Here is a 128,418-nt window from a genome sequence, read left to right on the forward strand (position 1 = left end):
GGACACGGCCCGGTCTAACGTGAGTCGTCCTAGCTTTATCCTCATTACGTATGGAGTTAGGCTTAGGCACGTGTTGTGTATTCACTCTGTGTACTGAGTATGCTGCGTGTGTACCATATAAGGACAACAAGCGGCCGGAATGGTTACTGTATTTGTATTGCAATGTTTAGGAATTCCAATGGTGTTACGTTCAATGTTCAAGTCTCGGAACATAATTATCATAAGGTGATCAATACCTACTAACATTACATTTCATGAAATTATCAAATTCTATAATTATAATCTGGCCGAGTAAGTAGTTTTCCCTATGTGTTGTAACATGCCGGTGGCAGTCGCTTTTGTAATAAACTTGTTATAATTAAGTTGCCGTTGATTGAATGTAGGGTTCATAACCCTACATTCAATCAGCCGAGGTCAATGGGAGTAATGGTACAATGCTAGGAAGAAGACGTTTTATGCACGGAGAACAATAGAACACGTCACCCTGAAACGTAGTAGAAACTCGCACCATGTGCAGCGGCCTTTAGCCGGGTCAGGGCGAGACGTCGACACGCCGAAGTGAGCCAAGGCTGACCTCTGAATATTATTCTTCCGGATCAATATGTAGGTATTTACGAACTATTGTAATGGTTTTAACCATAAACAGTAATTAGGTTTTGCGACAAAGATTTCCTATGCGCGAAATGTATAAAACTGCGATACATTTTTTGAAAATTTTCAGGTGGGTCTTCGCGTACAGCGTTCTCACACTTTTACATATTGATGCGAGCGAGAAGAGTTTTTAACATACTACGACATGACTACGACTGATTTTTAGGGTTCCGTACCCAAAGGGTAAAAACGAGACCCTATTACTAAGACTCCGCTGTCCGTCCGTCCGTCCGTCTGTCACCAGGCTGTATCTCACGAACCGTGATACTTGAAATACTAGACAGTTGAAATTTTCACAGATGATGTATTTCTGTTGCCGCTATAACAACAAATACTAAAAACAGAATATAATAAAGATTTAAGTGGGGCTCCCATACAACAAACGTGATTTTTGACTGAAGTTAAGCAACGTCGGACGGGGTCAGTACTTGAATAGGTGACCGTTTTTTTGCTTGTTTTGCTCTATTTTTTGTTGATGGAGCGGAACCCTCCGTGCGTGAGTCCGACTCGCACTTGACCGGTTTTAAAATATTAATGCAAGCGATCGGAACGGAAAGTGTTGCAAATGCCGGGCATAGTTACGGCATAAATCCATTTAACACGTACATGCAGTGCCAGTGTGAGCTACGCGCTACGAGCGTAGCCTATCTAAGATAGCTCGGAACACCCGTATGAAGCGAAAAGCGCCTACGAACCGAGAACCCACCTAGCGACTCAGTGGCAGTCTGCCGTATTCGAACTTCAAGATATTCACAAGAGACGACACGTACTAGATCCATTCTAGATACGTTATAGCTTAGATTATTTAGATTAAACAATGTCACTTACGTTAGAAAGTGTTAGATATCTATTAGATGTGAATTGGATCTCTAAGTCATATGTGGAAATCGTTCAAAAGTATCTCCAGAATCGCGCAAATGTCAAATTTGGCAGGTTAGATCTTAAACATATCATTATCGTATCTTGGTTATGTCTAAAAGATATCTATTAGAATAGAATAGAATAGATGTCTATTTCAAAATCCGAATCGGGCCCAGTGAATGTGTTAACAGTGGCGGTACTTCCATACAAGCCCAAAAGCCGGGCTTGCCTTAGTTGCCTTACCGAAATTATGTAGTGATAAGATCAATTATATAGATTATTTAAAAACCGCGCGCCAAAAGAACCCGCATTATCATCGTATTATTAAATTCAAGCCACAGCTCTCCGACCGCGGCTTGTGTTGCAAATTTTTGCCGTGGCGCCACTTCCGCGCGAAAGAAATAAGTTGCAGGTTATGCTCGCTATCCTGCTCGCACTCGTCGGCTTGCAACCGGGCTTGCTTTTTCGTCCCGCTCTTAGGCGCTCCAGCCTACAAACCGCCATATAATGAATGTAACTATTTGTTAGTATATATAGCACTTTTGTACGGCGATTTAAGCCTTTTGGTGTGAAGTTAGCTGCATAAGTTTGCACGAGCGCGAGTTGATGCGCGTTGACTTCAAGTGTATTATTATTTAGTCAAAACAAAAGTTGAATTAGTGAATGTGAATTTGTTCGTATGTTGTGGCGTTTAAAAGTGTCTAATTCGTTAACAATGGATGAAGTTGTTGCTTGTGACGGTATGAAATGCGTCCACGACGTCCACGTATTACTCAACGAAGGCAAGGTAAAGTCGTTAAATTAATTTCGTGGATAAATTCTATCTAGTAATAGTATGCCGTATGCCCTTAGTGCGTTATGATTAGCTCGCCTCGATACGCTAGCAGAATGCATTTGAGTCCGAAGAGTGAAGATTGGACAGTTATTACGAAAACATATCTTTCGGCTTGCCTTACTCCAAAACCCTAGGCACGCCACTGTGTGTTAAAGGTGATGATTTTTAAATCAAATCATTTAAATTATTATAATACCCCCATCTAAGTTTGTATGGCATAATGGCATACTGAGTTGGGGGGCGCTTTTTGGCAGATGGTGACACAGACAAGCTAATTCGAACGTCCACTGACATCAGAATGATATTTGAACCACGTTATTTAGTCATCGTGCGTCTCGCCGGCGCCAATTAGATGTAATTCTGATATCAGTGTACGTTCGAAGTGGCCTAAGATTTCGTAAAATACGAGTGGCGTGCTACGAGCGTCGCAGCGGAGCTACGGCGTAGCTGCTACGACGCTTGACTTGACGCAGTTTTTTGTCTTATGTGTGATTTATTTACAAAAATGTAATTTAGTCCCACTGTCCGAATTTCATTAATAAGATCGGACGTGATTTTCCAATGTTGATTTTATGCATGAATAAGTAAAAACTAGTAAATTATTTATTGTGAAAACAGCAATATATACATTAAGATAAGATTTTTAGAGTCCGAATAGGCCTCCGGGGTAATTACTCAACAATTTCGCGCAAAATGAATAGCAGATCCTTTGTCGGGGATCACATATTCGTTATTTGTGGATTACCAATGGGTATTGGCTCTGATGAGGATTAGCGCCGTGTAAGGCATTAGGGAAAGATGACAGATGATCACCCGATGCTTTCCATAGAAAAGTAAGCGCCAGAAGCTCCGGCCCGGACACGGCCCGGTCTAACGTGAGTCGTCCTAGCTTTATCCTCATTACGTATGGAGTTAGGCTTAGGCACGTGTTGTGTATTCACTCTGTGTACTGAGTATGCTGCGTGTGTACCATATAAGGACAACAAGCGGCCGGAATGGTTACTGTATTTGTATTGCAATGTTTAGGAATTCCAATGGTGTTACGTTCAATGTTCAAGTCTCGGACGTAGCAACTGGTCCTCCTTCCAGTAATAGCGGTGCTCTAGCGCCATGTGGTACTAGGTACCATCACGCTCCGCGATGGTTGCGCTATTTAGGTTCCTAGCTAAATTGGTTGTTCAATACTTATGCTATAGAATTTCTAATTTAGTTATTAGAAAATCCTGGAAATGGACATTCGAGGCCACAATCCCCTAAAATCCCTAAATGGCATAACAATTTAATCCCGTCCGTGTGGTGACTGTACATGAGACATAATATCGTCACTTGTTTTTACTAAGTATAAGTGTAGTCGTAGTCCTTGGGAAAACCTCTGCAGCTCAGCTCATTCCATGTTAAGTTTTTAACTAAAATGACAATCTTATAAAAGGTATGCAAGGTATGTAATCGTAAAAAATAAACATTTTGCCAGGACTTTTGACTTAACCTACTCGTAACCCAGCACCCGAATGCCTGAGAGGGACGAATTAATTACTCCGGTCCGGCCGCGCGACGTGCGACCGCAGAACTCATTAAATTCCTTTCGTGCTCGGAACCCTTCCAACCTTTTAGTTATACCTTCATAACGGCGCATTCCTGAGAGGGTATTGGAAGGCGACGCAAGCATTCCATTTGAGCTGGCACACATGACTACTTCAACGCCCGCGGGTTCGGTTACAATGGAGGTTCTAGAGGGATATTAGTCAATGTATAAAGATATTTCTGAGGCATTCACCTAAGAGATTAACTATCCAGAGACAAGAATAGGTTCTCCACTATCTGAGTGTTTCTCATTGCAGATAAACCATCTTTCCAATGATAAATCTGAACGTTTTTCGTCTTTGGGATTAATTAGGGCGTTTTGAAGTGTTACTTTGGTAGTTTTGGGAACCTGTTGGCAAATAGGACTCTTCTTGATCGCTGGCCTGGAGTTTTTGTTTTTCTAGTACGTTTTTAGAATGTCACTTACAAGAAAATTGCTTCAGCCTCCCTCTTTTTAACTGATAAATTGGTACATAGTTTATAGACGGATATTCCGTTTCAGTGAATGCTCCTCTCGGTTCGTCCGATCACTGTCTCGTCCGGACTCAGGCACCATGCGCGCGGCCCGATCCACCACGGCCAACTAGCTCGCGACGCGTGTGGCAATATAAGTCAGCAGATTGGGACGGACTGCGTGAATTCTACGCTTCGTACCCGTGGAGGCAGCTCTGCTTCACATCAGAAGATCCTGATCCCTGCGCAGCGAATGTTGCCGAGACAATACTGCTGGGAATGGATTGTTTCATTCCCAACTCGGTAATAGCTGCGGGAGCAAAGCGACGTCCTTGGTTTAATCGGCCCTGTAAAGAAGCTACGATTCGTAAGCAAGCCGCTTACAGGGCTTGGACCAAGGCCGTAGCTAATAACGATCCGAAAGTTTCTGATGTGAAACGCAAATTAAACGCTGCCTCGAGGTTCAGTAAAAAAGCCATTGCCAGGGCCAAATACGATTTCGTCGGCAGAATTGGTGAGAAACTAGCGGGTTACCCCACTGGGAGTCGCGCGTTCTGGTCGCTCGCCAAAGCTGCCGAGGGAAATTTTTGTCAGTCGTCTCTACCACCACTGCGGAAAGCTGATGGTGATCTGGCCCACAGTGCAAAAGAGAAAGCCGATCTGCTTGGTACTCTTTTTGCCTCGAACTCGACCCTGAACGACGACGGTAGCGCCGTGCCGCCCACCACCCCGCGGTGCGCATACTCCATGCCAGAAATTTCATTCACGCAGAGGGATATTCGGCCGGAGTTGCTATCTCTGAACGTCCATAAGTCGAGCGGGCCAGACGGCATACCAGCTCTTGTGCTTAAGCGGTGTGCTCCTGAGTTGTGTCCCGTGTTGGCGCGTCTTTTCACACTCTCTAGCGACAAACGGCATGTTCCATCTTCGTGGAAGACGGCCCTTGTGCACCCTGTGCCTAAAAAGGGCGATAGATCGGACCCATCGAATTACAGGCCTATCGCTATTACCTCCCTTCTCTCCAAGGTCATGGAGCGTATAATTAACGCAAAGCTCCTGAGATACCTAGAAGAACACGATCTGATCAGCGACCACCAGTATGGTTATCGCCACGGTCGCTCGACTGGTGATCTTCTAGTGTATCTCACACACCGCTGGGCTTCGGCCATTGAGAGTCAAGGCGAGGCATTGGCAGTCAGCCTAGATATAGCGAAGGCATTCGATCGGGTCTGGCATCGGGGTCTCCTGTCGAAGTTACCATGTTATGGATTGCCGGAGGGACTGTGCAAGTGGATCGCTAGCTTTTTGTCCGGCAGACGCATACGAGCTGTAGTAGACGGAAGCTGCTCCGATAGCATGGGCATTAACGCTGGCGTCCCGCAAGGTTCTGTGCTATCCCCAACGCTGTTCTTGCTGCACATCAATGACATGTTGTCTATCGACGACATTCATTGCTATGCGGACGACAGTACTGGGGATGCCTTTTACACAGGCCGTGCCAACATCCCTCGTTCTGTGGTGCTTGAGAGTCGTGAAAAGCTTGTGTCGGACATTGAGAACACTCTATCCAGAGTTTCGGTGTGGGGTCGGGACAATTTAGTCCGATTCAACCCCACCAAGACACAAGTTTGCGCCTTCACCGCTAAGAAAACCCCATTTACTGTGGTCCCACAGTTCCAAGGCACAGCCCTTACCATGTCAGGGAGTATTGGGATCCTTGGTGTCGACATCTCCAGTGACGTCCAATTCCGTAGCCACCTGGAAGGTAAGGCTAAGCTGGCATCGAAAAAACTCGGTGTGCTCAATAAAGCGAGGCGATACTTTACTCCGGGGCAAAGACTGCTGCTTTATAAATCGCAAGTCAGACCCCATATGGAGTACTGCTGTCACCTTTGGGCAGGAGCACCTGGATGCCAGCTTGGACCCTTCGACTCAATCCAAAGGCGCGCTGTACGAATCGTCGATGATCCCAAACTCACAAGCGGTATTGAACCTTTAAGTCTGAGGAGAGACCTTGCCTCCTTATGTGTGTTCTACCGCTTGTACAATGGGCTGTGCTCTGAAGAATTGTTTGACATGATGCCAACGGCAGCTTTCTATCACCGCACCGCTCGCCATCGGCAGGATGTTCATCCACACACCCTAGAACCTAAATGGTCGCGTACTGTGCGGTTTAAGAGGAATTTCCTCCCGCGGACGCTCCGGCTGTGGAATGAGCTCCCTTCCGAGGTTTTCCCGAGGGTCTACGATATGGGGTTCTTCAAAAAAGGAGTGTACAGGTTTTTAAAAAAAGGTCGGCAACGCGCATGTAACACCTCTGGAGTTGCAGGCGTCCATAGGCTACGGTGACTGCTTACCATCAGGCGGCCCGTATGCTTGTTTGCCACCTATGTGGTATAAAAAAAAAAAAAAAAGACATACATTTTGCCACAGTATCACCATTGGCTGTTAATAAAAAAAATCGTAAAACGCCTTCTTTCAATGACAAAAGGTTTTAAGAGTCACGCTATTACATCGGAACACTGTGAAATCCTGTCCAACTTAAATGGTAGGTAAATGTGTGCGTGTTACAGCGCGGGTCCGGCACGTGACGACCGACACTTCACTCCGCTCGAACCCTCCATATCTCCGGCTCTATGCTAACAGCACCCTTAACTGACCAATATATGGTATACCTTATATATATCTTTGCAATGAAGTTTAAAAATTGTCCGTTAACAGTTTGGACGATGGTACATCCCTTAGATCTCAACCTAGATTCGTCTTGCAAATGAATTTAGACATACGCCTTATTAAATAATCTAGCCGTTGCTCGCTATAGTCGCTATCCATGACTTTATGCGGGTTTGGCCCTTCTCTCACGAGACTATTCAAAAGCTACGAGACTGAGATGCAAACCATGATCGCCTACTGGTATGCTACTCGTTTCCACACACGGTGCTACGCAAATGAGACTATTCTGTATCATTTGCGGAACAACATTCGTACGACAATGTCTAGTGACTCCAGCGATGAAGACAATCTTCTTCTCTATTCTCAATTCTTTATTCGTCCAATTATTGTGTATACATCAATGACGTGTAAAAGAGTGGACTCGGCATATTGTTCTATACATGCAATCAGTTATACAAATACCAAGCATTTCGATGCAGAATAAGTAAACATTATGTTGTCACTTTCTAACCAATATATTTTCTCTTATGTGGAAAAGGATAACAATACTTCAGTGCGTTCTGCTATGGCAACATTTTTCATTTGATGGTCACGTGACATGCCTACTGTGGCCGGTCCGCCATATTCAGTTCACGTTTTCCATGGTACATGAAGCGTCAAAGTGTTCTGTTATTAAAATAAAATATTGGATATTTGGAAATTCTGCGAATATTTCTGTTTAATAATGTGGTGTAGTGGTTAAGGACAAGAAAGGACATAATGCCTAAGTGCAGTTTTGTTGGATGTGGCTCAAGAAAAAAGGAAAACCGGAAAAGTTTGTCGTTGCATCGGTATGTTTACATTTTAACTGAAATATTTGTTATTTCATAGATGACTGCCTTCTTATGGTGTGTATTTAGTTAATAACTAGCCAATAAATACTATTTGCGATATACTGGAATAAATTAAGGATTTATTTTCGATATTTTCGTACTATAGAAATTAGTACATTTGACAGCTAGTGATGTGCTTTTATATCGAATTTAAGAAAAGTTTGGGGAAGAATCTTAACATGTATTTGAAAGATTTTGTATGTACATTTATATTTTCAATTAATTAGCAAAAATTGGACCAATCTCATTTTACGACGGACGATATCCCTTCGCGCCTACATTTTTCAAATTTGCCGCCTTTTTCTACTGAAAAGATCTGGTTTACCAAGTATATATGTATGTATATACTTAAAACCTGTATCCTGAAAGCGGTTGTACTGAGGGAAAGTAAGTAATCATATATTATATAATATTTTTGTTTTTTCAGGTTACCGAAATCTGAACTGAATGTACGAGAAAAAAATGGTTAGAAACCATTGGAACAGAAAATATAAGGCAAAACACAAACTCTTGCTGATGAAAAGTGTAAGTAATTCAAACTTACCTTGATGTACGTTTCTAATATTATAGAAAAAACAAACGGAAAAAGAATCTTTCTGGAACTACCTGAACAAAGTTGTATTATTCCGAATCAGAAATGAATAAAGAATATTTTTGTGTATGAATGTTGTTTTATTCTACATAGGAAGAATAATCTTCTTATGTTATATTTAACTAATAACGGTACCCTAGTTCACAATACCGCTAATTATAAATGGTCAAGCAGATCTTGTCAGTAAAAAAAGGCGGCAAATTTCAAAAATGTAGGCGCGAAGGGATATCGTCCCATAGAAAATTTGAATTTTGCGCCTTTTTCTACCGACAAGACTTGCCTGACCATCTATGCATTTATATTAATAATTAAATTGCAACTTTGTGATATCTGCACTATCGTCTTAATTAATCGTAATTAGTACGATTATGAACTAGAGTAGGTATCGATAATGCAAACGGCCGTCATAAAGACTCATAAGCCAACAAATAGCGTTCTCTCAATTATATGTTATCTTAAGTTACAGGCCAACATCAACATTTTTTCTGCTTTGCGTTAAGGTGGACTGGTAGAGAATATCATAAGACGTATAAACTCCGCCTTTTGTACACTATGTTTTTCTTGTCTTTAAGTGGATCTAATAGGTTTATGTGTTTAAAATGATGACAACTTAGTTTATCGATATCCTTGTCAAATATCAACTTGTCTTCCCAGCACTACAGACCGCCATGTTCAGTTCTCGGCAATATGGCGTCGGCCACACTTTTTTTGTAGGTATGTCGCTTCCATATGATCCTTTTTTCATTGGTATACATTTAATTGAAATAAAAATATAATTCCTGACCTGTCAAATCGATTTTTTTTTCCAATCTCAAGGCACGCCTTTTCTGTCACATCTTTTCTTACATAATCAGGCAGCTTATAATTACATAAACATGGTTATTTTCCACCTCTTGAACGAAATTTATATTAAAAACTTGTTCCGCCGCCATCTTGAGTATACAACGCGTATACGACTCGAGTCGCGTGCGACCAGCAAGACAGTAGCGTGCGACTGATATCAAACGCGTCGTCGACGCGTCTCGTCGTGTGCGAAACGTAGGAAATAAATATGGCGGGTACTCACAAGCGACGCGTAGGATACGCGTACGAAACACAAATCGCTTGAGAGTAGCCTCGTGAGAGAAGGGCCTTTCACTCACGGGTAGCTTTTCACAAAGATATTGGATTTCTGTTACATTCACGGCTGACCCGCCCGACATATTCAAATAAAAGGCCGCGGGCGACTCAGAACAGATAGAGGGACAATCTTTAAATAATGGAATGTTATAAAAAGGTCGCTTGATCGTGTCGGTAGCAGGTGCAAATTAATTCCGCGCCATCTTGCGTAACAAAGAATCGCTCTTAATTTATGAGTATCCATTTCCGTCGTCGGTATTTGCGAGACAAAGGCCACGGTCTTTTGTGCTAAATAACATTTGGAATGAAAGCGTGTACAAACACCGACAGTAAACTCGCTGTTGGGAGTGTTTGTGAACAAGTTCATTAGGAGCTCATCGCGCCGCAGCTCATATTTGCTGGAATTCCCGCAGCTGCCGACACGCGAGTCAATAACACAAGAACGCCTGATAAGGTTTTACGCCCTTTTCCCCCGCTCCTTTATCGGCGTTCGGTTAATAAGTACCTACGTTTTTGCGGATTCATAAATCGCCGGTAGGTACAGACAGATGCGGGCTTATCGCCGCGCGGCAGATGTCATTCCGTCGCCATTTTTCGCCGCATTATCATATTTTTTGTCGATATTATTGGATAAACGTGACGAAAAATTTTCGGGTATTTTTTACGATAAGTTTTCCCGGATCGAAAAGTTTTTAACAAATTGTATTAACTTTTGCCGTCATCAAAGCGTCTATTCAGATGATGTAAAGCTCTAAAACGTAAACGGTTGTGGGATATGAGCGTTCATCTTAACTTATGTGTTTTATGTTTATGCGTAGCCTAATATACCCCCAGGGCCCCTATTCGACATGTACAACTGTCAGATTTGGCGTCATTTGAAATTCAACTGCTGAAGTTCATTTGAAGTTCATCAAGTGCTGAAGTTCATTTGGTACAAACAATAATTTAACAAAAAACAACTTTGTTTTATTATTACTTTAAGGTTTATAATGGTTTGGTTTGGTTGTCACCTAACTGTGGATTGCTAATGTCAAATTTTGACAAGTAATGATTCCAAATGTAGACTTTTTTCTCTATGACCTTCGGCTCCATCTTGGAGTTTTTGACGTGCGAAAGGGTAATTTATAGCAAAGAGTAAACATTTTTTTTTTCAGTACGTAAGTTTACATGAATTAATGACATCTTGTGAGCGATAGACCAACGAATGCGCTGTAGGCGATGCGGCGGCGAGTAGTGGAACTTACGTGACAATTTCCATCAATCAAAAAGGGACTACATTGCTGATGGTCGATAAAGGCTATTAATAATTGAATTTTAACAGCAAGAATGCCTTATTGACAAGCGATCTTTTTGTTGAACCCACACCTACACGTCAAATAATGCTTGCTCCACACATTCTCCTATAAACGCTCAAAATTGTAAAAAAATGAAACAATTTACTCATCACCTCTCTCAACTCAAGCTGCCTATTTCTAAACCACGTTAATAAACCACAAGTTGTACCTTAAGAGCCAACAGGAGCTGAGATTTAAATATTTTAGGTAAATATACCCGTCTCGCTAACGGAAGCGGCACCTAAAACTAATGCGATAAGGACAAGGTGTTTTCACCTTCATCCTGCGTAAAAATCTCAAATATCGAGGTCGAGTACGAAACCTCCTGTTTCCTGTTTACTTTTAACTGTTTCCTCCTCCAAAACTTAACCAATCGTAACCAAATTTGGAAATCTAAATGATTATGAAATTATCTGTGTCGGACCGTTTTGCTTTTTTGGCTAATTGATATCAGTTTTGAATACCACGCCTCTCATTGCGGCATAGTCAATTAGGCCATTTTGGCATTTTTGAAGGGCTCTAGCGCCTTAAAAAACAAAAATATCAAAAAAAGCAAAACGGTCCGACACAGATATTGACAATATTAATCTGTGTTAAAAAAATCATTGCTCTAGCTTCAAAACCCACGGAGGAAACAGTCGAGTACGTTTGTATGGAGAAATGACCACTCCTGTTGGCTCTTAACACATTTCGTAAACCACATATTCAGAAAAGTCCGTATTTTATTACTAAGTGGAACATGAATAGCTTGTATTACTTTTTTGGCATAAAAGTAATCTAAATTAGTCAAAATATTTTGACTAAATATTGCGCTACTGCTACCTACTATATAGGTACCTACTACCTTAGTAACTTGGTAACTTTGTCAGTCACCAACTATTTTGATGCTACCTACAAAGAGCATCAAAATAGTTGGTGACTGACAGGTCAGGCTTCGGTCTTGGTAAGTAATATAGTCAAATACAGTAGGTCATAAGACCTAACATTACTACCAAGACCTAAAAGTACCTATTGTTTAATATGTATCTACTCAGAGATGATTTTTAATTAAAGGAGATTAAATACATATATGTTATTCAACTGCAAATAAAAAAATTAGATCTATTTCAGTTTACACATTTTTTTTCGTTTAATTTTAATAAAACATTAAAGTTTTTAAGCATTCAACTTTATTTAATTTTCTTCACTTTATTATTTTCTGATATTTAAGTAGGTATGGTGTTTCAGGTTGGTAACAGGAAATAAGAAAACCACACCTCTCCAAAAACTCTGCTGGTGATTCACATCTGTAAGTTTAAATATGAAACATGATAAAAACACTTAAATTAAAAACTTAATGTCTGGGAGACCGAGTTTTGCTCGGTAAACATATAATAACCCAAAAATGCGCGTTTTCCCAGAGATAAAACCTAGCTAGATCGATTTTGCGCCCCCGTAAACCTCCATATAGCAAATTTCATCTAAATCCGTTTAGAGCCGTTCCCGAGATCCCCGAAATATAAATAAATAAATATACAAGAATTGCTCGTTTAAAGGTATTAAAAACTTTAAATAAATTATTAGCCCTAAATCCTGGTAGTGAGTGTAGTGACCTACCAAGTGCGGTAGGGTGCCCTTCTGCAGGCTGCCCGCTTGCCCCGCTGGATAAGAATGCTGATCCGCATCATCAAAAGCATACAGATATAAAGCGCTTTGACAGCTCCTCATAGAGGCAACGCGCGCTAGGCCGCACGCCATAAATCTAAGCTAAAGTCTTAAATTCGAGATCATGAACATGAAATATTGTTCGCTATAATATTAAAATCATAGGTATTAGACCTATGATTTTACTATTATAGCGAAAAGTTAGCAGGAGACGGCCGTGCCGTGGTCGTGATAGGTACAGCATGCGTGGACCAGACAAGCAAACCCTGAATTATGTCCCTACCTATTTTACTATACCTTTGTTCACCATTATGTTCACCTATGTATATTTACTCTTCTTTCCAAGATAATCATCTTTTTCAAGATGTAACCCGTATAATCGGGCTGTATAATTGCCTCAATTTTTTTTACACAAAGTTGTATGTAATCTTAATTCGATAATTAATGATGTTTTACATATTATACTATTTTGCAAATTTTTCTTGGATATTTGTACGTTGTTTATTTCGATTGACGATTACTATGACAGCGTTTTTTTTTTCTTTTTTGGCATTTACTACAGTAGCCAGTGTCATGTCGATATAAAAACACTTTAAAAATGGAAAGGTTGAGTCCTCAATACAGTGACATTATAACTCAAACAAGAACCATCCAAAGGGGGGTGGGGGGAAATTTCGTTATCTGCCTCTCTATCACTCTTGCATATACGAGCGAAATTTAATGGTGGCAGATAACGAAATTGGTATCGCGGCAGGCCCTCTTTAAACAAACCGCCTTGATTCATCAATGTTATATTTATTAGGAACAAACGTTGACTGCCGACTGTTCTATATATTATACTATTACTGAATCGCGATTAGAAAGGGATTGAGATAGCTGTCAATCCATATTGATTTTGACGTAAGTGTATGGAAATCTGTTATTTCTAATCCCTTTCTGATCGCGGCATGATTATACTCTTTGCTGCCCACTTCTAGCGCTGGCGGTACACCGCGAAAATCAGTAAAATGCTGCAAATGGTGTTAAAGGTCTGAAAATCGGTACGATTGATCTTTAGGACATTTGAAACAATTTGACCCGAAGCGCCAACAAATAAAAAAAACGAGACGTCATGTTTTTTTGTATGAAATAAAAAAAAATGTTTAGAAACCTATCGTGTATGGTATTAAACGAAAGGGCTTTCTGAGCCAATGCTAAAAATATATCACATAGTTACATACCAGTCATTTTGTTTAAATTATAATAACAATAGTTTTCAAAACATACCAAGTTTGGGCTTCTCCAGATACAATACCATAATTTTTTTTTGTAAAATATACCTCAAATTATCCCTAATATCCTCATATCTAACCCTAATAAAGCAATTTTGAAATTATTTACATTTAGGTTTTTTTTTTAATTTTTCAATTTTACAAAGTGTAATAATAGCCCTGCCGAATTACTCAATACGAGTAATAATGTCATTCGGGTAAAATAAGAGTATTGAAACTTGCTTTTTCTACTCCCGTACTTTTATTTGTCATTTAAAGGGTCGTGCACACACCTTTAAACCCCTAACTTATAGTTATCAACAAAAGTCTTTAGTCTATTCCCCAAAAAAATATTTGTGCAACCACGCAGTATCTTTTTGGCACTTTTACGATACTTCGTGTAATCACCACTTAAAAAATATTGTATGGAATACATTGTTTCCAATCTAATTTTAATTGTCATTTCTGACAGATGAGTAAACCATATACATGTTTTGGTTAATGGTACGATTATTTTCATCTTTATAGGGCTGTATCTCCTAAACCTTGCGTCGTAGCACAAAAATAATCAAATTTTCGTTCCCCTTTGAAACTCCTAAGTAATATTTAGAAAACACAAAAAACAAAAAAAATAAAGATTTTTTTTATAGGGTTGTATCTTCTAAACCGTGCGTCGTAGCGCAAAAATATTAAAATGTTCATTCCTCTGTAAGAAACCCTAATTAATATTTAAAAAAAAACACAAAAAAGAGATTAAAAAACACAAAAAAAAAACTTTATAATGCTGTATCTCCTAAACCGTGCGTCGTAGCGCAAAAATAATCAAATTTTCGTTCCCCTTTAAGAAACCCCTAAGTAAGATTTAAAAAACACAAAAAAAGAAAAAAAAAGAAAAAGAGGAAGAAAAATATTTATAGGGCTGTATCTCCTAAACCGTGCGTCGTAGCGCAAAAATAATAAAATTTTCGTTCCTCTTAAGAATCCCACGCACTGAACAACCTATCACATTAGGACATGAAACAATCATCATCATCCATTTTTATTATTTCATTGCATTTCAAAGTAAGTGCTTGGTCGTAGAAAAAGTATTGTATGCAACGTTGTTTAACTGAGTCAAAAAATACTAGTGGCGTCTTTATTAACAATTTTCGGTTGTTGTTTGTTGTTATTGTTACTCACGCCACTCGCCTTTTTTGACCTCTCTTAAACAACAGTTGCATAAAATACTATTACATGTTCCTTTGATAATATCTAAGCTTTAAGTAAGAAACAGTTCTGATGAGTGGGGGGTGGAGAACTCGGGAAAGGGGGGACGTTAAAGGTGAGTTTTTTCGGTTAATTCTTTCTTAATTATTACATAGACAATTTTTACTACGACTTATAGATTCCGAGATATAAGCGACTTTCTGAAAAAAACCGTTATATATTAATTTTATGCTTTCTTTTTAAATATTTAATTGAGAGATTCATAGATCACACTATGTAAAATTGAAAAATAAAAAAAACCTAAATGTATATAATTTCAAAATTGCTTTATTAGGGTTAGATATGAGGATATTAGGTATAAGATTAGAGGTATATTTTACAAAAAAAAATTACCGTATTGTATCTGGAGAAACCCAAACTTAATTGGTATGTTTTGAAAATTATTTATATTATAATTAAAAAAAAAATACTGAAATGTAATGATGTAACATATGTTTGGAATCGGCTCAGAAAGCCCTTTCGTTTAATACCAAACACGATAGGTTTTTAAACAATATTTTTTTATTCCTTACAAAAAAAGATGACGTCATAACTCCTCTCGTTTTTTTTTATTGTTGGTGCTTCGGGTCAAATTGTTTCAAATGTTCTACAGATCAATCGTACCGATTTTCATACCTTTAACATCATTTGCAGCATTTTACTGAATTTCTCGGTGTACCGCCAGCGCTATATAGGTATACTTGGTCAACCAGATCTTGACAGTAGAAAAAGGCGGCAATTTTGAAAAATGTAGGCGCGAAGGGATATCGTCCCATGGAAGATTTGAATTTCGTGCCTTTTTTTACTGACAAGATTTGGTTGACCAGCTATATACATATTATACTACTCTTTGCCTACGCCTTTGTTTTAAACTTTTTTTTAACAAGTTTTCACAGACAATTAATAATTTGACATAGACACATCAAGGCGGTTTGTTTACAAAGGGGCCTATCGGGAAGTGCGAAAATCGAAACTCAGCTATTTGCCTCTTTATCGCTCGAATATGCAAGAGTGATAGAGAGGTTAGATAACAAAATTTCTAATTTCTGACTGTATTTTTCTTTAAATATTTTCAAATATAATTAAGTTGCGTTGTTTTATCACAAAGTTAAAAAGACTTAAAAGACCACTGTCTGTATCATCACCATCAGATCAGCTCGATGGTAACCATAAAAATATTGTATTGTCACCCATATTACATATTATGTACTTATGTAAATTTTCAGCTTCATTGAACACCCGAGAAGTGGGTCAAATCTAGACACGCGGTAGCGTGTCCAGCCAAGTTCAAAGAAAAAGGAACTGGCGACGCAGCAACCGTGTGTAATATTACACGAACCATTTCGAGCTACTTTTGACCCCTTCACAACTTGAAACCTACTTAACCTACACACATGAAATTTGGCACATGTATTCAAGTCCCTTAGCTTGTTCAAAATACACTATTTCATAAACATAGCTCAAACAGTTATTGATAAATTAACCTTTAAAAACCGGCATTTTTGTGACTGACATATAGATCAAAAACCTAACCCACTTCCAGGTGACCTAGAAACTTGAAATTTGGCATCAAGGTAGACTATTAGGTGTATATAGAAGGAAAAATGTGAAAATTGGAAATGATTGATATTTTGATGGAAAAAAAAATAATTAATACTTATAGACCAAAAACCTAACCCACTTCTAGATCACTTAGAAACTTGATATTTGGCATCAAAGTAGACTATTAGGTGCATCTAGAAGGAAAAATGTGAAAACTGGAAATTATTGATATTTCGATGGAAAAAAAATAATTAATACTTATAGACCAAAAACCTAACCCACTTCTAGATGACTTAGAAACTTGATATTTGGCATCAAGGTAGACTATTAGGTGCATATAGAGGGAAAAATCTGAAAACTGGAAATTATTGATATATCGATGGAAAAAAAAATACTTATAGACCAAAAACCTAACCCACTTCTAGATTACTTAGAAACTTGATATTTGGAATGAAAGTAGACTATAAGGCGTATACAAAAGAAAAAATGTGAAACTGAAACTTTTTGACAATTAACCGCGCGTTAGCGAGGGTCTCCTTTTCAGCTTAGGCAAACTGCTTTCATGATGAATACTATAGTAATTTCTGTACAAAAAGTAATGATATCCCAACAAAAACATAAATGTGAAATGAGAGCCAAGTTCAATATTGAGAATATGTGTCGTTGTTAACTCGCCGACAAAAGAATTGAGATCTATATGGGTGCCAAGTTCTGTGCTGTGTAGAAAATCCTGAAATCATAAAGGATTTGCCTTGGCTAGTTTTTACGTATAGGCATATAGGTAATATATATTTTTCTGTTAGTTTTTCAAAAACTTGGTTTGTTGTTAAAAACTAGCCAAGACAAATTCTTTATAATTTCAGGATTTTCTACACAGCATAGAACTTGGCACCCATATAGATCTCAATTCTTTTGTCGGCGAGTCAACAACGACACGTATTCTCAATATTGAACTTGGCTCTCATTTCACATTTATGTTTTTGTTGGGATTTAATTTGCATGATTTGATTGGAACCACATTGGAACAGACAGACAACCAACGGGACAGATGAAACTAAGTAAAAGCTTGAAAAAATGTGGCTTTTTCAATTTCTATTGCAACTTCAGATGAAAACGGGGTTTCTATTGTTTCCCAGATAGTTTTAAGCCATAATGTATTGTTTGCTCGAATTTTCGTTAGTCATAATTAATTTGGTTCAGAAACGCGTCACTTTTCAGGATTGCCATAAAACAAATCTAACCTATCTATAGGATAACCTAACTAAAATCTTGAAATGTTAACGGTTTCAGTTTTATGAGTAATGATAATATGACAAACAATACATGATGACTTAAAACTTTATGGGAAACAACGGGACCCCATGAAAACGTCCTTATTGAAGCATAAGGACCCTTAATTTATGGAAAGCCACATATAACAACCAATTCGAGGCTACTAGGTGGCAAAATACGACTCAATACGAGTAGGTAGGTCAAATACACGAGACTCGAGAGTAAGGATTTATATTTGGCCAAATATTCTTGTGACAAAGTTATTCTTCCTCGCGTTATCTCGATTTTGCCACGGATCATGAGAACCTATTGTTCGCTTGACAATTAATCTCAAGGATTGGCGTAGGCACTAGTTTTTCCGAAAGCAACTGCCATCTGACCTTCCAACCCAGAGGGTAAACTAGGCCTTATTGGGATCTGTTAGGCTGTTAAAGTTTAAAGTTACCTACTCGTAAGTCTCGTAACACAACATATAAGTTTCACATAACAAAATTACTTACATATATATATATATATATATATATGTATATATATTATGTACCTAAACATATTACTTTTCTAAAAAAAGGACTGAAATCTAGTGCTGCGAAGAAACGGTATTTTTGTTCGGCTTTTTTGTTGCTATTTTGGCATATGGATACATGGTAGAAGAAGTAAGTATGGAATCCTCCTCCGTTTTGCGTGGTCCGACGCACCTGGCCGGGTTTTCGCGATTTTCCGTCAATGTCTGTCAATACCTTATTTCTTACGAACACCTAAAATAATAAGTTTAAAATTAATCTCAATGTCTCTAGTTTGCTGTTCATTCAAACTGACAAAATCCAAATTTCTGAGGCAATATACGACCGCTGTCTTATATAAGCCATTAAAATTCATCATGAATAACCCCACGTTGCGTTGTTATAAATTTAATTAAATAAATAATTATTGTATTTAATTTGTAACAACTAATTAGGCATAACGTCCAATTTAGAATATGACACAGGCACTAGTTCTTACGAATTTTACCTTAATTTATTAATCAAAGGACCTGAGGTAAAAGTGAGAAGAGGTTAATAAGCAGATGCACCAGCTAGTCGCCGACGCTCCGCTTCCCCCGGGATTAGCCCTTAAGCCTGCACCTAACAGACTGGCTCATAGGGGGCTATGAGCTTGCTGTTGCGTCAATTTTCATTTTTAGAAAAAAACTAGTCTACTAACTACTAACAACACAATAAATGCTTATTTTGCCGCATTCTTCACTATCTCTCCCTATTTCACTGCCATCTAACCCAGAGGACAAAAATATAGCTTATTGTGGCTACTGGCTACTCCGTCTTCCTCATGACTCATGATATTTTACTTCACCATAAAGTAATTGGTGTAATATCAAATGATATTTTTCACACAAGTTACAAGAAGTTCATTGCTAAGAGCCGGGGTTAGGACCCACGACGATTGGTTTAAAATTTAAACTTTATATATAATTTGTTACCTAGTAATTATACTAAATCTGTTTTCTTTTTGACATTTAGTGGTATATGTATTGCTGTATGTTTATTGTCAAGTTTTTTTTTAATTCTGGACAATTGTCATATTATTATATTCGTTTTCATGATAGATCTACACCAACGCAACTGCATGTCATGTTCTTGCGGTTTATTTTTATAACGCCAAGATCGAAATTTGACTGTTAACTCCATCTTGCGTCGAGTAGGGGAATCAAAAAACCTATGCCATAGAATACCCTTTTAAATGTCATAAATCCAAACATGGCGGCCATACCAATAGACAACCAAGTCTAGCGATGAAATGATTTGTTTACATGAGATTCACTGACAGGTGACACACTTTACCTATTCGACAACCCATGATTGTTCAGATTCAAATGAACTTCAACATGCGACGTCAAAAGTGGCATGTCGAATAAGGCCCCAGGTAAGTTGCAACACACATGACGTTGACATTATGTATAACCTAAAACAAATGGCAGGCAGTTTTTATGTTTGAAGTTTAGTGTGGATGCGGACAATAAATTATGTTGCGCTATGATGGGAAATAAACGGAGTAATAGATGATAACTTTAGCAGTGTCGAATCAAAGCTATCTCTGCGTCACATTTGCAGTGATTCAATGCGGCAAGCAATGAAATTACTAATGTCAAAATTCTATGAAAATATGAGGTTAATAATGACATTCCTTCACTTTGTTCTATTTAACTCAGTGCAAAATTAGCTTAAAAACGAGCTCTTGTATACTCTGATGATTCGTAATAAGTTCTTGATCTTAGCGAAGCAGATTATTTAGAATTTAGATTATACGCCAGCCCGGCTGTGCGTAATGAATTATTAAACAAGCCTTTGAAACGGCCCTTCAACTTTTTAAAAACCTGCTTAAAAATGGAGCTTTCAGCACAATGAGGTCCTTTACATATTTATTAAGAGGAAGAAAGGAAAACTCTGTCCTATATGCATTAAAACAAAAAGAGGGATTGTGTGTAGCCCCGCGGGGCCCAGGTCTAATGCATGCCAAATTATACCGACCTTCGGATCGTGAAAAACATTATGATTTTCGCGAAGAAAACGTAGGGAGGGAAACATAAAAGGTTCGTTACGGCGGCGAGCATCTTTTGCGCGTCTATCGAACGGGTCTGATAAGGCGCGACGCTGTAAAAATGTGCCTTATCGGAATCAGGATCGTGTTAAATATTTATGGACGACAGCGCGCCTGTCATTCGAAGCGGCTTTCGAATTTTTGAAATCTGTTATTGGTATCTCGCACGCATTAGATTTTTGCCGATTTTTAAAGCCTAAAAGCGAGGCGTAGACAGCATGCAATTTACGTTAAATTACCGACTACTGAGGCAAACTGCATTCAAATGTTTGATCAGATACCGCAATGTAATGAAAATTGCATGCAAGACTTAGTCTACGCTTTTAGATTCTGTGAAGTGACAATGGCAACGCTGGGAGGATATATGATTATGAGCTTCTATCCTATCAAGTGAATTCTAGGTTGTACTGAACTACTTTGAGTAATATAATAGCACAAACCGACACCTCAAATATGAGGAATGCCCAAAAATTCAGGAATTTGCGGCTGGGTAAATAGAAAAAGTTGGCAAACACACTTCGTCAAATATAGATTTGGATTGAAAAATACCCTGAACAACATGAGCGGAAGAGTGGTATCAAATTGGGATCAAATTTACATCAATTCTGTGTGTTTGAATCTGCCTCCGGCGCTCCAGATACGTCGCGGCGAACCTCCACTCCACCTATCAAAACACGAGGGAAATGCTCGCGTCTTTTAATAAAACTACTCCAGTACTCGGCAAATTGAATCGGCTTCGTTTCAATTTGATCGTAAGTGAGCGAGAGCAAAGTTGGCTCTCGTCCGTAACTTAATGTTTTGTTTCCACCCACTATAGCCGCGCTTAAGGGACTGAAAACTACCAATGGCCTTTATAGGGATGATAACTGAAAAAAAAAATGACACCAAATTAAAAGAACTGCAGTTTGTGTCGCTGAAATTGGCTCCCCGTCTGTTCTTCACTGTTTAAGTTTCAAATTTAGAATTTTCTAGAAATTAAGACTATATTTCAATTGAATTTCAATTTCAATTATATTCATATTTATAGAGATAAGAACTCGCGAAAGCCAATAAAAATCCAATCGTTATCACTGCAACTTTGTCATCTTTTCTCGAATTGATTCTATAGTGACAATATATTTGTATTTATTTATTGTATACATGTACAGTACATTAAATTATAACAAGTTAAAAGTGATTGGAAATATACCGTAGATTAACAGTTTAGAATGATTCACGATTAGTTTCACTTAGACTTGGGTACGGTTCATATCCCGGTCGATATAAGTCTAGTAATACCGTAGATTATTATAGATCTTTGTTTAATTACGACATAAAGTAGGTTTTAACCCCTTTTAGCTATAATCTGGCGGAACTTAGACCACCTTGGACTTGCCCGCGGCCTAACAGTTCTAACTTACATGACCCTCGCGGAATTATTTAGAAACACTTTACCTGAGACTTAGCCTTAGCTTAGAGGCTCCTAATTGAGCACGTAGCTCTGCAAATGTATGCTTATTGCTGTTCGGGATGTTGCAAGTAGCAGGAGTTGAAGGTTTCCGGGCAGTTTGCACTCGCTCCTAACCAAGTTACAAGTTCTTATATATTGTTGAGATTGTTTCACGATTGTTTATAGTAGATGGAGCATATACAAGGCACCTTGCAGAGTACCATCTCAAGGCCTACCAAGAACATTCAAAATCTATTGATATAAATGGGTATACACGGTATATAAACGGGTCGGGTATTAATATTTAATATAGGTATTATCACTAAAAATTAGTACCTACAAAACGCGTGAGTTAAAAGTGTTATATTAAAAATCTAAATTTTCTTGCATTTAATATACCGCTAAGGAAGCAGACAACAAAATTTCGGGCCCTATGTGGATAAGCCGCTATCGCTAATTGCAGTTGCATATAAAAAAAGTGTATTTTTAATACTGGTATGAGTATAGGTACCTAGTGCCGAGGCGTAGTACATATTTCACAAGGAAAGGAGCGCTTGTATGTCGTGACCTGGTGACCTCAAGGTTTAAAACGCTTCATATTGTCGAATTTGTTGGAAGCAATCCATGATAGTAGGTTTAGGATTAATATAAGCAAAAGTAAAATAAATATCAAATGACCTGTGATCCTAGCGGTGTAACGAGGTATCTATCGTGAAGCGTTAACACCAATCAAAAAGGAAATAGCCAGAATGACAGATAGGTAGACCTACAATCAAAACACATCACTATTTACATACTTTATTTGCTTTCCATATCCGATGTTAACGGTAGTTTAACTTATTTTATCCCCACAATGATTAAACACTTATCGCACAAAACACACACGTTGGGATTGTGGTTAAAGGAAACAGGCATGTAGCATGTCGCTAGTAGCATAATAGGTGCTTAATTCCGTTCTATAAAGAAACCCCAACAATTTGCAACTGAATACCGATAACGTACGAGAATCGAGTCGATAATAGACGCGAATCGAGACGATACGTACGAGAATAGAGTCGATAATAGACGCAAATGGAGACTTAAAATATATCTAAGAACCTTGCTGGTGCTTTGCTGTTGTTTGCTTATTAACAACTTAGGGTTTAGTCTCATAGAGATTTCAGGTTCCACTGTAGTGTAATAATATTAATAATTATGGACCGGTCGAAACGATCGACTCGCTTCGCTCGGTGTTCAATGGAAACATCGGCCGACACGGGCGGGGCGTTCGTTTAATCGACCTGTCAGCCTCGCGGGCTTGAAGTAACTTGCAGACAACTCTGTCCAACTGCCCGTCCGTTTCACTACTTCGTAGTAACTAGTTTTATTGAACTGATGCACAAAACATACTAGCTTAAAAGGATTTTCTTATAGGTATTTTGTTAAGAATTAAAGCATTGTACTACACTTTTCTCAATAAATTATTTGTATTTGTATTTGTATTTGTATTGTAAGAATTTAATTCCTACAACCATGTCACGGACATTTGGATAAGTAGGTATTTAACACAGAACATTTATAACAGAAGTGTCACGCAGGTTTGTCTACTAAGATATAAATTGTGATTTGTGACTAAGCCCACATGGAACCCACAATGAGACTCGTATAAAATTATTACACGAAATATTTCATCAAAAGATTGATTGAGATTTTTATTCGTAAACACACAGACAATAGACATACCTACATAAAAAGAACATAGTGAAAATAAAGGGTCACGAAATGGCCCTATCTCAGCATATTGCTGGCGACATCCAGCGCTAATCTTCCGATGAGACCATTAAATACGATCTCTTAACTCTTTGTTAGCGGCCCTCTCTAAGAATTTCTAGAGCTACCTGACATAATTCTACTGCTACAACTGTAGGTATATGCCGAACTCTGAAAGATATTAAACTGAAAAAGTAGACAGAAACTGCAGTAAAAGTATAACGAAGCTGCAAATACTACCTACTCTTTAGTACCTACCTACAAACAAAAACCAACCAAAGACAAATGCAATTTTGATTTGTCAGACAAGAGATTCAAATAACAATGGCTTTTTTGGCCTCTGGGCTAACTTTGGCCTCTGCTAAAGTTATGATTAATAGTGAGGGGTAAAAGTGGGCCGACCTTGATCACCGGCCTTGACGCACGAGAAAATGGAGCGAGCGCGGCTTGAAACGTGCCAAATATTTTGGCGGGGATTCTACACGCCAGATATAAATCATTTTAAAGTAAGTATTTGGTGGAAATTCGAAACTATAGTAGGGGATAGCCACAGCTTGAAACTAGTTAAGTGTTACTTTGGCAGCCCGATTCAAACAATGCTTATAAGAAGTCACAGCGGTACGCTACCGAGCAGGGGCGTATTTACAAATTTGGCGCCCCGGGCCATTTTGATTTGCCGCCCCCCTTCATCAATGACGATAAAGTATTTTATTTAAGAAAAAAAAAAGCCTGCAACAAGTACCTTTGGGGTGTGAAATAAAAAAAAACTAAACATTTACCATTTATTCACATAGGCATTTACAAAATGTACATTGTTTTCCTATGTACAAATTGGTTGACAAAATCATCAATGACGCTGTCGTAATTTAAAACGTTTGTCAGCTCAGCTTCTATATTAAGAAGAGCTACATATTCAGGCGCTCTTCGCTGATAGGGTCCGGCCACATGTCAGCGGTGCGACGCCGCCGCCGCACCGCAAAATTAAAGCCCTTGCTACACGGTCGCCGACAAGCCTTCTAACTAGGGTTGCCAGATGGTCGGGATTCGGCGGGATTCTCCCGATTTTTAGCATGTGTTCCCGATTCCCGACAAAGTGAAAATTGTCCCGAAAAACAGCATCAAGTTATAAAACAATAATTTCAAGTTCCGAACTGTCGTCGAGCGAGCGAGCGACCTGCGTCGAGCCCGTCAGCGCGCGCGCCGTGGCGAGATTGGGCAGAGCAGCTGACGTAGTGCCAATAATGTAAAATATCGTTGTTTTTAATACAATTAATTTAATTTGAATGGTTTTTTCCCGACTTAAGGCCCAAAATCCCGAAATTTTGATATTTTTTCACGATAATAGCGCCTTTCGATCTGGCAACCCTACTTCTAACCGTCTGTCCTTGGTCTGACCTTGATCAGTTTTGGTCAAATTTTGTTGGAAACAAGTGTCTACACGGTCCGTCCAGACCATGGTCTAATAAAACATGGTCTTCTCTTCCCAGAGTGTCACTTGCCTACGTCACAATAACATTGCCACTTTATTTCAACATAACATGTTACATGGGTACATTATATCTATGGTTCATAAGTTAAAATATTTCTTTATAATTGGATAATTTTCATTTATATGTATTTTATCTTAAATTTTACAATAACACGTCATTTTTAATTATTCGTTAAAAATATCTTCCGATTCACGAAAGAAATTTCAGACGTGCGGGTAATTCTGTTTACACTACTGGCGACACAGGATAGCGCTGTCACATTTGACAATCCGCCATGTTGTCCCTGACCGTCATCCTTGTCGAACGCGTGTTAATTGTTATTTCCTTCTCGCTCAGTGTCAGCAGTCGCAGTGTTTTCCAAACTTTTCACGTCGTAAGCCTGGTAATTAATGTTTTGTTACGAAAATGGTTGGCTGTTCTATTCGGAACTGTAAGAGTAGGAGTGAAAAGGGCAGTATAGATTTGTTTTATTATACTATGTTTCTACATGAATAACTTAAAATTAATGCCGTTAAAATAATTTTCACCGTTGGTTAAAATTCTCCCGCATTTTAAAGTTTGAGAACCTGTAAACAGCATGATGACGTAGGCAAGTGACAGTTAGGTCATTCGCGAATCTCGGAAGAGAGTACCAGGCGGAGTATATTATTATACCATGGTCCAGACCAAGGCCACGCGGTCTGAGGGGCTTGTCGGCGACCGTGTAGCAAGGGCTTTAGCGGTGCCGCCCGGCGGCGCCTCAAAGCGGTGCGCGGCGCCGCGCGCGGTGCCGCCGAGCGGCATGCGTCGCCGCGTGCGATGCCGCGCTGCATAGTAAAGAATAAAAATTCGACTACCAGTGTTTGATCAGACATGAATCCCTTCATAGCGATAGCGGTTCGCCAAAACACGCTGCAAATGGTGTTAAAGGTTTGAAAATCGGTACGCTTGATCTTTAGGACATTTGAAACAATTTGACCCGAAGCACCAACAAATAAAAAAAAAACGAGAGGGGTTATGACGTCATCTTTTTTTGTATAGAATAAAATAAATATATTTAGTAACCTATCGTGTGTGGTATTAAACAAAAGGTCTTTCTGAGCTGATTCCAAAAACATATCATACGTTTTGCGCTTCCTCAACTCGGCTAACAACTGATCACGCCGTACTAATACTTCTTGAACGAAAATGTTGCTTAATTTAGGTACTTGTTGGTAGATATTTTAAGCAATTGGTTTGAATCGTTCGTTTGTTTATTAATTTAAATGTCAATTAAAATATAATAAAAAATATAGCTAAGTTTGATTATAAAAGGCGCCCAGAAAAAGCCGCGAGGGGGCGGCTTCGCCGCCCCCCTGCGGCCTGCCGCCCCGGGCCATGGCCCCCTTGGCCCTAGGGTAAATACGCCCCTGCTACCGAGCCGTCAGTGTCAAAAGTGACGTTTTTTGGTTGAAGAAATGTCGAATCGGGCCGACAGTCTTGAGTCCTACCGAGCCATTATTTTTCTTGGTGCTTATTATTATACTAAACATTATTGTCATTCGCTTGTGCATCTACCACATAATATCGCATCAAGCAAGCAAATAGTGATGCGATACGGGTAATTAAAAAAAACAGCACCGATTTTTTGACTTTGGATGTCACTCCGGATTATTTACGAAGGGCTTCAAGTGTTCCTTCGACCTCAAGGCAGTGCCTTATTTGCTTTCAATTCTATTAAGTAGGTATAGTTACTATACATACTTACTTAGTACTAGGTATGTCGGTGGCATATCGTAGCTTCGCAATAAGCGGATCGGTTTGATGGCCGTCGTATTTTATAATTTGTTCGAATGGCTTGCAACGTGACCCGTCATAACCCCTGCTCGTTCGTGTCATTCCAATTGCCTTCCTGTACTCTGTAGGTCTATCTATTACATACCTAGGGCAGTAAAGTAAGAAATGTCTCTCGACTTCACCTCGGCCGACAGTTATTTAGGTAACACTGATTTAAACTTTCACGATTTTTACACATTATTAAATTATACGACGCGCGTAATTCCGCGATTAAGTCCCGTTTTATAATTTAGTTATTAAGGTACCTACATGAGATCTGAGGCTTTCTTATTTATTGCCAGAGGTTTGTATAAGTACCTACTATTTTTCTGCTCGACGGATATGCGGAAAGCGGCAACTTCGTTTAGCGCAACCATGAAGTTATATTAGTAAGTTTATTCTCTAGGTTCGTGAGCGCAACTTGCTAAAAGTTAACGCTTTCCGGCCAGAGGATAGAAATAATACTTACTGGTTTGCCTGCGAGTCAAATACACGGGAATACCTAAGTAGGTACCACACGGGCGGAACGGACGCGGTTTACCGCTTTTTTATGTCCCGGTGTCCCGGTAAAGTCCGCCGTATATCATTACCATACCGCGGGAAACACGGCGGCTTGTGGCTTCTGTGGAAAGCTTGTTTCCATTTTAAATACCTGCTTATAAAATAACTTACGCCTTGCGGTGCTAAGGGAAAATCCCATGGTTATAGAGACGTCTCAATAAATAGCAATTTACCTACGCACGCTGCTCTACTGGCCAGCGATTCATTGTCACTCAATCCGCAACACTCACGAAATTAAAACACCCCCGCAGCGTCCTTGCGCACTTCGCGTTCGAAACATATTTGAATTTGAAATCGAAAACCTGTCGCTGGGCGGACCCCCGCAATCATCCAACAAGCTGCGTTTTTACACGAGTGTAAGAAGAAGGGTGGGTAATGTTTTCCAGACTGCGTTCGAGTCTGGCACGATCGATGGTAAACAACCAAAACGACCTCATTGCAGACTTTATGGAGCTTAACATACGTCTTGGCAGCTGCCCCGCTTTACTTCGCGCAAATTAGACAACATGCGCTTTCCGACTGTTACAAAAGGAAGCGTAATGTTTCAGTTGGATGACAGAGGCTAATAACAACTGAAACATACCTATTTGTTTCGGAACACAGATTATTTTAGTCAACATGCGCTTTTTTTATGAACAGGGTTATCAATTTATCTAAATTAGGCAATATAAGTACGTAAATGTAAAACCCAGGTACGTTGGCCCGCTCTTATAAATCAATATGCACTTACCTGAAATTTATTTTTCACCTCAGCAGCTCGAACAAGGGTACTTTGCTACTTAAAAACAGTGAGCAAAATCGCATTTTGCTCACTGAGTGGGATAAAATGAGCAAAATGCGGCCGCCGCGCCGCTTCACGTCTAAATCGCTCACGTACGAGTAGGAGATACCTATACGTATCAACGGTTTGTTTCATCCTCGCCGCGCCGCGCCGCGCGTTCGCGCGTTGTCCGCCTACGTAAGCCGTAGCGTCACTGCTGAGGTGAAAAGTTTTGTGAACTACACGAGATCAAAGTTATTTACATCTCGTGCGCTTTTGACTCGCTACGCTCGTGAATCTAGTACTTATAGAATCTTTCGCTTGCACGGGACTCAAAATAAGCACTCGAAGAAATATCAAACTTTGATCTCTTGTTGTACAAATAACTATTACCCCAGGAGACGCCTGTAGTATTATATATTCGATACAGCATTCCATAAAAAATTCAACAAAAATAAACGTTCGAAATGAGAGTCATAAATAAAACCAAGGAAAAATAGATCTCACCCCTCTTCCACTTGCCCCGCCCAGATGTCCAGTGAAGGTTGACCCACGACGTCACTGAGTCTATGAGGATCAAAGGGTTAATTTACCTTGGACATGCGGTGTTAGGGACATTGTTAGCGACTTTAACGGATTTATCTAGAAACCGCGCGCCGATAACGCTGAGTGGAAACAAAGCCTCATTTTGGAACTTATCAACCCTTCTTTTAATGAAGGCTTTCGAAGGAAAAGTAACGGGACCACGTTGTGTAATGAAGTTACCATTGATAAAAGTGAGTGTACTGGGTAGAGGTGGTGATAGGCAGGGCTCGGCTGTGGCATAGGCAAGTGTTTTATGTAAGTACTAACATATATAACAAGTCGCATTTTTATCATTTGTCACCATGCCTGTCACGTTCTAACAAGTATGTAAGTGCGAAAGTGACGGGCATAGTGATAGTCGATAAAAATGGAACCATGCTGAGACCGCGCTGGTGTGACGTCACATTTTTTCAACGAAATCTGCAAATCGAAGTAGGTTTTTATACCTATTATTAATATTTTATCAAAATATTGTTGATAGTCATTTTATAACCCAAAACTGAGTAGGAAAGAAAATTAAACGAACAAAAATTATTATCTTTCCAAAAACTTGTTATTTAACTGTACAGCGAATTAAATAAGTTAAAGTAACGTCACAAAGTTTGTGACTCCCCCCTCCCCCCTGTCACAACATGTCACATTTTCTTGACCCCCCCTTACCTCCCCTCCCCCCTAAACGTGTGATGTAATTAACGGATGACCCCTTAACTAACAAAAATATGGATCCCATGGTCTGAAATAAACATTTTTTTTTAAAGTAGGTAAGTACTAGGTATTCCTTAAGCATGATTTTTCCCCATATTCTGGACACACGATTTAGCTCTTTGGAGCAGTTAAATATCCTGAACAGACGACGATAACGATGAGACTCAGGATAAAGAACGGACACGAACAATTTCGTGCATTGATCCGCCTGTTCCTATTCTTATCGCACGCGCGTATTACCCTTAAGCCCTTGCTACACGGTCGCTGACAAGCCCCTCAGACCGCGTGCCCTTGGTCTGGACGGACCGTGTAGACAGTTGTTTCCAACAAAATTTGACCAAAACTGACCAAGGTCAGACCAAGGTCAGACGGTTAGAAGGCTTGTCGGCGACCGTGTAGCAAGGGCTTTATTGCTGTTCCGCAACCGCATATGATGTCGGCGGCATGTGCAAGCGGGATAGAAATATAATTATATACGAAATGGCAGGTCAATCAAATGTGCGAAATTCTTCCTGCTTAGCGTCCTTACTTTATAATTTGTCTGGAAATTTTACAAGGTCTGGCACTGGCACTGCCATCTAGTTTGCATTTAAGAAACTAAAATGTATCCAGCTTGAATAAAAGGTCCTTGGTCAGAGTAAGAAGTCTGTGCTGCCATCTATTTCATTTTAAATCGAAATTAATTTGATTGCACAGATCTTTAAAATACTTATTACAATAATTAATTTATTAGTAGTTAAATAATATAATTAAATCAGGCTTTGTTTGCCCAAACATGGTCCAAACAATAAAGCTGCCAATAACCATTTAGCCAACATAACGTCAAAATTATTTTTCTCCGATCAATAAATGTTTAACCTGAACGCATTGATAATAACTTGGTGTCTATGAAAGTCTATGGCTGACATAGTGACCAACTTACACCAAATTTCAGCCTAATTTATTGAACCTTTTTTATTAATTTGCTATAAAGCGATTTATTTTAATTGTAAATAATTTGCAAAATAGTGCTCTAAGTACTTCATATCTCTCGCAGTTAGGTTTCTTGAGTGAAATTTAGAAAAGGAATGTTTGAAACTTTTTTATTTTGACGTTTGAATTCGCGGTTTTTAATTTGTGTCCCCCATTGCAAAAATGGTTGCAAAATGTTGACGTCCACACGTTCATCGTATTTGATAAATATAGGAAATTAAGATACGTCTTGATTCGGTGCGACAAGATTATCATTTGTAAGTTTTCTGTGTGTATTATTTATGTTGTACTATGAGAAAGTGTTGATAGCCTAGAATCACTTCCGTTCTGACAGGAAAAGGAAGTGCATGGTTATGGCGATCGTATCGAGTAGCGAGTTTTGTTCTGACATCCTTATCCTGTTAATTTTCACGATGAGCTGCGGCGCGAAATACTGCTCTTCACTTTCTGTTGATAAGTGTTTAAATTTGTCAATGCAGATTATTCAACCAAATGTCATTAGTGTAAAAACGCATCGATATAAAGATAGTAATTTATTGTCAAGGTTATGCCATGGAACCGGAGACGCTTATATCTCATGTTATACAAATAAACAAACATTCTTTAGGCAATAAACATACAAGTATTGCCCGAAAATTAATATTAGTGCATTCGTTTAGTCATGCAGGTAAACCATACAATTTTCAAGTGTTTATAGTTATTATTTGCATCTACCTACTACTTATAAGTATTGTACATTTCAGCGTTTAACACAATTTGTTTTGATTTATGTAGCATCACATTTATTTTATGCATCATTGTCTAGGTTATACTTCATACTTATAGTAATTTTTCCAGGTTTAGACTAGTATTATCAGTATACAATACAAGCCATTTCAAGTAAAAACTATAAATTAGTTTAAGTCAATAAGTGTCGGTGACATAATGATGTTTGTTGTTTGGAGTAGTATTATTTGAGGTGGTTACTTACAGAAGCTGAGCTATGGCGGAGCCAGAGGAGGGCCCAGAAGAAGAGGTGGTGGTGCGGCTCGCCTCCACTCCCCAGATCATCTTGGTAAGTAGTCGGCTACACATTTTCTTAATACTGTGCTGGCCAGCTCACAGTAGGCAATGTTTTATGCATGTAAATAAACTTGTTCTTATAAAATTAATCCTGCGGATCCAATAGTGAGAATAATGGCCAATGTCACTTATTATAGTATTTTTAAGCTAAATTTATATGATTTGTATTAAACAGACTCATTTCTAAAATAAAATTTGGAATATTAAAACGCAACAAGTCATTTTAACATGTTTATTGAATGATTGTATGAAAGAATAGTAACTTATAGTAAGTATTGAAATTCAGTAACCTCCTCAAACACTTAAAGTCGGTTTTCATGGTTTAAATACTTTAAATGTGCTGCCTATAACAAGAACAGGCAGAAAACTGTTGCAAAACCACTCGTTTTATGTCCTCGGAACTGCCTAGATGTTTTAATAGGATGGTGTATTTATATTCTTTACAAAGTATTTCAAAGTCTGGTCCTTCTAAGTCTTTGAATTATTTTAAAACTTTTGGCAGACATATGTAGCACAGAAAATCCTTAAGCTTGTTGTGTCACCTTTACCATTCCTAAACTAAGACGAGACAATCAGTTGGCAATTTTTATTTGTAGCCCGAGAACATGGTCCCCGGCACATTAACAAATGCGCGTGCAGCGAGTTCAGCCGGCGTGGAGCTGGGACGGAAGCTGCTGCTGGCGGCCCGGGCCGGGGACACCAACCAGGTGCTGGAGCTCATGGCGCAGGGAGCACCCTTCACCACTGATTGGGTACGTGGTATGTCGCGGGGTAGGAAGTAAGCGGGGAAGCGGGGTAAGTTTGGTTGGATGCACAAGATTCCGTACAAGGCGGTATGACTCAGCCGATAAATGAGTTAGTAACACTGCACTCTTATTGTCTTGCGGAATCTTGTTCAGTTTTATAAACTGGGATAGCCTTCCGTAAAAAACGTCCCATTCTTGCACTTTATGATCAAAAACTCCTATATTTCCGACGAAATTAGCCATTGTTAACTAATTTAATCTAATTTTATTTATGCACTATGTAGGTAGAACGTTCTCGTCGCCAGTTGGTATGTCGCGGGGTAGGAAAGCAAACAACCGTACTGCTCTGTAGCTAGTTTATTACTGGTTTGACGGGGTTCATGCGCTTACATATATTCCAGTACGTCACCATCCCTGGCGGTCTAGCATGAGTCGCGTTCTCGGCTTGTACGCGAGTCCATACTTGAAGTCGCGCCAGATGTATGGAGTCGCAACTCATACTAAACCGGCCGGTGCATTCATATACAAAATATTCCTCATTTATATTTCATTTGAGGCAGGGTTCGAAATTATCCAGATAATTATAGTCTGATAATTATCCCAGCTATGGATGGTGCTATATTTATTTATTTGATAGTAAATAATAATTATTGGGGCGTTTTTTTATATTTTAGGTTATTATCTAATCGATAATTATCAGGTAGGTATAAAAATCATTATAATTATCAAGATAACTATTGTCGATAACTATCCTTCCGAACCCTGATTTACGGATATTAATATTTTTATGTAGGTATGCAGATGCGAAATATAATTTCAATGCATTCATTGAAATTATATTTCGCATCTGCATACCTTCTCTTCTCGGCTTTCTTTTGAATTTTTTGTATGTGGTTATTTTTGACGGTCAGACTAATACTTATCGTCTGTGACAAAAATGTCTCAAGACAAATGGGGCTCGTATGGAGAAGCGGTCGACATCGTGATAACTACATGAATTCTATAGTAATTTAAATTGTATTTTTTCTCTTATTTTCTCGTAATGCATGTTAATTATAAGATGTGTCCTGCCGAGTTTGTTGCCGGTCCCATATTGGGATACCCTCCTCCAATTGAGGGGGGATTTAAATCTTCTCGGGGCAGAGGTGTAGGGTTGGAGCCGGCCTACCTAGCTTTATTTGACGTTCATAAGCGCATCGTAATAATGCCTACTTGAGTAAACTATCTTTAACGGCCTCCGTAGCCTAGTCGGTAGTGACCCTGGCTACGAAGCTGGAGGTCCCGGGTTCGAATCCCAGTAAGGGCATTTATTTGTGTGTTCATCACAAATATTTGTTCCTTAGTTATGGATGTTTTCTATGTATTTAAGTACTTATATGTATCTATATATTATATATATCGTCGTCTAGTACCCACAACACAAGCCTTATGGGCTTACCGTGGGACTAGGTCGATTTGTGTAAGATTGTCCCATAATAAGCAACTCAAAGCTAGGAGAGTGAGGGGAGACCTCATCGAGTGTTTTAAGATTATCACCCACTGTTACAACCTCCCTGACATCCACAAAATAATCAATAAGAGAACTGTCAGCCGCGAGAGCCGAGGTCACAGCCTACGAATTGTTCGCACTCCCACTACTACTAAAGCTGCATATCATTCCTTGTCCAACCGTGTCGTGGCGGCTTGGAACCGTTTACCGGATAGTGTTGTGACTGCCCCCTCGGTCAATGTGTTTAAAAACAGATTGGACAATTGGCTTTTAAGCAATAAGTTAGACTGATGATTACTAGTGAAGTGATATGACTATACAAACTTTGAACTATATAACACTGGACACTGTGTGACATAGGCTCATCAGCTCAATAGCTGCTCGCCTATAATTATATAATAATAATATTTAATATTTATTTATCTTTTATCTTTATCTTATGTTATCTACGTGCGTGTGGGCAGTTGGGCACGTCGGCGCTGCACCTGGCGGCGCTGGGCGGGCACTCGGGCACGGCGGGCGTGCTGCTGCGCGCGGGCGTGAGCCGCGACGCGCGCAGCAAGGTGGAGCGCACGCCGCTGCACCTCGCGGCGCACGCGGGGCACGCGGCCGTGGCCGAGGTGCTGCTGGACCACGGCGCCGCGGTCGACTGCAGGTACTAGGGGCCGGGTCTAGGGTTGCCAGGTCGAAAGGCGCTATTATCGGGAATTCATATTGGCAAGGTGCGAAGTCGGTGGAGGGGGAAGTGGCGCTGATCGTCACAAACACAGGTAATCTTATGGAATGGCCGCCATTAGTACTAGCGGCAGTCGCTTGAACTAATTTTACTCCATAAGATTTGACGTAGAAAGTCTGCCAAAATGAGGGCAGCACCAGTCGTGCACCTAGCGAATACATTTTTCGGGATTTTGGGATTTAAATCGGAAAAAAAAACATTCAATTTAAAGTAATTGTATCAAAAACAACGATATTTTACATTATTGGCACTGCGTCAGCTGCTCTGCCCATAGACGTTTTTATATAAAAATAGTATAAATGATTTGAGATCTTGAACAAACAAAAAAAATGTCTTCATTATCTGCCTATATTATCATTTATCATAGTTCTACTTATTGCTATCAATAATCTAAAAAAATATGTATAACTAGTTTATTTCTCAGTTCGCCCTTGCCACATGTATTTTATGTTACTTTTTGCCGATTTTACAATTTTTTCGCCTTTTTCATTATTTAACGTGAAGCTGTTTTTCGGGACAATTTTCACTTTGTCGGGAATCGGGAACACATGCTAAAAATCGGGAGAATCTCGCCAAATCCCGACCATCTGGCAACCCTAGCTGTGTCACGTGGGAGCTGATGGTAGCGCCCGAAGGTAGAGCCTGTGCGGCTCATCTTGCGTGCGGCTTAACTTGTGCGTAAAGAGTCATCAAATGTATACATTCTACGACTCTTTACGCACAAGTTAAGTTAAGTATGTTGCAGTGGCAGCGCGTCCATAAAAGCCGATTCCCACCGGCTTGCCTGTTTTTGGACGTTTGAGCAGAGCTATAAAGCAAATATGTAAGCCAAATTAGTCTTGCCTATGGATATGTTTGACGCGCCGCCACTGGTATGTTGTACACTTTTTAATTTTTGTTTTGTTAAAATCGTCACTGTAATAATAATATACATTAAGATGCATAAGACGCGAGTTGGCACAGTGGCTGTTAACAGCCACCGGGTAGAAAGCGGCGCACACCTCTCGACACCCCTGAGCCGCTCACGCCGATGTTGCCCCTGGTCGTCTTTACGGCGACAGTTTCAGGGGCCCATCTAGTCAGCGGCGAGTCACCACCTGCCTCAATAACTTGTGTAAACATTGTTATGGCAGGTGTCCGTAAGTCTTTGCAATAACCCAATCTCATAGTCCACCCAAACTTTAATCCATAGACCGGTATTCTGTTCACTTTTTTCTACAATAATCCCAATGCCTGTTGAGACCGGTTCATGGGTGTCTATTGTCGCACCTGTGAACGGGTCCCAACAGGCGTTCTACATGACATCAAAGCTCTCTAAAGGGCCTCTACGTGTTGGATCTATATCCCCACGCAAGCCTATCAAAAGACCGGGATTTATAGGCCCGTGATCCCAAAAAAGGAGATACAAATAATATACATTAATAAATCTTTCGTGTGATAGAATTATTGTTCACGTGCACCCTAATATCAAAGTGATTGACCGGCAGCTAGTGTGCGATATCCCAGATACTAAAATTACAGCTCGATCCACCAAATTACTATCCTATCTGTCTGGATTTGTACTAAAACGACAGTCGGAACGAGCAGGGGAGGAGATTAGCCAATCAAACACTATAATATATTAGATCCAAAATAATAATAATAATTTGAGTCTATATACGTCCCACTGCTGGGCACAGGCCTCCTCTCATGCGCGAGAGGGCTTGGGCTATAGTCCCCACGCTAACCCAATGCGGATTGGGGACTTCACATACACACCTTTGAATTTCTTCGCAAATGTATGTCATCTACAATATTTTGATAAAATATTAATAATAGGTATAAAAACCTACTTCGATTTGCAGATTTCGTTGAAAAAATGTGACGTCACACCAGCGCGGGCCTTCACTCCCCCCTACCCTCCCCCCCCAACTTTGTACTAATGATGTGTGTTGTTTTATGTTTCTTTTTGTACTTTGCCGAACACATGTGCCAGACCGACCTGATCGACATATTTATACGTATACACCAAAAACTCATCGGTACGAGCCAGGATTTGAATCCGCGACCTCCGGATTGAAAGTCGGACGTCACATCCACTCGGCCACCACTGGTGCTATTAGATTAGAGATGGGTAACTCAGGAGTGATAGATAAAAAAGATATATATCTTTCTCTTTTCATGAATCACTCTTCTTGTCTTTACGAACCCGAATGTATCAGTATATCCGTACAGCTCTCACTCCCTCGGCAACAATTTGCTAAAGCGATAAGCGATGTTTCGGTCGCGCGTCAACCGAAGTAACACGAAGCGACAGTGGTCGTTCGGGCGAGTTCGGACGCGTCTTGCGCTAAATATTCCGCGAGAAGTATATACATTAAGTAGTCTTTCTCGCTCGCTACTACTACTACTACTCTCTCTCTCTCACTCACTCATAAGATGACGCAAAGTCAGCAAGTGCCGTGCCGATACAGTTGCGAGCGGGACAACTGATACATACGGATATAAAGATATAAAAGAGTGATACATATCCCAGTGACAGAAAGATATATATCAGTCTTTTCTTTCTACTGACACATTTCGCCATATTAGATCCAAAAGCACAGTTGAATATGTGTATATTCCCCGGCAGGGACATGCTGCGCATGACGCCGCTGCACTGGGCGTGCGCGCGCGGGCACGCGGCGCTGGCGGCGCTGCTGGTGCGGCGCGGCGCCGACCCGCGCGCGCGCTGCAAGTTCCGGCGCACGGCGCTCGCGCTGGCCGAGCGCCTGCCCGCCGTGCGCGCCGCCGTGCTCGGCGCGCTGGCGGAGCGGGACCAGGCGGCCTCCGTGCGCGCTATACAAGGTGACGTCACCACAAAAAAAAAAAAAAAAAAAAAAAAAATAAAAAAAAAAAAAAAATAAAAAAAAAAAAAACGTTTATTCAGAGATCTTTCTTATAACTAATTAATATATTCTTCTGCCAAACCACAGAGTGGCTTGTTGGCATAGATACAGTACAGGCCCCAATTTCACCACGGTGTAGGGATGGGCGTTGAGACAAACAACTAGGTTCGAGTATAAACGTATAATGAATTAAATAACACTTACAAGGCCTTAAATACTATAGTACCTATGCGCATGTATGTGTGTGGGTATGGTGTAGTATACACACTACAACGGTGACAGGCGCGACAATTGTTAAACATCACTGTTGCTGACGTCACGGGCGTCCATGGGCTACGGTTACCGCTTACCGTCGGGCGGGCCGTATTCCTGTTTGCCACCATCATTGTATTATTTTAAAAAACATTATTATATCGGGAGAAAAACAGATATTTCTCTTGCGAAGTTTCTGACAATTGTCACAAGAAACACGACAATTGTCACGAAATTCCGACACAGAACTCATTTCCTGTCAAGAATTACCGACAATTCTTTTGAAATTGGGGCCAGAAGTCAATCACATGTATGTACTTCACTTTTCATACCTACGCTCGGCGGTCGCTCTAGGGTTGTCGACTATGATTTATGCACAAAAAACTATCGTGATAGTGGCACTCGTATCTAGTAGGGGCCGGGACGGGGTGCTTACCTACCTACCTAACTGTTCTGTTTAACGTTAAAACGAACCATCGAAATACAAGCGGACACCTACTTACCTCTCTGAAACCACTGGTAGTTTAAAAAACGACAATTCACCGTTTATTGTTGAATTTAAACAACCGTCCATTGAACAGTTATAATAACATCTTTTTTGTTTCTCCATTATTGCACAAAAAAGTTCACAGGCGCGTGTCTCAAGCGGTTGACACTCGCGCTCGCACTGGTCCCAACCGGTCCGAGATATCGTGTCCGTGAGCAGGGTCTATGTGTGCGTTGCTCGAGCGCACTTTGTATGTAGATTGATTTCTGTACTGTATCTGTTTTGTGACGTAACCCCGGGGACAGCTAGCTCGACGGACAAGATCCCGTCGGCAGGGCAGGAGGCCATGGCGGATAGAGATCAGGCGCTATACAAGGTCACATGACCCCAGGGCTAGGTCGAGCGCTCTATCTAGTGGGCGAGATCACCGCCGGCGTAACGTTAAGGCGCTAGACGCCGTTTTTGGCCGAAAACTCTAACATTCTAGAGTCTATATCTTCTTAACGGTTCAACAAAAAAATATGAAAAAAATATATATGATTTTACGTTTTATGTACAACATTTCCAACGTATGACTTATAGTTTTTCCAAAAATGGAACATTACGACAGGCCGTTTTGCGACTAACTTTGCCTATTTCTAGTGAACGGTTTATTCGATTAAAGTTATTTTTAAACTAGAATAATTGTTTTAACAGATACTACAAATGCAACGTAGAATAATGTTAATAAATATTTTTTTTTTTAAGAAATCGAATATTTTTCAACATTTTGTGCGTATGTAGCTCGAAAAAGGCGTGGCCGGCAGTCGTGTGCTAGCTTTGAGACGAGGAGGCTGTGTCGCTCGTCGCTCCGTGCCTTCCTTGTATTCTGCATGCTTGTTCTGAGCCGAGGCGCAATAAAATTGGAGTTATTGTGGCCAAAGATTAAATAACTGCAGAATGTTGATTTGGTTGTGACGCGCTTTAGCGCGCACAACACGGTGTTTCGCAGCCTATTATTACGAACGTAATAACAATATTTCCACTTATGTTTGAGAAAGCTTCATTTGAAATATATAAAAAATGTTTTCGAACATGCGCCGACATATTGCCATTAAAATTTAACGTTTTTAATAAAGTTCAATTTCTAAAAAAAATTGATCAACATTGGCAATTTATGTCGTAGGTATATACTATATAGTTTGATTCAGAAACCATTTCAGAAACATTTTTAGGATTGTTACCCATTAAAATGATGTTAGTTTATTAAGTAAATCTGAGGGCACGGCAGTGCCCCCGCCAAGTCGAGCAAAAAAAGAGGCACGGCCGTACCATCCTTTTCTCGAAGCGATTCAGGCCATTTTCGACGTCCTGTAATTTTGTGCTGGCTGAAGCTAAAACCCTGAATTTTCAGTAATATATAGGGCTAAACATGCTTAAGATATATTCTCAAAAACATTCAATTTGAACTAGTAGTTTAAGAATGATTGTACGTCAAAGTTCCTTATTTTCGACACTGACACACTCACTCACTCACTCACTCACTCACCTACGATCATCATAATTCTAAGGTACTTCTAGTATATCCACAAGCTTCAAATTTTAAACATAAGTAGTTTTCAGCTTATCAAGCCATAGAAAACCTAAAAATATTGCAATATCAGTCACGTTTTAAAGATCTAAGAACTGCATAAGTAAGTTTGTAATCCCATATAAATATTTGCTATTACAAAGTTACTGTTGCAGTTCCTACAAATAGTAGGTAGTAAAGTAAAGGTACACTACGATGTACGATGTGAGTATGAATGAAGATGTGTTTCTTTATGATATGTGTATATATTAGACAAAACAAAAAACCTAAGGTAGGTAAGGGCCCGGCCACATGTCCGCGGTGCGGCGCCGCCGCCGCCGCGCGGCGCGGCACCGCAGAAATCTGCGGCACCGCAAACCGCGCTGCGGCGACGCCCGCCGCAACGCAAAATTTTGCGGTGCCGCGCTGCGGCGCCGCAAAGCGGTGCGCGGCGCCGCGCGCGGTGCCGCAAAGCGGTGAGTTTCGCCGCGCGCGGTGCCGCCAAGCGGCGTGCGGCGCCGCGTGCGATGCCACGCTGCATAGTAAAGAATAAAATTCGACTACCAGTTGTTTAATCAGACATGGATCCCTTCACACGTGTTCTGCTCTTGCTGTTGTTATAGCGATAGCGGTTCGCCAAAAAACGCTGCAAATGGTGTTAAAGGTATGAAAATCGGTACGATTGGTCTTTAGGACATTTGAAACAATTTGACCCAAAGCACCAACAAATAAAAAAAACCAGAGGAGTTATGACGTCATCTATTTTTTGTATGAAATTTAAAAAAAATTGTTTAGAAACCTATCGTGTGTAGTATTAAACGAAAGGGCTTTCTGAGCTGATTCCAAAAATATATCACGTCATTACATTTGAGTCATTTTTTTTAATTATAATAAAAATATTTTTGAAAACATACCAAGTTTGTGTTTCTCCAGATACAATACCGTTAAATTTTTTTTGTTAAATATACCTCAAATTATACCTAATATCCTCATATCCATATCTATTTATTATTTATATTCATTGTATTTGTTTATAGCCTGACCAGTAATATATGATAATTGTCAAAAGGGCGCTGTTATTCTCATGTATAGGGTGACAATTCAGTGTAGTATGAAAAAATTAGTTCCAGTGAAATTCCGCAACATGGCGCACCCTCAATAGATCCTGGTTCACCTATAGTTGTGTAAAAGTAGGTACCTACTTTGTTTTGTAATTATAACATGATATTGCACCGCCTACAAGTCATCTGATTTGCCCGAAGGTTGACTGGTAGAGAATGCATTTTAGCATTAAGTCCGCCTTTTGTACGTTTGTATTTTCATTTGTGCAATAAAGATTAAATAAATAAATAAATATCTAATTCTAATAAAGCAATTATGAAAATATTTACATTTAGTATATTTGTTTTAATTTTTTCTACTCCCGTACCTTTATTTGTCATTTAAAAGGTCGTACACATACCTTTAAACCCCTATGTTATAGTTGTCAAGACAAGTCTTTAGTCTATTCCCCAAAAAAGTATTTGTGCATACACGCAGTATCTTTTTGGTACTTTTACGATACTTCGTGTAATCACCACTTAAAAAATATTGTATGAAATACATTGTTGCCAACCTAATTTTAATTGTCATCTCTGACAGATGAGTACTCAGATCTAGTACTAAGTGCATTGCTGCCAATTTACAAAATATTCATTAGGTTCTATAGTAGAAACAATAAAATTCCTTCAGAAGTCAGAACGCGCATGTGACACCCGTAATATAGCAAGATCCATAGACTACGAACACCGCATAGCGTTGCTTGTTAGTCTCCATAGGCTACTGTGGCCAAAATCGAGAAAAAAAACTATCCAAAATTGTAATTTAACTAAGAGCAAGTACCAGGGCCTCATGAGTTACTAGACTTACTAGCTAGAAGGTGTCGCTGACCATACGGCCGTGGGGCGCGGGGCGCGGTGGCCGGGTCGCGTATCTTAGCTGTATACTTTTGGTGTTGTTTAAAGGTGGGTTTAAAGGTGAGTTTCTTCAGTTAATTCTTACATAGATAATTTTTACTACGACTTATAGATTCCGAGATATAAGCGACTTTCTGGAAAAACTATGCTTTCTATTTAAATATTTAATTGAGAGATTCATAGATCACACTTTGTAAAATTGAAAAATTAAAAAAAAATACTTCATGTAATTATTTTCAAAATTGCTTTCTTAGGGTTAGATATGAGGATATTAGGTATAATTTGAGGTATATTTTACATAAAAATATTGAACGGTATTGTATCTGGAGAAGCCCAAACTTGGTATGTTTTGAAAATTATTTTTATTATAATTAAAAAAAAGCGGCCAAGTGCGAGTCGGACTCGCCCATGAAGGGTTCCGTATTTAGGCGATTTATGACGTATTAAAAAAAAACTACTTGCTAGATCTCGTTCAAACCAATTTTCGGTGGAAGTTTACATGGTAATGTACATCATATATTTTTTTTAGTTTTATCATTCTCTTATTTTAGAAGTTAGGGGGGGGGGGGGGGGACACACACATTTTACCACTTTGGAAGTGTCTCTCGCGCAAACTATTCAGTTTAGAAAAAAATGATATTAGAAACCTCAATATCATTTTTGAAGACCTATCCATAGACACGTATGGGTTTGATGAAAAAAAAATTTTGAGTTTCAGTTCGAAGTATGGGGAACCCCAAAAATTTATTGTTTTTTTTCTATTTTTGTGTGAAAATCTTAATGCGGTTCACAGAATACATCTACTTACCAAGTTTCAACAGTATAGTTCTTATAGTTTCGGAGAAAAGTGGCTGTGACATACGGACGGACAGACAGACGGACAGACAGACAGACAGACAGACAGACATGACGAATCTATAAGGGTTCCGTTTTTTGCCATTTGGCTACGGAACCCTAAAAATGACTGAAATGTAATGATATGATATTTTTGGAATCGGCTCAGAAAGCCCTTTCGTTTAATACCACACACGATAGGTTTCAAAACAGTTTTTTTTTAATTCCATACAAAAAAAAGATAACTCATCTCGTTTTTTAGGGTTCCGTAGCCAAATGGCAAAAAACGGAACCCTTATAGATTCGTCATGTCTGTCTGTCTGTCCGTCTGTCCGTCTGTCCGTCCGTATGTCACAGCCACTTTTCTCCGAAACTATAAGAACTATACTGTTGAAACTTGGTAAGTAGATGTATTCTGTGAACCGCATAAAGATTTTCACACAAAAATAGAAAAAAAACAATAAATTTTTGGGGTTCCCCATACTTCGAACTGAATCTCAAAAAATTTTTTTTCATCAAACCCATACGTGTGGGGTATCTATGGATAGGTCTTCAAAAATGATATTGAGGTTTCTAATATCATTTTTTTCTAAACTGAATAGTTTGCGCGAGAGACACTTCCAAAGTGGTAAAATGTGTGTCCCCCCCCCTGTAACTTCTAAAATAAGAGAATGATAAAACTAAAAAAAAATATATGATGTACATTACTATGTAAACTTCCACCGAAAATTGGTTTGAACGAGATCTAGTAAGTAGTTTTTTTGTATACGTCATAAATCGCCTAAATACGGAACCCTTCATGGGCGAGTCCGACTCGCACTTGGCCGCTTTTTTTTATTTAACGGTGCTTCGGGTCAAATTGTTTCAAATGTCCTAAATATGAATCGTACCGATTTTCATACCTTTAACATCATTTGCAGCATTTTACTGAATTTCTCGGTGTACTGCCAGCGCTATTAAGAAGGCGCAGAAATAAAAAAACAATTGGAAAGAAAATTTTGGGTGAACCCATATCTTCGTATAATGAATGAAGATGCAAATCATTTCAAAAGAAAATACCGGCGCGGCACCGCAGAAACCTGCGGCGCCGCACGCCGCTCGGCGGCACCGCGCGCGGCGAAACTCACCGCAGCGCGGCACCGCAAAATTTTGCGTTGCGGCGGGCGTCGCCGCAGAGCGGTTTGCGGCGCCGCAGATTTCTGCGGTGCCGCGCCGCGCGGCGGCGGCGGCGCCGCACCGCTGACATGTGACCGGGCCCTTATAAACACATTAAAAAATGTTGGCTGACGGCGTATTGCATAAAGTATCATTCTATGGAACTAACTAGGTATGTCAACAAAAGTCATTAGTAAATTCATTCATCAAGTTTGATTACTTACATAGTTAGCAAGTTCCATCGAATGACACTCTACCAATTCAATACGACGGTTATGTCAATTATACAAACGTGCAGCATGGTGCGTAACGGGATGGGTAAGTAATATATAATAATAATATAATTTTATACGGCGTTTTAAACAGGACGCGAGTCGTATTAACCGTGAAATGTAATTTACGACCTCCACTAAATGCATTATCTACTCATACTCAAACAACAAAATATCTGCAAACAAAAGGTATACGAGTATAGCGCCAACTGCACGCCTCTGGGCTGTATCTTATTCTTTGAACCTCGTGGCGGTGCAGCGATACAAAATTCACGTACGATCGCAGCGAGCGGGGTAAGCGGGTGGTGCGGGTACAGAGCGCTTAGCTCCGCCCTGACGCTCAAGGGCATTGGGCCTTCCAATCGTCTTAAAACCCGATCACTAAATTCGCTATATTAATAATATGTATGCTATGATAGTTGTTTTTCTATTAGGTGTTATTTCTCATTGCTGCAATGTCTTTAGAAAATGCCTGCTATGTTTTTGAGTATATGTCTGTTCTTATACAGTTTCGTTCCGCTGTACTTATGTAAAACCATATATAGGCAGAACTGTATTCGATTTTCTCTATGCATCTAATAGGGATGATGACACATGTTGAATTTCATAACAAAATCTAGTAAAATAGATAGCAAACAAGCAATTTATCACAATAATGTGGATATTAAAATAAAATAAAGAAAAATTACAGAATTACAGGACCTAAAAGTTTCAAAATTTAAGTTTTTTTTTAACTTCCAAAAACGATAAAAGTAAGGGTACCATTCGATTCCTTACATTTCATCCAAAAAAATATTGTATAGCAACTATATACATAAACGCAATATTTCACCGACAAAAACGCAATTTTCTTATTTTGTCCATACTAAAAGATGGGCGATGACGTCACGGCCTCTGGCCGTTTTGTATAGGGCGTTTCGCGAGTGAAGTGCGACGTCGGACTTTGACTACAATTTCTGACTTTTGTGTTACTTTAATGCAATGGGTCCCATATAGACATTTGATCCTAAAAACAAACCCGATCGATTAATACCATAAAAAAAAATTAGTCATGTAGCCTATTAACGTTTTGAAACTTTCCAGAAGAGATGGCCGTGGACGACGTGGCGGACTCGAAGCCGTACGCGACCCTTCAGACGCAGCTCCCCGTCGAGGAGAAACACTCGCAACCCACCATCAGAATACCGCACAAGTTTAACAAACTCAATTTAGACACTGAGGTATTTACTTCTAACAAGTTTTGAGCTTTTTATCTTGTTACTTACGTTACATACTAAAGCGGCCGCATATTGCAATATTATATTATTTGTCATCGTTTAAAAGTATAAAAGACTTCTGGAGATGTATAACAGTATTGAACAGTTTCAGTAAGTTTTCATATGTTTTTTACATCGTATGACGCGTGTTTTTCACCCACTTATCAAAAATTGTCTTAATCGGATCATTCCTTTGTTTCTAAACGGCCTCACTTTACTCGTCCATCTAAGTCACACTCACTGGAATTGTTAAGTTATGTATCTACTCGTGCAGCACCAGCGGCAGCCGGTCGACACCGGCTCGGAGTCTCGCGCGCCCGGCGCGGCGCTGCTGCGGCACCACGGCATCACGCTGCTGCCCGCCGACGACGGCAGCACCGTGCTGTCGGCGCTGCAGAGCGGCCGGACCGTCGTGCTGTCAGGTATCTATAATATTAGTTACTATGTTTATCATTATGTTGTGAGGATTTTTATGGTTTAGTATTTAGTGAAATCATCAATCGAGACTTTTATTGGCGGGGCGCCAGGGTGATCGAGTACCGTCTCGGGAGCGCACAGTTCTAGGTATAGTCGTCGACGTATGTATCTATCGCTGAAAATGTGAAAGGATTGCTAGGACAGTTTTGGTGACGTCAGTGAGTTGTGTTTGTATCTAGTATCTAGGTACCAAAAATAATCCAAGATAAATCAAAAAACTAATAAAAAGTAAGGAAAACGAGTGTAAAAACTGTACTTTAATTGAAAATGTTTCGCACCAAATTACAACCAATTATGAAAGCGTCATTACTAGCAAGAAATCGCTAAAGTGTTTTTATATGAATGTCCGGAGTATTGTCAAGCCTGGCAGATTGGATGAACTAAAGTGTGTACTAGAATCATTTAATTGCATTATTCATCTAGTGGTACTGACTGAGACTTGGATAAAGTCGGAAGATGAAGTGAAGATTGTCCAATTGCCAGGTTACACTCACTATAATAATTATAGGACTGATGGAAGAGGCGGCGGTGTCTCCATTTTTGTTCACAACAATTTACATCACAGTCACGTAGAAGATCGAAACGTGGACGGAAATCATTATCTCTGTATACATTTAGAAAAATATTCATTGGACTTTCTAGCAGTTTACAGAAAACCAGAATCTGCGAATATCAACACTTTTCTTAACACCCTAGCGGTATACCTCGAAAATTCAAAACGAGCTGTTATTCTGGGAGATTTTAATATAAACTTACTGGTGTCGGAGCGTCAAACTAATATTTATAAAGAGCTGTTGGAAGAGAATGGTTACAAAATCTTAAATCTAATTACAACTGAAGCCAGCACGCGTGAAACAGAATCTACCAAAACCATAATAGACCACGTATGTACGAACTTAAGTGAAAACGACTTTCATATGGCGATAATAGACTCTAGCCTCTCAGATCATAAACAAATATACTTTGAGATGAAAAGATATGAACCGAAACCGGTCAAAAAGATCAAATACGAAGCTATCAACTATGAAAAATTATATGAGATGATCACTATATCCATGACTAATACAGATGAATATGATTACCATGCTTTAGAAGAGAAAATATTGAACTGTATTCAGAAGAGTAGAACCATGAAAGTCAAAATACTTAATCCTCCCAGAAAGGAATGGATTAATAAAAATATATTAAACATGATTAATAATCGCAATTTATTGTGGCAAGAACATAAAAAAAATCCAAATGACCAACAAAAAAGAGAAGACTTTATAAAGGAAAGAAACCGTGTTACTAATACTATCTCAACAGAAAAAGCCAAGTACTATACCAAAGCGTTTGCAGTATGCAGAAGTGATCCTACAAAGATGTGGTGCTTAATAAATAGTCTATCAAAAAACAAAATAAAGGAGAGCCAAATCCCGAAGAAACTACAAACCGAAACTGGAATTGTGACCGATCCTAAAGAAATTTGTGAAAGTTTCAACACATTTTTTTCAAATATCGGAGGAGAATTAGCAAAATATATCACAAACTCACAAGTTCCAAATGCAAGCTATTCACATACATCGGCAACTCAAACACAACATAAACTCGTGAAGTTCACACCTGCGACTGAAGACGAAGTAATCAAAATTATCAACACTCTTAAAGTTAACACTGGCTCAGGTTTAGACGGAATTACAATAAAATCATTAAAATGTATCCAAAGTGCAATAGTGACGGAGTTGACAAAGAGCTTTAATAAATGTTTAGAATTTGGCATATTCCCGGATAGTCTGAAAGTCGCCAAGGTAACACCAATCTTTAAATCTGGTAGTAAGTCAGACCCAAGTAACTACCGACCAATTTCGGTCCTTCCTACTTTATCTAAAGTCCTGGAAAAACTCATACGAAACCGACTGGACGACTACCTAAACTCAATTAACTTTTTATATGACAAGCAGTATGGTTTCAGACCACAATCCAGTACTCTTACAGCTAACGTGGACTTAGTAACGAAAATAAAAATTAGTATCGACCAAAGGCAGGTGGGACTTGGCGTCTTCATAGACCTAAAGAAGGCATTTGACACTGTGAGTCACAAAATTCTTCTACGAAAGTTAAGAGAGGCTGGTGTCACTGGTATAGCTCTTAAAATTTTTGATTCATACCTGTCAGGACGAAAACAAATAGTTAAAATTGGTGAACATGAAAGCAAACCTTTACCGGTTACGTGTGGCGTCCCTCAAGGGTCAATATTAGGGCCACTGCTTTTTCTTATTTATATAAACAACATTAGCGAAATTGGCCTAAAAGGGGAGGCAACTTTATACGCAGATGATACCAGTCTCTTTTACTTTGGGAATTCTATCCATGACATAATTACTGACGTTCAGACCGATTTAAACATTCTTAACAAGTGGTTTCAAAATAATTTACTTACAATAAATATAGCAAAAACAAATTACATCATATTTACATCTAAAAATAAAAAAATTGACCACCACCCACCTCTGACAATAAACAACCAAAAAATAAACAAAATTGATAATGAGAAGTACCTAGGTCTTATATTAGACAAACAAGTTACCTGGAAATCACACATTGAAAAAATAAAAAGAAAGATTACCTCCCTCACTGGAGCACTGCGGGGTATAGCGAAGTGTCTTCCAAACCAAGCACGTTATATGATTTATAATTCTATTGTAAAGCCACATATCGATTATCTAGTCGAGATCTGGGGTACAGCTGTAGCAACTCAAATAAATACAATACAAAGAGCACAAAACAAATTAATTAAAGTATTATTTCATTTCGATCGTTTAACGCCGACAGATTATATTTACAAAAAAACTAAAATTATGAATATACACCAAACATACACTTACTATACTTGTATGCTAGTACGCAAAATTATACAGAGAGACCTACATATAAAAATATCTTTTACCAAAAAACATGAAGTGCAAAAAATAAAACTAAGAAATGCTAATGATTTGATCCTTCGTGCACCACGTACAAATTATGGCAGGAAAACTATACTTTATGAAGGCGCTGATTTATATAATAAATTGCCAAAAGATATAAAAGACGCCAAGTCCCTTATCACATTTAAAAGGTTGCTGAAACATTATATTACTAATAAATAGCCCCCCTCATTATTTTTAATATTAATATGCAAATACTATAGCTACCTATATAATATAACACAGATATACTATTACATTTACTTATTCTAAATAATTACTTATAACTAAATAAAACCAAAAATATAATATAAATAAATTATTACATCTATCAAAACACCAACACTGCATTAAACTAGAAGAAGCGCTTTGTCACCTCCACGCTCTTTATATCCGTGTAAGTTCCATATCTTATCTCTGTTACTATGAGCCAGCCGGTCCCGGCCGTAGCAACTACGCTCGCATTCCATTGCATGTTTTGTTTACTTATTAAGTATTGATTTACCCGACAAAAAAAAAAAAAAAAAGGTGTATTTAGTTTAATTTGTAGATTTTTGTTTAAGTCATAATATGCAAGTACCTACAGTTTTAAGTGGTTATAAGTTAAGTGTGCGCTCACCGAATAAATATGTATTTTGCATGAAAAAATAAGAAATTCTCGTGTAAGTGAATATTATGTATTCTTATGAGAAATAAAGATCTTTAAACCTAGATGCTGGCAAGTTGATGCTGAAAGAGAACAGCTCCGCTGCCCCCGCCCCCGCCGCCCCCGCCTCCGCCGCCCCCGCGCCCGCCCCCGCGCCCCCCCGGGCCGGGGTGCTGGTGCGCGCGTGCCCGGCGCGCTCGCCCCCGCACCCCGCCCCCGCCCCCGCGCCCCCCCGGGCCGGGGTGCTGGTGCGCGCGTGCCCGGCGCGCTCGCCCCCGAGGCCCGGGGTCAAGGTGTTCACCGTCAACAAGCCGCCCGACAAGGACGTGCAGGTCAGACTTTCCGTCACGAAATAATCCTCTAGCTTCGATTCGTGGTCCTCTCTATCTGAAATTCCCCTAGAAAATCTGATAGAGAAGTCCCGTTTCCACATGAACCGTAAGGACTAGTGATGTACCGACTATGGTTTTGGCCGACTGATCGGCGCTCGGATGGCCGATTAGTCGGCTAATCGGCCAAGTTCATGATCGTTACTTCACGATAAAGATTACATTCGTATGACTGTAGTAGCTTTATTCAAGTTCGGATGCATTATTAAAACAATTTTTTTGCTCCTTGCGTTGTCGCGCTTTCAATATCAACAAAGATGTTCCCTGCTAAAGTAGCCGTCATTAGAACTTGCGAACTATGTAAACAAACCGCCATATTGAAATTGTCTCTGAATGATGAATTTACTAGTGATGCGCAAGACTCTTACATACTACTTTACTAATATCAAACCATATCGAATAATAAAATACCAAAATTAAAAAACAAGTAGTTACTTATTTTTAATTTGTTTAATCACGATCAGAAGACAATTTGGTACAACCGCGGTGATAGGTACAGAGCGTGAGTTGGGTAGTGTGTAGCGGGTTTATATCACAAACTTTAGTCACAACACTACCCATCATAGACAATTGTAAAATTTAAAAGAAACAAAAACGTCATTCCATCAGGTCCTAATAACCTAACTTATGAAACCATTTTAAACTTTTAATTAAATATCCAAGATACAGTTATATATTTATGTATTTTACGGAACGGTCCGTTTCAATAGTGTATATGTGTATAGTGTGAATTGTGTTTGATGGGGTAGTGTGAAAATTCATGGAGAAACAGTCTCAAAACAAAGTTACATTGTTTACATAGTTCGCAAGTTCTATTGACGGCAACTTTACTGCGACGATACACCTACATAATTACCTATACATGAATTTAATATGAACACAAGCACATTTTGTATCCTAAATACGTACTTGAATAGAATGGGCATGTAACATTTTATTAATATTGCCTTTTTATTTCATTTATGTCCTGGTTTCTGTAATTAATAATAGGCCGACTAATCGGCCTTTTTTACCGACTAGTCGCCGACTACAAATGTGGCCGGATAGTCAGCTTTCCCGACTAGTCGGTACATCCCTAATAAGGACCCTTCGCTGATAAAAAACGACGCCTGCATCTTCAAAAATTCTACTAATTTAATACCGATTTTTAATAAAAAACGTGATAGACCTCCACGAGCTATAACTACCGTATGAAACTGACTACTGTTATAATTTTATCGCTGTTTTTTTTTTAATTAATTACGATTTTCTTATCTCCATTTCCCCAGATAAAATACGTCCAGCTCCCACCAGACGCGACCATCCTCTCCCCGCACAAGGCGGCCATGAAGGCCAAGAGCAAGGTCGTCCGCGCCGCCGCCGCCGGTACCGGTACCGGTACCGGTACCGGTACCGGAACTGGTGCCGGGACCGGGACCACCGCGAACCGGCCCGGCGTCAAGATCATCATGAATAAAGCTAGCTTCAGCAAGTTGTTGGCCACTGCGACGAGGGCACACGGCTCGGGAGATAATGAGGTAATATAACTAGTGGCTCTGTAAGCTGTAGACCTCGCGAGAATAGCTTATTGGGACCGTACACGATGACAGCGCCACACAGCGGTTTGATCAATCAACAATACAAAGATTTTAATTTATTAAAAAAAATACGAAGTTTAAGTGAAAAAAAAAAAATACAAAAAGTTATGTCTTACTGGGGATCGAACCCAGACTTTCTGTGTGCAAACAAAAAAAAGCGATTGTTTACAAAATGCGCCATGATAGTTCTTAGCTAAGCTGACGAAATTCGGCTACTCATTCTCGAGTAAAAACTAAATATCTAAATACCGCCTAAACCAGCAATAACAATTTTGCCATTTACTATGTAAATATGTCCCAAAAAGAAAATACGCTTATGATATCGATACTATTTGTTTAAGCGCGAGGTATCACAACTCCTCCATTTTTGAAATTTTCCAAAAACGGGATCGACAAAAAAATTTTATTTACTCATAGAATCTGGTCACAAAATTTCACAAGAATCGGTCGAGAATTGTGTCCTGTAGAGGAGAACATCCGGACATACAAAAGCAAAATGCCCGAGTCAAAACGTAGACCTTCGTTACGCTTCGGTCAATTACACAAACGGCTCTACCGCAATATATTTAGTTTCATTGTTTTTTTACCTTAAATTCCGACGGTTCAGCCGAGTTGCACCACTTGCACCAGCTTACTTGTTGCAGTTTGTGTAATTAAATATGTGTACAAAACGTGAGAGTTTAAAGTGTTATGAGGTAATACAAGGTGTAACAAAAATAACGGAGGTCCGTGTACAGTCAGCCGACTGTCAGCGACCCCCGTGCATAGGAATTTGTTTGCAAGAGGTCTCATTCTGCAGCCGACTGTAAATACTCCGTCAGCGCTGTATATGTGAATTCTGGATGCATTTTTTATGTACAAATGGGGTTGGAATGTATACATGCTCGCTGTTGTATTAGTTTTTTCTTTTTTTCTTAGTTTTTTCTTCTTTAAAATAAAATTAAAAAAAAAAAAAAACACCTGTATGACCACCTAGAATAAGATTTCCTCACATATCTCGTCACACATACTAGTACATATGCATGTCATTTATACGTAGTAATAAGTTTTTATTATAATATTCCGGTCCATCCTAAGACTGTTTGTTTCTTAATAAATTAATTTAAAAAAAATATATGTTTGTCCCAGCCACTTTCCCTGGGCAACGGCCGCGGCGAAGCTGTGGTGTGCGTGCCCGAGCAGTTCGTGCGCTCCATGTCGGCGCGCTACCTGCGCGCGCAGCTGCTCGCCGCGCACGCCGCGCTCGCCGAGCTGCAGCGCCAGCTCAAGCGTGCGCGCGCGCGGCGAGCCGCCACGCAGCCCGGCTAGCGTGCGCGCGCGCAGCGAGCCGCCACGCAGCCCGGCTAGCGTGCGCGCGCGCAGCGAGCCGCCACGCAGCCCGGCTAGCGTGCGCGCGCGCAGCGAGCCGCCACGCAGCCCGGCTAGCGTGCGCGCGCGCAGCACGCAGCCCGGCTAGCATGCGGCTAGACTAGCACCCGGCCGGCGTGGCTCTGGCCAAGAAGAGCGCCGACTCGGTGATGTGAACAAAGTTTATGTGCGGACAACTCACACGCTCAGTATCCTACAATCCAATCTGTACAATCCGACATATATTTTTAAATGATACCTACATAACCGCCCAAAGTAAGCAGTGAATTAAACCATCTTAACTTTCATTTTAACATCAGGAATATAAAGGCACACTTTGGGAGCGCTCACACATTATGTAGTATGTACAGTCGACGCGACGTCAAAAATATGTTTACACTTTTGCACCTTAGTCCTTTGTAATAAGGTGAAAATTGTAAACATATCTTTGACGTCGACTGTACTCTACCTAACGTACCTAATCAATATTTGTCAGGAAATAGTGAAATGTAAATAAGATGTAACCATTGCAATAGTTATTTTATATAGAAGAAACTACAATATTTTTGTAAATACAACTTCTAGCGCTTCTTTCTGGTTTTAAATAATTCTAAAAATAAGACTTCTTTCTTTAGATAAATAAAATCCAAAAATAGGAACAATCATCTTTCCGAAAATATATTTAAATACACGACCTTATTGTCAGTGGCTTAGAGGCGTGTAAATATATTTTTGGAACGTTGGCTTGTAAACATGTTTGTGAACTCGATTGACTGTACAACGACCGAAAGAGAATCCAAACTACAGAATTGCATCTAGTTCTGATTATGGGAGTAATGACACCATTTGACAATATATCTTTGTCGCTTTAGTCATTTGTGTGAGTGAGACAGTTCTTGGGTTAATGCTCTCTTTCGGATCGCGTTTTTAGATTGATTTAAATGTTCAGGGTATATTGATTCCACTTTATGTGTACCAGTGCCCACACTGGTAAATTACCAGTGGTAATGAGGTCTGATGGACAGTTGCTGTTTGTACATTTGTGGTACATACAAGTACAAACACGTTATAACTTGGAAGCAATTAGTGTTTGATAAAATGCTTGTATACCGATTATTAGAAAACGAGCATTTGGGTCTGCATTATTAAAAAAATATCTGTTAAACAGGTAGTAAACCCAGGCTAGATAAGTAGATAGACCACAACTTATTAATAAGAAGAAAAAAACCTAATGTTATGTTTTTTATGTTGTTCGTAAGAAAATAAAAGTTATTCTTAAAATGTTGTATTTCATTTTTACAAATGATTAGATTACATATATTATTCACATACTAACTGATTTTTAACAGATCAGTCTCACATTCACAATTCCTTCACAATTTAACAAAGTAATTAATTTCTAATTAAAATAGTTAACGATCTAGCAATCATCGAGTCTATACATAGTTACAGTTCACGTATCAACCAAACCACTTAGGCAGTTATCATACCGTCGCTACAACCAGAAATCGCCTTTATGCCTTACTGCCTTATAAGGAAAGAGCAAAAAGTGGGGGAGCATCAGATATGCCATCTCTTCTCGGTTTTCTCGCAGTCAGCCCTGAGCACAGTTCTGAATTGAGCAAGATGGCGCCCTCTCTTCTTCGCTGAAGGCTGCGAGCGTCTCGTCCGCGGAGATCTGGTTCTCTCTGCGGGTACCTATCTTACACGACGTCTGTATAAGAGAGAGACAGACTATGCGTCGTCTCGTCGCGCAGTTCTAGCCCTGAGCACAGTTCTGAATTGAGCAAGATGGCGCCCTCTCTTCTTCGCTGAAGGCTGCGAGCGTCTCGTTCGAGGAGATCTGGTTCTCTCTGCAGATACCTATCGTACACGACGTCTGTATAAGAGAGAGACAGACTATGCGTCGTCTCGTCGCGCAGTTCTAGCCCTGAGCACAGTTCTGAATTGAGCAAGATGGCGCCCTCTCTTCTTCGCTGAAGGCTGCGAGCGTCTCGTTCGCAGAGTAGATCTGGTTCTCTGCGGGTACCTATCGTACACGATGTCCGTATAAGAGAGAGACAGACTATGCGTCGTCTCGTCTCGCAGTTCTAGCCCTGAGCACGGTTCTGAATTGCGCTAAGATGGCGCCCTCTCTCTTGGCCCGCTCCTCTTTGCTGAAGGCGGCGAGCGCTCGCTTCTCGTCCGCGGAGTAGATCTGGTTCTCCTTGCGGATACGTACGGCCTCCATGCGACGATGTCTGTGGACAAAATGGTGTTATTAAAATGTTTTGTTGGGTAAATTCTGGACTTCGACTGAATAACGTGACGTAATGTGAACATCTGTAACCGTATATACCCTTTTCAAGCGAATAAATGATTTATGATTTAAGTTATGATGTTATAGCCTACGCCCTACTGAATGAGGGTCTACATCAGGGATGTTGCGGATGCAGATTTTTCGACATCCGCGGATGCGGATATTTAAAGCTTCACATCCGCGGATGCGGATGCGGATGTCAAGATTTGGTACTTAAAAAACGTCCGATATTTTATTTTTAGTCATTTTTATTAAAAAAAACGAAACGTTTAGTATTTGAGCAAGAATATAGGTGCGTTTTATTTAATAAACAGTAACTTCGGTAAGGTCGACATTTCGGGATCTAGACGATTTCGTTATTATATAATGACTTGGTCGACATCCGCATCCGCATGACCTCCGCATCGATTTTATGCGGATGCAGATGCAGATGCGGATGTTGAAAATAATGCGGATGCGGATGCGAATATTTGCAACATCCCTGGTTTACATGGTCAAGATAGGAAACCATATGATGATTGCACGATGAAACCGGTGAGTAACCTGCTGCCACTCATGACGTATCCCACGCTCTCGTAGGCCGCGATCTCTAGGCTGGTGAGGCCGATCTCCCCGCGGCGGGGTATGCGCTTGCCGTCGTGCACGAAGGCGGCCATGGCGGCGCCCTCGCCCGGCAGCAGCGCGCGCCCGAACTCGCGCAGCGGCGCGCCGCCCGCCGCCGCGCCCGGCGCCGGGCCCGGGGCCGCCTCGGCCTCCACCGATGGTCGGCCGATCACTTCGTGCTCTTCTGAAATTATATAGACAAATATTACAGACATTTTTTGTTAAATCAAAATCCGAATATTATATTTATATATATTTTTTGACGACCGGTCTGGCCTAGTGGGTAGTGACCCTGCCTGTGAAGCCGCGGTCCTGGATTCGAATCCCAGTAAGGGCATTTATTTGTGTGATGAGCACAGATATTTGTTCCTGAGTCATGGTTGTTTTCTATGTATTTAAGTATTTGTATATTAAATCTATCGTTGTCTGAGTACCCACAACACAAGCCTTCTTGAGCTTACCGTGGGGCTTAGTCAATTTGTGCAAAAATGTCCATTAATATTTATTTATTTATTCCGATGTTCGGGCGATGACTTCATATTCTTCTGAAATCATACAAAAATATTTCAGAAATATTTTTTGTTAAATAAAAATTCGATAATTGGATGCCTTTTCAAGTATTGCACAATGACTCGGCGGACTTTTTTAGGATTCCGTACGCAAAGGGTAAAAACGGGACCCTATTACTAAGACTCCGCTGTCCGTCCGTCCGTCTGTCACCAGGCTGTATCTCACGAACCGTGATAGCTAGACAGTTGAAATTTTCACAGATGATATATTTCTGTTGCCGCTATAACAACAAATACTAAAAACAGAATAAAATAAAGATTTAAGTGGGGCTCCCATACAACAAACGTGATTTTTGACCGAAGTTAAGCAACGTCGGGCGGGGTCAGTACTTGGATGGGTGACCGTTTTTTGATTGTTTCGCTCTATTTTTTGTTGATGGTGCGGAACCCGGAACGCGAGTCCGACTCGCACTTGGCCGGTTTTTTTAAGTTTAAGATTATTTTAAAGAGCACCCAAACATGAAAATGAAAATGAAAAAAGTTTATTGTATAAATTTAGACATACAGTAAATCACGTCCCTGTGTCCTGATCTAGGAAACCCTGTGTTACAGGACCCAGTTTCGTTACTTATACTAGTTTCTTAATCTATATATTGGTAGGTACAAATTGTACAGAGAGTTACACTGTGTGTGTGTGTGTGTGTGTGTGTGTGTGTGTGTGTGTGTGTGTGTGTGTGTGTGTGTGTGTGTGTGTGTTAGTGTGTAAAAATGCATACTATAATATTTATGATAAGGAAGTATTATTTCAATGTTATTATTATAAATACATTAGATTAAGGTAGTCACAAAAAGTTGCAACTTACTTCCTTTCTCGAGCCAGAGTTCTTCGCCCGAGCTGGAGTGGCCGGGGGAGCTCCTGGACTTCTTGGCTTTCTTGCGCGCCTTCTTCACCTTCTTCAGCTTCTTTTTTAGCTTCTTCAGCTCCTGCTTGGTGTCCTCTTTGTCTTTGGACTTTTTCTTTTTCTTGTCTTTGCTTTTCTTGTTGTTTTCTGGTTCAGATTCTTCATCAGAACTGAAAAAAGTTCTTGTTTTAATTTTATACATATATTTGAATGCAATAGTGTTTTCATTAGCCTAACATCATTTTATAACATTCTATAATTTTAAGTAATAAATTCAACTATTTTTATTTAAAATACAGTTTATGGGCAAACTCTAATTGCCCAATCCCATGCTCAACATGCTAATACCAAAGAGTTCATGCACTGCTCTACTGCCTAATGAAGTAAGTTTCTAGTTGTCTGTACTGGGACTGTGAGGAGCACTTGGATGTCTACCTTAAGCCAAATCTAATTGCCGCGCGATATGGAGACGGGGCTTTAGAATGTTTTTAGAATGCAATTATTATTATTATTATATAATTATAGGCGAGCAGCTATTGAGCTGATGAGCCTATGTCACACAGTGTCCAGTGTTATATAGTTCAAAGTTTGTATAGTCATATCACTTCACTAGTAATCATCAGTCTAACTTATTGCTTAAAAGCCAATTGTCCAATCTGTTTTTAAACACATTGACCGAGGGGGCAGTCACAACAATTGTTGGCTTATGCATGCTATCAAGTTGCTATAATATATATTATGGTACTCACTCTGGCCTCTGTGGTGACTTGCCCCACACAGCAGGAACTCCCAGCTCGCCGATGCGCTCTCGTTGCTCGCGGCGCGCGTCCAAGAAGTCATCTTCTTGTGGTTTGTAGCGTCCACGCCCGCCTACACCTGTGCCGCCGCCTGTGCCGGTCGCACTACTACCTAGGCCTGGAACAACATCCACAATATAAGCACTATTTTAAACAAGCAAAATGCTTGAAAAACAATGTTTTATGCAAAAAAATCTAACCCATTTCTTAAAAATGAATTGATTGCCACTATATTCACTAAAATACCATTAATAAAATTATATACAAATGGTTAAAGTCCCAAACACTAGCTTAACACATTCACTGCCAGGAACCCACCTGGTGGGCGCTCGTGAACTTTGCTCAGATGCTGGACAACCCGCTGGGCAGGTTATTTTATACACAGCTATAGACGACCGGTTTCTGGGGTAGTGCGCCGTTTATTGTCTGGCAGTGAATGTGTTAACATAAAATTCTATTACCTCCTCCAAATCCTCCACTAGAGCCAAAACCCCCGCCTGAGCCCAGCCCGCCTCCACCACCACCGAAATCTTTGTACGAGCCACGAGTCCTATCATCCCCACGGCGCTCATTTTCCCTGTCCTTGTGAGGCATGTGCGATCTCTCCCTGCTGTGACTACGCTCTCTGGGCTTCCGATCTCTCTGGCGGTCCTTGCTGTGTTTGTCTCTGCTACGATCTCTTGTGCGCTCTCTCCGGTCTACACTTTTGTCTCTGTGTCGATCTTTGCTTCGCTCTCGAGATCGGTGCCGCTCCTTACTCCGGTCCCGCCCTCTGTCGCGGCTTCTGCGGTGCTCGCGGCTGCGGCTGCGGTGCCGCGAGCTACTACGATCTCGATCTCGGCCCATGTGTGTTTGATTCACAAATCCCAAATAAACAAATTGAAGCTTGTATTACAAACTGTTATTATATGGTCGAAATGTTTGGTGTAAGAAATTTCAGACGCTAGAATTATTTCTTGAATAAGAAAATACTTTAAAAGGCTATTTCATTTCAGTAGATTTTGGCGATATCCTTTTTAACCACAAAATATTACGACAAGTTGTGAATAAAATATGACAAGAATACAAAATTGACAAAATTCATTTCACACGATTGACAAGACAAATGGCACAATACGTTCTATTTTACGGTGAATATCAAGGTGCGTCAGATTTTAGATAAAATTATTACTGGCTTAGGTAAGACTAAATTATATTATGTAAAAATATGTTTATAACTATATAAAACAAGTAATAAAGTAAATTACATTTATATAATTATACAGTACATATGATTATAAAGTCATTCTCCATTCTAATCGCAGCATGCGTGAAAGGATATGTATGTAATATGCAAGTTCGATTTTGCGTTTTGTTTCACTATTTAAAACATTTCAATTTCAATCATCTTTTTTCTACAATATTTAATAAATAAAATAAGAGTCATTCAGCATATCAAAGTTTCAATGTATATTTTAAGGACTTATTTAATATAAATTTGTAATAATTAAGTTATAAATATATATTCGACGTTTGGTTTCATACTAAAAGTTTCAATCAATAGACATTTACGTCACAAATGACGTCACGTTTGTTGATATGTGCGGTTGATTTGATCGCCTATCGCCTCTCAGTGTTAATATTTTAAATACTGAATAAAGAATGCAAATATGAAGATATCTACGCCCCGATATACAGTTTGCCTTTTCTTTCAACTGACTTTTTTGCTCTGTGATTTAATATTTAACTGCGCTAGCCTTTTTCCCAGAAGTCGCGATGGGCTCCTCGTATTATTTATGTAAGAAGTCGAGCAAATACCTACTGTGAATATTTTACAAGAGAAGTGACGGTAACAATAATTTGTATTTATTCAGCTTCCAGGACCTGTTCCTTGTGCTGTCCATCACGTTGCTGCTGATGACTTTCTTTTCCACCTATTTATTTCAGGTAGGTATGATTTTAATAATATGAACGTTGTTTCAATTTATATTTTTTTACGTATTCTAACCGATATGATACTACCCTTACGTTGGTGCCAGTGAAAAAATCCGGATTCCAATTTTTTTTCTTCCCAAATTTGAATTTAATTCAAGACTCGTAAAATGTATTTCATTAAACTATTGTATTTTGCCTATCCAGGCAGGTCTGGTGGAAGTGCTAGCGCGTCGTTTCCGCGCAGCTGGGTGCGCCTGTGCTATATACGCCGGTGTGTGTGCAGCGCTGCATGCTGCGTGTCTGCTGCATGCTTCTTCCACGCCCGGCCCGAGCTCCTCGCCAACATTAATGCTGCTGTTCACACTGCAGCGGTGTTGTGAGTATAGATTTTACTGATACTTTGCCAAGGCATGCAGCTTTAGGAATTATTTTGGAAAGGTTTCTTGAACTTGAACACAAACAGTGGTGTACTTTAGCACTCTGGCCTATAATCAAATATTTAAAAAAAATGTGAATCTATATTTATTTATAATGATTTCACAGCCTAGCCTGGCACCACAAGCCATATCCGTTTTTAGCCCTTGGTTTATATATGCCCCTATTTACCAGGTGTTGTATTCAAATATATCTCATATTTGTTTGTTTGGCAGTATCCCCATGGTACTACTTCCTATACAAGCGCGCGGCACTGCGAGTTAGCGATCCGCGGCTCTATGAAGACGTGGACTGGCTGCCGCGCCCGCAGGCCAGGGACCCGCCCTAAACTAGCACTAATTATACCATCGTAAATAAAACTGATCATTTGATATCTTATTATGGAAGGTTTGATTATGATCAGTTGAATATGTTGTTCTAAGCACTCTATTGTTTTGTGCAGCAAATACATACGTTAATTAAGAGCTATATATGTAATGTAGGCCTAGACAAAATGAACTAAATAATTGTGAATAATTGTGTTTGTTCTTTGACTTGTTTGTCTTAGCTTAGCACAATGAAAGTAAAATCTATACCTATATAACCTGTGTTTGTATATCACAGATGCTAAAAAATGACAGCTTGATGGGCTCATTTTTACTACTCACAACTACTTATCAATCCTGTTTTTGTATTAAAATGACTTGATAGTTTGTTCGTTCATATTTGTTCTTAAATGAGCGGACAGGCTATTCAGACCAATTGATAATATTGCTGCAGGCATGCAACTTATTTGTATTAAAGTAACTAAATAAGAAGGTAAAAATATTTAGTCCTAAAACTACGCTACATATATTCTACCAGAAAACTAGCACACAACGCGCAACTACTTTATTACATACAAATACATGAAATAGTAAGGGAAATGATTAGTCACTATGTCTACTAGAAGTAAAAAAAAATGTTTAGTTCCTTCTTCTATCATATCATATGAAGTATTGTATAACTTCTTCACATAATAATGTCACTGCCTCGGCAAGGGCGCCTTTCCTAACATATTTTTTGTGGAGGAATTGATCTCATATCTTGATAATTTATTAATAACATTATAGATAGGATGTTAACTGTTTTCTAATAAGATTCTATTTCATGTGAAAGATTTCATGTGGTGTTGAATAAAGCAAGGCATTCGTGTATTTATTTTACTTTTCCTAATGACATACACACTACTCCTTCTTAGGCTGCGTTTCCACCAGAAATCTGCAAATTCTGCGAGGATGCGTATCGAGGGATGCGTTTGTTAAGAACCAATAGAATCACTTCATTTACCTATCCTCACGACACGGAGCTCTAGTCGGCAATTTTCTATTGCCACGCATCCTCGCACATCTCTGATGGAAACGCAACCTCAAACCGTAAAGATCCCACTTAAATTCTCTTAAAAATGGTATAAAGCCCCGTCTTCATATCGCGCGGCAAGCTATCGAACATTGGCTCGCGCGGCAGCCGCGCGCAATGGATACCGGGTTGGCTCGCGAGCCAAGTCTCTGGCTCGTGAGCAAACCCGGTATCCGGTATCGGTATAACATTGGCGCGCGCGGCTGCCGCGCGAGCCAATGTTCGATAGCTTGCCGCGCGATATGGAGACGGGGCTTAACACAACATACAGTTAAATTAAGGGTCTAAAGTTTTTAATAAATCTAATAGGTATATGTTTTGTTTGAATCCATACTTTATTGAAACAGACTTATTTACAACATTACTTAATTTTAATTTAGCAGAATCTGTTAAATGATTACGATCAAAATTTCTTGATAGACGAAAGATTCTAAGCAAGGTTTGAACATTGAATTATTGCTCGTTTTTCCCATCTTAATTCTTACTCTAATTTATGTCTATTCCATATGAATCTTAAAGTGTAACCTACCTAATGAAAATCTACTACATTTTGTATGTATGGAATTATATCACTGCCCTGACATAGTCAGGTGGTTTTTTGTTTTATATTATTTTAGGATCACTATGGAATAGTCAAAGGTGCAAAACTCCTGAAAACAAATCCTAGACCGTAGGTATAAAGATTCTTGAGAAACCAATAATTCCTATGCAGGCAAAGTATGATTTATAGACCGATATTTACGATGTAAATAAATACACTCTGTGAACTTTGCTTTAAGGGTCAAATTTGATTGCACTTTCGCAAAAAGTTACATTTATATATAGCAAACTTAAATATGATTTTTGTATAACAATCTACAATATTTCGGCCCTAAAAAGGGTTAACAAGAACGCGATTTATGAAACATGATGATTTTATTAAAAGTGTCTTGATAGTTTTAGCACAGACGACACTAAGTTTCAAAATCCGGTATGGAGTAAGCATGTCGTAGAGTGATATATGAGTGGGCGTCACGTACACCGAAGGCTCAGGTTGGAGTAAGTATGTAATTGAAGTGATGAGCGGGCCTCCCAAAGACCTTGTGCAATCGTACAGGCCTCATGTAGGCCTCGTGGGGCCTAGAAGTTGGCGCGACACAGCGGGCAGTTGGATTTGCTCGACGTTTGGAACCATTTGCGCTGTGGACACAAACAGAATATGTCAGAACACAATAATCGCTACAATAAATTCAACTATTCTGGTGGTGCACCACGCACGCAAAAGTATGTTTAAAAATGAACTTTAATAGTTGCTATATAGGGCTGCGCATGCGGTAAAGAGTTAAGTAGATACTTAAGTTTAAGTTACCTATCAACTACCTAGCTTGCATATACATAAAGCTCGGAATAATAAACCAACAGGAACCGCCATTAACAGGCGTTCCCCTCTGCCAAAAGTCGGCGGCCGCCGGTCAAGGAGGTTATATAAAACTAGTTGCCATACGTCATACGCCATTCAGCAAACGTCAGTCTAAGCGGAATGTTAGGAGCAGAAAATGCCGAATTGTAGCGTTTTCTCCTGTAAAAACCGATCGGAAACATCTAGCGTACTTAAAAACACGTTTCTTTTCATATGTAAGTACTATTACATGTAAATATTATGAAATAGTGCACTAATTTAGCAAAAAACTAAAAAACATTGTCAATCTGAAAGTGATACCACTTCATGGTACTAGATCTAATTTAGGGTAAAATTTAAAGAAGACTTTCTAAATATTCATTAGGTATACCTAACTTCTAATTTGTGTTGCTTATTGTTATATAATTTATATAACACATTATTTTTCTATAACACCTTATTTTTATATCAACATAATCCATTCAATGAAATAAATAGTATAAATCATAAATAACGTGATAAGTATTACCGATATAGGGTCATTGTGCAGTTTCCGTCCATGCTCTAGGTAGTCTCTAGTTTTCGTCCACATGACAGATTAGCAAATAACATATTTGATATTTAATTTGCTACTTGCCAAATACATTTTTTATGTAGATAGATATATTGTCTCGACATTAAGGATTGCATTAAGTCCAAATTTGTGCAGCAATGTAGATTTATATTCAATTTCGTCAAGTGGACGAAAACTAAAGCTGGTCGAAAACTAACGCACCTACCCTACTACTGTTTGAAAATTCATTTTTTCTTTTTCTTTCTCATTCATTCTTTATTCATCATTTCTTCTATTCATTTCATCTCATTCTATCGTATATTTTTTATTTGACATGTCCAATGTTTGTATTGTAATTTATTTATTTTAAGGTATTTACTGCCGTCATTTTCCATAAATAGGCACTTTTAATTTATTACTCTGGTATCACTCTACCATAGTTAGTGATGAGACACCATAAAAACCAATATCGATAAAATCTATATGAACATTATAAATATATTGTTATTTTGATTTATTTTTTTAGATTTCCAAAAGATGCAATAAATTTTAAACATAAGCAGTTTCAGCTTATCAAGCCATCGAAAACCTAAAAATATTGCAATATCAGTCACGTTTTAAATATCTAAGAACTGCATAAGTAAGTTTGTAATTCCATATAAATATATGCTATTACAAAGTTACTGTTGCAGTTCCTACAAATAGTAGGTAAAGTAAAGGTACACTACGATGTATGTACGATGTGAGTATGAATAAAGATGTGTTTAGTTATGATATGTGTATACATAGTATGGGTATGAGTACCCGAAAGAAGGACTGTCTACAAAAAGAGATGAGATCCCATCAAAAACATTACATGTAAAAAGGTGCAAGTCTCGCAACGCTTCTACTACAAAAAAGTTTTCACATGTAATGCTAATGTGAAACCAAGTCGGTTATTTTAATCAGTGCCAGGGGGTGTTAAAACCGTATCAATAAGATATCTTTAATTTGTAATACATATCATGACTTGGCAATCGCACATAATGCTTTACTCGTACCGTACTCGTAAATATATGTAATGCTCAAACTGCAACTAGCGTTATGTTCAAATTAGAATTATTTTTAATAGGTGACGATAATCCTTATGTCATTATGCAGCCGTGCGATGGCCAAGTCATTATACGTATTACAAATTAAAGATATATTATTGATACGGTTTTAACACCCCCTGGCACTGATTAAAATAACCGACTTGGTTTCACATTAGCATTACATCTCAAAACTTTTTTGTAGTAGAAGCGTTGCGAGACTTGCACCTTTTTACATGTAATGTTTTTAATGGTTATAATTGACTAAAGAAGACAGTTAAAATTCAGTCAATAAAATATCGACAATATTATCGACAAGTCCCTCGCACTTCTACGTTTACTTAGAACTGACATCATCTCGTTCACGGACAGGGTTGTCTGTGTTTGTTCTTGTATTTGTGTGAATATAGTTTATGCTAGTGTTTGATAATTTTGTCGTGTGCGTGTGTAGCGACGCATGCAAAAAATGCATTAGTGTTTACATTATTTGTGTGCGTTCCTCGCCCCCCGCGCCGAAAACGGCAGAATTTTTCACATAGAAATTAGTGCGTGTCACCACTCCATATTGGATTATTACTCCGAGACATAAAGGAGCCTCGTCTGCCAACAAACCACTCTGTGGTTTGGCAGAAGAATATATGTAATTAGTTGTAAGCAAGATCTCTGAATAAACGTTTTATTTATTTTTTAATTATTTTTATTTTTTATTTACTACAACAAATATATAGGTACTGTGAGATAAATGCGACCCGTAAAGGAGAACAGCGGGATATGATATAATTATGCAAACATTTTTGCTCAAGCTGAACCCGGGACGCTTCGCGATGACAATCAATGATCAGCGGTCGGCAACCCGCGGCCCGCGGGCCGCATGTGGCCCGTGAACCTGTCACTTGCGTCCCTGGCTATTTTGTATGTAATACTGACAAACGACAATGTCTGATAAAGTCATAAATATTAACAACGTGCGGCCCGCGTCAACTTCGTTAACTACTATGTGTTGAAACTGTATCTTGAAATCTTATGAATTTCTTTAGTACTTCACAGTTTGACTTAATTCACCAATAGATGGCGTTAGTAGTAGCGATTTTGGAAATTTATTATGGTTATTTTTGATGGCAATTAACACTAAAATATTTGTAAAATTATTTGGAATAACGTGTATGTCATATTTTGCATTTAAAGTCACAATTTAGCTATTTGTTGTTAAAGAAAATTAATTACCAAATAAGTCAAAAGATGGCACTTTGTTCCCAACGCGTACTTTCTACAACGCGGTGTTAAGATTTTTCTGGGTTTAATATAGGGTCCGAGGAACAATAGGTCGTCAGTTCAAAATTCAAATCAAGCAGTGAGTGTTATATACAGTGTGTAGTAGTAGTAAATAAAATGGTGGTTTTATACAGTGTGGTGTTATTTTTGGACCTCGTACACTACATGGTCTAATAAAACATGGTCTTCTCTTCCCAGAGTGTCACTTGCCTACGTCACAATAACATTGCCACTTTATTTCAACATAACATGTTACATGGGTACATTATATCTATGGTTAATAAGTTAATTTATTTCTTTATAATTTAATAATTTTCATTTATATGTATTTTTTCCTAAATTTTACAATAACACGTCATTTTTAATTATTCATTAGCAATATCTTCCGATTCACGAAAGAAATTTCAGACGTTCGGGTAATTCTGTTTACACTACTGGCAACACAGGATAGCGCTTTCACATTTGACAATCCGCCATTTTGTCCCTGACCGACCGTCCTTGTCGAACACGTGTTAATTGTTATTCCCTTCTCGCTCAGTGTCAGCAGTCGCAGTGTTTTCCAAACTTTTCACGTCGCAAGCTTCGTAATTAATGTTTTGTTACGAAAATGGTTGGCTGCTCTATTCGGAACTGTAAGAGTAGGAGTGAAAAGTGCAGTATAGATTTGTTTTATTTTACTATGTTTCTACATGAATAACTTAAAATTAATGCCGTTAAAATAATTTTCACTGTTGGTTAAAATTCTCCCACATTTTAAAGTTTGAGAACCTGTAAACAGCATGATGACGTAGGCAAGTGCCAGTTAGGTCATTCGCGAATCTCGGAATAGAGTACCAGGCGGAGTATATTATTATACCATGGTACACTATGTGGCCCTTGGCAGCTAAAAGGTTGCCGACCGCTGATCTAGACTCACCAGGCACTCGGCGTGGAACTTGTTGCGGCACTGGTGGCAGGCCACTCTGGGCAGGCGGCCCGTCGAGGGCTGCAGGCGGCAGTAGCAGATGTAGCACTGCGGGGAGGCCTCCACGCGTTTGGCGACCGTGTCCATCCACATGCGGATCGCGTTTAGGACTGTGCCGTTCTGTAATTAAACGGTCGGACACTTTAATTCGACGTCTATTTCGTAAAACATCTTTGAAAGAGGACTTAACAGTCGGCTGAAACTGCAGCCTATGTCACCCGCGCCGTAAATCTATTAATTAAATAGACTCATCCTTCATCCTAATCGCCTAGCTTCTTGGAGGATATAATCAAACGGAGACGCCATGTCTGTAATTTTCTGTACAAAACAGTCTGCCGATTTTTGCGGGGGAGGGGAACGTCAAATGTATGCGTAACGTAAAAATAGCCATGTCAGATAAACGTCAGTCCGTACATTGTGTATGACCGTTGACCGCCTATTTTCGACAGAGGGGAAAGCTTGTTAATGGCTACTCCGTTTAGTTGTATCCTCCAAGGGTCGGACACTTTAATTCGACGTCTATTTCGTAAAACATCTTTGAAAGAGGACTTGACAGTCAGCTGAAACTGCAGCCTATGTCACCTGCGCCGTAAATCTATTAATTAAATAGACTCATCCTTCATCCTAATCGCCTAGCTTCTTGGAGGATATAATCAAACGGATACGCCATGTCTGTAATTTTCTGTACAAAACAGTCTGCCGATTTTTGCGGGGGAGGGGAACGTCAAATGTATGCGTAACGTAAAAATAGCCATGTCAGATAAACGTCAGTCCATACATTGTGTATGACCGTTGACCGCCTATTTTCGACAGAGGGGAAAGCTTGTTAATGGCTACTCCGTTTAGTTGTATCCTCCAAGGGTCGGACACTTTAATTCGACGTCTATTTCGTAAAACATCTTTGAAAGAGGACTTGACAGTCAGCTGAAACTGCAGCCTATGTCACCTGCGCCGTAAATCTATTAATTAAATAGACTCATCCTTCATCCTAATCGCCTAGCTTCTTGGAGGATATAATCAAACGGATACGCCATGTCTGTAATTTTCTGTACAAAACAGTCTGCCGATTTTTGCGGGGGAGGGGAACGTCAAATGTATGCGTAACGTAAAAATAGCCATGTCAGATAAACGTCAGTCCATACATTGTGTATGACCGTTGACCGCCTATTTTCGACAGAGGGGAAAGCTTGTTAATGGCTACTCCGTTTAGTTGTATCCTCCAAGGGTCGGACACTTTAATTCGACGTCTATTTCGTAAAACATCTTTGAAAGACGACTTAACAGTCGGCTGAAACCGCAGCCTACGTCACACGCGCCATAAATCGATTAATTAAATAGATTAATTAAATAGACGTCGTTTAATCGTGTCAATAAATACTCGCGGCGTCTTTATTAACAATTTTCGGCTTCGCTTCAAATCGTCACTCGGGCCACTCGCCTTTTTTGATCTCTCTTAAACAACGGTTGCATAATAGTATTTTATGCAACCGTTGTTTAAGAGGGGTCAAAAAAGGCGAGTGGCGTGGGTAACAATTTGAGGCGAAGCCGAAAATTGTTAATAAAGACGCCACGAGTATTTTTTGACAGTTAAACAACGTTGCATACAATACTTTTTCTACGACCAAGCACCTACTTTGAAATAAAATTGTAAATTTAACAAATATTTTTCATGTCATCTAGTGGACTTCTACCTACGGTATCTACCTGTTTTTAGTGATTCTTGTGCTATTACTGATATTTCTTCAGGCGTAGACACTTAAGTTTTTGTCTTCATCCATTTTAACTTGAAAGACACACTATTTTTTTAACACAAAAGTTAAGTTTTCTTCGACAGGCACAATAGTATTCATATTCAAGATTCACAATATTCAAGAAGTAGCAAAGAATGGAGGGTACGAGTGGGAAAAGAATGAATGAAATTAAAAAAAAACATGTCTATGGTTCACTTATTTGTCAGATATGACATTCACACCCATAAGCGAGAGCGAGAAAGATATATTTCTTTCTCGCTCTCACTTATGGGTGCGACGAACCAAGGTCGCGTTGCGGTGCGACAGTGTGTTATGACTATAAGGTTGACAACAATGTATTTTTTAAGTGGCCATTACACGAAGTATTGTAAAAGAGCCAAAAAGATACTGCGCGTATGCACAAATGCTTTTTTAGGGAATAGACTAAAGACTTGTCTTGACAACTTTAAGATAGGGTTTTAAAGATGTGTGCACGACCCTTTAAATGACAAATAAAAGTACGGGAGTAGAAAAAAATTATAAACAGCAGAAAAAACATAGAAAGGAGAAAATGCCTCAAAAGGTGTCGTCTCAGCGACCACATCTCGTTTATCTTTGTAATCATAATCATAAATCTTTATTTGCGATAGATATAGTATATACAAGATCTTAGGCTAATTTACACAGGTCCATATATCTAGGACTTAAATAAGTCATGCAAATTTTACATTTTTAGCTTAGTCGCTAAAATAACCTATGTTAACGACATACTCACATTATTAAAATATTCCGTGGTACTATAGAAACATTTGTTAACCAGCCAAGTAAATAGTTTGCGCCTAAATGTTTGGCATATAGTTAAGGAATGGCAAGTTACCTGGTAAGCGAGGTAAACAGCGAGCCAGTGCGTGCTGTGGTGCGGCGCGCGGGGGGCCGCGACGCGCGGCGGATGCAGCGGGTGCGCCGCGCCCAGCGACACGGACAATTCCAGAGGACGGTCTTCTACCAGGTACGTCACCACCACCTCGTTGGTCGACGGGTGGACCGTCACCTGTGGCAAGCGTATCATTTGTGTTACCTGTGCTTCGACAACTTATGAATATGACCAATAGTGTTGTAGTGGGTGCGCTACGCGTACACTCACACTCCCTTGGTTTAGCCCTATATAAGCTTTTACATGACGTTATTCAAGATATTATAGATCGATACTCCAAGCAAATTGTTTCATTCAACGTCCCACATCACATGGCGATCCTGCCAGTGCGGCCTTGCGCTGCACTGGCGGCGCGCCGCGCCAGGCAGAGAACCAAAAGCAAAATTCATCTTTAAATTAAATATGAAAAATAATTTATGGACAATTGTGATAACTATAAACAATAGTGAAATTGACAGTGGACAAATTTAAATACTGCGAAGTGGACTTTATTTTTATTTCAAAGGCAATTAACTATTAACTACTATTAAAATCCGTGGAACTGTTTGAACACTTATAGTGAATTGGTTGCTGGAGCTTTACTTCATCAATTTGTGCTTTGATAAACTAGTGACAATGGACAGTTGGACACATTTCATTAAATTATTTAATTAAGTTAAGTTATATATACTAGATTTACAGTCATAAAAAGACGAAGTGCGTGAACAGTGACTCTCCTTCGATCGTGAAATAAATTCGTTATTTTCAGAAAGTGTAAAATCTTAACTACTGGTGACTTATGGACAAAAATTTGGATGGACAGAAAATAATGGTTAAAGATGGTCTATTTCAAAGTTATGTAATAAAAAGGCGGGATTTGTAGTGATGGTGTTGGTATGCTGCTGGGCGTTGTTCGTGTCGTGAGGCCGAAGGATGGGTGCTAAATAGAAATAAAAAGGATCGGCACAGACGACGAGAAATCCATCATGTTAAAATGAAAGAGTGCTTTATTGATACAGTTATAATTTCGTAGATTTTTTTTTCTGTTCTGAAGTTGTATTCCTAAAATGTGTAATACCCAAAGTTATGTAGTTAGTTGTTATGTAGTAAAAAAAAATATAGGTATTCTAGCAATTTATTTGGCTTAAGGGTATAGGTAGGTACATGACATACTTTCATCCTTGACAAATATGGCACATGACGGCGGCGCGTGCACTCCATACAAGGATTCGCAGGCGTCGTCTGTTATTTCATCTCAAGTTTCATAGTCTTCGTACACAGATTTAGATCATTTAAAATTTATTGTAATAAAATTAAATTTAAAGATTAATAAGTAACACTGAAATTATGTTTCAAGTTTCAGATTTAAAAATATGACAGTAGGTATGTCACGTAATATGTTACGACTTTATCCATATACATTTAATGTTTAACTTTCATAGATTAAGTTTATTTTTACTTCGAATTTTTAATGTTTTTTCTTAATGATGTTGTTTAATATTGTATCAGTCTAGACATTTTTTTTATACACGGATTTGACATAAGAAACATACAAAATAATGACTTTTATATTAATGGATATGACTTTTAAAATAAAATGAGGTATTATAAAGAATAATATTGAATTGAATTAGGATTAGGAACAGAGTTTGCGGGTATTCGGTATGTTTAAAGTAAAGTTTAATGTTGGATTTCAAGGGTTGAATTAAAAGGTCTGTAAATATGTTTGTAACTGTGTGTATGGAAAGTCCTAAAGAAAGTTTGGTTTTTGATTGTTTTATGAGTAAAATGGAATTTGTTTGTTATTAGAAAAGTGCGTTAGCAAAATGATTGGGAAAACTAAAACAGATAAGTTTTTCAAAGGACGATTAGCCTGATCAACTAAGAGTTGTTGAAATTCTTATTTGTTGAAGTTTTCATGGTGTGTTATGTGGTTGATTTTTGAATGTGTTTCTTTTTGTGACAGTGAAATATGAAAGAAAATGAATAGAAAGAAGTATATATACCTATCGCATCTTCGGTGGCCCGAGAGGCGGCCTTGAGCGATTAGGTTAGCAAGGGTACGCCAGGATACAAGGCAGGCACGGAATCCTTGGATGTCTGACCATGATTCGGTCGAGTATCAATTGTGGAGACACCTTGGACACATGGAAGGATATGATGTAAGGAAGTGTTAAAAGAACTGCCTGAATGTGAATATAAATATATGTATGTGTGCGCGCGCAAAAATAAAATATCCTTGTATCCTGAGCCAAATAAATAATTATAGTAAGGTCGGCCGACCACAAAGGTAAATGCGTTGTGTACCCTTGCCGTAAAAGAGATGCACGCTTTAGATGCACACTTTATGAAATAATTTAGTAAATATATGTAAATGATGGAAGTACTGACGTGTTTAACTAGTGAGTAGGTATACCTAAATGAAATGAACTTAAAAATAAATGCTTGCAAGAACCATGATATGATAAATTAATGAAAAAGAAACTACGTACGAAAAATAACAAACATGGACAATTTTTTTTATTGTATTTTTTAGTGTTTTTTTTAATATTGATTTTTGAACTTTTACTTGATATAAAAATGTTTTCTTATTACTATTATGAACTTTCTTTGTGTGAATTTAAAATTATTTTATCGAATATAATTATGCTAAAAATAAGCGATACATATTATGTGAAAGTTTCGTTTCGTCATCAAGGCACGAATTTGTAATTAAGTGATTATAATGAGAATTTCAAAATTAGAAACTTTTTGTTTGTGTTACTTATCTTAATGCCTTATTTTAATTTTATTATCATATAAAATTACAACCATGAATTATTGAACCATAAATGTTACAGGTTAAATAAAAAAAAAATAGATTATTGAGTGTAACATATTATATTACGGTAATCTATTTTTTTTTTCTCAAGGAATGGAGATGTAGTGGGTGCGCTACGCGTACACTCACACTCCCTTGGTTTAGCCCTATATAAGCTTTTACATGACGTTATTCAAGATATTATAGATCGATACTCCAAGCAAGTTGTTTCATTCAACGTCCCACATCACAGTGTTGATGTGGAAATAAATTATATCACGTAGCGCCAATGATCTTTTCATGTGTCGTAATTTAAATCGCCCGTTTTGGCACGACGTTTTTCTTTATGTCATAATTTAAATTTTGTGCTTCTGCACCAACAGTCGACATCCGCTCTTTAATAATTGAAGGCAAGATACGACCATAGAGAGTGCCGCAAAACTTGTGCGGCCTCAATAAAGTCATATTTTAAAAACTGATGCCATATATTCAGTTTCACTCGTGGATATAGAAAACGACACATTCACCGCCGGCGCCAAGAACACACTACATGTGTTTATTTCGTAGTGAAAATGGGGCGATCGGCACTAAAAGTGTTAATCAACTGCGGGGACAAAGTAATCGTCTAATTATGTCTGTCAAACTCATAATTTGGAAAGTATCGCCATATATTTAGCTACCTAAGTAAATATAGCATCGCATCTTATCTTTGCACCTTTTAAACCTTTCGCGTCCTTAATCACTCGTGTTTCCGGAAGCTTAAATAGTCTCTCGAACATCCGGGCGACCCCGGCAACCGGTTTCTCTAAAAAGTTACCGAGCACATATTCAGCTTCCGTAGTAGATAGCGCAACAAACACTTTGACATACCTCGGCGTCCTCTAAACCTTCCGCGCCCGCACTGACGGCCGTCAGCTGCTCTTTGATGAGGTGCGGCGACACGTAGGCCTTCAGCAGCCGCTCGAGCGCGCGCGCCGCCCGCGCCGGCGCCGCGCCCCACCAGCCGCGCAGCGCGCCGCCCGCCCAGCGCGCGCCGTGGCACACCGAGCGGCACGACAGCCGCCCCACGTCCAGGGCTGAGGGGGGATCTAGGGGGAATTCTATATTTACAAACACTTGAAAAAGAATGCTTCCCATCCTTGACAAATTCCCGATTTAAAACGCCCTTGAAATTGTATTGTGTAGGATAATTCGGTGCTCTTCAATGAAGTAGACGGTTTGACGTATATAAAGTATAATCAGCTTCCACAAAAATGTATATATATAACAGAATTTAGTATGTTTAATATTGAGGTACAAGGCAGCGCTTGATCGTGCCGTGGATGGATAGGTAATGTCATTCAAAAGGTCATATGTACTCCTCCCGCGCGTCTGACCCCTCTCTCGTCCAGCAGCTAGGTAAGGGTGAGTGTAGACATATTGTATTAGTATTTTATGCAGCCGTTGTTTAAGGGAGGTCAAAAAAGGCGAGCGGCGGGAGTAACGGTTTGAAGCGAAGCCGAAAATTCTTAATAAAGACGCCGCGAGTATTTTTTGACACGGTTAATCGACGTTGCATACGATAGTTTTTCTACGACCGAGCACTTCCTATGAAATAAAATTGTAAATGTAACAAATATTTTTAATTCAAGAAGTAGCAAAAATGAAGGGTACGGGCGAGAAAAGAATGAATGAATGAATGAAATTAAAAAAGAACCCATGTCTACGGTTCACTTACTTGTCAGAGATGACATTTAAAATATGGTTGGCAACACTGTATTTCATTCAATATTTTTTAAGTGGTCATTACAAGTATCGTCAGATCGCCAAAAAGATACTGCGCGTATGCACAAATTCTTTTTTTAGGCAATAGACTAAAGACTTCTCTTGACAACTATAAGGTAGGGTTTTAAAGGCGTGTGCATGACCCTTTAAATGACAAATGAAAGTACGGGAGTAGAAAAAAAAATTAAACATCCATTTGTAAGGTTCCCCGTAAAACTTATTTTTATTTTTATTTTTATTTTTATTAATTATTACATATACTTAAATGAATTCTTTAATAATTATATACTTATACATAAATTGAACTAATTTATTTTATTGTCGACGTTAAATTTAACCTATTACTTTGTAAACTAGTTAAAATGAAAAATATTTTTATTAATTGTTAAATTTTTAATTATTTTTCACTAATTTACTTTAGTATTAAGTTTTAGTTAAGTACATTGCTATGTACCCTAACGGGGTTCATGTGAACGCTAGCTGTAAAATGCCCTTTGTAAGACCTTATGTAACACATGATTATAAACGCAATAAATGAATTATGAATTATGAACTGACCCCGGACGGAGAATTCAGGCGGGGTCAGGAACATGGCGGCGTACTGTGCGGGGGCGGGGGCCGTGCCGCTGTCCTGCGCGTGCGCCGCCACGGCCGCGGGCAGCAGCCGCAACGCGCACGCCACCAGCACCTCGGCGTGCCGAGGCTCCCTGTAACGAAACATAATTTGGATTTTGGAGTGACCGGCGATTCGTGATTAGTTAATTACGTCGCTAAAAACATAAAATCTAAATTTTTAGCATATTTTAAAGCACATAAAACTGATCGAAGGATTTGGCTTGCATCGCTCCGACGAATTTTAAGTAGTCACATTATACCTAAATTCTTTAGGCTAATCTATACGACTTTATATTACGATCATCAACTACTTATTAAATACAGACAAAAATCATCATCAAATATCAATACCAAAATAAATTCATCACAAACTCAAATAAATATTGGGAAGTAAAGATACAATGTCAAAGCCCAACCACAGCTAGGCTATGTCTTTAGGCTTGTCTTTAACCTTTTCAACGCTTTTCCCATGCTAAAATGTGGCTTATACGCCAAATGGTTGCAATATGAAGAGCGAAAATAAACTTTATCTGTCAGCAGGAAAATTGCTTTGACAGCGTCCGTCATAGCCTTTTTAGTGGCTGTTGGCGTCATGGGCACGACAGCACTGGACGACTTTAGTGGCTCTTGGCGTTGAAAAGGTTAAAACTACGCAACGGATTTTGATGCGGTTTTTTTTAATAGATAGAGTGATTCAAGAGAAAGGTTTATGTATAATTTGTTAACCCGTGCGAAACAGACGGGTCGCTAGTTAAGAATAAAATTACCTGAAGATCTCGATGTAGTGATGCACTAGGTCACCTCGCGAGAGCTGGCAGATGGTGCAGGCCGCGTCTCCTAGCAACAGGTAGCCTAGAGCCACGCTGTGGCTGTCAGTTCCCGGCACCATCTCGCACGTCTCCTCTCCCACCCTGCGGGCAATGTAAGGGTTAAAACTACAGTATAAAATACCATCAAAAGTATTAACACATTCAATGCCGAAAACCCGACTATTGGGTATTTTATGATTTCGTTGCCAGGCCGGACGACCCGATAGTCGGAATCATGGTTATATTATAAAGGTGTAGTACCACGATTCCGATTTTATCATATTATGACGAAATTATTGCGGCCTGGCGCGGATGTCTTGTTTGGCTGAGTGGCAATGAATGTGTTACAGTTAAAAGCGCAGAGGCAGATTTTTTCATGACAATGCTAATTCAAAGTAATTTCTAATTCAATGAAAATGATATCGATGGTGATTCTTTTGTTTTGGCGTTTCCCCCATTTAATTTTTGATACACAGAACGAACGGGAGTAGAGGCACATTTCATTAACTTCCGAAGCACTTTTTCTAACATCAAACCCACTTGAGCGTGTGTAAGGCTGCGTCGACTAGTTCTTGTAACTTGGTGAGTGCTGGTTGTAAGCCGCATATCGCGAGTTGAGAACGCGGTGATTCGGAGTAATCACATGGCGACCGTGCCGGTGACCATACTGTGTGTACTCACTTGAGCGTGTGTAAGGCTGCGTCGACTAGTTCTTGTAACTTGGTGAGTGCGGGTTGTAAGCCGCATATCGCGAGTTGAGAACGCGGTGATTCGGAATCGTCGTTGGAGTCGTCGTTGGTCCATGCTGCTAGTTTCTCCGCTAGTGAAAGAAATAATACATTTGTTTGATTGATAACTAATTTATAATATATATAACCGAGGAATTTTTTGCAAGAACTTGCAAATATCCTCCATTAAATTGAAGGAGCATGTTTGAAACTTTTTTTGAATTAAAAGGAAAATTTCACCGCTACGGGGTTCAAGCTCACGACTTTAGGACAACGGCCTCTCGGTCTACCAACTGAAGTATACCGATTATAGCATTTTTTTTCACCTGGGGCCCGTTTCTCAAAAGCTTGTAACTTTTAATACAGGCGGATGTCACTTTTTGACAGCTTTTGTTACAAATGGACTTCTACTTGTATTACAAGTTACAAGCTTGTGAGAAACGGGCCCCTGATCTATCGTTGTTTTTTACACGCACACATTTTAGAGTCGCGTTTGGCGACCTATATCGTTTTTAGGGTTCCGTAGCCAAATGGCAAAAAACGGAACCCTTATAGATTCGTCATGTCTGTCTGTCCGTCCGTATGTCACAGCCACTTTTCTCCGAAACTATAAGAACTATACTGTTGAAACTTGGTAAGTAGATGTATTCTGTGAACCGCGTTAAGATTTTCACACAAAAATAGAAAAAAAAAACAATAAATTTTTGGGGTTCCCCATACTTCGAACTGAAACTCAAAAATTTTTTTTTCTCATCAAACCCATACGTGTGGGGTATCTATGGATAGGTCTTCAAAAATGATATTGAGGTGTCTAATATCATTTTTTTCTAAACTGAATAGTTTGCGCGAGAGACACTTCCAAAGTGGTAAAATGTGTGTGTCCCCCCCCCTGTAACTTCTAAAATAAGAGAATGATAAAACTAAAAAAAATATATGATGTACATTACCATGTAAACTTCCACCGAAAATTGGTTTGAACGAGATCTAGTAAGTAGTTTTTTTTTTACGTCATAAATCGCCTAAATACGGAACCCTTCATGGGCGAGTCCGACTCGCACTTGGCCGCTTTTTTATTCAAAGTTTTCGTTTCGTTAGAAGAGATTTTTGGTAAATAAGTGAACACAAAGTTGCCGTACCGTCATGCAGCACCAGGGGCTTGGCCAGCGCGGCCAGCAGGCCGTGCGCGAGGTACTTGTAGGCGGGGTGCGCCGGCGCACACAGCGCGGTCACCGCCGCTTGCAACAGGCGCGCCACCGAGAGCTCACCGTTCTGGAACATACTTCTGGTAAGTACGAGCATTTATACCTAACATAATATGTCAATGTTAAAATTATAACACATTTTCCGTTATTTTTTTTTGTGACAACAGAAATGACAACTATAAAACAAGAGGTAAACAAATACTGCAAAAAGTACAAGACTTCAAAACCACTGTAACGAACTAGCCAGAAACCTGTTAGAGACAAACCAAAGAAAGTCTGCAGCGCAATAATTTGACATCGAATTAAAAAACTACATATGGCAATGTTTTTTAAGCAGTCAGTAAACGTCATGCACTATGGTATGTGTTTGTCAAAATCGTTTAAATATTCATTGTGTTTTGTGATGAACGGAATAAACATGGTGAAACCTTACAAAACCGGCGTGCGGGAGTTACTTTTCCGCATGACGAATAATTTTACACTTGTAAAAAGTCAGCACGAGGCGATTCAAGCTGAAAAACGACAATGTTTACAAAATTTGGAGTTGATGACGGGTAAGTGGAATGAAACATCTTAATACTTCACCATATGTACCTACTTAGATAATATAATATTGGTTTAGACTAATGTTTCACAGCAAATTGAACACACCTAATAGGTATAGGCATACTTATGAACTTCCTCTAACATTTCGAGAAACTCATTGGTACTAGCCGGGTTTTGAGCTCGAAGTCGAACCCACAACCTCCATGCTTATGCTCACGGCATGGGTACCTACTAGTTAAAGCTAAAATTAATTTTTAATATATGTTTATTGTTTTAATGGTTTATTTCGTTTTTCCGAAAACTTTAGTTCGCAAATTGCGGGCAATTTCTCTGTCAATCTAATTACGCCTTAATGGGAGTAAAAGAGAAAGATGCTCGCATATTGAGAACTTCGGTGTTCGCGGTAGGCCCTCTGTACCTATTTACCGCCGTCGCGGATATTACAAAAGCTTATTAATTTTGATGAAGCCAAATGTCACATTCTCCCAATATTATTTATCAATATTAGTATATGTCTACATATTAATAGTGACATTTATTGTTGGAATGAAATTTATTTTACCATAAAAATTAAGCTGTGCATACAGATTAATTTTTTCATAGACGGTAAATATGGTAGAAATTTCACAAGTATCAAGACTATTTAATCCATTTTCTGTGGTGTTGTCGCATACTGATTTTTAAAAACTACTTTTAATCTAGCGCTGCAGACTTTCTTTGGTTTGTCTCTACACGAACAAGACTACATACCGAGGCTAAAAAGATGGCACATTCTAGGGCTAGATCAGAGACAATAAGCCCCCACGCAAACTGGTGATGGTGCTCAGTGGAACACCACCCTAAATAATAATTAAAAAAAAAACATAAACCATCTGATTATGGCTAGAACAGCCGATTGCAGATTAGACTTAAAAAAAAAAATATGTTTGGATTAAAAAAAAAACACATTTTTTTAATGTTAGCATGTTAGGTAAGGTCAATGTGGCTTCCGTCAACCGTATATTTCTTTAATTTTCAATCGTATAGGAAAAAAAACCGATATGCTTTTGATTACTGAAACTAAAAGCAATCGCGCGCTGCTTTGTCGATGAATTGCTCAATTTTGTTAGTTGTCCGAGAAAAACGTGCATGGACGGAATAGTCCCTATGACGGAATTAGCCACATTTACCTAATTTTTTTTTAAAGACAAAGATGCTTGTTAAAATTCAGCAGAATGATTCCCTGTTAAAAATTAAAATTGACAAAGACGGTCCTATAATATAGCAACAGACTGTATTGTTGATGAATGTTTCTAGCCGTGAATGTACCTTGTATTGTTGCGGTAGCGCGTGCCAATCCAGCGTCCGCGCGACGGGCAGCAAGGCGTCGATGAAAGCAGCGCGCGGCGCCGTGAGGGACCTTTCCGCTTCACCTAAAACGTACAATTTCAACTTCAACTTCAACTTCAACATTTATTCAGCAAATAGGCCACAAGGGCACTTTTACACGTCAACATTGAATTTACATACAAGCAAAATAATAATAATTATACATCAACAATTATTAAATACAACTACAACTACCAAATCAAACTAACGTAATACAATTACTTAGAGATGTATAAGGTCTCTTAATGTCGAATTACATAAAAAAACTATAATAATAATATTAAAATAAAAACAAAACAGATACATGGAAAAAAATCTAAACTTATTTAGAGGTGTAAATGTCTCTAAGTGTCAGAACTAAAAAATAACATAGTTTATCAAATTATCCTTAGAGATGTATAGGGTCTCCAAGAGTCACAATCCTGTATGATTAGAATTAGAATTAGAATCAATCATTTAGAAGTACATATAGCAGCATACTTGTTGAACGTACAAACCAGGGATGTTGCGAACATCCGCATCCGCATCCGCAACCGCGGAACTTCCGCATTATTTTCAACATCCGCATCCGCATCCGCATAAAATCGATGCGGAGCTTATGCGGATGCGGATGTCGAACAAGTCGGTACAGGAACGTCTTAGGGGCGGCGTAAGTGCTAGGTAATTTCATAATTACCTATAACGAAATCGTCTAGATCCAGAAAAGTCAGCCAAGTTACTGTTTATTAAATATAACGCACCTATATTCTTGTTCAAATACTAAACGTTTCGTTTTTTTTTAAATAAAAAAATACTAAAAATGTAATATTTGACGTTTTCTAAGTACCTAATCTTGACATCCGCATCCGCATCCGCGGATGTCAAAAAATCGGCATCCGCAACATCCCTGGTACAAACTACATAATTGTCTCCTTCCTGTTGCCTGCTTGCTTACCTACCCAGTAACTCCAGTATGCAAGCCAACAACGGTCCGCAACGTTAAGCATGCTAAAATGCTGAACTACTGTTTAATTTAAGTTTATTCTTGGTTGTAGTTTCCCTCTTTTATGGTATGTATTTTGTAATCTGTGTCTGAATTGTGTGTTGCCACTCGTTTAGTCTTAGTTTAGATGTAGATTAGTTTTAAGTCAGGTACCCACTGAAAATCAGCGTCATGGCTTGCCGTGGCATTATGCTGAGTGGGGATCCTGTTTAGCATCTAAGTTGTTGTGTTACTTGTATTGTGTGTTACTTGTACCTGATGCTAAATAAATGTATTTCTTCTTCTTTCTTCTTCTATTTCATATTAGAACAAATTAAATTATTTTCAGAAAATATATTTAATATGTTTTTATTTCAAGTAGAAATACTACTGTATAAATTATGCAAGCTGGAAAATGGGATGGAAGTTAGGCCAGCCTGGAGGCCTTGGTAACTTTTTCTTGGTATATGACATTTATTTCTGTGTACAATTAATTCATTATAGTAATAATATTACCATGCACTTTAACGACGATAAGAGTCTGAGGGCCTACCGCGAACACCGAAGTTCGCAAGTCGTGGACATCTTTCTCTACCACTCTAATTACGCCTTGGAGTAAAAGAGTAAGATTCCGGAATTTGTTTCGTGATCTGTGGGCCGGTCGCGAACCACGAATGAATTTTTGCTTCTCTGTCGCACTTACAAACTTACAAGTGAAACGCAGAGGCAACACTTCGCTTTGTTATGTTTCACATCGTCGATAGTACCACGTGAGGTAAAGGCTCCCGTTAGTGACACTTACCCAGCACTTTAACAACTATATAGAACAAGTTGCACTGCAGGTCGGGTGAGAAGATGTCCTTCCACTCAGTAGGCAGTTCAGCGACGTGAGGTAAAGGCCCCCGTTAGTGACACTTACCCAGCACTTTAACGACGATATAGAACAAGTTGCACTGCAGGTCGGGTGAGAAGATGTCCTTCCACTCAGTAGGCAGTTCAACGACGTGAGGTAAAGGCTCCCGTTAGTGACACTTACCCAGCACTTTAACAACTATATAGAACAAGTTGCACTGCAGGTCGGGTGAGAAGATGTCCTTCCACTCAGTAGGCAGTTCAACGACGTGAGGTAAAGGCTCCCGTTAGTGACACTTACCCAGCACTTTAACAACTATATAGAACAAGTTGCACTGCAGGTCGGGTGAGAAGATGTCCTTCCACTCAGTAGGCAGTTCAACGACGTGAGGTAATGGCTCCCGTTAGTGACACTTACCCAGCACTTTAACGACGATATAGAACAAGTTGCACTGCAGGTCGGGTGAGAAGATGTCCTTCCACTCAGTAGGCAGTTCAACGACGTGAGGTAAAGGCTCCCGTTAGTGACACTTACCCAGCACTTTAACGACGATAGAGAACAAGTTGCACTGCAGGTCGGGTGAGAATATGTCCTTCCACTCCGTGGGCAGTTCAGCGACGTGAGGTAAAGGCTCCCGTTTGAGGCACTCGCCGCGGATGGAGTTGACGAACCGTTGGACCGCCAGGAATAGGCGCAGGACTGAACGCGCCAACATCGTTGCCTGAGAACAACCAGTTTTATAATTACATCTAGGTATAATGTAATAATTAACCGTGGAGAATATACGTCTCCGTAATATTGACTTTGGATACATACTATGCATATGTATAGTTATGTATTCTGTAGCGTTCGTTGAAGATTGTTAGCTTTAACAGTATAATGCCTGACGCGCAACACTTATTTCATATAGGGTAATTCGCCAGTAACTGGCCACCTGTTAGTAACAGGCCACCCTAAACTAAAAATGACCTTCACCTATAAACAGAATTCATTTTAGTATAAGGTGTAGTGTAAGGTGATTGGCCAGTTATTGAACTTTATACCAAAATGAATTCTGTTTATAGGTGAGTAGAATTCATTTTTAGTTTAGAGTGGCCAGTTATTGGCCAGTGGTCAGTTACTGGCGCATTATCCTAATGTCATTTTGACGTTAGAAGAGCCTTAATTTACACCTCCAAATATATTATTACCTACATTTTTAAATTTTATCAGTTCAGGTCAAGAGTCGACATTCGACAAATACCAAATTAGAGTCTGTTCGGAAAGAGAAGAACTCTACCTTCAAATTGACGTTATCGTACGAATTGCACTATATAATACCTGCCATGGATTTTTTCAATTGCGTTACATATCTAAAATTGTCCTTTATGTGTTGTTAAATTGTGTTCGTGTTCAAGTGATACGGTAATATTCCCATTTGTCCCCACCCCACGTGACCGCCGCTGGGACAAAATTAAATGGGGATACAAGCGGCGAACGTGCCCCGTTAAAAAAATCCATCGACAAAACACTCCATTGTGTTGATTTTCAGAAGTATTAAAAACAAAATGTGTTTATTGTTCGCGTCGACGGTCGTATCAATGATTGCCGTTATGCCTTTATCTAAAATATCCATCTACTGTGATTGCTCAGGCGTGATTAAAAACATAAAAATTTTGCTCAATATGCAAACATTTATCATGTTAATATTTATGGTTTTTTTCAGTGCTATACTAACTTAAATAGCAAGCGTACGTGAACGTTAAAGTAATGTTAACGAATGTCGTGTATTGAATCAAAATGCGACTGAATCTACGAAAATACTACGATAAATGGTTTATTCCGGTGCCAATACTTCTATATTTGCTATTTATTATGAAGATCAGAAAAACGGACAATATACCAGGCACAAACAACCCTTTCCTACCAAGAAATAAAGAACTGGTGATACCTATTTTAGTAATGACATGCAACGAACAGTTTTTAAAACATTCTATGAATAGTCTAAGACTACTCCGACCGAATATAGAAACCTTCCCTATTATTGTGGCCCACTTCTGTTCCAACACAACGACGTATGTCCAGAATTTAGTTAAATGGGATTTTAGTATCACCTATTTGAAAGTGCCAATACTTGCTATCGGTCGCCACTATAAGTATGCACTGAACCATGTCTTCAGGATACTAAAGTATAAAGCTGTTATAGTTTTAGAAGACGATTTGAGAATTTCTCCTGACTTTTTCGAGTATTTTCTCGGGACTTATCCGCTTTTGAAGAAAGATTCAAGCGTCTGGTGTGTATCCGCGTGGAATGACAACTGTATAAAAGGTCTGGTAGAGGAAAATAAACCCTCTCTTTTACACAGAACGGATTATTTTCCAAAGAATGGTTGGATGATCTTATCCGAAACATGGGAACAGATAGAACCGAGACTAGATGACCTTTATAACTCGCGAATTCCGATTAGTAATATACTCAACGGTCGCGTTTGCATCAGGCCCGAGATATCCAGGACTTACAAATTCGGTTTGTCCGGTAAACCATTTGAAGACGACGAGTATAGAATATTAAACACAAACTTTGTACAATTTACCAAAGAAGATCTTTCATATGTGTCTAAAAATTACGAGCATTTATTCATAAATTTTGTATACTCATGTCCAGAAACCACAGTGTATGATTTGTTAACGGGAAATGTGAATAGTAGTTCGGAATTTCTGCGTATAACATATTCTGATAATGAGTCGTTTACGCACGCTGCCAGAACGTTAGGCCTGATGTATGACTTGAATCACGGTGTTCCCCGAACGGCTTTCCATGGAATAGTACAGTGCTATATTAATAACCGTCGCATATATTTAGTCAGTAATCTATTTAAGCCTGTAACTAAAGCGAATATTTCGACTTATGAGATGTTTGATATACCAACTGAATAGGTACATTTGAATAAGATGTAGTTATTGGGGTGATTCCATTTAAGGAAAATCGTAATTTAAGCGCTGATACAATGATAAATTTAGACGGTATTGTTCTGTGACTTTCCGCTATCGTTCGCTCCGGTCGCTAGTATTAGTAAGAATATAATTACCTAATATAAGAATCATTTTATGATTATACATTGTTTATTTACCCTGATTACCCTGAACCAATGTTTTGTCACGTGATGAAATACCATGTTGCTTCCCTGCTTTCTTGTTTAATTTCTAATAGCTTGTTGCAACTTGTGCACGCGCGCGCGTGCGTGTGTGTGTGTGTGTGTATGTGTGTGTGTGTGTGTGTATGCGCTTGTGTGTGATTGCGTGTGTGTCTGTAATTGCGCGTTCGTGTGTGAATGCGCATGAATGCGCGCGCGCGCGCGTGTGTAAATGTGCATGCGTAACTGTGTGCCTGGGTGCGTGAGTGTGTGCGTCTAACTATCTATCGATGATGTGTTGTTGTATGTGTGTTGTGTTGTTACCTTAGGACACCCTGGGTGTATTCTCCCGGCGAGGGAACATAGCGAGATGGTGGTGAAGTCCCAGCTGGCGGCCGCAGCCTCCCAACCCACCGCCTCCACCATCTCTGTGAGATACTCCACGATGGCCGTGTTGTTGTGTGTTGTTACCTTAGGACACCCTGGGTGTGTTCTCCCGGCGAGGGAACATAGCGAGATGGTGGTGAAGTCCCAGCTGGCGGCCGCAGCCTGCCACCCCACCGCCTCCACCATCTCTGTGAGATACTCCACGATGGCCGTGTTGTTGTGTGTTGTGTTGTTACCTTAGGACACCCTGGGTGTGTTCTCCCGGCGAGGGAACATAGCGAGATGGTGGTGAAGTCCCAGCTGGCGGCCGCAGCCTCCCAACCCACCGCCTCCACCATCTCTGTGAGATACTCCACGATGGCCGTGTTGTTGTGTGTTGTTACCTTAGGACACCCTGGGTGTGTTCTCCCGGCGAGGGAACATAGCGAGATGGTGGTGAAGTCCCAGCTGGCGGCCGCAGCCTGCCACCCCACCGCCTCCACCATCTCTGTGAGATACTCCACGATGGCCGTGTTGTTGTGTGTTGTGTTGTTACCTTAGGACACCCTGGGTGTGTTCTCCCGGCGAGGGAACATAGCGAGATGGTGGTGAAGTCCCAGCTGGCGGCCGCAGCCTGCCACCCCACCGCGTCCACCATCTCTGTGAGATACTCCACGATGGCCGTGTTGTTGTGTGTTGTGTTGTTACCTTAGGACACCCTGGGTGTGTTCTCCCGGCGAGGGAACATTGCGAGATGGTGGTGAAGTCCCAGCTGGCGGCCGCAGCCTGCCACCCCACCGCCTCCACCATCTCTGTGAGATACTCCACGATGGCCGTGTTGTTGTGTGTCGTGTTGTGTTGTTACCTTAGGACACCCTGGGTGTGTTCTCCCGGCGAGGGAACATAGTGAGATGGTGGTGAAGTCCCAGCTGGCGGCCGCAGCCTGCCACCCCACCGCGTCCACCATCTCTGTGAGATACTCCACGATGGCCGTGTTGTTGTGTGTTGTGTTGTTACCTTAGGACACCCTGGGTGTGTTCTCCCGGCGAGGGAACATAGCGAGATGGTGGTGAAGTCCCAGCTGGCGGCCGCAGCCTGCCACCCCACCGCGTCCACCATCTCTGTGAGATACTCCACGATGGCCGTGTTGTTGTGTGTTGTGTTGTTACCTTAGGACACCCTGGGTGTATTCTCCCGGCGAGGGAACATAGCGAGATGGTGGTGAAGTCCCAGCTGGCGGCCGCAGCCTCCCAACCCACCGCGTCCACCATCTCTGTGAGATACTCCACGATGGCCGTGTTGCTGACTACTTGACGCCATTCTGCTTTCGATATGTCGCTGAAATAGTAGAGTTTTATTAAGTTTTTATAGCTGGTCAACCGAATCTTGTCAGTAAAAAAAGGCGCGAAATTCAAATTTTCTATGGGACGATATCCCGTCGCGCCTACATTTTTCAAATTTGCCGCCTTTTTCTACTGTCAAGATCTGGTTGACCAAGTATATTTATAAACTGAGGTAGGTGTTTTCTTTGGTGTATAACAATGTAACTCGCGACGCAAGGTCTCTCTTTGGGCATGCCAGGAAGCAGAGAATATACAACTCAGTGTCACATATTAACGGACGAGGGAAGCGAGGCCGTTTAGAAACTCGAGGCGAGGGTTTGATTTAAATAAGTTAATAATATATTTTCTCAGCCCAGATACTGCTGGGGAGACAGTGTGGAAGTGGATAATATGCGTCAGCTTGAAGATAGTTGGCAGGAAACGGCGCAGGATCGGGAAAAGTTGTGTGCTCTCGTTTCTGATGCCAAGATCCTCTTTTGGTCGCTAAGCCGTAATAATTAGTTAATAATATATTTTGTCACCTTTCATAAAGCATAGTATGCTGATGCCTATAATAAGCGTTGACTATAACAGAAGCGTCGGTGGCGACGCCCGCAGCCGCCTCACTGATGAATGTGGCGTCGATGACACCCGGCTCGTGTGCGTGAGCGAGATAGAAGCTGCGGAGCATCACCAGGTATTTCGCGCGGAGAGGCGCTAGCGAGTCCGGTGATGATCTAGATTCCGCCTACAGACAAATAAAATGTTAATACATAGTTGGTTAAACCTGGTGATACATTTTGTGGTTGGGTGTGCGTAATTTAGTAGTATCTCTTTCGTTTACTACACATTATATTACCACCACATAGTATAAAATAAAGTCGCTTCTCGCTGCCCGTCTGTCCCTGCTTTATTTAAGAAACTTTATTCCAATTGTGGTGGTTGTTTTAAATAGGTTTAGGCAATTTAAGAAACTAATTACAAATAAAATTAAATAAACACAGTTATATCTACTGCGAGTTATTTGCTGTGGTTACTATTCATAAAAACTTAAGAGTAATACCTGAAGCGTATGGAAAAATCCATTTCCAGTGACAATTTCTTCTAACTTCACGCCATGACTCGCCATCCCGCTCCCCCGGTTTTCCCTCCCTCTCTCTCTAAGCTTCTCCTCCAAAATGACTTTAGCAAAGCTCCAGTAGTACCCCTCCGTGGCAGCCCGCTGAGTTAAGTGGTTCAGTAGAGGGAAGTGTGACGTCATGTCTGAGGTGATGGCGTCGATGATGCTAGTTAGGTGCTGTTTGGCGACGCTGATGATCTCGAAACTGGGCCACTGGAAAATATTATTTGACTTAGATTTTTTGTTTTTAACACAAATATAATAATACCTTCACTCTACAGTATCCAGTGGATACTATCCACAATACTGCCCTTGTGCCCTTGATGGCATTGCATTTCAGCGAAAGTGTGCCATTTTCTTTTTTTCGCAAAATCTATATTATTTCTAAAAAATCTCTTCTGAATCTTTTTTTGTTCTATGACGCATACTCGTTTAGATTTTGTATAGACCGTCACAATAATGATACTTACCTAAATTTTGTATAAATAACTTGGAATACTTTTTTCTTGTTTTTGATCAATCCTCCTCATGATTCTGAGTCGAAATAACCCTAAAATAGTAAGTTTTTGACAAAAGTAGTAAACGATACACTTTTTTTCTAAAAACCCCATGAATATAATGCAAAAATCATATTTTAATAGTGTAAAGATTACGCGAAACACTCTGTCTATAGCTAACCACAGACATAACATGCAAAATCTTCAAGTTACACCTGTGGTTTGCAAAACATTTTTAATACTTCATAAAAAATGTGTCCAAACAAATGAGAGGTACAGAAACGATCTAATATCTGAGCGTTTTCCAAAAAAAAATGTACATTCCATTCATGTCTTCAAAATATTGTCTTCTTGGGCTCATTTTACTCAGAATCATTTGTACATTCACGCCTCATACATGAAAAAATGTGTCCTAAGATTTCCTTTCCAGATCGTCACATTTTTGTATGAATAATCTTTTTATTTGTATGAACGTGACGCACTGGAAAAATGATTTTTCATACAAAATTTTGCGACACATTTTTTCATGTATGAGGCGTGATACAAATGATTCTGAGTAAAGCGAGCCCAAAAAGTCAATATTTTGAAGACATGAATGAAATGTACATTTTTTTGGAAAACGCTCATCTACAGAAATACTTACAAAAGCGTATCCGTCAAACAGCGCGCTCACGACCGCGTAGTCGTGCAGGACGCGCGCTAACTCTTCCAATATGTATTCGTTTTTAAACAATTCCTCGCCCCACGCCTGCTCATCCTCATTCCTGATCAAAATATATAATCACAATTAGATTTTCACTGATTTTGAAGGGAACACGCAAAAATGCGTATCCTGATCTGATCGAAAAGCGTATTATGCAGCAAAGAAAAAACTACATTAATTTTCTTTATAGTACGACCGGGTATATTTTATTACGCTTCTTCTTAGTATTCTTTGCTTAAGCTTTGGATTCCTCCGAAAACGGTGCCGTCATATTACGGCCGCTATATAGCGTTGACTGACGTCACTAGAACGTTGTCTATGTAAACAAGATGGCGCGGTTTCCTAGACGGCGTTACGTTACGTTGATTGTCAACGTAACGTAAGATGACGGCCGTCATGACCTTGTCGATAGTTTCGTGAACGTTTTATTAGATAGCGGTGACGCCATTTTGAATAAATGACACTAGATTTGAATAAATAATTCCGTACTACGATTATTTTCCTCTTCTAATGATATTTCATCCTCCAAGTAAATTATAGATGATCAAGCAACTCTTGTCAGTAGGAAAAGGCGCGAAATTAAAATTTTCTATGGGACGTTATCCCATCTCGCCTACATTTTTCAAATTTGCCGCTTTGACCTGGGTGGCTGACGGTGTGTTATGACGCCGTGGTACTTTCCACATGTCGCCACCGTAAAGACGGCCGTCTTTTGCGGCCGCTATATGACGGCCGTCATATGACGGCACCGTTTTCGGAGGAATCCAAAGCTTTAATAGGGTATTCTCCTACTAGTCAAATCAGCTTCTTTTTTAAAACTGTCAAAACGATTTGCTAATATGGAATTTATATTAAACATTACACAGTGACGTCACGGTCAACTCACCTACTTTTTATATTACAATCCGATTTATTAAATAGAACTTGTGATGTGAAAAATAACTGCTATCTATGTTTTTCTAATAATTATCTGACGCTTTATTTCATGCATGAAGTAAAATATTTTATTTTAAATACAGTCAAATACCCTCTATTATTTAATAGTAGTTAACTTGATCAATGTAGTTGAATTACCTGTGTAAGATGAGTGTCCGTAGCAGCGCCGCGCGAAAAACAACCTTGTTCATATAAGCAATAGCCTCCTTTTTGTCCAATTCTGGTGATGAGTCCCCTGACTGCTGGATCACGGTCCTAATGGCGTCCGTGTCGTCCAGGGGACAGTTCAGGTTGGAGTGGATACAGTCGTGTCTGAGGGCGAACACCTGAAAGACAAATGGAGGTTCAAAAGTTTACCTTAACAGAGTGACTTTATTTTTGAAACAAAAGCGATAATCTCATTTTCTTGGATATGAAAAAAATCAATGAATCCAGATATCGAAATCTTCCCAAGAAACGGATGGTGTCAATTTGTCCACAGGGTAGCTGTCGTTTTAAATAAATAGTGAAATTACACCAAACACGCTTTTTTGTGATACTTAGAAACCCTTTCCGTAGAGTCTCGTCTACCAAGCGTGTCAGAAGAAGGTGGTGTACAAACTATCCTACTATTGTCTCTTGGCTGACCGGACAGAATAACAACAAGATATAGTTGATCCTCCCAAAATAATAATAATATAATAATAATAATAAATATCTCTGAATCAGAAACCTATAAATACCTTGGTATGTCACAGTCGTTGGGTATTGAGGACGAAGGTATTAGACGGTCGGTGAAGGAGCGCTTTTTCAGTCGGCTCACAAAAGTCCTTAACAGTCTTTTGTCAGGAGGCAACAAAGTGCGCGCCTTCAACGCCTGGGTAATGCCCCTACTCACATACTCCTTTGGCATACTAAGGTGGACTCAGACCGAGCTGGACGCCCTGGATCGGAGGGTCCGATCACTGCTTACCGCACATCGCATGCTACACCCACGCTCGTCAGTTATGAGATTGTACATCCCACGGAAATGTGGAGGCCGAGGCTTCCTAAACGCCAAGGATCTCCACAACCGCGAGGTGTACAATCTCAGGAATTATTTCCTTAACAACGAGTGTGGGATGCATCGTGATGTGGTGGCAGTAGACAGGAACCTCACGCCGCTCTCCTTGGCAAACGAGAACTGGCGCAAACCTGTGGTACTAAGTACTGCGGATCGCAAGGCGGCATGGGAGAGTAAGGTGCTACACGGGCGGTTCTACAAGGCCCTCACGGGACCCGATGTGGACCTGCTCGCGTCGGTGAACTGGCTACGATTCGGGGACCTCTTCGGAGAAACCGAGGGTTTTGCCTGTGCAATTGCGGACGAAGTAATGATGACGAACAACTATCGGAAATATATCCTGAAGGACGGTACGGCCGACATTTGTCGGGCATGCCGCCGTCCCGGAGAGTCACTCAGGCATATTATTTCCGGTTGTTCTCATCTTGCTAACGGCGAGTACTTGCACAGACATAATCTCGTAGCCAGGATTATTCACCAACAGCTTGCTCTTCTATACGGTCTTGTGGACCGCGAAGTACCGTACTACAAGTATTCACCTGTGCCAGTTCTTGAGAATGGTCGTGCCACGCTCTATTGGGATCGATCTATTATCACTGACAGGACTATTGTAGCCAATAAGCCTGATATTGTGATAATAGATCGAGCGCAACGCCGGGCCGTGCTCGTTGACATCACCATCCCCCATGATGAGAATCTCGTGAAAGCCGAGAAGGACAAGTCCAGTAAGTACCTAGACTTGGCTCACGAGATAACCGCCATGTGGGATGTTGACTCGACGATCATTGTCCCGATAGTTGTTTCAGCGAACGGTCTAATAGCGAAGAGTCTCGACCAACATCTTGAGAGACTCTCGCTAGGTGGTTGGATCAAGGGCCAGATGCAGAAGGCGGTGATCTTGGACACGGCGCGGATAGTCCGCCGGTTCCTCTCTCTGCGGCCCTGACCACCGGTAGCTTGGGCCCTGCCCCGCTGCCGGCGGCATTCTAGGTTAGGTTTTTTATAATGTGTTTATATGTATTTTTTATTGTTTTGTAAGTGTTTTTATATTTTACTTTTATATTCATATTATAAATAACCTAACGTAAGAGGAAAGATAAATAAATGAGTAATAAATATTAGAGGACATTTTACACAAATTGACTAAGCCCCACGGTAAGCTCTAGGCTTGTGTTGTGGGTACTCAGACAACGATATATATAATATACAAATACTTAAATACATAGAAAACAACCATGACTCAGGAACAAATATCTGTGCTCATCGCACAAATAAATGCCCTTACTGGGATTCGAACCCAGGACCGCGGCTTCACAGGCAGGGTCACTACCCACTAGGCCAGACCGGTCGTCAAATAATGTCTAGAAATAATGAATTTCAACCAAATCTAAAATGAATTCTACTAAAGTGTTACCTCTACAGAATCCTCTCGTGTCTCAAAGCGGAACAGTTGTTTAAGAAGCGCCGCGACGTCCCCCGTGTCGCCGGGCAGCTGCGAGTCGCCGAACTGGGGCAGCAGGTACGGGCACAGCGAGGCTATGTGCTCGACCCTCTGCACGTCTAGGGACTCCGAGCTGGGAGACATTGATCCACCCATTATACAGCAACATAGACTAAGGAATCCTCTAGACTGAGCATAGTAACGCTACCCCCTCCAGGGATCGGAACCGGTTTTTTTCAAAAACTTAGAAATAACCATATTTTTCGAATTATTTTATACTCGAAATGTAGGACTCAGTTGTGTTTTTAGGTTACGACTTCGTATTATTTGATTGCCCAATTAGAAATGAAGTAATTAGCAAAGAACGAAAAAATACCGTTTCCGTTTCCGTTCCCATGCAAAAAATACCGGTATCCGATCCCTGACCCCCTCTGCCACTTATACGGTAGTTTTACTCCATCTTCGAGTCAATCCCGTGCCGTGATTGGTCTGTGTCTTTGAACGGACCGATCGCAGCACGGGATTCGCTCACCTCGTCCCCCCGCACCCCCGTATTTTTGGCAGCATCGGTTTCATGAAATAATTGCTCTAAACTCAGTCTAGAGGATTCCTAGTCTATGTACAGCAAAGATGGAGAGGTTCTTCAAAATATATCTTATACCTTTAAACGAACAATTTCATATTTCGGGGACCTCGGAAACGGCTCTAACGATTTCGATGAAATTTGCTATTTGGGGGTTTTCGGGTGCGAAAGATCGATCTAGCTAGGTCTTATCACTGGGAAAACGCACATTTTTGAGATTCACATGGTTTCCGAGCAAAACTCGGTCTCCCAAATAGGTATTGTTACATTAATTGTGACACCCGGGCCTGACCATTAAAAGTAACGCCCGAAGCACGCGCATGTTCTTACGGAAATAGAGAAAACACCCATTGTTCTTGCTAATTGCCGCTGGTCCTGTGACAGTCGTCTGAAAAACTGCCTCTGACGGCAACCTACGGTATGAGCAGGATGGCGTTTACAGTATCCACGTTCCTGATTACTGCCCTGTCCTCAACGGCCTACTGTAAACGAGAGAAATAAAGATTCGTTCTTTCGGTATTCAGCCACACACGTATACTTCAACCGCAGTAGAAGTAACCAGTTAAAAGTCTCGATGAGCCGCAAGTGATGTTTGCCTCTACCAAAAACTATTTTTTAGATACCTAGAGCGAGTTGCAAAATCTCATGGCATTCATTATGAACGGAATTAATTCATAAAGTGATTGCAGCATGAATGATTGCGGCTCGCCGTGCCACTTATAGTTTGTAGCTTTCTAATAGACCCCGAAGGCTAATCCTATTGTCTATTGTTAAGATAATTTTTAAGAAAAAAAAACCGACTTCTATGCGGCCCGGTGAAAGATTATTGTAGATGGTGCGCTATGTAGAAAAGGAAGCATTTCGTTTCTGTAAGGCTCGCAGTTCTAACCTAACCTAACCCACTTTTGTTCGGTTCTGTGAGGATAGCAGTTCAAATTTAACCTAACCTAACCCACTTAACGGCGCATGCGGTGCGGTGTACGGGGGTTTGAGCGAGAGGGGTTTGGCCTCATCATACTTTATACCTACATTTTATGGTAGGTAATCATAGTGGTTTATTTAGTTTAGGTATCATAGTGGTTTTCCGGGTCAAGGTCCGGGTCTGTGTCCGAGTCCGGGTCCGAGTCCGGGTCTAGTCCAGGTCCGAGTCCGAATCCGAGTCCAGGTCCGGGTCCGGGTCCGAACCGGATCCGGGTACGAGTCCGGATCTGGATCCGAGTCCGGGTCCCAGTCCAAGTCAAAGTCGAAATTCGAAATCACCAAACATGTACTATGCGTCGTTGAAGAGTTCTGTTCTGATCATCATCAGCAGTTCCAGTTCATCAAATGCAACAGTTTTTAATGTTAATGCTTTATTTTATGATGAAAATACAGAAAATTCTATACGTGTGCCTTTAAGATTTGAGGAGTTCCCTCGATTTCTCATGGATCCCATGTTCAGAACTTGAGCTTGACATAAATATGGCTTAAAAACCTAACTTGCTTAACAAACATAACGAAAAGAAAAAAACGCCAAACGCGAGCTATGCGTCGTTAAAGAGTTTCGTTCTGGTCATCATCAGCAGTTACACTTCCTCAAATGTTACTTTTTAAATGTAGGTATATGCTTGATTTGTTGATTAAAACACAACAATCACTATATGTATGCCTTTAAGATTTGAGGAGTTCCCTCGAGTCCTTATGGATCTCATCATCAGAACTCGAGCTTGACAGAAATGTGGCTTAAAAACTAAACTTGCTTAACAAACATAACGAAGAGGACAAATCGCCAAACGTGAACTATGGGTCGTTGAAGAGTTCTGTTCTGATATCATCAGCAGTTCCACTTCATCAAATGCGACAGTTTTTAATAAAAATGCTTGATTTTCTGATGAAAATACAAAAATCTCTATACGCACACCTTTAAGATTTGAGGAGTTCCCTCGATTCCTCATGGATCCCATCATCAGAACTCGAGCTTGACAAAAATGTGGCTTAAAAACTAAACTTGCTTAACAAACATAACGAAGAGGACAAATCGCCAAACGTGAACTATGCGTAGTTGAAGAGTTCTGTTCTGATCATCATCAGCAGTTCCACTTCATCAAATGTCACGTTTCTTCTTCTGTCATGCTTGATTTGTTGATAAAACACAAAAATCACTATATGTATGCCTTTAAGATTTGAGGAGTTCCCTCGATTCCTCATGGATCCCATCATCAGAACTGGGTTTTGACAAAAACGGGACCAATCTGTATGCATATACATACAATCAAAAAAAGAATTTTCAAAATCGGTCCAGTAATGACGGAGATATGGAGTAACAAACATAAAAAAAATAAAAAATAAAACATACAACCGAATTGATAACCTCCTTCTTTGAGATTTGGAAGTCGGTTAAAAAACCGCTCGTGCCACGTGCCACAACCACCTGCATAAAAAATCGGTACTTCGGTTACTGAGTGCCGGCGAGTCGAACGCTACAGAACCAGTCTAAAATGTGTCATCGAGATGCGTAACAGAGGCGCGTTATCGGAGAGCGCACCTACACTGGTTTTTTGAGCGTCGGACTAGCCCGCGCTCAGGTGCCAAATAGAATAATTAGGACCCTTTTTTGCAGGTAAGTAGCACGTGCGGTTTTTCTTAACAATAGACAATAGGATTAGCCTTCGGGGTCTATTAGAAAGCTACAAACTATACCCGTGAACAAGTTCCTGTGTAGCGGCCCGCGTCGCTTGAGCCCTGAACTGTTGTCGGCCGCCGCCCGCGTCCTGCCACGCGCTGCGCACTTCGCACCACGTCTCCACGTTTAGGAGACCGGAGCCACGCTGAAACGTACATTTAATTGTTTACAATGATAAAATTCCTGTTGACGTTAAAATAGAATGTTTACATGTTTTTATTTGTAGTACAAACAACAACACACTTAACTGTACACTGGTGGATCTTATTACAAAAGGCATAAGGTCCACCGATGTACAGTTAACAGTGTGGGCGATGGTAAAGTGTCATTCAATAGAACTTGCGAACTATGTAAACAAAAGTTACTAGTAAATTGACATTCAGTGTCAATTTTAGTATGGCAGTTTGTTTACATAGTTAGCAAGTTCTGTTGAATGACATTTTATGTATACAGAGTATCCTAGCCCCAAACTAAACAAAGCTTGTACACATATTAACTCACATTTATATACGGGTCTATCGCGAAATTTATTTAATTACCTTTTTCTACTCCCGTACTTTTATTTGTCATTTAAAGGGTCGTGCACACACCTTTAAATCCCTATCTTATAGTTGTCAAGACTTGTCTTTAGTCTATTCCCCAAAAAAGTATTTGTGCATACACGCAGTATCTTTTTGGCGATTTTACGATACATTGTGTAATGACCACTTAAAAAAATATTGAATGAAATACAGTGTTGCCAACCTTATTTTAAATGTCATCTCTGACAAATAAGTGAACCATAGACATGTTTTTTTTTTAATTCCATAATTTTCATTCATTCATTCATTCTTTTCCCGCCAGTACCCTCCATTTTTGCTACTTCTTGAATTAAAAATATTTGTTAAATTTACAATTTTATTTCAAAGTAAGTGGTTGGTCGTAGAAAAAGTATTGTATGCAACGTTGTTTAACTGAGTCAAAAAATACTCGCGGCGTCTTTATTAACAATTTTCGGCTTCGCCTCAAATTGTTACTCACGCCACTCGCCTTTTTTGACCTCTCTTAAACAACGGTTGCATAAAATACTATTATTTACCGACGTTTCGACACAGATTTCACTGGTCGTAAATAAAGGTAATTAAATAAATTTCGCGATAGACCCGTCTAGAAATGTGAGTTAATATGTGTTCAATACGCGAAAGTTTTAAATATTATAAAGATTGTACAACTCAAAACCTGCTCTAAAGTCCAGTGAATTTTGCGAAGTCTTCCCCAGCAGTCAAATCCACACAATCTCCAAGATCTAGGCATACCTGTACAGTCAGTTGCAGCCGGAATAGAGACAAAGCCAGCTGGGTACAGTCGGAGCCGGCCAACTCGCTGGCGAGCGCCGCCGCCGCTCCCGCCAGCCGTTCTAACGACGGTGCTGCGGGACTCAGCGCAGAGCACACCAGCTCCATTATCTTTGATACTGATGATTGCGATATCATTATCTCTGTAAACAAAACACAAAAATAACCATAATAAATTTTCAAAATCGCTACTACTAACGCCATCTATTGGTGAATTAAGTCAAACTGTGAAGTACTAGAGAAATTCATAAGACTAGTGGCTCTGTGAGCTGTAGACCTCGCGAGCAGAGCTTAAAACTGAATAAATGTATGGCAAAAATATTTATTAAAATATAGGTATAGTACATGTAATATAAACAAAAAATTAAAAACTACATAAAGCTACAAACAAAAATTAAACGAATACGCTTAACCCGCGCTTGATAAATAAAAAATACGAAATTTTTCATTTTTAAAAATAAAAAAATAAAATAAAAAACAACTATACGAAATTTAAGTATAAAAAAAATTCAAAAAGTTATGTAGCAGTATACAATTACTGGGGATGGAACCAGGGACCTGCCGATGCAAACAAAAAAAGCGAACGTTTGCAAAATACGCCATTATAGTTCTTACTAAAGCTGACGAAATTTTGCTACTCATTCTCAAGTAAAAACTAAATATCTAAATACCGCCAAAACCAGCGATACAAATTTTCTGAATTTTTGGCCATTTAATCTATAAACATATCTCAAAAAGAAAAAACTCTTATGATACCGATACGACTATTTGTTTAGGCGGGAGCTATCACGATTCCGCCATTTTGAAAAATTTCCAAAAACCGGATCGACAAATTTTTTTTATTTAGTCATAGAATTCGGTCACAAAATTTCACGAAAATCGGTTAAGAATTGCGACCTGTAGAGGAGAACATCCGGACATACAAAAGCAAAACGCCCGAGTCAAAACGTAGACCTTCGCAACGCTTCGGTCAATTAAAATATACGGTTTCAACATTGTCATACTACATGTGCCAGTCTTTGGAAGCTATTTTTGTAGGAAAATCGTTACTAAGTGCCAGTTGCACCATCTTTGCTTGACGGACTGGTCAACGTCACCCGGCGCGCCGCGGCGGTTTACTATGAAACTTTCCATACAATAAAATTTAGCGAACTCTTTAACGATGACAAACAGCTTGGTGCAACCGACCCTAAATCTTTTATAGGTAAAGATTTCGTTACAAAGAGAAAAAGGAAAAGGAGGGACAGGAAAATTAAATCATTGGCGAGGCGCCGGGAATAGGGTAGTTTTTGCGTAACTGTTGCACAGGCCAACAAAAGGTACAATAAATAAATAAGCATCCATGCAGTGAAAAGTTTCGACTGACAACTATATTATATGTCAAATGACATACTAACGTTACAATCCGCCAAAAATGTTATTGAAATGAGTTGCTGATGTTTTTGACAGGTTTTTGTAGGTTTGAACTGAGACAAAATGTGATGTGAACGGAGGGAAGTAATGCCATAGAGAAAAAAATACATAGAGTGCTCACTCCATACATCAGTTTTAGTACCAAAAAGACTATTAGCATCTAGCATCGAGTAGCGGAACTATCAGTACTGCTACTTGACAATAGATGTAGCCACCGACCGGAAAGTCTTATGCTGTTGAGATAAGACTTTCCGGTCGGTGCTACATCTATTGTCAAGTAGCAGTACTGATAGTTCCGCTACTCGATGCTAGATGTAGACACTGAAATTAATAGTCTGAACTGATGTATGGAGTGAGCACTCTATGTATTTTTTTTTTCTTTGTTAATGCTCACCGCCATCATCATCCGTCGCCAAACACATGAGCAGCAAACTCCTGCTCTTGCTGTCGTCTTCGTTAATCATCCTCCTACACACGGCGACCAAGCTGTCTTCTACTAAAGTACCTCGCAGCCATCGCCGCACTGCAGGTAGTCGGCAGTGCGGGTGCGAGAGAGACAGAGAGATACACCACTCGACGACCGACGGAGGGAACTGAAATGTCAAGTAGACTTTAGGAAGGCTTTTGATACTGTATATCATCGAAAAAGCTGCGATATTCTTATGTAATACGGTTGATAGGATGGTATATAATAGACGTAAAATAATTTTGAACACGTGCCTAATACAAAACATAAACATAAGTATAGTTAGTACTACTTTAGGTACATAGAAGTGCTAAAAAACATTGGAGTACCACAAGGCACACGCATAGGACCGCTAAAACTGACCTGTTTGAAAGAATCCAGCAGGGCATCCTGTTCTTTTTCAGACAAATGTTTCATTAAAAGGAATACGATATCCACTGCTGCTTTGCATCGCATGGTATCGCCGGCCAACCATCCTTTTAATGTTTTATCGTAAAATCCATAGATGGTATCCGAGTCGAAATGTTTTGATAACGCTAAGAAGAGATTCTTATCATCAAACTCAATAAGTAGCGTAAGTAATGGAGTGAAAACCGCATTGGCGACTTGTTTTTTGCTAGCGTACTCGAAGTACTGTGCACAGATTTTCTCAACGACGTTGTTTAAGTTATGTTTGTATCTCTCGTCGATAGATGCATTACATTGCTGGCTCGTTTCTTCCGTGTCATCGTTCTCTGCTTGTTTCTCATCATTGAATTTAATGCTTTTTGGCTTCTTAGTTTCCTGAGAAGTTTTAAGGGTCTGCAGCAATAATATGTGGGCGTCGACGAGGGCGGTAATGTCGTTCTGGTTGGTGGAGAGTTTGTCGATCTGAGCGACGACGGTGGAGGCGATGTTCTGCCAAAAGTTCCGGGCCAGCTGGTCGTATTTATCAGCACCTTCCTTAGCCTGAGTAAAAACATAATATAAGCTCACTGTACAAAATGATGAAACCTTCAAATAATTATTTGTCAAGCAACATTCGTTCCATGTATGTACACCAAGCTGCAAAAGTGCATACCGCTCTGATGAATGAATTCGAATTTGTGTATCAAAGCCTATTATTTTGAAGCTATTCATAATATTTTAAGGCGTTTTGTTTCTGTTAAATAATTCTAAAAAATATGTCCGTAAGAAAAACATTCTTGGGCCATCCTGCACAACAAAGGCTTTAAATACGCACCTCAAGCGACTGTCTCAGCCAGTATTTGACCAGCGACGCCATATTTCCTCCCGAATATCTCACTAAATTACAAGTAGTCTGTCCATCATGACCCGCCAGTATTTTCTCCAACCACGTTCTATGTACCTGTGAATTATAAAACTCCATGAATTGTGACTGGAAATAAACAATCATTTACTATACTTAAATACAGCGATTACAGGGTGAAGAGAGAAGTAAAGTCAAAGTAAACCACCCTATAACATCATCTAATGTAATTTTTCTTATGCACAATTTTTAGGACTATCAGTGCCAATGAGGCGTGAATTATGTTTTTTTTTATTCTGATCCGTTAAAGGGTTAAATACCATGAATTAGGTCTTTAGAGTTGGTTTTCCCCTGGACACCCAACCGTATCTATGACAATAAAAAATGTTTTGAATTTTTTAAATAGCGATTCTTACCGCCGTGGCCACTTCCACCATGAACTCTGTGTGTTGGAGGGAGAGGTAGCGAAGGCACTCGGAGAGGCTCGCGATCCAAGATTGACGTTCGCTTTTTGAGCTGATCACGCTTTTCTTCTCTAGTCTGGGCAAAAAATGAGAAGTTATTAGAGTAGTTTGAATACTGAGGGTAGTTAGAGATTTTATGAAGCATAAAAGAGATAGACTACCGGTATCTTCCCACTGTTTTAACTAACAAAAGATGTGTATACTTCGTTTTTTTTAGTATTAGAAATTTGGTAAACAATCTTGATGTGTCTTTTAATTGAAAAACACATTTTAAAAATAAGTTACGGTAAATATGTAATAATTATGAATCGAATACGATCTTTTATAGTCTTCTGCTTTCATAAGTAATAGTTATTGATTTTTAAAAAGTGTTTTTCAATTAAAAGACACATCAAGATTGTTTACCAAATTTCTAATCCTAAAAAAAACGAAGTATAGTCAATTTCCCGCGCAAGATACTGTCGCGGTACAACGTACTAGGTTTAAGAATTTTACTGAGTGATTAATATATTAATTCAGTAATTTTTCAATGCAAGTTGTAAGGTGCGCAAAACCAAAATTCGGTCATTTAGATAAAAACCACAGCGCTTAAAGATTTTGATAGTTACCCTTTAAATACGGCATTGAAAAAGGTCTCGTAGAACTGTTTAGTGAGCATGTGCTGTGGCAAGAAAGCTAGAAGTGGCAGCAGTATACTCGACAGGTGTTTCGCGTCGCCCCAGCCCCCTGCGGACGGAAACGGATAAATACACGTTTACTTATTAAAAAAACCCCGGATTCGCGCCCCAAAAGTTACGTATTAGTACTTGCAATGGGTGGATCAACTATTTCTTGTTGTTATTCTGTCCGGTCAGCCAAGAGACAATAGTAGCATAGTTTGTTAGAAGACATTTGTACACCACCTTCTTCTGACACGCTTGGTAGACGACCCTCAATGGAAAGGGTTTATAAGTATCACAAAAAAGCGTGTTTGGTGAATTTAATTAAATGCCTGAAAATCAGGTTTTAAAGAGTGACCCAGGAGAACGTAACCATGGCAACGAGTGACAAGAAAAAGTTGATTCACCCATAAAACTATGGTACAAATCAAATTAAATATATATTTGTTAATAAATGACGTACCGTTTTCTAAGACGTCGATTATCCTCTTAATCAGAAGATCCTTTTTGTCTAGCCACGTGTCGTCCTGAATAGGAAAATATAACTTCATAAGTATAAGGTCCTTATTATCTTTAGCAAAAAGCGGGGACAAGATGATGATGATGATGATGATGATGTTTTATTCAAGACTAGCGACCCGCCCCGGCTTTGCACGGGTTAACAAATTATACATAAATCTTCCTCTTGAATTAAAAAAAACCGCATCAAAATCCGTTGCGTAGTTTCTTAAGATCTAAGCATACATAGGGACAGACAGACAGCGGGAAGCGACTTTGTTTTATACTATGTAGTGATTTTGAGAGTTGGCGCAGTCGGTGGGATCGCGCGTACCAGAATGGCAGTATGCATTGCCAATAGGGTATTTGACTACTAGTCAAATCAGTTTCTAATTTCGAACTGTCAAAACGATTTGCTGAAACACTAGCATGTGACGTCACGATCAAATTAGGTACATACTCTTTATAGTTTTTAACGGGTTTTAAAATAGAGACTGTGTCTAAAAATAACTGCTGTCTACGTTTCTCTATTAATGTTCCGGTGCTTTATTTTTACATTGTGTAAAAATACTTATTTTAAATAGAGTCAAGTACCTGACAATAATAAATATGTATGTTAACTCAAGAGTCTCAAGACAAGACTACATGAGCTACACGATGCTATCCATGACGCCAAGGACAGACACAGATCCACCACCATCGGGGGAATCACGACCCTCAGCAATGAGAAATACGACGCCAGAGGCGCTACCGCGAAAACAGAAATTCGCAAATTGCGGGGATCTTTCTCTTTTACTCCAATGAAGGCGTAATTAGAGTGACAAAGAAAAATGCCCGCAATTTGCGAACTTCCATTTTCGCGGTTATAGCCCCGGGGGGTTGTTTCCCATAAAGTTTTACATCATAATGTATTGATTGTCATATTATACAATACAATACAATACAAAACTCTTTATTACACACTTCACATACACGTATTACACACACACGTATACATATTATAATTAGTCATAAAACTGAAACCCTTAACTTTTTAGGGTTTTCGTCAGGTTATCCTATACATGGGTTGGGTTAGGTTAGGTTAGTTTTATGGAAATCCTGAAAAGTGACACGTAATTTATGAACCAAATGAATTATGACTAACGAAAATGCGGGCAAACAATACATTATGACATAAAACTATTTGGGAAACAATAGAGACCCTAGCCCAGGAGGTGTATGTTACCTTGACATGTCGCAGCAGCACCAGCAGACAGCACCACTGTTGCGCGAGCGTGGAGGGTGCCCCTAGTAACAGCTTGGCGGTCCGTGAGCCGTGGGCGGCGCCGAACGTGTCGCCGTAGCGGCCGATTATACGGCCCAGGGCGCCGAACCACGACGCTCTGCGAAACGGTCAATAGATAGATAGATTTATTTATTTCTTATTGGAAATTACATGGTATTTAACAATGTCACAATGTTTCCAAATAACATGAATTCACAAAAAGATCGTCAGATTGTAAACAATAATACATTAAAATAATTAAGAATTAAGTAAAAAATATAAAACAATAAATTAATAATCATAATAAAAATTAAAATTAAAAGTTAAATACAGTAAAATGAAATGTCAGAGAATGTCAGAGCATAATAAACATAATAACTAAATATGTGGGTGGATCAACTATTTCTTGTTGTTATTCTGTCCGGTCAGCCAAGAGACAATAGAAGCATAGTTTGTTAGAAGACACTGTACACCACCTTCTTCTGACACGCTTGGTAGGCGACCCTCAATGGAAAGGGTTTATAAGTATCACAAAGAAGCGTTTTTGGTGAATTTAAATGCCTAAAAATCAGGTTTTAAAGAGTGACCCAGGAGAACGTAACCGTGGCAACGAGTGACAAGAAATAATTGATTCACCCATGTATTAAAAACATTTAGAAAAAATATTACTTATGCCCAAACCTAGAATTGATTCGGAATAGAACCAGATAAGATAAGATAAATAAGATAAGATAAATAAGATAAGATAAAAGATAGTTTATTCAAGTAGGCATATTACAATGCGCTTATGAACGTCAAATAAAGCTACACCGGCTCCAACCCTACCCTACACCTCTGCCTCGAGAAGATTTGAATCCCCCCTCAATTTGAGGAGGGTATCCCAATATGGAACCGGAAACAAAACAGAATTGATTGGGTTAAAAAAATAACCATTTCATCTCTAAAACATATGTTTACACTGATTTAAACTTTCACGATTTTTACACATTATTAAATTGTACAACGGGACTTAATCGCGTATCTAAGTTTTAAAATTTACCTCCGACGTTTCGAGGACGGCGTTGTCCCCGTGGTCTCGGAGAAGTAGTCTTATGCTTTGGTTTCCTCCGATAGCGGTGCCGTCATATAGCGGCCGTCTCCATACAAATACTACGACATCCATATTTAGCCGTATTATTTAGTATGGAGACGGCCGCTATATGACGGCACCGCTATCCTAGGAAAACCGATCTTTAGATACGCGATTAAGGGCCACTTGCTTCATCCCACTAACCCGGGGTTAAGCGGTTAAACCGTTAACCCAATGTCAAATTGTACTGGTAACCATGGTAACTCCAGGTTTAACCGGTTGCCCCGGTTTAGTGGAATGGTGCAAGTGGCACTATGTCTCGTTGTACAATTTAATAATCATATGTTTATTGTACCTGACTTGCTGCGACTTGTTGAAGGGCATCTTCCAGAAGGAACTAGCCGCTAGGAGCGGCGTTAGTTCTGCCCACAGCCAGTCATCGTGTTGTGAAGGCAGATGCTGTACGAAGAACTCCAAGCCTTGGAGACTGGCGGTCACCAGCCTTGCCCATTGGAGCTCCTTCTCCTCGGGTGTCAGAATTCTAAAAATGTTCTTAACCCTTAAATGCATAGTGATGCATTTATACACACAACATAAACATCAAATGTTATGCATTATTAAACAAATTCTATTTGTTCTTGTATATTATTTCAATAGTAAAACTAATAAATTTTCCGAATTATTACATAAATTTACGCAGTATTTTAATTTATAAAAGTTACATTTGTTTATAGACGAAATGTCGGAAAACTTGGAAAAACCTGGAAGTTGATGATTTTTAGTATGTGATTTTGGGCAGATTTTTCGGGGTTTGTAATTATTTTATATTTACAAATTTTATCATAGGAACATCACAAATAGTGTACCTTTCTGATGGCAGTTAAGATTTTTCCTATACCCCTTACTAATAGCTATATATTTCCAAAAATATGATTTAGACTATGCAACTTTTAACACTGATTTCCCAGTGAAAATCGATGATATATTTTTTTTTACTATTTTTCCTAGAAACGGCAAACAATTATGTGATATATATATTAATTTCGGGCAAAACGAAAAAATCATGTATTTAAGGGTTAATAATTAAATAAATAAAAGACGTTTATTCAAAGAGTTTGAACATAGGTACATAATAAAAGTACACAATAATGCTTACAAACTAATTGAAAGGGAAGGTGGCTCAGCTAATGTCTATGCCAAAAGACTACGGGGCACAGCGGCCCTAAAGACTTCCAGCAACGGACGCTGTTATTCTGCCACCGCCGTATTTAAATTTATATCTAGCTAAGGACAGTAGAAACATTTACACTATTACACATAGGACAGGATAGCAAAACCGAACAATGCGCAGTGGATAAAATAGTGCAATTAATATCCTCTAGCCGCCCAGAGACCTATAAAAAGGTCTCCTGTTCTAATTTGAATCTTATTTTTGACAAGTCAAAGTTGAATTTTCATTGGCAAGCTTTGACGTCTGGGTGGCTAGAGGATATACAAAACAGAAGAATATAGAAGTGGTGAAAGTAGATGCTTCATAAAAGTCAGCTGCCGCTCCGTTGGAGGATTGAAGAACGCTAACACAAACTATCAATGTGTGTTGTGGTCTAAAATCATGGGTTTCAATTAAACCTCGGCTGTGGTCGTGCCATATACCGCAAAGAAAAAAAAAATCTTAAAAAAAGCTCACACGAAAAATTCCAAAAATATTATATAGTCCTGTAAAATGTATTTATTTATTGACAGATGAAACTTACTTCTTGCTAAGGGCAGCCTCCGCGTTGCCGACGAGGTTCTCTAAAAGATGGGCGATGACTTCAGACATGCAGAAGGAGATCACATCCGGCAGCTTGCTTTCTGGGAACGTTGACTGGGGAACAACTTATATGTCTGTTAAAAACATTTAAATAATCCTCTACAAATATTCCTATCAATGTTTAAACCAGTAACAAAACGCACATTTAAAAATGTTGACACTTTTAACTTCAGAACTAAAATATAAAAAAAAAACTGTTGGCATAGACTAAACCGTTGAAGGTACGAAATTTTATTAAATCAAGTTCTTAAGTGAAAATAAGGTTGAAAATTTTAAGGACATTTTGTCGTTTCAGAGCCGCGGACGGAGATTAGGGAAAAGTAAAGCAATTATTCTGTAATTGCGTGTATTATTTGCGCCGAGAGTTGTTTTCTTATTTACGCAACAACTTACCGTCAGGGAGGCGCGGGCGGCCGTGGCGGCCGGGGCGTACTCATCATACTGCGCCTGAAGCCACGGGGGCAGTAATGACTTCAGATGTGGCGCCAGGCGGCGCCCACAAGCGCCAGCGATGACGCCATGCGCCACCTGTTGAAATGTTAAGGACAACAGCTTTAAACATAAAGATTATTTGCACATAAATAAGGCTCGAATACTTTAAGGGGAACAATATAAATTGCTAGCCAATGCAGTTTAATGGTCAATTGATCATTGAAGAATTTCTATTTAAAATGAATTTGGTTACTTTAGATTAGTCGAATAAAATCAAACAGAATTATGCCCAGGAGATTGACTACATTTAATTTTATAAAGGTGGTGACAAATATGACTCAGCATTATATTATTAAACATTTATTCTTTATTGATAAGTTACATGGCACCGGGAGTGCCAAACGAAAATGGACATTGACTTTTACTCCTGAATTATAACATTACCTGAGCAGCCTCTCGCACTTTGTGATCGGTGTCCGTAGTGAGTTGTTTATAGTAGTGTGCCCAACTACCCAGAGCTGCTATTACGTCTTCTACATCCCCTTTTCTGATCAGGTCACACAGCTCTTGTAGTGCCTATGGAAGAAGCAGTGTTTAACTTAACATTCATAATCATGCACCCTTAATAACAGCAAGACCCTTTAAAACTGACCCTTTGTCTACCAAACTTTATATCTTTGTAATGAACATGTGATGAAAGTTGCCATTTTGTCTCGTAAAACAAATCAAGGGCCCCTGATCTGGCAATGGGAAAATTAATGAATTCCTGGAATGTCCATATGTCTGAATGTCCAATTCCTGGAATGTTCATATGCCATATTTTGTTTCTATAAAACGTGTGACGTATTTAACTGAGTTCTTGACCTGTATGTAATGTTAAATTATAATTTGTTTAGTCCTTTACTAAGTTCTAATAAGTAAATTCCTTTTTCTCCTTGCACCAATTTTACATGTCTCTGTTTGGCCGATGGTTGACTGGTAGAGTCCGCCATTTGTGTATTGTGACTATTGTGCAATAAAGTTTAAATAAATAAATAATGTGTTCCAAATTAATTGATATAGTATCTTTAATAAAACTGTCAGTTTATAACTAAACTAAGCACATTTGAGCAATCAAATTGTTGTTTTAGTATCTGGAATATAAAAACAAAGTTTACACTTTGCCATCGGCACAATCCATCGTAAAATAAGTAGAGTTACAGCCTGTAAAACAAAAACCTACCTTTGTTTTCGTAATAGGATCCTTCTTATTCAACTTCTTTAAACACAACATAAAGTCCGGGTTCAGTGTCGGGTCCAACGGAGCGGCCAATGTCGGGAACAGCACTGGCAGCACCTTGCCTGAGCTTGTGCTCATGAGGCCGGGGTCCATGCGGACCGCGTTGTTTAGGAGCTCGGCGCTGCGGCCGCTGCTTGATGGCTGCAATTGATTAGGTTTTTAGAGCAAAGTTTGAACCTGATTCCTTGACAAAACCAAAGGTTTAGTGTTGCTTTAGTGTAAAGTACATATAAACCTGATTTTCATGCCGAAACCTGCCAACATTTATATTATGCCATGCTCATTGGAATGTTGGAATGTTGTCTAGCTTTACTAGCAATTGTGAAATCACAATATAGGCTTGCTAAAGAGGAAAACTCTTTTTAAAAAGACAGTAAATCATAAATACAAATACATGTTAACCACTCTCACAAGTATCTTCTATACCCAATTTATTAAAATATTATTAACAAAATAAAATAAATAAAAGAACTGTCAAAATTGACCGTGACCCTCGATTAGAAATCTTGTTGAATCAAAAAAAAATATTAAGTAACATTTGCTAATTAATAGAAGCAATAGATATCTATACCTTTATGGATGTAGGTAGGCATTAATCAAGAAGATATTTAATGGAAACTAATCTAATTAGCAATTATTCTTAACAAAATAGAAATCAAAATAACCAGCAGTGTTTACGTACCCGAACATTATTCTTCGTTCGCTGAGTCTGTTTGGTTTTGCCACCCATTCTTGGTAAAAACTATGAGATTATTATTATTAACACTAAACTATTCCTAATAGCATATTTTAGGGCCAAAAGCTGTTGTGTTTTAGCTCAAAATTGTGCAAAATATGAGATAAGAGTGGTGCAAGTTGCAAATTGAAACGTCAACTTTAGGAAGGAAGTACGTCAAAATTTTGACGCTGACAACGAGTCCGGTTAATGCTCAACCCAGGAATGTACAGCCCAATAATTGGCGTCCACTTTTTTGGACGCGAATTATTGGGTTGTACATTATTGCCCTGTCCAAACAGTGGCTTCATATTATTGGCACGGACCAAGCTTGTACACCCTGATAACGCTCAACCCAATAATACACGACCCAATAATACGAATCCATTTAGTGAACGCCGAATATTGGTCGCATATTATTGGCCCGTACCGATAATGCTCGACCTGGGATTGCTCAACCCAGGAATGTACAGCCCAATAATTGGCGTCCACTTTTCGCTGCAAACCACAGACTATAAATATTTGACACATAGAGTGATATTCTAGGGATGGGACGACGGTTTTTAAGTTTACGATTCAATAATGTTGTCATGCGCAAAAAATAAAGCAAATACTGTACTGGTATTATGATGTATTATAGCTGGTCAACCAAGTGTTGTCAGTCAAAAAAGGCGCGAAATTCAAATTTTCTATGGGACGTACCTTCGTACGTATACCTTCGCGCCTACATTTTTCAAATTTGCCGCCTTTTTCTACTGTCAAGATCTGGTTGACCAAGTATATAAATTATAGTTTGTCAAAGGACTGTCTCATTTCAAACATAGACAGAGAGAATTATACTGTCTTTGTCTTACACTAGTACTAGCACCCAAAAGAAAAGGATGAGTATAGTTTATAGGATGAGTATTTTTTTGTGGTAACACACTATCGCACCGCCCGCGACCTTGGTGCGTGGCACCCATAAGTGAGAGCGAGAAAGAGATATCTGTCTCTCGCTCTTATTTATGGGTGCGACGCACCAAAGTCGCGTTGCGGTGCGATAGTGTGTTATCACTTTTATGTACTTACAATTTGGTTTGACCAACTATATATTCCTTTGTCATAAGCCCCCTCCACACTCATGCGCGAATCGAGGCGCGAAGCCGCGAACGCGAGTGCGGAGTCGATTTCGCAGAGTGTGGAGGGGGCTTAAGGTGGAAGTTGGTGGAAGGATATTATGGTCTTGTTACGGAGCTCCTGGATGTGGTGGTGCAATTTAACTCCAAGGGACGCAGCCATGCGGTAGAATGAGATAGCAATATCACTTGCTCCCTCTAACGCATAAATGCGTCCCTTGGAGTGGCCGGCGATGGCCCATTGTGTACTAGGGCCTTTACATTATTGGTCCCAGCACTGAGCCAAAGTCGTAACACACTACCGCACCGCACCGATTTTTGCGCGCCCATAAGTGAGACCGAGAAACATATATCTCTTTCTCGCTCTCACATATTGTTGCGGCGCAACGTGGCCTTGGTGCGGTGAGGTAGTGTGTTATGGCTATTATGTTTGCCGGCAAAGATTTCAAGGATAATTATGATAGCCTGGCCGCACAAGCACGGAATTTTCATTCGGTTTCGGTACGGAATATCAGGTGGGAACGGGACGTCCCTCTACAAATGCATAGCGCTGTCTCGCTTGCACATGTAAATTCCTAGGCAAATTAGACTCTCGCGCGAGCCACGAGACGAGCCGCGAGCCGCGCCACGAGACGCGAGTGTAAGCGGTGGGCTCGCGGCTCGTCTCGTGGCTCGCAAGCTCGTCGAGCTAATATAATTTAAACACTAACGGCACGGCATAAGGTTTATAACCGAATGACAAGCCGAACGCGAGTATAAGCGGTGGGCTCGCGTCTCGTGGCGCGGCTCGCGGCTCGTCTCGTGGCTCGCGCGAGAGTCTAATCCGCGTAGTAGGTGTGCGGCCAACCTATAGCCCCCTCCAGACTCCAGAGTATGGAGGTGGCTTAGCAAAGGAAGTAAGCCCCCATTCGCACGGCAGCTTTTTCAACGCGCGTTAAAAAAGCGTTTGAATGACAAAAATGGATACATGTGTATTTATTGACACGACAGCGGTGGCGCTTTTTATCAAGCGTTATTGGATTTTCGACTTTAAGCCTTGGTTGTTAAATCGAATTTAGAGTGCGGACAGATTCAACCGCTTTTTTAACGCGCGTTGAAAAAGCTGCTGTGCGAATGGGGACTAAGGCCATTGGTCTCACGAGCGCTTTTAAAACGCGCGTTAAAAAAGTAGTGTCCGACCGAAGGTTCGGTTTCGGTTTCGGTTTCGGCCAGTTTCGGCCAAAAAATCATGTTTCGGCCGTAGTTTCGGTTTCGGCCAAAAAACGGCCGAACCTTTCGGCCGGGCCGAAACATACGCATTGGTACTTCGTTCTATGAAACTAAACTATGTGACAAAGACCAAAAGTTGTGGAACAAGTAGGACAACAATATTAATACATATACTGATTTATGTACACAGAAATTAATCGGTTTATTATTAAACACAATTCCACTAATGATGGGGCCACTGAACGGTCGACGCAGTCTTAAGAGGCTGTCAATACCTAAAACGCGCACACTGTCTAATTGTATCGTAGTAAATGAGATAGCACTGTAGCATGTTACTGGGCCTGGGCAAGGGAATAATAAGAAAACTCATCATCTTCCTCGCGTTATCCCAGCATTTTGGCCACGGCTCATGGGAGCCCAAGAATTGGCGTCGGCACTATTTTTTACAAAAGCGACTGCCATCAGACTGACCTTCCAATCCAGAGGGTAAACTAGACTTTATCGGGCTAGTACGGCTTCCTCAATGGTAAATATCAAATGATATTTCGTACATAAGTTCCGAAAAACTCATTGGTACGAGCCGGGGTTTGTAGTGTTTGTACCTGCAACCTTTGGATTGAAAGTCGCACGCTCTTACTCACCGCTAGGCCACCAGCGCTCAATGTGGATTATTTGTGTAATATTACTCGTTAGCGGTTTAGGTATAAGTAAATGTTTTGACAAATTGATTTTAATTTCAGACCCATAAGTCAAGAAATAAAGACATTAGACACGTTTAATGGTGATTTTAAGACCAATCTTTGCAATTATTTTCTATCGAGTCGATGTCGTTCAATCGTGTATCGAGTGCGGCCACGGTCTTAAAATATAATAAATATTAACATAGGTATAAATATATTTTTTGCTTTACTAAATCAAATAGTTTTTCTTAAAAGGGGCTACCTGCGGTTTTCATAGATTTTTGACAGGTTTTGAATCGTACTTATCTCCTACTTTTGCACTACAGATAGATTTTTATAAGACAATCGGTTCTTCAATCTTTATCTCCATTATTGTCTACCGGATTTTGAAAGAAATGGATACTATTTTATGATTTTTTTTAAACATTGTCTAAAAGAACACTTTTTTCGTATCTAGATTGCTGTGAAGGATATTACTTATACGAAATCTACATATTTGGGTTCGTCTTTGACGTGACGGTTTTAATTTTGAACGAAATAACACAAAAGTTATGGCCAGAAAACCAATTTATATTGCTTAAAGCCGTTGCTGTTAATATGATAAGCTACAAAAAACATAAGAAAACTAAGGGATCCAGATCGAAGGTCATTGGCGTGGCGGAACCCCTTAAGTAACATCGATTTCAAGGACATTGGGTGTTGACAGCCCCTTAATATGAGTTTAAAAGCGGTTTTATGACATTTTTTCAACTATTTTAACAAATCTTCAAAAGTTTCGGTTTCGGTTTCGGTTTCGGCCGAAACTAGAGCCAAAGCCGAACATTCGGTTTCGGTTTCGGTTTCGGCAAAAAAACATGTTTCGGTCGGACACTATAAAAAAGCGTTTTAATGACACAAATGGATACATGTGTATGAAGGATATGGTCTTGTTTCGGAGCTCCTGGATGTGGTGGTGCAATTTAGGAGGATGTCGCCGGCGTATGCATGAATGTGGTTCCCATTTTGCTTGTTTTAAGCCCCATCCAGACTTATGTGCGTGAATCGCGCTGCGAAGCCACGAACGCGAGTGTCGAGGGGGCTTTAGAGGCGTTCCATGATTAGGTACATTCAGATATAGCTGGTCAACCAAATCTTGTCAGTAAAAAAAGGCGCGAAATTCAAATTTTCTATGGGACGATATCCCTTCGCGCCTACATTTTTCAAATTTGCCGCCTTTTTCTACTGTCAAGATCTGGTTGACCAAGTATACATTACATTATTGGTCTCAGCTAGGGTTGCCAGATCAAAAGGCGCTATTATCGGGAAAACATATATTTTTTTCGGGATTTTGAGACTTAAGCCGGGAAAAAGAAAACATTCAAATTAAAGTACCTAATTGTATTAAAAACAACGATATTTTACATTATTGGCACTACGTAAACTGCTCTGCCCATAGACGTTATTATAACGCTGACGCGCTCGACACGGGTCGCTCGCTCGCTCGACGAAAGTTCGGAACTTGAAATTATTGTTTTATAACGTGCAGCTGTTTTTCGGGACATTAATTTCCACTTTGTCGGGAATCGGGAACACATGCTAAAAATCGGGAGAATCCCGCGAAATCCCGACCATGTGGCAACCATAGGCTCCACAGACCTTGCAATAAATCGTACGCGATTTTCAATCCTTTGACGACTGCATTCAATTGATATTTTTGGCGAACCGCGAGTTCTCAGTTCGGGGCGAACTACTAGTATAGCTGGTCAAGCAAATCTTGACAGTAAAAAAAAGCGCGAAATTCAAATTTTCTATGGGACGATATCTCTTCGCGCCTACATTTTTCAAATTTGTCGCCTTTTTCTACTGACAAGATCTGCTTGACCAGCTATAAATGTATTACTGTATGTTTATTTTCAAGTTTTTTTTTTGTTCTGGTCAATTGCCATATACACTCGTACCGACGGTAAACGGCCTGATGGCTTGACTTTGGTACCATGGGAAAGGGGGCGGTGTTTGGTATGGGACGCTACGTGCGTCAGTACCTTCGCCGCCTCCCATGTCAGCCGTACCTCACGCGTGGCCGGAGCGGCAGCGGAAACAGAAGCGGATGTGAAGCGTCGAAAATATGATCCTCTCTCCCCTGGCTACATAATCGTCCCTTTCGCAGTTGAAACGGCGGGTAGCTGGGGAGCCGATGCGGAGCGCTTCACACGCGACTTAGGACGTCGACTCAGACAGAAAGGGGAAGGCCCCCGCTCCGAGTCGTTCTCGTTCCTCGTGCAAAGGCTGTCCGTCCGTGGTAGGGTTGCCAGATGGTCGGGATTTGGCGGGATTCTCCCGATTTTTAGCATGAGTTCCCGATTCCCGACAAAGTGGAAATTAATGTCCCGAAAAACAGCTGCACGTTCTTCTTCTTCTACCTAGCGTTATCCCGGCCTTTGCCAGGGTCCGCTTCCCTACTTGCTTTCCTCCACTTTGCGCGATCCTGGGCGTCATCTCGTGTGAGCCAGTTCACGCTCATATCTGCTTTCACGACATCGAGCCATCACTTTTTTGGTCTGCCCTTGGGTCGGGGGCCGTCAAGGGCTAGTTTAAGGCATATGTTTCCTACGTAGTCAGCTGGCCTGCGACAAACGTGGCCGAACCACCGGAGGCGACATTCTTGGAGCTTCTCTGCTACGTCACGGACTGCGAGGCTGCCGCGGATGTACTCGTTACGGATGCGGTCAGCGCGCGCTGCGCAGCGCACGTTATAAAACAATAATTTCAAGTTCCGAACTGTCGTCGAGCGAGCGAGCGATCCGTGTCGAGCGCATCAGCGTTATAAAAACGTCTATGGGCAGAGCAGTTTACGTAGTGCCAATAATGTAAAATATCGTTGTTTTTAATACAATTTGGCACTTTAATTTGAATGTTTTCTTTTTCCCGAATTAAGTCTCAAAATCCCGAAAAATTTATATTTTTTCCCGATAATAGCGCCTTTCGATCTGGCAACCCTAGTCCGTGGTGATCCATCCAGCGTGGTAATGCTGCGAGCATCATGGGCACCTTTGCACCAGGAACGACTTGAAGCATTTTGTTTTTTTTTTTATTATTTATAATTTTTATTTGTAATTTTAGATCTTGCAACTAAAATTTGAACAACTTCCCAGTATCTGATTCAGTTGTAATTCTGGTGCCAATGCAATAATATGCTAGCAGGGTGGTGATCTGATGATGCAGTCCGTAGGCAGCCAAAAAGAAACTCCTCGATGGAAAACACAAACACAACGAGTTAGGCTCATTAGAAAGGTCTTAAGCAAGAAGTACTCGCTAGATAGACATCCAAATAAGAATAAGTACAGTCAGAAATAAAAGTGTGTCACAATTTTTGAAGTGAAAACTTCTTTAGCGGCGCTGGGCACTTTTTGAGGTGGCGAAAAAATGATAAACTCGAAACAGCGTAAGGCGATCACGTGACCGTAAGATTTAGATGGAAACATTTAGATGGCATTTAAATCAATAAAGAAAAACTCAATGACATTACATGGATACGAGGACAATACGAGGATCTCACAGTTACATTCTAACTTTATATCACTCAAATATAATTCAATAAAGCTAGGTACATCTCGATGAAATCGCTAATAAAATGAACTCTAGTACTGGTGAATAAAACTCAAAATATCATGACCAAATATATTTAGATGCGATGTCTGCAAGGTAACTTTACAATTTCTATTCAAATTTTAAACAATTAACGCTACAAATTTGAATTTCGAATTTTAAACAAGCTCACTGACCAGCAATTTCGGAACTAAAGGTTTTCAATAGAAATTATACATACCGTAAAATGGGGTGAGTAGGTTTCGCGGTGAGAGTTGGGTTATGAATGGGGAGAGAAGGTTTGAAAGGGGGGTGAGATGGTTTTTTAAGGCTACTGCCACAAAAACAATGCATTCCAATTTAAATTGGAGCTATAGTAATACTCATAATAAAAAAAAAATCGATCCAACAATCTTCCAAAATCACCTTTGTATGAAAACCCAACTCACCCCAAATACGCGGGACTACGGGGTGAGGTGGGTTTTCCTGTTTATCGTCAAAGTTATGAAATGGAACTACCCAAAATAAAATAAAACGAAAATACAAACTTCCGGAACACTTATTATATACACCATTCAGTTTGCATATGTAAAAATAAAATGTTATCGAGGTTTGAATGTCAGTTTGGCACCTACTCACCCCATTTTACGGTAGTGCTGCAGACATTTTGGACTAGTCATTGAGTTTTCACTTCTGTCGGCACTCCCGGAGTGCAACCCGTTGTTGTTTTTTTTTGGCATAATTGTGTTAAAATCCGAAATTCTTTTTCGCCAGTATCTGATCCCAATTGATGATTCCTTCTATATCGAGTGGTTTGGAAATCCAAGGAAAAATTGAACTTCCAAGGCTCACAAAATTTATGCACACCTCCTGAAATTGAGCAAACTCTGATTACACGCATTTATTTTAGGACCAAATGAAGGTATTAAAACGATTTCCAGCTTGCTGAAAATTAATTCCTCAAAATGCTGTTTTAGGTAGGAACACAAATAAACCGTATACTCAGGTATAAATCTATTTGTATTATCTAATATTTTAGTTTTTTTTTTCACTTGCGGAAGCGCCCCCCTGGGCAGCATGAACGCCCCCCAATCGCTTCCGCGACCCTTACCGCCCCCCTGAAACTCTTCAGAGCCCACTGGGGGGCGGTATTGACCACTTTGGGAAACTATGGACTAAGTCAATATTGAGGTAATCAATTTAACTTTAATAGTTTGTAGCTTTCTAATAGACCCCGAAGGCTAATCCTATTGTCTATTGTTCAGTAAAACCGCACGTGCCTGCCTGCAAAAAAGGGTCCTAGTTATTCTATTTGGCACCTGAGCGCGGGCTAGTCCAACGCTCAAAAAACCAGTGTAGGTGCGCTCTCCGATAACGCGCCTTTGTTACGCATCTCGATGACACATTTTAGACTGGTTCTGTAGCTTTCGACTCGCCGGCACTCAGTAACCGAGGTACCGATTTTTTATGCAGGTGGTTGTGGCACGTGGCACGAGCGGTTTTTCTTAACAATAGACAATAGGATTAGCCTTCGGGGTCTATTAGAAAGCTACAAAATATTATATTATACATTATACATGTAATGTTTTTGATGAGCTCTCATCTCTTTTTGTAGGCAGTCCTTCTTTTCGGGTACTCATACCCATACTATGTATAGGGGAAACTGGGGAGGGTTGATCACCCCTTTTGTTTTTAGCATACATTTTCTTAACTATTTGTAGTATTGAAAAACTTTATAGACCATACGACTCAGAATTTATCTCTTCATTAGTAGTTTGAATTAGAACAGATTTGTGCAATAAATTAGATCATTATTTAATGAAAACTCATACTGTTGACTTTTACCATGTGTCCCCTATGTAAGGGAGACTTGTTTACCCCTGGTCGGGAGCCTTGATCCTAGGGGGATCAAGTGACCCTGGTTCTTGGGACACATGGTAAACATATTTTTACCATGTCTCCCCATACCAGATTCTCATTGATTATATAACTCGGATCGCTATTAGCAATGCATCTATAATTTGTAAAATACACAGCAAACATATATATATTGCATCTTCCATGCTTTGAAGTTGTATTTCCGGTAATCAGATGTCTAAGCCGAAGGGATCAAGTCTTCCAGATTTGGGGACACTTGGTAAAAAGATTTTAAGTGGCAATGTCATATTTCGAGGGTAGTATCTACATTAATTTATTCACTTTATCTACAGAAAATTAATATATGAAGATATCAAACACATATTGATCCATAATCTTATACTTTTAAAAAACAATGTAATCGTATTATCCATAAAACAACATAAAATAGGGAATCAATTTTTGTATCAAAAAAAAAGTAAAAAAAAAACAAAAGTCTAAGTTATTAACATAACATTTCTTGTAACAGTCTAATTTTTTTAAAGTTCTTATAGTAAAAAATTTAAAATTGCTGTAGGTATTCACCTACAGCAATTTTAAATTTTTTACCCATCACGGTCGTTATTGTTTACTATAATAAATAAGTTTAGAAATTTACTGCTCACGTTTCGAGGACGGTGTTTGAGCTGCATAATCCTAAAATCCTTTCTATGGACCGTCGGTTCTATAGTACATAATGTCGGAAAGCCATTGAAATAGCATTTCATCCATAAAAACAAATATCGCCGGTTGAAAACCAAATATCGTTATAAGTGTTTTTTGTCGACCGAGTAACATCCCCTGTGTGTAAAACGTTTAACTTGATAAACAAGACCAAGTACGGGTAGTTCGTAAAATGTTGATGTCAACTTTAGTCAGTCTTTTCAAAGGCCACGGGGATAATTCCGTTTTCGGAGTCGGTTGTATAATTAAAAACTGAATTATACGCCATTAAATTCCGTTTTAATAAACTATAATGAGTCAAAAACCTTGAAAGTTTAAATCAGTGTTTCTCTGGTCGTACTTTCGCGGCATGATTTACTAAAGAAAAGAAAATATTTATGATAGCTCTATGAATCATTTTGTAAGTAAATTTATTACAATGTATACTTGATCGCTTTGGGGGTGACATGATCCCGGAATCATATCTCCCCTGAAGAAAAAGACAAAGTCTCCCCATACATAGTAAGATTATAAAACGTGCCGTACTCGAAACATGTGTTCGCGTATATCAATGTAATCCAAGTTAATCATCACTTCAATAAACAACAAATAAAATAAGCACACTCACTAACATCATTTCCATCTCATATTATAAAATAAATCCAGTTAAAGCTTACCGAAAATTGAATATAGTACGCAGAAAATCTTTCACCGTCCGCCATTTTTGAACCACTGACTTTTCCGATACAGTGCCATGACAGAACGTGAAGTTAGGAACGAATGAATGAGTGTTACCAGCGCAAAAAATTGTATCTCGTTTGGTTTGATTAAAAATGAAGTTTACCAAGTGTCCCCTAGGGATCGACCCTCCCCACCCTCACCTACACTTCATAACTAAACACATCTTCATTCATACTCACATCGTACATCGTAGTTTACCTTTACTTTACCTACTATTTGTAGGAACTGCAACAGTGATTTTGTAATAGCATATATTTATATGGGATTACAAACTTACTTATGCAGTTCTTAGATCTTTAAAACGTGACTGATATAGCAATATTTTTAGGTTTTAACTACTTATGTTTAAAATGTGAAGCTTGTGGGTATGCTCGAAGTACCTTAGAATTATGATGATCGTGAGCGAGTGAATCAGTGTCGAAATTAAGGAACTTTGACATACAATAATTCTTAAACTACAAATTCAAATTGAATGTTTTTGAGAATATATCTTAAGCTTGTTAAGCCCTATAGATTACTGAAAATTCAGGGTTCTAGCTTCAGCCATTCAGCCAGCACAAAATTACAGGACGTCGAAAACGGCCTGAAATCCTGAATCGCTTCGAGAAAAGGATGGTACGGCCGTGCCTCTTTGTTTTGCTCGACTTGGCGAGATAACATTTAATTTGGAGAAAATTATTTTTTGTTAATATAAAATATTTTTTCACCTTTTCCAACTGTTAAACAGTATGCAATAATTATAGTAGAAACTTTTTATCGCTGGAATCCAATCTTTACAGTATTTAAAAAAAGGTTTAAATTATAATAGCACAACATAACAGAATAGGATTGTCTGCCTCCGGCTTGCCTTAGCCGGCTGTCCAGAGTGGAGTCGTGAAATCTACGTTCTCGAGGCTACCCTACATGTGAAAACATAAGTGGCAAGTTGGCTACAGGCTACAGGTATGTTTAAAGTCCAGTGACACCTCTCTAGTTCTCTACCCTCAGCCCTCGCACCGGGGCGTTTTTTTGTTGTTGTCCCAAACACTTTTTTTCAAATTTGGGATTTTTTATGTTATTTCTACTCAGAATCACGAACTCTTTCTATCCTAATAGGAGAAAAAAAGTGTCCCAAAATTTCCATACATTTTTCGATCTTTCCATTACGCGACCACCATACAAAGTCTATGAAAAATGGTGACGGAATGGAAATAAAAACCTTATGACACTTTTTTTCTCCTATTAGGATAGAAAGAGCTCGTGATTCTGAGTAGAAATAACATAAAAAATCCCAAATTTGAAAAAAAAGTGTTTGGGACAACAAAAAAAAACGCCCACCCGGTGTTGCGCTTGAGTCAACTTAGATGTAGCTTAATGTAGGGGCCCACCTTGTACGTGGGGGAGAGTCACCATCTGCCCGAAATAAAATTGTATTACCTATACCATCATATTAGGCAGGCGTCTAGTTTACAATCCCATAGCATAGCGGTAGCCCAGTAGGCCCAGTAAGTCCATTGCTTTCACCCAATAGCCTAGCTTAGTCCATTTTAGATTCCATCAACTCTCAATAGTCTTTATTAGAGATGCCCCGAATAATGGTTTTGGCCGAATACCGAATATTCGGCCACTCTCTCGGCCGAATACCGAATATTCGGCGACCGAATATTCGGCATGAGATGTAGTGATGGGTAGGACATCAATTTAAAATGAGTTTGTATGAGTACCTCATTTTCTAAAATGAGGTGTTACAATGTCTTACTTCAAATGAGGTGAGGTACTAGCATATTTTCAGCGTCGACTATTCCATTAATTCCAACGGCGACAAAAATATTTAATGTATGTACATATTTATGTATTCATCACTTCCTTTATAAATAAATAAATAGTAACATTTAATTGGAGTGCAATTCTGGAGGTTAAGAATAGAACTTTTAGGAGAAAGATAATTTTAGAATCAAGTAAAATGAATAGAGGAGTGAAGTAAGACATTTTTGCGGTACGAAGTACTGCGACAAATTAACAAAATGAGTGGTACAAATGAGGTGCCTCACGAGTGAGCGACTCAACACTAATGAGATGCGAACATTGTGAGTCACAATATTATGAAAACTGTTCGCCAACAAAGCACAATAACGTTTGCTAAGATATACTTTTTGTAAAACAGAACTAATGAATGTAGGGCTAGAGTCAATGAAATCAGACCCATGATAAAAATAAAATATTTCATAATCAACAAATGCTTAAATAAAGGGTCTTCCTATTTAACAACTTTCCAATAATACTTTTTAAATAATAAATACTTATACCTAAATTTGGTATTTTTTTGTGTAATTTTTCTTTTTAGTTAAGAGGCAAGAGATATTCAGTATTCGGCCGAATAGTAGACAACATTTGGCCGAATACCAAATATTCGGCAAAAAGGCCGAATACCGAATAGTTACCGAATATTCGTGGCATCTCAGTCTTTATACACCTTGGCGGGTGCTGCTTCCACGTGCGTCCCATGACGGGCAAGGGCAGCATCCACTCGGTGTAGCCCCTACAGTCATTAAAATGTCAAAAGGCAATATGTTGTCTTCGGCTCGGCAAACGCCTCCCACAGGTCCGGAACATCATTGTTTCGTGATAGGAAAGACATATTAATATTAATACTAGAGATGCCCCGAATAGTGGTTTTGGCCGAATACCGAATATTCGGCATGACACAAATGTTTTTTAATCAACAAATGCTCAAAAAAGGGTCTTCGTATTTAACAACTTTCCAAGAACACATTCTAAATATACCTTACCTACATAGTTTTTGGTTATTTTTATTGTGCAATTTTTCTTTTTAAGTAGGTGCAACAGATATTCGATATTCGGCCGAATAGTAGGCAACATTCGGTCGAATACCGAATATTCGGCAAAGTGGCCGAATAGGCCGAATGCCGAATAGTTGCCGAATATTCGTGGCATCAAACTTGCCACTTACCCATTTAACAACACAATACAGTAAATAACTAAGCTAACATAAGCTTTAAAGAATAGTGGCATACGACCACGGCTATCCTCTGAATATCTATAATTTAAAAGATAATAGGTACATAAATATAAAATATTTTCTAAATGCGATTTCAAGATGATTTTTTTTCTTGTTTCATACTTTAAGAGCGCAATTTTTCAGTAGTCGGGTTTTAGTTTCTAAACTTATTTTTGAAGTTTAAATGAAAACTTCTTTAGCGGCGCTGGGCACTTTTTGAGGTGGGGAAAAAATGATAAACTCGAGACAGCGTAAGGCGATTACGTGATCGTAAGGGGCGTAATTTATGGTCATATGGTGGCCACTCATAATTTAAATGGCATTTAAATCAATAAAGAAAAACTCAATGTTATTTGACATTTATGTTGCGGACTCCTTTTCAAGACTCTTTACCTATGTTCAAATAATTTGACGTTGTCATGGCAGTATGTAAATAAACATGTCAATAAAAAAGTGTGATCTTATTTGAGAATGATAATAATATATAATAAATAAATATAATACCTCCGCTAAACGTATGTATCGTGTTACCGGGCGTCGGTAACATAGTGAGGTGAGTTTTCACTTCTATCGGCACTCCCGGAGTGCAACCGTTGCTGCTTGTTTTTATTTAATTCATTTTGGGGTTATGCTTTCGTAAGTTACTATTTGAAGTCAGATTATATTCTTTTTGTGTGAGAACGTCTTGAGTCAGTGGCGGATTAACCTAACAGCAGAAAAAGCATATTCTACGGGCCCCGCGCCTAGAGGGGCCCCGCGTTCGACCCTGACCCCCTGACCAAGCGATTTTGAAATTGATTTGTATGAAAAACAAAAAAATACACTAAATAACGAAGAGGCGCGTGACTAAATCAAAATCATCTATCGCCTTCAAAAACTTTCGCCATAATCGCGATTCGCTCCTATATTTTTAATGTGAAACTTTTATTCTATCGCCCCAAATTTTTGGACTGTCTATCAGCATGTCGCATTACATAATTACAGCATTAGTAAAATTCTACTTTATTTATCTAATACTTAGAGTTCATAGACTTTAAAATAAGCATAAGACTTTTTGTTTTCGAACATCACGGATACAATACAATACTTACAAATATCACGAAGGCTGATATTTGCTTGTAATATTATACAAAATTTTAAAGCAATTCTTGTATGTATACCTATTTAGTGATTTATATATATTTTTTGAGGATCTCGGAAACGGCTCTAACGATTTAGATAAAATTTGCTATATGGGGGTTTTCTGTGGCGAAAAATCGATCTAGTGAGGTCTTATCTCTGGGAAAACGCGCATTTTTGAGTTTTTGTATGTTGTCTGAGCAAAACCCGGTCTCCCAGATATTTAAACTTAAACGGTAACAAACTTTCTTTATTTCTACGGTGAATGGTAAATAGTCATGTCATAATAGGAAGTTAATAGTCAAAAACGACCTTTTGTTTTCCAACGTCACGGTCAACGTCCCAACGGTTGGCTAAAAGAATTTAAAAAATCGGCCAAGAGCATGTCGGGCCATGCTCAGTGTAGGGTTTCGTAGTTACCATTCTGTCAAAATAGGCCAAACAGGAGCTATTAGTAAGTACATAACTACATATCATGTACATTACAAGATTTACAAGCATAAGGGAGTACCTTCGCAGCGCTTTTTGTACGTCTTTTTACTAAGAAGAGGAGATTTTTTACGATAGCTCAAAAACGGCTGGACCGATCATATTCGCTATAGTTTTAATTGACAGTATTTATTATGCTTTTGTTTAACGATTCTTCCATATTTTTTGGAGCCATGGTTCAAAAGTTTATAGGCATATAGTTATTTCTTTAAAGGGGCATATATTTATTCCTTTCGGAGCGATTATTTCCGAAAATATTAACCTCATCAAAAAATGGTTTTTGGATACCCTTATTCATTTTGAAAGACCTATCCCACACTATACGATCGAAGAAAAAAAAAAAAAATTATGGAGGCACCGAAAAATATTTTTTTGTAGTTTTCTAGCACTAACGATCACGGAGCAAAGCCGTGGACAGACATACGGACATGGCGAAACTATAAGGGTTTCTAGGTGACTACGAAACCCTAAAAATGAATTGAGGAACACAATGGGGCAAGTACGTCTGGATCATCTGTCTGATCTGTCGTTGATGAACATAGAATATGACCTCCTTGAAGAAATTGACACAGACCCCATAATACATCAATTTGCAAATATATAAAATCACGAAAAGTGAATGGCTGACAACCTTGTTTCTTTTATCCTCTTAACCTAAGAAACTAAATGAAACCATCAGGGGGCCCCGTGGACGAATGTGCTACGGGCCCCGCACCAGCTTAATCCGCCCCTGTCTTGAGTGCAGGATCGCAGGTGGGCACCCGGCATTAGAGCGCACCCCGTAGCGTACCTACGTTGGGCTACGCCCGACTCTTTTAGTATGGATGGAGGCACCATCGGTGCCCGGCATTATAGCGTGCTTCGTACATCGGGCTATGTCCGACGCTTTTGGTACTTTGGGTACCTTCAGTATCCGCCAATGTAGAACAGCCCATACGTCAGGCTACGCCCGACGCATTTAGTATGAGGGCACCTGCATTGTAGTGTGCCACGTACGTCGGGCTGCGCCTGACGCATTTAGTATGAGGGCACCTTCGGTGCCGGGCATTGTAGTGCGCCAGGTATGTCGGGCTGCGCCCGACGCATTTAGTATGAGGGTGCCCTGCCGGCAATGCCTTGTTGTGCGCCCGACGCATTTAGTATGAGGGCAACTTCGGTGCCCGGCATTGTAGTACGCCACGTACGTCGGGCTGCGCCCGACGCCTTTGGTATGATGCGGTGCCCGGCATTGTAGTGCGCCACGTACGTCGGGCTGGGCCCGACGCATTTAATTAATTAACAAGCTTTTATTAGGTCGACCTGTATGTAACTAACTATGTAATGAAATCTTGCAAGTTAAATTTGATCCACTTCCCGGTTTCCGATTGAGCTGAAATTTTGCATACACATGTAAGTCGGGTGACAATGCAATATTATGGTACCATCGAGCTGATCTGATGATGGAGACAGGAGGTGGCCATAGGAACTCTGTGATGAAACAACGCAACCTAATTGTGTTAGGGGTTTTTAGAATTGTCTCGATGAGTATTAGTTGTCTGTCGTAAGAAAAGTACAGTCAGCGATAAAAGCTTGTACCAAAAATGAAATTTTTGCCAATAACTTATTTACTTTAGTATGAGGGCACCTTCGGTGCCCGGCATTGTAGTGCGCCACGGACGTTGGGCTGCGCCCGACGCATTTAGTATGAGAGCACCTTCGGTGCCCGGCATTGTAGTGCGCCACAAACGTGGGGCGACGCCCGACACATTTAGTATGAGGTCACCTTCGGTGCCCGGTATTGTAGTGCGCCACGTATGTCGAGCTACGCCCGCAGCATTTATAGAATCCTGAGCGCTAGCGGATCCGAAATTCGTTTTACCCGCAATATTACCTGTTTTATCGGGTAGGTACATGCAAGCAAAGCCGGGAGCAAAAGCTTATAATATGTACATATTTGAAATGTGCTAATTACGCTCTTTCAAATGATATATGACACGGCATCATAACCTTAAGGAATACTATCTTTCCCTATCTTAGTTTTTATTTTTATAATAATTGACACTATTGTTTCTTTATTTAATATATATTATAGTTTTTATGTATGTATGTATGTCTAGATGTATGTTTATGGTTATATGTATTTAAGTATGTTTATCTTTATTAATGTTTTGTGTTGTTTGGTTATATTCAATTCGACTTTTCATATTTTTTATTTGCGCCACCTACCGTATATTCTAATTCTTTTGTCTCCGATACCTTTAGGTTGTCTGGAAGAGATCGCTCTTAAGCGATAAGACCGCCTGTTGTTACCTCTATTGTCTTTGTTTATGTTATTGCACATTTATTGTAAACTACGTGTATGTGAGGTGTGCAATAAAGAGTATTGTATATTGTACTTCATTTAATTTTTTTGTTCCTGACTTTATGACCTCTAGAGGGCGCCATGATCAATTTAATGTAACGTTATAAGCCTATAACCAGCGGACAATCAAGACAATTCGAATGACACATCATTTGTCAAGTTATAATGCGTACTTTTGAAGTTATGAGGGAACAGATGAACATACACACATACATACCCACATACATAACGGTCAAAATCATAACCCTCCTTTTGCTTTGCCGTAGTCGGGTAATAACATCATGAAAAAAAAAACATGTATTCATAGCATAATTTTTATAAGTGAATAACAAGTAAATTAATAAGTGCATAACCTAATATGTAACAAGTAAATTAATAAGTGCATAGCCTAAAAACAAGTAAATTGATAAGTACATAGCCTAAAATAAAAACAAGTAAATTAATAAGTACATAGGCTAATAACAAGTAAATCCTAATAACAAGTATATTCTACAATATCGAGATACAATTCTATTGGCTATATTCTACAATATCATACAAATAAATTCTATTAGCTATAATATTCGATCTATGCCCATGTTTCCTGGGATGGCACATAGTTGAATATGGGGTAGCCATAGTGATAATTATAATACATTTCATTAATGCTAGTCTTACTAAAATCTACATATGTTTCTAAAAATGTATTATACTTATCGCCAATTAGCAAACACAACATTAAGTTTAGCTTATTAACTATCAGTGTATCCTTAATTTTTTCTAAATTTACTTCTAATCCTAATTGATTAGTTGTTAAGTGAGTAGTCGGTGATGTCAAGTCTGGTGAATAATCAATCATAGACTATGGCTCTTAATTCTAATAACCACTGTTCTAATAACTCACAATCATTGTCTTTGTTTTTCACTTCACTTTTTGTTATAATGTTTTTCAAGTGGTCTTCCCACATGTCATGATTGTTGTCTTTAGTAATGCAGAATCTCTGTGTGTAATGTTTTCTCATTGCTAAATCTACCCTGGCCAATTCTGCGACGTCATCTGCTGGTGCTGGTTGGGTGATCTGCATGTAGTGTAAGCGTTCTTCTATTTGTACCTTCAAATCCTGGAGGTCTGCGATGTACTTGGGCTCTAGTTGTGGCTCTTCTAACTTGCGTGTGATTGATGCGCCTTGAAGTTTTCTGAGTCTTTCTTCGTAGACACGGCGTATCAAGACTGCTCGGTCGTAGAAGTGGTACTGCCGACACGACAACTTGAGCAACTTGTAATGTTCTTCACAATATTTGAATTTCATTGACACATTTTTTACATGGTTTGTCCCAAGTATAGGCTGAACATATCAGTCCCACAAAATTCCCAAAGTTACCATCTTTTCAAATGCCAAAAACTACCTGCAAGTCGTATCAGGTAACAGTTGCAAAGGAAAATGAGTTCCCCTTTCATCCTGAAACTCAAATAACTACTGTACAGATGTGAAGAAATAGGTAACACTAGTCTGGGTTCCAAGTCACTGTGGGATTGATTGATGTTATCGAGGATGCCGACACGTGGCCTAAGGCCTAAGCAGGCCACACTTATGGATCAGAGACTCAGAACAGGGTTCTTGCATCTGTACTGATATGATTGAAGCTCGCCGTGGGTTATGTGATTCTTCCAGACGCCATTGGTTATTCTGATTTCGCTCAGCAAGTAAATGGGCCACGTCTACACTTAGCCGTCTTCGTTCGAGTCACGTCCGTACTTCTATATTCCTCGATTTCCTCGCAAAAATACATGAAAAATAAAAATTGATACAGAAATTGTAAAGCAACTTAAGCAACAAGTGTCAATACTGTCAATGTCACTGATAGATGTCACTGGAAAAACCGATTATTTTTGAGCTGTCAAGAGCTCATGTCAGAACGTCACTACTAATTTTGACAGCTCCCTTAAAAAAAAGAATGTCTCTGGTTTTTGGCTTCCAATTATTGGGTCGTACATTATTGGGTCGGGCTTTCTCGACCTGTACCAATAATGTTCAGCCCAATAATTGAAAGCCAAGGGACTCAAATTAGTGGACGCGAATTATGGGGTCGTACATTATTGCCCTGTGAAAATAGTGGCTTCGTATTATCGCCCCGGACCAAACTTGCGCGGACCGAGAATGCTCAACCCAGGAATGTACAGCCCAATAATCCGCGTCCATCATGGACGCCAATTATTGGGCTGTACATTCTTGGGTTGAGCATTATTTGATTGTGTATTAGTGGCTCCCCTGACAACAACATCAGAGCTATTCGGGTATAGAATATCTTATCTGTAGGGTCTGTAGGTATTCTAGGTGTATTTTTCTTATCATAAGCAAAACGCCGACAGAGTCTGTTCGGAAAGAGAAGAGTATTGGGCCCTATACATTCCACGACTCTTCTCTTTCCGCACAGAGTCTAATAGGCAAACTCTGCGTAGGGGGCGCCACTCCCACAATAAGTCACAATCTAAGGGCACAGAATAAGTAATAGTATTATTCTAAGTGTCTACCGCAAACCGCAAACGAGAGAGTCGAAATTTTGTTATCTAACCTCTCTATAACTCTTGCATATTCGAGCGATAAAGAGGTAGAAAACTAAATTTAGATTTTCGCGTTTCCCGGTGGGCCCTTTGTAAGCAAACCGGCTCAATATGCAACTAATGCAACGATGCATCAATGTCATATTTAACTTATCAAGGACAGTTTAAGGCACAGAGGGCCTACCGCGAATCACGTTTGACGTGTTGCCTCTCTGTCGCACTTGTAAATTCGTACGTAAATGTGACAAGGAGGCAACACGTCGAACGTGGTTCGCGGTAGGCCAAAGAGTAGTATAATATTTGGGACGTATCTACTGTTACCATTAAACAGAGCCTAGGTGATAGCAAAGAGTAGTATCAGGACAGGTGTGAGGCCGGTGAAAGTTGATTGCATGTCCGATTGGCGCTCTTCTATAGTCGGAGTAAGGTAAGAAGTAAATTTTGACAGTTATGAATTGACCCATATATAATTATGACACTAAACCTATCAGTTAAATGACTTAAATGGCAGGGTCGGTAGGTCTAGCTACATAAATATAATTAATATAACGGTCAAAACAAAATAACTTAACTTTCATGCGTTACATTATTTATTTATTTATTTACACAGTTTTAAGAAGAAAAATACACCTACGTACTCCGTTTTATATGGTTTTACATATAACTGAAACAGCGTGACTTGGTGTATACGATGCGTTCCAAAATCACCCCGCGGTGTGTGATTTCCTACTCATTGTTCTTAGATTTTTCCATGATTTTACATATAAAAAATATATTATTTTAACCTAGATTTACAATATCTTAGTTTTAATTTATTCCTATCATGTTATAATTTTTTTTTATTAATTATCTTACTACTGAGAATCATGAAAATATAAATGTTTGGAATTCTTGGAAACGGAACGCTTCTCTTACGTATCAAATTTAAAAAAAATGACAGGTCGAAGTAGAGCGCGCGCTGAACGTTTTATTGCAAAAATTTGTTTGATTCATTTTATTCTTTTTGAGCTAAATACGTTGTAAAATAAGGTTTTTAAAGTGTTAAGTATCGAGTGTGAATCGTATGAAATTAAGTCTTGAATAAAAATCACTTTATTTTTTTAGTTACATCAGCTTCTTCGCTTTTATTCATGTGAGTATTATACGTTATATCTATTCTTTCAATTTGAATGCGTGTAATCGTGCAGTATGGTAGCAGGTAACATAATTATTTCTTTTAGTTACCTACATTTACGTAATTGTTTCTTTTAACTACTTAATTCATTACTTGTGTTGATCTGTGGTGCATATATAACTGGATAAGTGTGACCACTGAACACTAGTGGATAGATTTCATATTGTTTGATAACTACCAGAATGCAGTGAATGCAGGCTTGGTGTCTCTTGAAACAAGTACCTATCTCGATACTTAAAAAGAGACACCAACTAGAATATTGTAAAACTTTTTGGTTTAATGAATAAATATTTTATTTTATTTAGTTTTTATGCAGTAGGTATATTCTTAATTTTTATTTTGAATGGATATTTGTATTTAGTTTGTATTAACTGACCTAGGTACTTATAGGTACCTACCGGAACTCAGGAGTTTTCCCTCTTCAGAGGAATTCTATCATTTCTTATTCATTGTTACGATAGCTTTTAGGGCCGGTACAAATGGACT

The 128,418-nt window shown here is 39.5% G+C and overlaps 4 protein-coding genes across 4 annotated transcripts; 2 read left to right on the forward strand and 2 right to left on the reverse strand.

Annotated features, from left to right (window-relative positions):
- The first annotated feature begins 30,564 nt into the window (after nt 1-30,564).
- On the forward strand, nt 30,565-52,560 carry LOC134649718 (ankyrin-3). The gene is made up of 10 exons (XM_063504549.1): nt 30,565-30,818; nt 31,534-31,615; nt 32,220-32,375; nt 34,323-34,513; nt 37,206-37,420; nt 45,049-45,185; nt 45,496-45,643; nt 49,353-49,618; nt 50,944-51,192; nt 52,381-52,560. The coding sequence occupies exons 2-10, from the start codon at nt 31,544-31,546 to the stop codon at nt 52,558-52,560; spliced, it is 1,614 nt and encodes a 537-aa protein (XP_063360619.1). The 5' UTR covers nt 30,565-30,818; nt 31,534-31,543.
- A 2,093-nt stretch (nt 52,561-54,653) lies between these two features.
- LOC134649800 (NKAP family protein CG6066) lies at nt 54,654-58,724 on the reverse strand. Its single transcript, XM_063504628.1, has 5 exons — nt 58,171-58,724; nt 57,662-57,827; nt 56,874-57,082; nt 55,442-55,685; nt 54,654-54,839 (listed from the first exon to the last, which is right to left on the reverse strand). Exons 1-5 carry the CDS (start codon nt 58,553-58,555, stop codon nt 54,665-54,667), a joined length of 1,179 nt encoding a protein of 392 aa, XP_063360698.1. The 5' UTR covers nt 58,556-58,724; the 3' UTR covers nt 54,654-54,664.
- Nucleotides 58,725-59,258: 534 nt separating this feature from the next.
- On the forward strand, nt 59,259-60,403 carry LOC134649801 (transmembrane protein 138-like). The gene is made up of 4 exons (XM_063504629.1): nt 59,259-59,486; nt 59,563-59,635; nt 59,828-59,999; nt 60,274-60,403. The coding sequence occupies exons 1-4, from the start codon at nt 59,359-59,361 to the stop codon at nt 60,384-60,386; spliced, it is 486 nt and encodes a 161-aa protein (XP_063360699.1). The 5' UTR covers nt 59,259-59,358; the 3' UTR covers nt 60,387-60,403.
- Nucleotides 60,404-62,472: 2,069 nt separating this feature from the next.
- On the reverse strand, nt 62,473-107,512 carry LOC134649719 (E3 ubiquitin-protein ligase listerin). Its single transcript, XM_063504550.1, has 33 exons — nt 107,369-107,512; nt 106,630-106,827; nt 105,852-105,983; nt 105,369-105,503; nt 104,917-105,029; nt 103,518-103,703; nt 102,055-102,211; nt 100,795-100,858; nt 100,281-100,398; nt 99,625-99,748; nt 99,182-99,307; nt 98,323-98,907; nt 97,888-98,086; nt 96,042-96,223; nt 94,764-94,891; nt 91,475-91,634; nt 89,157-89,344; nt 88,023-88,143; nt 86,826-87,095; nt 86,305-86,510; nt 85,610-85,778; nt 84,698-84,946; nt 84,399-84,647; nt 81,496-81,682; nt 79,088-79,191; nt 77,168-77,300; nt 75,844-75,970; nt 75,262-75,405; nt 74,438-74,586; nt 72,986-73,203; nt 69,280-69,453; nt 66,625-66,792; nt 62,473-62,614 (listed from the first exon to the last, which is right to left on the reverse strand). Exons 1-33 carry the CDS (start codon nt 107,414-107,416, stop codon nt 62,555-62,557), a joined length of 5,571 nt encoding a protein of 1,856 aa, XP_063360620.1. The 5' UTR covers nt 107,417-107,512; the 3' UTR covers nt 62,473-62,554.
- Nucleotides 107,513-128,418: the final 20,906 nt, after the last annotated feature.

Source organism: Cydia amplana, chromosome 7 (assembly GCF_948474715.1).
Source record: "Cydia amplana chromosome 7, ilCydAmpl1.1, whole genome shotgun sequence".
NCBI lineage: Eukaryota > Metazoa > Arthropoda > Insecta > Lepidoptera > Tortricidae > Cydia > Cydia amplana.

What these genes read in the sequence shown, in the direction of transcription:
- LOC134649718 (XM_063504549.1), top strand. Translation starts at nt 31,544, where the DNA reads ATGGCGGAGCCAGAGGAGGGCCCAGAAGAAGAGGTGGTGGTGCGGCTC. An exon ending in AACTCAATTTAGACACTGAG is followed by an intron (nt 45,186 to 45,495) that starts GTATTTACTTCT and finishes CTACTCGTGCAG; the next exon opens with CACCAGCGGCAGCCGGTCGA. An exon ending in CGCCCGACAAGGACGTGCAG is followed by an intron (nt 49,619 to 50,943) that starts GTCAGACTTTCC and finishes CCATTTCCCCAG; the next exon opens with ATAAAATACGTCCAGCTCCC.
- LOC134649800 (XM_063504628.1), bottom strand. Translation starts at nt 58,555, where the DNA reads ATGGGCCGAGATCGAGATCGTAGTAGCTCGCGGCACCGCAGCCGCAGC. An exon ending in AAGTCACCACAGAGGCCAGA is followed by an intron (nt 57,083 to 57,661) that starts GTGAGTACCATA and finishes AACTTTTTTCAG; the next exon opens with TTCTGATGAAGAATCTGAAC. An exon ending in TACGTCATGAGTGGCAGCAG is followed by an intron (nt 54,840 to 55,441) that starts GTTACTCACCGG and finishes TTTTGTCCACAG; the next exon opens with ACATCGTCGCATGGAGGCCG.
- LOC134649801 (XM_063504629.1), top strand. Translation starts at nt 59,359, where the DNA reads ATGAAGATATCTACGCCCCGATATACAGTTTGCCTTTTCTTTCAACTG. An exon ending in GGGCTCCTCGTATTATTTAT is followed by an intron (nt 59,487 to 59,562) that starts GTAAGAAGTCGA and finishes GTATTTATTCAG; the next exon opens with CTTCCAGGACCTGTTCCTTG. An exon ending in TTTCCACCTATTTATTTCAG is followed by an intron (nt 59,636 to 59,827) that starts GTAGGTATGATT and finishes TTGCCTATCCAG; the next exon opens with GCAGGTCTGGTGGAAGTGCT.
- LOC134649719 (XM_063504550.1), bottom strand. Translation starts at nt 107,416, where the DNA reads ATGGGTGGCAAAACCAAACAGACTCAGCGAACGAAGAATAATGTTCGG. An exon ending in CATACTATGCTTTATGAAAG is followed by an intron (nt 85,779 to 86,304) that starts GTGACAAAATAT and finishes CTACTATTTCAG; the next exon opens with CGACATATCGAAAGCAGAAT. An exon ending in GCCTGAATTCTCCGTCCGGG is followed by an intron (nt 73,204 to 74,437) that starts GTCAGTTCATAA and finishes AATTCCCCCTAG; the next exon opens with ATCCCCCCTCAGCCCTGGAC.